General features: G+C 37.7%; 6 protein-coding genes across 13 annotated transcripts in view; 2 read left to right on the top strand and 4 right to left on the bottom strand.

The window, feature by feature from the left end:
- Window positions 1-8,895: 8,895 nt before the first annotated feature.
- OPN3 (opsin 3) lies at window positions 8,896-24,598 on the bottom strand. Its single transcript, XM_053973733.1, has 4 exons — window positions 24,191-24,598; window positions 13,219-13,538; window positions 12,047-12,298; window positions 8,896-9,485 (listed from the first exon to the last, which is right to left on the bottom strand). The coding sequence occupies exons 1-4, from the start codon at window positions 24,540-24,542 to the stop codon at window positions 9,216-9,218; spliced, it is 1,194 nt and encodes a 397-aa protein (XP_053829708.1). The 5' UTR covers window positions 24,543-24,598; the 3' UTR covers window positions 8,896-9,215.
- WDR64 (WD repeat domain 64) lies at window positions 24,181-91,009 on the top strand. Of its 5 annotated transcripts, none has more exons than XM_053973730.1 (30): window positions 24,206-24,270; window positions 25,559-25,615; window positions 32,404-32,559; window positions 33,558-33,706; window positions 34,381-34,511; window positions 37,311-37,410; window positions 38,104-38,207; window positions 40,744-40,773; window positions 42,996-43,103; window positions 44,710-44,924; window positions 45,443-45,577; window positions 47,693-47,772; window positions 54,073-54,212; window positions 67,312-67,438; window positions 69,444-69,592; window positions 70,593-70,716; window positions 72,062-72,231; window positions 74,034-74,210; window positions 75,114-75,244; window positions 76,489-76,566; window positions 78,268-78,358; window positions 79,799-79,841; window positions 81,119-81,249; window positions 82,697-82,802; window positions 84,446-84,507; window positions 84,907-85,016; window positions 85,810-85,995; window positions 89,123-89,222; window positions 89,799-89,873; window positions 90,055-90,773. In XM_053973730.1, exons 4-30 carry the CDS (start codon window positions 33,559-33,561, stop codon window positions 90,214-90,216), a joined length of 3,213 nt encoding a protein of 1,070 aa, XP_053829705.1. In that variant the 5' UTR covers window positions 24,206-24,270; window positions 25,559-25,615; window positions 32,404-32,559; window position 33,558; the 3' UTR covers window positions 90,217-90,773. The 5 variants fall into 5 exon arrangements, with proteins under 5 accessions (XP_053829704.1, XP_053829705.1, XP_053829706.1 ...); XM_053973731.1 differs by lacking the exons at window positions 24,206-24,270; window positions 25,559-25,615 and adding exons at window positions 24,665-24,749; window positions 90,815-91,009 and having other exon boundaries at window positions 81,116-81,249; window positions 90,055-90,088; XM_053973732.1 differs by lacking the exons at window positions 24,206-24,270; window positions 25,559-25,615 and adding exons at window positions 24,665-24,749; window positions 90,815-91,009 and having other exon boundaries at window positions 90,055-90,088.
- A 2,714-nt stretch (window positions 91,010-93,723) lies between these two features.
- On the bottom strand, window positions 93,724-97,951 carry LOC128805073 (uncharacterized). 4 transcript variants are annotated; one of them, XM_053973545.1, is made up of 3 exons: window positions 96,740-97,951; window positions 95,775-95,851; window positions 93,724-95,084 (listed from the first exon to the last, which is right to left on the bottom strand). In XM_053973545.1, exon 3 carries the CDS (start codon window positions 95,042-95,044, stop codon window positions 94,085-94,087), a length of 960 nt encoding a protein of 319 aa, XP_053829520.1. In that variant the 5' UTR covers window positions 95,045-95,084; window positions 95,775-95,851; window positions 96,740-97,951; the 3' UTR covers window positions 93,724-94,084. The 4 variants fall into 4 exon arrangements, with proteins under 4 accessions (XP_053829520.1, XP_053829521.1, XP_053829523.1 ...); XM_053973546.1 differs by having other exon boundaries at window positions 96,671-97,951; XM_053973548.1 differs by lacking the exon at window positions 95,775-95,851.
- A 2,803-nt stretch (window positions 97,952-100,754) lies between these two features.
- On the top strand, window positions 100,755-119,034 carry EXO1 (exonuclease 1). Its single transcript, XM_053974601.1, has 13 exons — window positions 100,755-101,231; window positions 103,289-103,408; window positions 104,359-104,482; window positions 105,226-105,363; window positions 105,584-105,796; window positions 107,156-107,343; window positions 108,183-108,279; window positions 109,510-109,726; window positions 110,665-110,917; window positions 112,530-112,995; window positions 113,506-113,607; window positions 116,777-116,964; window positions 118,798-119,034. The coding sequence occupies exons 1-13, from the start codon at window positions 101,071-101,073 to the stop codon at window positions 118,937-118,939; spliced, it is 2,409 nt and encodes an 802-aa protein (XP_053830576.1). The 5' UTR covers window positions 100,755-101,070; the 3' UTR covers window positions 118,940-119,034.
- Window positions 119,035-137,046: 18,012 nt separating this feature from the next.
- MAP1LC3C (microtubule associated protein 1 light chain 3 gamma) lies at window positions 137,047-139,192 on the bottom strand. Its single transcript, XM_053973717.1, has 4 exons — window positions 139,109-139,192; window positions 138,966-139,021; window positions 138,739-138,845; window positions 137,047-137,750 (listed from the first exon to the last, which is right to left on the bottom strand). The coding sequence occupies exons 1-4, from the start codon at window positions 139,164-139,166 to the stop codon at window positions 137,540-137,542; spliced, it is 432 nt and encodes a 143-aa protein (XP_053829692.1). The 5' UTR covers window positions 139,167-139,192; the 3' UTR covers window positions 137,047-137,539.
- Window positions 139,193-140,188: 996 nt separating this feature from the next.
- LOC128805110 (uncharacterized) overlaps window positions 140,189-144,179 on the bottom strand; it is a 16,273-nt gene continuing 12,282 nt past the window's right edge. The window contains exon 3 of the mRNA XM_053973595.1: window positions 140,189-141,058. Within this exon, the coding sequence (XP_053829570.1) occupies window positions 141,047-141,058 (12 nt within the window). The 3' untranslated portion in view covers window positions 140,189-141,046. The remainder of the gene's footprint in view (window positions 141,059-144,179) is intronic.

Raw genomic sequence — 144,179 nt, forward strand, 5'->3', positions numbered from 1 at the left:
ATACTGAAAGCCAAGTGTAAGGGTGCTTGTAGGGAAATCTGACAGATGATGAAGTCTGACTAAGACAACAAGCTGGGAAGGCACTCAACCCCTGTGCTCTGTTTTCACAGAATTAAGGAAATGCCTGTCTCCAAGACAGACAAAGCTAGCTTTTATATGTTCAGCATTTTCAAGGTTTGAATTTTGGTAATGGCTTGTTTTGTGCTGCACTGTGGAAAAAAGATAACCATTATGTCTACCAGTGTCCCCTGAAACTAAATCATTAGCTGATATAAAGAAATATTCAACATTCCTTTTACATTGTATTTGAAAGGGAATAATTTGTTAACTCAGTAGTTGATCAAACTATGGAAAAATGTCTGCTAAATCATTATGTCTTGTGATCTTCATGTTTGCTAGGATAGTAGGAGTAAAAACATATTTTAGCATATTTAATCCATTTTGCAGTCATAATATTTTTGCTCATTCTAGTAACAGCAAAGGAATTCTAGAAAGGCAGTGACCTGGGAAATTTTATAGTTAGCATTTTGTGACCTTTATCTCAACAGCTTTTTAAAATGAAGATTAAAGAAATAATTAGACACTGGAATTAAATGTAACTTTCAAATGTTCTTGAAGCCTAAAATAGCTGCTAAGGAAAGCAATGTTGAAGTTTGGGATTACAAGTTATTTAATGGAAGACAATAACTTACTACATCAGAAAAATCACCCCCCTCTGGTGCTCTGATCAAGAACTGATTTTTTCTTCTTTGTTAGCAGCAGTAAGAATATCTTCTTACCTGGTAAGAGAAGTGGTTCAGATCTCTATTGTAGTGATTGTCTTTTCATGAGTAGGAGGGTTAACAGATCACTAAACTACAGAAATATACTCCTGCTGCTACTGACTTTCCTGTGAGGCCTGTCTTCAGCTTGGTTACTTGTATGAGATATTGTACTGTCCTGCTGTACAGAAATGTGAGGATAATTTGGGGTGATCAGGTAGTACAGTGATGGAGAAGCCATATGGAGATACCAAATGTTTTGGGATGCAAAGTAGATTTTACTGGAGAAGCTTTATGTTGGGGCTCCTTTTGCCTTGCATCTCATGCAGTTAGATTCCCAGAATGCTAAATACATGCAAATTACTGCAATCTTGATTTGGCAGTATCCTGCATCTCCTTTTCACCAGTTGCCAACAAAGTGATAAAACCACGTTGAAAACTGTTTAACATTCAGAACATTACCACAAGTATGAAGGAACAAACAGCACTGGACTTGAAAGATTCTCAGGAACAAAATTTTTCAATTGACAGTGCTTTACTCATTGTGGAGAAATCAGAATTGTTTTTTTCAAGTTAATTATATGTTCTTAAGGAAAGCTATTTCAGTTAGAACATAATTTTCAACAGTTTCCTTCCATCACTCATGCTACTTTTATAGTAGCATTAAATATCTCCTGTTGAAGCCCATAATACTTCAGCAGCTGCTCACTTTGAAATGAAAAAAAAATCCCTACTGACTTGGGATGGCATAAACATGTTTAAAAACTTTTTATTTATAAAAAAGACTGAAAGACCTCTGTTTGTCTCATTCTTCTCAAGTAGTGCTAGCCAAAAATATTTCAATGCAATGCTTTTCAGTCAGAGAATATTACTCCAAGAAAATTACACCATTTAGTGGAATTGCATTCAATAGTGTCAAACTCATAGGAGAAACCAGCAGCAATCACGATACACACACAGAGCACATTCCAGACAACAGCTTGCCTCAAGATATGTAGCCACCTGATAATTGTAAAAAACTGGGCCAGATCACGCATCTGGATTAAGCATTATTACATGTGATAGCCTGAATAGTAGGTGATTACCTGCCTGGGAACCAAAGTGTCCAGGTGAAGTTCTGCTCAAGTATTCTTGAGTAGAATAGCTCAAGAGTATTCTGCTCAAGAAAGAAAGAAAGAAAGAAAGAAAGAGGAAGGAAAGAGAAGCCCTCAATAAAACTCATGAAGTGATATGACCGACTCATTGCTTTAAAAGCCAGGTGGGGGAAAATTCAAGCCCACATTCAGACACCTATATATGGACACATTAAATTTAAATGCTCAGGTATGAGACAAATATATAGGTTTTCATTGAAGTCAGCAGAGATCTAATTCACCATACTTTTGCACCCATAAAGGTGCCTGTTGACACTTGAGATGCTCTAGGATATTCAAGACATCCACAGGTATGATAAATTTGATATAGGACCTACAGAACACCTGCACCTTGATGGAACAGCTTGAGGCCATGCATTTTTGATGAGCATTGCCATCAGTAGTTTTCAATCAATACATGCAATGGAATTCTCAGAATCTGGTATTTAATCAAATGTATGTAGCTGCTCCAAGATAAGCTGAACAACTCTCTGGAGTTGTGCTTGGTTGGTTTGTTTTTTTTTTTTAAATGAAATTGTAGTGATAAAGTGAGCCAATACTTCCGTTTAGTAATACTGCTACTTTACAAAAATACTGTGTAGATGGTCGATACCTAAGCCTCCCTGTGAGAACTAGGTGAGACCAGAGCTTTGCTGGTTCTTCCTACCAGCCTACTTGGGCAACAAATGATTGAGTAAAATCATTGTCTTTACCCACAGGTTTGATAGAACAACATTGTAATTTCATTCAAATCAGTGCAGGCAGTTTCTATCTATAAGATCTGTCAGTAAAATACTGCCTTTATTTCCAGGACTTCCAGACATGCAGTGGGAAGGAGCATCATCATGAGCTCATCTTGAAGCACCCAAGAAGTTTTGCTTGCATGGTCATATTTTCCCAAGGCCATTTAAAGTAGCATTGAGATGACTGACCTACAAAGACATTTGTGGGCTAAGGAGAAAATAAAGCCAAAACTTACTATAGTACTAGTATAGGGTTTTACATAGGAATGTGAAATTGCTGTGAAGAGGTTTCCATGTTTATACAGTAAATTGAAGTACAGTCCAAGAAGGATGTGGAAAAAAACCTTTATTCTGCCTTATCAATTATTAGTTTTAGCTGGGCCAGAAAGTGACTGAGTGGAGAAGGGGAAACAGGAGAAGCATGTGTTTCACTGGGTAGGAAGAGAATAGGATGAACAGTTTGCAGCAGTGATATTGATTCCTGGCCTCCCCATCCTGCTGGTATTTACTCTTCCCCCAGCATATTTCTCAAATCTTTAATATATATTCTTCAGTGTAAGAAAATATTAGAAATCCCTCTCCTTAATTTTTAGGCAAGTATATTATATTTGGAAAGTATAACTGGGAAAGATATTATAAGTCAGTAAGTCTCATTATGACCTGACCAAAGTTTAGACACATTTGAAAACTCTGGTCTGAGAACACTAGCTGTTTGGGAAAAATTATTGAGTTTTAAAATTAAAGCATGCTTCTCTCTTCTTTAGAAGGGACAAATGCAATGAGGAGAAAACTCTCCAGTGTTATCTAAACAGGGGTATTATCTAAACAATCCAGTATTATCTAAACAAGAGCCAGTGGAGACCACTTCAAAAAGGTTATAAAAACAACTTTAGGAGGACAGGTAAAGAGCAAGAATAAGCCAGAAAATATAGGAAAACTATTTCTAGGCAACACAGCCTTACAGTTTACTAGAGCAAATAATGTTTGTAAAAGGAATAGAAGCTTTCTTGGACATACACTGACTCCAAGAAAGATGCGTATGTTGTAACACAGAAAGTCTTGCAGATCACAGATACATTTTGCTCATAGGTGCTGAATGGCTCCAAAATAAAGGAAAAAGTGTCACAAACAAAGGCATGGCAAAAATTGCTTGCTGTGTTCTTCAGACTTGTATAGTTCTGAAATGGGTGGAGTTCCTAATTTGGTGGCACCATTTACTTAGGAAGAAAGCAAAATAACTGCTTTAACTGAACACTGAAATCTCACAGAACAACGTAGAATGTTAACTTTCAAATAGTGGGGTGCTGCAGCATAAAACATCACTTGTTTGGAATTAAAAATCTCTTAGCTCTATTTCTTCCAGTTCAGCCCACATATGACACAAATGGAACAGCTTTAGCTTCCCAAGAGGAACTGTCTGACATAATTGTAATTCAGCATGTGTCTACTGCCAACATCTGAGGCAATGCCAGACATAGTCACCTTAGGAGACTGGCAAAGAACAACTAGGAATGCAACTTCCTGATTTGAGGGAAATCTAGCAATGGTGGGGTACAGTATAATTAAAATTAGAATCAGCAACAAAGTAAATTCTGATCAGTAAAGACCATCCCTTTTCTGTACATATTACATCAGACTGTCACTGAAAGTAAGTCTTCTTTCCCATGAAAATAAACTCTGTTCTCTTTTCCTCAACAGAATTCTGTTCCCATCTGCACAGAGCAGTCTAAACCCAGATATAATGCTTGGATAGTTTGTACCCTTGTGAGATATTCTGCATTTTATACAAATTAAGAATTGTCCTTGCTACTCTGGAACAGGATGAACCTCTTTTCCTATCTTGTTTCCTTTGTAGAGAAAGCACTAATCATGTAATTGTCATCTCTAGGTAGGACAAATGGTTTAAGTGATGAGTTTCTGCAAAATGTAGCAAAGCCTGAAGAAAATTAAATCTGTAATCATTCATCCAAGCTCACTATAAAACAAACAAACAAAACCAGTGACCTAACGCACACACATGCAAAATAAGTCAAATTCCTGCAATAAAAATACAAGAGTCTTGTTTGGCTTGATAACACAATGGCTCCCTCTGCAGGGTGACACATCTCATCTGGATATAAAATGGTCTTGCTATGTAACTGATGTATATCTCAAGCTGTTTCCAATGGAAGACAAATTCTCAGGATCAGTGAATCCTGTGTTCAGATGCAACTGTGTGTTTTGTGCAAAATAAATGTATTATGTATTAGATTGAAAGTAAGTGCTGTCTCACTTAAACATCATTCTCTCAAAAAAATTTTTGTATGTGCCAGTTCTGTTCCCTTTCCCACTGCTAAATCCATGACGACCTCACAAATCTCTTTGCAATACAACAGAGATCTCAAATATGTTATGTTTCCCTCTTTACTTAGCAGAGTCCACACATTTGAGGCCTTCTTTCATAAAAGAACAAAATATTGATGAAAGAATGTAAAATCTGGTTAAAAATATACACAGAAAAAAATAAAAATAGGGAAGGGACAACACTCAGAAAAACAACAATGCTTAGTTACACTGAAAATTCTATTTCTAAGAAAAATAAGTATCTAGAAAAAGAAAGGAAGGCATGGTTATCAACCTTTATGATACTTCAAAACTTCAACGTAATTTCTGTTTCTGTTCATTGTCTTTTAGAGATTCTTCCTTTCAAGAAAGGGAATGAAATCTTGAAATCAGAGGACGGGATTGAACAAACACTCCAGAAAGGAGATATGGTCAATCAAAAATTAAATTGAAAAATCCCAAAAATCTGAAATGGAGTAACTACAACCAATTGTACTGAGTTGAAATGTGGTGAAGGGAAAAGGACCAAATCTTCCCCAAATTAATCACCCTGAAATCCCTAAAATCAGGAAAGAAAGGAAAACAAAGAGACAGAAGAGAAACAGAAGAATTGAAATTGCAAAAGAAAAAAAAAAAAAAAAGAAACCACCTGATAGGTGAAAACAAGAAAAGCCAGTGGGATGACCTGAAGCGCAGGAATATGGCCCAAAGCTTGCCCAATTGACCCTCACTGAGATCGCAATATTTCATTCCCTTTCCTGCTTCATGCCAAGTCCGGTGCTAATAACGTGCCTTCTCATGTGTACCAAATATTAATTTAATTTCTTCTTCAGATTTAACACGTTACAAGTTTTTATTTTATATAACTCTGGTCTGGGGAGAGCAAGAAAGAGCATTCTTTATGTTTGAGCTGAATAGATGGAATGCAGAGCCAGGTCAGAGCAGCAGGCAAGGCAACCTTGGGCATCAGGCAATTGGAACTCAAAGGCTGCAGCACTTGCCTGAGGCAGAAGAAAATGGAGATCAGTTGTGGGCTTCTCCCTGCTGCTTGTCTTCCCAGTTTTGCTGCCACAGAGAGAGGGACGCAAGTGCCAGGCTAACCCCAAGGGGCCGCCTGCTGCCAATCCTAAGTAGCAGCAGGAACAGGCATTCCCATCCTCTGGGACAGTTCCAGCCTCACCCTCCTCCTTTTTTCTTTCATGAGAAACGACAACACTCCTTAACTGTGGTGACACAGACTTACAAAATACCTGAATGCAGATATTTTCAAACTGAGATGTTTGCACATACATCAAATATGAGCTTATGAAATCGTCCACCATCATAGCCAGATTTTTCTCATCTCTTACCTCTGGATATTAGACAGGCAAATTTTGTTATTGAGCTGAAGGTTGTTTATATAAGTCAAGAATAAATGTATTCTTAAAAGCTGCTCTTTCTGGGTGGTTTAGCACAGTATAGTGGTTGCATATCCATTTCACTTAGCTGATGCAGTATTCTAGCAGGAAACATCAGCAGGAGACCACTGTTATGCAGGGCACAAGCAAAAAGGGTGTGCTTGTGAATACTGATCTCCTGACTGAGGTAATCACTGTGATAAAAAAAAAAAAAAAGTCAATAGTATAAGGCCTTACTCTTCTGCATGAAGTTAGATACATTCAGCACAAACCTAGTTTCTTCCAGGAGCTGAAAAAGGAAGAAGGTCACATGGTTGTGGAGCAGATCTGTTGCCATCCAACAGTTTCTTGACTCCATGGGATCCAGCACAGCAGCAGAAGCCCCAGGTAAGCCAGTGGGCATGGCTTCACAGGATTCATGACAGCCTCAAAACACAGGGTGAGAGGGAACCCCTTCCCCAGCATGAAGGAGATGCTGAAATGCGTCCCAGCTGTCCTGACACACCAGGTGCTGGGAGGCAGCAAGTAAACTGAGGCTTCTGCATTTGCAAATTAAAAATGGCATTTTAGCTAAATCATTATATGTATTTTTCTATTAATGCACAAAATCAATTAAACATCCTTAAGAGAAATTAATTGGCTCTGAGGTTATCATGGTACTCACCACACCCATAATTTCCCTTTGCATGACAGGATCATGAATGCTCTTACCAACTTGTTTATTTAAAATCTTCATTAATTATATACACTGCTTATCCCTTCTTATCCTTTTGTCCTTCCCACTTTCTCCTTCTCCTATTTCTTAGTCTGCAGTTCTGTTACTCAATAAACAACTAATTGTTCAAATGCTAATTCTAACCATTGTCCATTGCCTGTAATAGGAGAGAAAGGCCCAGCATCAGTTTTCTATCAGTGTTTCTATCCACACTGTTATAAATTTTCCTGTTGTGACAACACCAGAATAGACCAAAGATGGATTTTTAATTTTTTAAAAAGATGATGAAACTGTGAATAACCTGATGCTACTCAAAGACTGACAGTTACAACACTTAAATTCTGTAGCAGGGTGTGATTTTTGAAACAGTGCTGCAGTAAGTATAGGAAATAGTTATATTTAAAAGATGAGCAAATAGGACTGCAGCACACTAACTTCACAGAGCCACACTTACAAAGCCCATGACAGGCTACAAGAAAAAGTTACCACCAACAGTTCAAAAAACTTACTTTAAGGTTGCTAATTCAGCCTACAGCCCCAGGGACACTGACACTCAAAAAGGCATTGCAAGGGCATCACAGCAGGGTGCCCACATTGCCAGCTCCACATTTTCTAATCTCTTAATGAAAACTCTTCATTTCATGAAAGGAAATGAAATCTCGCAATTTCAATGATTATCATTTCACGAAGTTTCAGTCATTCTATTCAATTCCATTCCGTTTTCACTTCATTTCAGAATTTCATTTTTTTTCACACTAACCTTTTAGCAATCTTGGGGCTGTAGCTGAAATGTCCATCCCCATTTATGGCCCTAATCTGCGAGGTGTGAAAGCAGCAATGTTGTGCCCCTGCCATAATCCTCTTGTCATGCATTTTCCAGCCCCAGTGTCCCTGGAGCTCTAGGCTCTTTTTCTCTCTTAACCCCAACTCTAGGCATAATAGCATCTTGTTGCTGTGGCTGAGGTTCTGATCACCATGGGAGGTACAGATTAGAAAGATGTAGAAGCAGGAAAGTTGGTGCCCTGCCAGGATTGCCCTGGCATGCCTTTTCCAGCCCCAGTTTTCCTGGAGCTGTATGCTCTGCAGCTCTCTGAACCCCAACCTGAACCCTAATGGCAACTTGTCACTGCTGCTGTGATCCCCATCACCGTGGCTGGCCCAGATTCCAAAAGTGTAGAGTGAGCAATCTCAGTACCCTGCTGTGATGAAATTTCTTTATTTCATGAAAGGAAATCTCGAAATTTCAGTGAAGTCATGAAGTTTTGGTTCATTTCACTGTACTTCATTCCATTTCAAAAAATTACCTTCTCCTAAGAATTTTCATTTTTTTTCAATTTCATTTCACTTCCTTATATTTCCTTTCTTTGTCTTCTCCCTTAACTTCATTTGTTGATTTTTTGTTTCATTTCCTTTCATGAAAGGAAATCTCGCTATTTCAATGAAAATCATGTCATGAAGTTTCAGCTCATTTCAATGCACTTCAAACAGAGCACCTATAATAAGAAATTTACCACAACCTCTAGTGTTCAGTTTTCATATATTGTTACATGATTGTCAGTGTGGTAAATATGTGGTAAATTCTTTATCAACTAATAAAGAATCACACACTTACTGTTAATTACTCAAATTTTACTTTCATAAATCTGAACAGTGGGTAATTTCTCTTTACAAATGCTCTACTTGATCTTTAGAAAGGCCAACTGAAACACTGAAATACTATTGTCTTCTCAGGTCTTACTACTTCCCTTCAAGCTGTATCCAACAAGCTACAATATCAGATCACATTCTTGTTGGTGGGGAAAAAATATTTCTCTGAGAACAAAATTATATAAATAAGATCCATTTAATTATTCACTGAAGGCTCAATATACACAAAACATTAAAATACCAAAAGTTCTGAATGGCAATCCTAAAATATGCTTTAAGGAAATTCCGAGTAATGACATCCATCAACAATTTTAGCAGAGATTTCCATACCGTGACCAAAAATGAACTACTTGGAGAGCTTCTGAGGCTGAATCCCTTCAGTATTTCACAGCTTAAGAATGTGGTTTCCTTTGGCAGCCCCCAGACACTGCCACTGAAACAAGTCTCCAGCCTCAACAGTCTAGTGGCTGAAATTCCAATTCTCATGTCTCTTCAGCTCATCCCTGCAATGGCTTTACTTGGATGGCATTTACTTTTGTCTCATTGTGTTTACTGCTGTCATCTATTTGCTCAGTGTCATCACTGGTGATAATAAAAATGACAGATGAAGAGCTGAAAGTCACTTTCTTCTTTGGCCTGTCCCCTGCTTTCTGAGACATAACTATGGGTCGTATTGGTTTGTCACTCCCTGTTGCTGGTGTCTCTTTCATTGTCCTCTGGAACCTCATCAGGCGAAAGCACAGGAGTTGCAAAAGGCAGCGTCGAAACTGCAAGAGAGAATAAACAGAATTATGTTCAGCTTCCTAAACATTCACTGTCACCTACAAGCAACTGGAGGGCACAGTACAGTAAATGACTCAAAATAAGAGACTTCTGCATATCTTCTGAGTTAGTTTCAGTAACAAAACATGCTGCCTTTGTAGTGGGTACTTTTTTTCTCTACATCTGAACAGGATCACTAAGCCAACAGAGGGCACTGAAATGCAACTGAATATTTTACCAGCTACAAGCGAAAGACAAGAGGACTAGGTTCCAAAGTGTGCTACAGGTTTTGTTTCCATATGCAAAAATCACACATTAGATCCAACAGGGAAAGAATATTCTCACAAACACTTCACAGGAGGATACGGAGGGCAGGAACAAGGGGAGGAAGGGGATACAAAGGCATGTTTTCTTCCTTTTAAGTAACTCCAGGGTCTGGAATTTTAATAAAAGCATTTAACGTCATAGATGTAAAATGAAATTTCAATGGTTAGTAACACAGAAGTCAAGTGTTCCCATTGAATATGGATGGAACAGAAGTCTTTTAGATAACCAGCAGCTACCTGTGACACAGGAAGTCTGTTCTACTGTGTGTCTAAATAATGTGAGGTATTCAGTGAAAGCTCACACCAGCACACAGAATGGAAATTTGAGTAGTAGCACTGTATTAATTCTCTAGTTATGGTCTCCCCTTTAATAAAACAAAGATCCAGGTATGAGAGTTAAAGATGCATTCATTCAGTAGCTCCATGTCTGCACACATTTAAAGTTCAAACATGATCCTTTGGGGAAGAACCCTGGTTCTACAAGAAATAAGAGGGCAACTTCCCCTTTGCTTAATAACCTGTAACAATAATTTCCTGAAATGTATGAAGAAGACTTCAATCAACCAACCAAAATACCAAAAAACCACAAAACAAAAAGAACAAAAATCCCAAACACAAAAACATCTGGGAGCAGGTGCATCTTTTCTCTGAAAAGGGGGTAGGACATCTCTTTTTAACAGCCTTCCTTTTAGCTGTGTTAAGGATTACTCTGTATTATCCTGCATGGCCAGTGCCTCTGTTTTCCCAGATATCATGCAAGAAGTAATCTGACATGCCAAGCTAGAACAAGGTTTTGTTGTGGAAAATTAATCCTACTCTGACACGGAGAAGGCAATAGGTCTGTCCTGTTGGGAAAGGAACCTAGCTAATTACAAGATCTCATAGAAGGATAATCTCAGAGAAAGAATGGTAATGGGAAAGCCTTGACAACTTCAGAGGTAATGGTCTACCTCAGAGCAGCAAAGAAGTTAGACTGTACAAGGATATCAGAATGAGTTCAGATAAAGGAAGGCTATTATAGAGAACTTGTTTTAGGATTCCTTTTGAGGGTAAAATAATCAAAAAACATTAAGCAAAAATACTATAATTTTGGTCCTAATCTGGAATCAGGGGCAAGAGAAAAAACTTCACAATGCATCTCCAATTAGCGTGTTCAGATGGTTGATACTTATCCTGGCTGTGTCTTCACTGGCATTATACCTGGTACAAGTTTGATTTGCTGCTGGGTATCAGAACCCACAAAATGTTTTTCAGAAAAGATTCTCAGCCTCACAACTAGGTACAGAGTCAGTGCCAGTGTATTTAAAAAGTCACTCTGTTGAAAAAGCCTTTTTGAACGTGACTGTTGTTAGCTTCCAATATCCAGGATAACTCTGATATTGTGTAACTGTGGATCAGCCTGCTGTGAAATGAGCTGTGGGGGAAGAACAAGATGCCACATTGGAAGCCTCTTGCTTTTACTCAGGAAAGCATTTAAGCTCCCCCTTGCCCTGGGTCCTGACCTGAGCTGCACTCAGCCTCTGCTTGGCTGCCCGCGTGGCTGATCGGACCCACTGACTTGGCCTCCTCATCCCCACAGGCTGCTGGCTGGCCCAGGCTGCTGCCTGGCAACTGCAAGCCAGTGTAGGAAATCACAGAAAATTCCATCTCTATAATGGGTTTAAAGGTAAGGAAAACTCAGGAAAACCCCTCCAGCAATCACTCATGGGTTTTTACCCTTCGTCAAGGGATTCTATTAAACTTCAGATATCTTTATACAATCTTGATTTCAGAAGTTTCAGAATATGCATGGTACACTTCCAGTATCAGTCCTTGTGTTGCTATAACACAGAAGTCAGAGGCAAGTGTTTTTATTCTTAAAAAATAGACATGGATTATTCTAAACTTCCTCTGATGGAATTCTGCTGTGGTAAGGGAGTGATTCAGATGAGGTCTTCTAGTAGCAATCCATTTCACAGATAAACTGTCAAAACTAGAAATTTAAATTCTGACACTTTTCTGTCCCTTTTGTGAGTTAAATGTTTGAATTCACATATAAGCAAATTAAATTTATGATCTGGTGGTATTTAAGCACCAGGGATTTAAGCAATCAGGGATTTTATTTCTTCTAGATTGTTACCATTTATCCTAGCTGTTGAAATTTTAAATTTTTTTTCAGATTAAAGCATATCAAACCTACACTTCACAAGTGTGATACTGGCTACTAATAATTCAAACAAGAAAACCTATAGTGTACCTACCTTTCTACTCATGAAGATATAGATAACTGGATTATAAGCAGTACTTGACTTGGCAAAGAAAGATGGGATGATAGCTACTGTTGGAGTTACAAGGTTGCTGTAGCCATATGTTATCAAGAGGGAGACCACTGCATAGGGCATCCAACAAATAAGGAACGTGGAGATCATCAAGAAACACATTTTAGCCACCTTCTTTTCATATCTTAGAAGTTTGATCACTTGAACTGTCTGGAAATCTTCTACACAACGAAGCTGTAGAGAAAAAAAATCATAAAATAAAATAGCTTTATGTTTTACTTGAACCTGAATAGTTTTACATTTATTTGTAAGTAACTGACTCACTCTCTTAGTTTAAGGCACAAACACCATACACCTTATCTTTTAAACCACAATTCTTCTGGAAGCTTGCATCATGTTTCTTAGATTTTATCCCCTACCTTAAGTGTAAAAATACAAGCTGAGAAAAAATAGAATAGCTGATCTACTAGAAAGCAACAAATCCAGAGATGTAACAAAGCATGCTGCAGTTATAAGTACTTTAGAAAAATAACTTGCCCTCAGCTATTGCATAAGCAAATTCAGTTTACATTAGTGGTCCTTTGTCTGACTTGTTAGACAGTCCTGTAGATACATGGAAAAAATCTTTAGAGAAAAAAAAATTCATAGATTTCTCTGTACTGCTTTGTCACATAGTATGTTACCCTACAATCATGAAATCTCTAAAGCAGAACACTAGACAGCAGGTCCCCATGTTACCTAAGTCATAAAATAAGGAAAACATAGGACATGAACATGAACATACTCCACAAATTATCCATTCTGCCAATACTGTTGACCATAAACTTGAGTGGGTCCATTTCTCATACTAAGGATTTGGACTGAATTTTCAGGTGAGGATCTGATGTGGATTAGTAAGCATAAGCCATTCCCATTTACTTCCTCCCAGTAAAACCACACAACAAATAGACCTCGGTAGCTCTAGACTGGTTCTCTCCCAATCCTACAACCTATCTAGTGCTACCTGACATAGATGAACATTCATCAACAAACATTCAAAAGTTTAAAAGGGAAGTGAGAGTGCAAATTTGGCTTGGAGCCAATCTTAATATACATCTTCAACATTTTTCATTGATAACATTACTTTAAGGGAAGTCTTATTTGAACTAACTTACCATTCTTACTGCATGCAGAATATGGCCATAGCAATAGGCCATGATCCCAACAGGTGCTACTAGGCAGCCAAGGAAAAAAAGGAGCACAAACGAGGTATCATTGGGGTCTTTTGACTTCCAGTCCACTGAGCAACCTAATCCATGAATTTCCAGTGTGTATCTGTTCCAGCCCAAAAGAGGTGCTCCAGTCCAGGCCAGTGAGTACAGCCAGATGTACGTGATAGCGCGCCAAGACCAAGAGAAGTCAATCACTTTTGCATGGACCACCCGAATGTAGCGTTCATAGGCAAGCGCAGTGAGAGTCATAATTGAAACAATTCCTGAAAAAAAAAAAATCAATTAAATTATTCACAAATACTGTAAACTGGACTGCACTCCTCTTGATAAATGTTTCCTTTGCTAGCAGGTTAACTCAAAATTACCTAGATTGCATTATGAATCTAATACCACTAAGATTTTTTGTGCATTGCTCACTACCTACTAAGCCAAACAGAATCACCAACTTCAAACTACTCAGAGTAGGACACTGACATCTGGTCCAGGATGTACAATGGCTGAGAAGTAGGACAAGGAAAGAAGAGACTAAGCCAATACCTCTTCCTAAACATTACTTCATTCAGTGAGGTATCATGGTCCAAGGTTTGGGGGTTTTCCTGCTGGTAGTTGTTGTAGGATTTCTTGTTGTTATGTGTTCTTTTGGGGTTTGTGGTTTCCTTTGGCTGTTTAGGCTTTTTAAAAGAAAAAGCTATCATATAAAACAGAGATAATCAGCAATAAAAAATCTTTTCAAAACTTAGTGAATTGAGAGCTGAGACCGAAATTAAAGAAAGCCTTCAGCAACTGAAAGCATAGATGTGCACCTTTACTGTGAACAAATTCCAATTTATTTCAAGATATCCTGGAAGTGTTTGCATTCCAAGAAGAACCAGGAAGGCAAAGCATTACATTGCTGAAAGTGTCCCATCTGAAAGACATTCAGTTATTTTGAGTGTCCTTTCCTATCTTGCTGCTTTCATAAAAATATCAGTCCTTGTTTATTTATGCACGATTTTCCTTTTCTGTCCACCTCAAATCCAGTACACAATTATTAACATGTTATGACAGAAATCACACGTTATCTTCAGCTCTCAGTATTACCCTATCCAGACACTTTTAAAATTTCATGAAGCCAAGGCATTTCTGTCTTGATTAGAATATAAGGATTTCTACTTCAATGGTCTGTTAACACTTGATGATCAAAAACCAAATTGCCCATCAGGCAACTGCCAGACATCTGAAATCTGTTATGATTCAGTCATCAAGTTCATAAACATAGGCTCTTAAACAACAAAAGGGTGTATTTCACAGCATTCTGTGAGATTATACATATATCTGTGTCTAAATCTGTATAGATTTTATCTAATACAAAGCACAAGTATTTTTTCAGGCATATGCACAGTACTTAATTTCTCCAAGTACATTCATATATGCCATAAGCTCTAAGAAGGTTAATTGTGCAGATTTCACTACCAAAGAGAGAACCATTTTATACTCAGCAAGAACCTGATCTCACTTTGGAAAATGATAAACATTTCTGGAAGATAAATTAACAACAGCACAGAAGGACCAGCAACATGGATTTTAGGAAGGCAACTAAGAATAACAAAATCTAGAGCAATACATAGCCTATCTGTAAAGGTATTCAACAGCAAAAGCAGTTTATTATTAACCAAGTATCTCACAGTAGGATATCCTTTAGGATTCTAAGAAAGTTACTTTATGCTGTAGCTATTAAACTATTCCCTTTTTATAAGAGATGAGCTTAGAAATCTTTCTTGATTAAAAGGATTTCCACTCTAATAGAAAATGTGCCACACTCTTTCATAGATCTCTTTAAAATGAAATAAATTTTTAATGTGCTTTTTTTCTAGTTATCTTTAAACCTTCATCACAAAAAGATGTAGACATTGTTGGCCATGCAGTAACCCTTCACATTTAGTTTTGTAGGGGTTTTTTCCTTGTATAAATATTGCTGTAGAATTTCACTTTCAAAGCTTGAAATTGGACTAGCAAATATGGACAAGAAGGTTTCCAAAGACCTAAGGCTGGGTTTGTTGTTGGGTTTTTTCGGGCTTTTTTAAAATGAAGTTGAAAAGCTGAAAAGTCCTTCATGCCTTTTTTTGTGACCTAACATGCAGAAAATACATTGCACAATATGTACCTAAGCAAAATATTAGTAGGCATTAGAAAATAACTACAGGATTTCATAGGTACTATTCTACACTTAGGCTGGCTCAGGTAAGTGCTTTATTCAATCAAATGCAGTCTACTTCTTGAACACAAGGTAAGGCAACAAGTTCCCCTTCCATTTCTCTTACCCAAAGATTAGGAATTACAAAAGTTTACCTGACAGTCATGATAGTCATCCACAGACATGTTTATGGAGAAAAATCACATCACTCAATTAAAGGCTCTGTTTGATTATATAGTGCACTGCAGCTTTGTCTGATCAGTGGAGAAAAAGAACAGCTCCTCAGGATGATGAGTCAGAATACCTAAATTAACCTTTTGCTCCTTACCACCATTGAAGGGTATTCAATGACTAATGTCCCTGTGTGGTCTTAATACTTCCCCATCCCTTTTATGAGTGCTGAATTCTAGCCATGATATAGTAATCAAAAGCACACATGCTTGGCTGAAAGTTCGGATGTTCACAAGCAGTAAATTCCTAAGTCCTTGACATTCTCAAGGAAGTCATTGAATGCTCAGTATCTCTAAAAATCAGTATGTGGACATTTGAAAAATGTTCTATCAAGCCCCTTTCAGTATAAAACCACTGCTCTTCAAAGACATACTTGAATTTTCCTCCCTGAACTGTAAATGGGACCTTGGACAGCCTGTTGGATAGTATGCACCAAAATGCAAATCCCTGTTCTGTTGGTATTCAAGGAGTGTCTGTTAGCACACAGATACTGAGGTAGGAAATGCAGCACAAGATGTGTATGATTTATGCATGCCTATGGCTCCATTTTCTATGTTTCATTCAGTTTCTGTAGTCTAGTGCAAAGGAAAGCACTGAATTTTACTTTCCTCCCTGCCCCCACTCCTCCACAGGAGCTCTTCTGGAAATTAGCCTGAGTTGCATATTTTAATAGGATGAAGTGCATGCTGATTAAAAAACCAAATCTATTACAGAAAGCCATTATGGTTATTGTTTGGCTATTAGCCTCCTCTTAGCAAAAATACACATTTCAAACCAATTTCTACCTTTTATCTGAAACAAATTCTGTTATTCTTCTTGAGGTACTGGAGATCTACATATTTTGATCAAGGCTAAGACCCAAGATTCTGAGAGTTTATTTACTCTACCAGCAATTTCTACTCTAAGAGTTTCTAACTCTTTCAGAAAGACTTTACTGTCCAGTGTTTACAGAGACTGCATGTCTGATATAAGATTTCCATTTCAGATAATACCGCTGTCTGTATATGCTGATTATAAACATAAACACTCTTTGTGTTTAGGAACTGCCACTAGTTTTAGCTCTGATTTAAGCCTGGGCAATTACCCTAGCACAAATGGGGTCATTCCCATTGAAGCTGCAGATAAATGTAGCAAAACTGAAGTGTCTTCTTGTTTAAGGCACTAGTTTGCAATTTCTATGTTGCAACTCCTCTTCTTCTCCAGCAGCCAGCCACACAGAATCAGGGAGCAGCGACAAGCTACTTTTTGTTATTTGCATGTTTATGAAGAAAATTCTCATTTTTGCCATTTTGTATTGTTTTCCTACTGAAATACTGCATTCAGTGTAGATTTTATTATGTATCATATGTGCTAATTATCTCTTCTGTATTCTGGGCTTTTCCAGGAGACAGTTATGGATACATCATTAAATACTTCAATCTGCATAGTGTAGGTCATTACAGAGAAGACTGCAAAACACAGCTAAGCTGTACTGCATTATACCATACAATGTGTATATTCTGACTTTATATCCTTAATTAGAAGAAACATATTGCAGTGCCTTCATAACTGAAGTGTTACTTTCAATGAGTTTGAACAATCACAACAGCTTCTGCCCTCTCCAAACAAGATACACCTTATTTTCATATTGAGTCCCTGCCCCAAGCATGGCCTATAATTTGGTCAGAGGTGATAACAAATATTCCCATAGTCTGACCATCTCTACAGAGCAACTGCAGCAAGTAAAATTAATTTCTGAGACAGACCATGGCTTCTGTCAAAGGGTGTGGAAGAGGTTTTACAGCGACTTCTGTGAGCCAGAGAGAAGTTTGATAAGAGGATCCATGCTTACCCCTGAAAGGATTTTCTACCAAGGTCATTGTCATAAAAACCAAGAAAGAAAGAAGGATAAATAAGAGAAACCTGCAACTGTCTATTCCAATAAGCACTTTGTTTGTCCTTTGTGACCAATGAGTAAAGTGTAAACTTACGAGTTTTGTAAGAATGTATAAAAAAAAAGCATGCATGCTACAATAAAGTTTGAAGCCTTCTGAAAATGGAGTGTGTTGCTTTGTATAATGTCCATCTCAACTATGACAAAAAGGCATATTATTTTGTATATCAATTAATCCTTGCCCTACATTCAAGTGCTGAATGACTATTTTGCATGCCTAATCACAGAAGAAAGCCATCCTTCTGCAATCCCTCCTCTCCCCTTCCACATCTGAAAGGCTAGACAACAGCAATTGAGTAGAAGCAATTTCCTGTCCATGGCAAGAAAAGGTGTTGTTGCACTCTCTAGTTTTGTCCTACAAAATATATAACTTGTCTATCTGAATTCAGCAATTAGGCATTACAATACAATTTAGGCACCAGCTATGTATCACTTCTAATTTTACACGTAATTTCAACATCTGCATTCAAATCTAGGTAGGTGAAAAATCACTTCTCTTAGACATAACATACATCAAATATATTTTATATGTAGCTGTCCTATAAAATTACGGTGAAATAAATCACCTCTTCCAGATTCAATATTCCAAGTGATTAACTTAGTCTGGGGGAAAAAAAAAAAAACTAAAGCTGAAAGCATGCTGATTTGAGCCTCCAGCTATTTGTAACACAAGTTCCTAAAACTATCTGCTGAGTAACAATTGAAAATGCTTTTAGTGAGATTAAATTAATGCATATAACATACATGAGTAATGCAAGAGAGTGGCGCAGGACATCGCTGTCACTGTGCAGGGAAGAGTCTTAGATGAACAGGCTGCAACTGAAGCCAGGTCCACAAGACACTCTCAAGCAATTAATCCTTACTTCAGTATTTGGTGGGTGTGGTGGTATAGCCTTACCTTGAAACAAATAAAAGAACCTCAGCTGTACACACAGTAGCTTTTCACAGAAGAGTAGAGTCTGTAAAATTCTTACAGTTTTTCCCATCCTCTAGTTCACATTACTGGAATGGAGTATACACCCAGATATCAACCTTGATTTAGTAGCTCATTGAGATCTAGCTGCTGCATACCAATGGTAAGTTGTCCGGAAGGGACATAATACTTTAAATTAATTTGACATTAAAAGCTGGCAGTGTTTGTTTACCCTTACAAAAACAGCTTGCAGTTAGGGAAGCCCGAGGTCTCTAATCACATTTCAGTAACAGTAGCCTTTCACTTGCAAACAAGGTTTTATGACACAAAGCCTACCCCAGAGTACACCCTGACTACACAATCTTCTATCAAGAGACTGCCTCAGATAAAGAGTTTTGGTGCCTGTTCCTCAAGATCATTCCTGTTATTAACCAGTTTTTCCACTCCTTTCTTCCATTGCACATTTAAACTTAGAAGGTGTTAGAACACCAGTACTGGCCAATGGTTTAGCTAACATTACTTTTAGCAGAAGTGATTTATGCTTGAGGGGTTATGTGTGTATGCTCCACGTGATAAGACTAGCTTACCTCAAAACCCTCAGGGCCTATTTCAATGTACAGAAGGTATTAAAGCAGACACCCACTGCCTGGGGGTGAGCAGTACACAAATTTCTCTCATGCACATCAAGTTCTGACAGTCACTGTAATTCAAAAAAAAAAAAAACCCTTAAATATCTGTAAGAGCCCAGCAGATAAACACAAAGATCATGACACCCCGACCATGTATTTCACAATTACCCTCTTATCTGAAGAAAGAAATTATCTATGTTTGCTAACCAAGACTTTTGGGTATGTTTAGCTGTCAGGGGTCTTCTCTAGAAATCATATGGGAAATCATACGGTCTTCTCTAGAAATCAAAAAGCTATGCTGTCAGTGATAGCACACCTCCCATATATCAGCTGTACTGCTAAAACAGATAAAGAGATCACACAGATCTCTACTACTTACAGCTTGGTTGACGACAGACAGGGAAAGAGTTAGAAGCATTTTACATAAAGAGAGGGTGGCAGATGCAGTAGGGCCTGCATAGAGCTGACTGCACACCTCCATAGAAAGGTGACCCCCATGATATAAATATATCACTTAATTGATGCACAGCTATCATATCACCAGGATACACCACCTGTAACAAACACTAGAATTCAATGAAACAAAATTAAGTGGGGATTAGTGTCTAAAACAGACAACTGCGTCAGGAAAGCTTAGACTAAGACTTGTCAGGTAATCATTTATGTCGTTTTCCCTACACTGATATAAGAGGTGCTAGGAGTGGCTTTGTAGTAGAGAAAAAAATCCCTTCTTGTGGCCTCTGCTATGAAGACATGTACCTAAACTGTATATTGACCTCAGACTCTAATGAGTAAAAGAAAATAGGGACTCTTATTTGTGTGACAAGGACAGATGTTCAGTAGTCAAAATGATCAGTTCTGCACTGTAGCAAGCAGGTCTCTGCACCTTCTAAAGGCTCAATGAAAATCTCTCAAGTCACAGAAAACATAGGCAGTAGCACAAACATCAGTCTCTTAGCTGTGCAGTGCAAATCAAGAGCAGATGTTCCTACATGGGCTTGTCTCAAGACAAAGTTATGATAATGCAGAAGTAGACTATTGTGAGGAACACAAAAACCAGACATTTATTCCTAGACAGACAATCTGTAGTTATGCTGCCATCTTCTCAACTTAAAAGTTTCAGACTGTGATCTGCTTACAGTGTCTAAGTTCCGGATCTTACCACACCTCCAACTGGCTGGAAAAATGAGAAGCACTTACAAAGAAAATGCTCAGTTCTTCAATGAAAAATTATTAGAAGTATAGAGAGTGCCCTCATACCTGTGAGGGGGAAAAGAAGTTGTCTTTATTTTAATAATAATAATTGTCATTATTCTGTAATGAAGGTTTCTGAAAATACAGATGCTACCAGTTTATTTTAAGCACAAATGCCACCTATGTATTTAATAATATTGAAATCCTTAAGAGGAACACAGAAATAACTTGATCTCGGCTTTCAAAACAGTATGAGGAAAAACCTTGTAACAGCACCTGAAAATTTAAAATAAAGCTGCTGAATCATGATCTTCAATGTGATCCCTGATTAACTACAGAAATTAGGAAGAATCTGATTTTTAAAATTGGTTGAGCATTATCTCTGAATTTAAAGTGAAAATTCTATTTAACAAAAAGCAAAACAACAACAACAACAACAACAACAAAAAAAAAAAAAAAAAAAAAAAAAAAAAAAAAAAAAAAAAAAAAAAAGCAGATTTAATCATTTGTCCCAAACTTGTTTACTATCAGGGGAACCTCTCATTTATAAGTCAATACATGCAGAGAACAACTTACACCACGTATTGGGTCTTAGGGGCTGTTCTTCTGATTAAAAAAGATGCATAAGGATGGAAAGTAAAACTGAACAGCCTTCAGGCCTGAAAGGCTGGCACAGAAAGCTCACATAGCAATGTCCAAGATCATATCCAAGAATTAAATCACAAAGTTGTAAATAAAGAGGTTTTGGTCATCTCATCTAAAATGAGCCAGACTGGGTCCAACCCCAAGGCATATCCACACCACTAAAGTAACTTCACACGATCCTTATGGTTTAATACATTCCATATCCATGGTATCAGAGCTACCCCGACTTTATTCTAGAAACATCTTTATTGTGTCATTGTGGCTTCCTGAGCAATTGAACACTGCAAAGCTGTAAGTACTCTGCTTAGTTAATGAGAATTTCACTTTTCAAAGCTGTCAATTTTGTATGTCTTCTGATCAACGAATGTACTTTGTATTCCCAGAAGTTTCTGGGGAGAGTGTTATATTTTCAGAAACACTTGTAAGTAATACACATGTAAGACTTCAATTACATTACTTTCCCTACACCATCACCTCAAGATAAGAGATGACTTGGGCTGCTATATACAGAAGTGTATTTATAAATATAATACCTGGTTACTCTAAATGAAATCTTAAATCAGTGTCTTCACCATTACCAGGCAAAAAAAAAAAAAAAAAAAGCAAAAAAAAAAAAAAAAAAAAAAAAAAAACAAAAAAAAAAAAAAAAAAAAAAAAAAAAAAAAAAAAAAACCACAAAAACAAACAAACAGACCCCACCCAAATAAAAATCAGGGAAAAAAACGCACCAAAAAATCCCCCCCGCCCAAAAAAAAAAAAGAAAACACAAAAAGGAAAAAAACAAACCAAAACAAAAAAACATGCAAAAAACCCAACCAATATACCTAATCCAAAACAACAACAAAACATCACCAAACAGGAACAAACAAAATACTTTAAAATTACTATTTTTTTCCATAAACACGTTACAAAATGAACACAGAAGCCGTGGTAGCGATAATCCAGATGGCAAACAGAGTATGATGCTACCTGCGGGGCATCATTTGTAATTTTTTTTTCCTCAGCATTGTCATGGCCCTGCTTTCCTATGCAGATAGGGAACCACTTTTCAAAAACAGGAAAGAACAATCCTCCTATTTCCAGATGAGAATGTGAAAACAATGCTGTGGAGGTTAAAATTAGACATCACTTTATCAAATTAGCATTCAACTATGATAGCCAAGTTAAATATTTTCTATTGCTTTACATGGCAGCTGAAAAAAGTAAACTAAGGCATCATTCCTGAACATTAAGTTGATCATTTACATATGATCAACTACACACAAACACACACTTTTCCAATAATAATAGTAATAAAAAAAAAATCTTCCCGATGAAGCACATTATGGAAGAGGAACATAGCATGACCAACCACAGGAAGATGTAATTTTACAAACCATAGATGCTAACCTGACTACTCTCTAGATAAGGTGCATGAATTTGCCTACATTTCTTTGGGAAAAAAAATTCTTAAATAGAGGAATGCAGGAAAGCATCAACACTAAATATATTTATAGTAACAAATTATGTAGCATACCTCAAAATAAATAAATTAAAAGTCACATGTGATCAAGCAATTTCCTTGCCGACTTATATACCTCATTGTTTCTATTTCTATTATTTCAGAAGATGGTACGAGATTAATAGAGTCTGTTTTTTTACCCTAACTATGTATCTTATTTTTTGAACCTATATGGAAAATGCCTCCATCAGAAATAATAAGTATAATATATAAAAGATAAAGGTAAGAACAGAACTGTACTTTACATCCCCTGTGTAAGATTAACATTCAGTTGTCTGGCAGCATCTGTTTGGCAGACAAGTACTTGAGTTTCTCAAAAATTTGAACAGGCTGAGTGATGGAGACAACCTTATGCCATCGAGGTGCTCTAGCACTTTCCCTGATACCAACAGCCACACAAATGTCTGAGGTCTGTGCACTGCAGAAATTATCTGGTACCAAACACTGCACAAATAATTAACTACATCCTGCACCCATCAAAACTTTCAAGACATAAAATTTTTGCTGCACTATGCAGCAGGAGTCAAACCAGTAGGAGCAACCACGCACCTTTGCACATACATAATGACCACAGAGCCATGTGAAACAAAGGTTATGTATGCAGGAAAGCTACAAAGCTTATTGAAGACGTTACTGTGTCATCTGAGAGTCAGTTTTCAGTGTATAAATGTCCAGTGGGTGCACTGTGATCCACCTCTAATTTATACACCTCTTCCAGAAGAAGTATCTAACATGAGCTTTAGATTTCATAACTGGCTAGCTAAACATTTACTATCACCATTAGAAACACGAGTTTCTTCTTTTGCAGCATCCTTTACTGGTAAAGAAAAAGCAATATTCATCTTAAGAGGCTGCATTTACATAGCTGGACTGCTACCTATTCTTCTGCAGACTTCTGCAAAGGGTATATATTAATTTCAGGAAGGAAAGCAGTCAAGAGCTTAAAGGTTTTGAAAATAGAAGTAGTGTAAGTACTCCTTCTGCAGTGCTAAAATTTCAGTGGTTTCCCAAAGCCCAACCGTGACACTGTTATGACTGAAAGATGGTACCCGAATTTCACATATGGATAAGGAAATTCAAGGCACTGCCACACACTGTGTAGCTTTATAAACAGGCAAGTCGCAACACTGAGAAGGCTGCTGGGGAGCAGTTTTCAACCTGTTCCACAGAGGTGGAACACTGCTGACCCTGCACCCAGAGTTATACATGCTCCTTCTCCACAGACTACAACACTTCCTATAAAATGCAGTGGTCTATGCTCATGAATTCTGCACATCACTTGGTTAACTCGAGACCTCTTCTAACAGCGCTGCTGCTCTTTTCTCTAAATGTCCTATTACACCTTACACAGGCAAAGCAGGAGGTCGAAAAACTGATTCTCGAATAATTTCTTTTTTTGCTTCGGGTCGTTTTCTCCAGCACTGTCGCTCTTTTTTTACCAAAAAGCGTCGGCTCTACCCCCGCGCCCCCCAACCCCTTCGCCAGGGCGGCGACTGAACCCCCCGGGCCGGACTGCCCCGCGAGAGCGGCAGGAATGAGGCGGTTGGGGCAGCGGGGATGCAGCGGCTGGGCTGGCAGGGAGCAGTTGGGGCGGTTGGGAAGCGGGGACGGGGCGCGGTACCGCCGGTACAAGCTGGCGAGGAGGGACCCAGCAGGACAAGGAGGGACAGGCGGCGCCCGCGGCCCCAGCACCCACCGAAGAGGCTGCTGCTAAAGCCGTCCCAGACGCAGCCGGCGGCGTCCCACACCCAGCGGCTCCTCAAGCAGGACATAAAGGTAAGGCTCACGCCGAAGACGGACACCAGCAGGTCGCTGAGGCTGATGTTGACGAGGAAGAGGTTGGTGGGCGTGCGGAGCCGCTTGAACTTGTAGTAGAGCACCAGTACCAGCAAGTTGTTGCACAAGCCCAGCATGCCGATGGTGGCGACCAGCAGCGCCAGCAGTTCGTAGGTACCGGCGCTGAAGAGCGGCCGATCGCCCGGCACCTCCTGCTCGGGCGCCGCGGGCGCCGGGCGGCTGGAGGTGCCCGTGCCGTTCCCCGCGGGCATAGCTCCCGGCCGGAGCAGGGTTAAGCCTCCCGGCTCGCTCCCGGCCTCATCGCACACCAACGCTCCGCGTAGGAGGAGGAGTCCCCGCTGCCTTCCCGCCCCCGGAGGGCGCGCCCTTGAGTGGCTTCGCCCTCGCCTGCCCCGGGGCGTGCTCGGTCCCGGCAGGGCCCCTTCTAAGCAAACAGGTCTTCTGGTCCTGTTCCTACGGTAAGCAGCCCGGTTGTGGCTGGGATGTGGCTGTTGTTTCCTCTTCCTTAAAAATCCTCTGTGCGCTTTGGCTGGGCCACGGCTGCCGTGAGCAGCGCTTCCCTCACGGGGCCCGCGTCTGGGCAGACCTGCTCTGCGGCCAGCTCCGGGAAGAGGTAAAACCGATATTTAGGCTTCTTCCCCAGATGTCCTTCCAGTGAAAACTGCTATTATGGCAATAGTGTCTTCTCAGGAGGTTTCCCGCAGTGCTCTCAGCTTGGCTCTAGGAATTGGAGCACCACAAAGCGACGCGACAACACAATGGCCCGTGCAAACCTGTGGTGTGAGTGAGCACTCTGTCAGCCATGGCGCAAGCAAGGCACCACGGTTTGCACCGTGAAGTCGCCTATTTTATGCCTTTGTCTCTGGTGTGTGTAGTACAAGGAATATGGTGGCTGCCTGTGTACAGCTCTAGCTGCTGTTAATCATTGTGTTGTCCTGGGCCACAGCTGTGTTAGGGTGGCTGTCCTGTCTCCAAACCCAACCCACCCCGGCATGTTTCACAGGGAATTTTTCTCACCATGGTTCTACACCCAAAACACTTTGCCAGACCAAGCATTGGTTTCCCTCACAGGAAGACCTAGTTTGTTTGCTTTAATATGTGTTGATATGTGACAGCCTTCTTAAGGGCCCAGAGAAAACTTTCAGTTTAGATCTATTCTTACTTTAGTTTAAAAAAAAAAATCAAGTGTGAAAGCAAAAGAATTTTAATGTTTTAATGGATACATGTCTTGTCAAAAAATAGCTGGTTTTTTTCTTCTCATACACAGTGGTATTAAATGGTCTAGACTAAGGGTGAACTGAGACTGAAAATATGGATGGTTGAGGTTGGTTTGATGTCTTTCAAAAGAAACCTATGTACAAATTATGGGCTTCTCATAACAGTAAATTTTATATGACAAATTACTGCTGTAATGCAAGGCAGTAGGAATAAAGCGATAGGTCAGAAAAATTAAACACTTGTTAAAGTATCTATTCTTACTGATGTTAACTTTATTTATGATCCATGTTTTTAAATCCCTCATATACTGATGTAATAATTAATTGAAACTTAGTTTTAAAAGCTAGTTCAGTCTGTTTCTTCAACAGGGCTTTTCTCACTGCAAAGGAAAGAGCAGCTTCCTTTCTCAAAATCATTTATATGTTTTTTACCATAAAAGCTGTATTTACAGAACACATGATCTTCCAAAATTTCTGGAAATAGACCACAGTACTTAAGCATCAGTTTGAGGGAAGGCATAATTTTGTCTTTCTCCATCCACAAAAGAAATTTACCTGCACATGACAGACCATGTGCAAAATTATTATGTCAATGTACAGTTATGGGTTTGTTTAGGACAGTCACTGTGTTTTAAAAGTCTAACAATTACATGACTGTACCAAATTGAGAACAAGACATCTCTATCTTCCACCTCTAAAGGAAAATCTTAGATTGTGTATCTTTTTATGCCTGCAAAATGAAAAGCAAGAAAAGGTGATAAGAAGAACGGGAAAAATGTAATGTAGTTATTAGTAAATGCCAGTCAACATAGTGTCCATTGGCAGATTCCATTATACACTTAGGATTTCTAAGAGGTGTTTCACTACAGCACCTGTCAGAAATACTGCCTCTAGATGTCTTTGAATTTATAACCCATAACTCGCATTTCATAAAGAACATATGTCAGAATTCCTGGTTTGGGCTTTTTTTTGTAGCAAAACTATGTAGATCCATAGATGTGCAATCTCTCCAATGCTTTATTTGCAAAGGTCACTTTATTAATACTGTCAAATTACTAATGTTATTCAATTGGTCTTGGATACTTCATGAGCAGAGTTCCATTTGTCTTCCATGCAGCGTCACTTTTCATATGAGGCACAACAAAAATAAATGCAGTTTTATTGTATAATCAGGTCAAAGGCAAAGCTGGAAACAGAACCCTGACCCCAGTTCTAGTCTAGATTCTGTTTTACCTAACCCACTCTAGAACCAATGCAGCTATGGTTTTAATAACCTAAATAATTCTTTAGTCATTCCTTTTCTATTGCAAAAAGGGTTTTAGCTTTACTTTTACCATTGCATGAAAGGATAGACCAGAACCCTAAATGTGTATGTATGTGACTTACTGGAAGTGCATCAAAGTACTAAACGTGTGTAGCTGAGCTCATGGAATTAAAAATGTACAACAAGAAGCAGAAATAGAAGGTCCCCAGTACTATACTACAAAAACAGTCTCTGAAACTCCCAAGGACTTCCTAGATCTCTTCTGCAACAGTCCTTTTAATATGTTGTCTGTTATGCACAGTTCACATGGGTAAATGGCTGTAAATTTTCAGGTGGCCAACATATGCTTACATATGCACAAGACAAACCTTAAAACCCAGCCTTGGAGTTAATAATTCACAAGTACAAAGTTTGCAGATGTCTGGGACTGTCTTCAAAACGTTATAGTATTTAGTAATTTGGAATGTTTCAGCACACCAGAGCCCATGTTGGAGCTGAAGAAGCTGAAGCAGAGTAAATAAACTTTCAAAGTCACTGCTACTCTCTAAGTTTGGGTAGAAATACTGTTCTGGTTTGAAAGCAAAACCAGTGAGAGACTCCAAGTCAGAAATACAATTTATTGAGAAAAGGGAAAAGAAACAAAACACATGCAATAATACAAAAGGAAGACCACTGACAAAGTCATAATACAATCTGACACCCCTTTGGCCAGCGTGTTGGTAGCAGTCCAAATTGGAGTGGCTGCAGTTCTCCTGGAGTAGCAGATGTGGTTCTGTTGGAGCAGTGGTCCTGTAGAAAAGGTGTAGTCAAGCCAGTGGAAAACTCCAGCTGTGTCCTCTTGAGAACCTGTGGAAAGGCTGCTTCTCTGCCCAAAAATCCCAGAATATATCTAGGTGGGAATGCTTAGCTCCTCCCCACTGGGCAGAGCATCTCACAATGGGATGATGTCATTCTGAGTCATGTGGTGGGTCCTTGGTCACCTGTTAAACAGAAATGGCTCCTGGAGGGAGTTATCTCTGAGTCATGTGGCAAGACATTGATAGGCCCATTAATAGGAGATAAGGAAAACTGCCCAGAAGACAACTACTACACAGATGGTAATAGAAAACATCTTGATTTTCAATCTCGGACAAATACAAACCACAAATGTGACTTCCAGATGTAACTGCACCATTAAAATGTCTGGGCTTTTGCAGTGAGAACATTGTGGGGTGGAAAAAGAGTGTTTTAAGGCATTCAAGAGACCTATTTCATTTTATGTTCACTGACTTATGTGTTGCTTTCACTCATTTTCTCTGTTCTCTGTCTTTTGCTAGTGTACCTTTGAAGTCACAGGCTCTTTCCCATCTTTCCTGACAAAGAGAGAGCAGGAAACTCAAGCTTTTGTCTGTATTAAATACATTTGTTCTCGGAGGCACGTAATGCTGGGGATTTCATGCCTGTTTTAAACTTTGTAAGCTTATTATTTCCAAGGTCATGGTATAGAGTCAGGATGCACACCGCTCAAAACCAAACCAAACCAAAACTTCCCAAAAAACTCTGGCTACCTAGCTTCAGCTTTTTTGGTTTTTTTTACAGTGTTTTCCTGGCATATTTTCTTTTCTTACGTGTTGTTTTTGCTATTCTTTAGCCTTAGAGGCAGATGAAAGCAGAGTGATTATTCGCTCTATCTCTGTTATAGCTGCCAGGTATATCCACAGGGCAAGTGTGAGTGTGGACAGAAGAAAGCTTTCATCTGTTGCCAACCTCTTGGCATTAAAATAAGGCTTTCAATATAGAGCTACACTTGTTGATAATGCAATTTTTTAAGTAAAAAAACCTCAAAATGCACATCCCTAATGGCAAAAGTTTAAAGCTAGTGCTTTGTCTTGCAGTACTTGTAATCCTACATGTATAATCTAGTCCATATTGAGATGTGAACTTTAAATCATAAAGCAGTTAAAGTGTTAATGTTGCAAGATTGTGAGAATATTCTGGGCTGAGAGAAGTGCTTGGCTCAGACACAGTTCACTGAAGCAAGCATGGGTGTTTTCAGTAGGGGAAGGGGACCCAAGCAGGCTGTCCTGGGAGGTGATGGCAAGCAGTCAGAGCATCTGTTCTGCAGTTGGAAGTTGGCTGCAGCCTGTTCCGTGATGTGTGATCTCTGGTATACCTGACATGTGTACAAAGAGCTGTACTAGCTCACCCTAGTGAGCATCCCACCTAAATGATGCATTTGAAAGTTAAGCACTTAAGACCAGTAAGATGAAGCACCCTCACCCTTTTTCAAGTCATCTTATGTGCCAGTCAATGTTGACTGGCACATAAGATGACATGAATAATTAACTTTTAGATGCCTAAGTTAGATGAGATGAGCTTCATCTTGGCTAGAGAAACCTGTGTGGGACTGTGCTATGTGCTCAGGTGGCAGATGCATATTGATGCCTCTGTGGCACTTGCTTCCTGCAGAGTAGATTAAAAGAGGTGGTGATATATGCTTGTGCCTGCTGACATCCTGATGTCCTTGGTTGTACAGACATAGCTCATAGGGCAGGCTGAACTCTAAACACTGGCATAGCATAACCATTATAAAACTGGCAACACCAGTGTTTGCAAGAGTAACACTTTTAAATTCATTTGTCATATAAACTGGGTTCTTTTAAGAAATAACCTTGCATAGGAGTTTATACTTATGCTGCAGCTTCTTGTTAGTGTGACGAACATAAAGTGTACGTTTTTAGAAGCTCACCGCCTTGTTGTCATTTTCCAGAGCACAACATACAAATCAATATATAGTTTATAGGAAATGCAGTTTTTAAAACTATCACTTGGTCATTTCAGCTGCTGTTAGTGACAGAGGGGAGCACATGCACTTTATAGCAAGGAGTGCAATACTGCTTGTGGGGTGTTAATATCGAAAGAAAAGTGAAAAATTGAGCCAGTAGAAAAAAAGAGTGAGCTAATGTAAATGTCAACATGATAAGGCCCCTTAAACACTGTTTCATAGAAGAAATTTAATTTTCACAATGCTAAAATTTATTACTTGCCCAGCCCCATACTGGTCAGAGAGATCAGTCAGTCTGAACTGAAGTATCTCTATCCTAATTCAACTTAAACACATCTAGGTTTAATGGGACATTTATAAGGATGAGATAGAAAAGGATGGGTAAGCTTATCAAAGAAAGTATCTTCAGGGACTGATTATTTTTTTTCCTTTTTAAATGACTGGACTTGACCAAAATCAGAAACAGTCTTTTATGTCCCAGAGCCTCTTTAGGGACAACTAAGGCCAGTTTAGATCCACTGTATGATCTACTTCAGGCTGTTCTGAACCATCATTTTACTTGGGGGGAATTTGCTTTTGCATGAGACCACCAGGAAGTGTGACTGGCAGCCTGGTACAGGCAGGAAAAATGATCTATTACCTCTGCTGTTTGTCTTCTTCAGTAGGTATGGGTTATTTGTTATGAGCCATCAAATTACATGGTCAGAATTTTAAAATTTCCATGGCATTTCATAGACTTATGGTAGTTATGAAACATAAACTAAGAGATTTAGAGATTTTAGAGGACCTAAGATTTTAGTTAGAGGTAAGCCTTACTGGAGTTAATTAAAGTAAATGAGTAGGCCTTGATGAAGTTAAGAGTTAGTAGTTAACTAATAATTGATTGCTTGTCAACACAATGTTTAGTTAGCTGGGTTTATAATGAGGAATATAGAAACTGACAAATAGCTTTTAGGAACAATAAGACAATTGTGGGCCTCCTCTGGTCTGAAACCAATTGAAGACAGGGAATGGGAGTTCTACCAAGGTTCATTTGTCATATTTGCATTGAAAAGGTAGAAAGGTCAGAATGAGGAAGACTTCATTTACTTCCTCATTTTGGGACCCCTCCCCATGAAAGGGACCACCGACCCATTTCAAGGAACAAGCTACGCATGCTTAATAGCTTTTGGAATGATTAGCATACGAAGTGAGGAATGGGATGTATCAAAATGATGAATATGTATTTGTATTTTGGGTATTCAATTCTTGTGTGGATAAAAGGACTCTGTAATCATCTGAAAGGTGCGGTGTGCATTTGGGAGCTATCCCGCACGCTGCCTGATGTCGCAATAAGCATACACTTTCTAATTTAAACTGTGTCGAGAGTTTTTGTCCGTCACAGTTGGGTATCAGTACTAGAGCAATATCCATATTTCTTTAATAAATCAGTTATTGAGATAAAGATTGAAAATTATTGATTTTTCAAATGAGGTGCCAATCCTACAATGAACTTGCTGCAGCTGTTCTTTGCACCCATATAGACATAGCATTATCTTTGTATCTGAGAATTTCCAATAACTGGGACTAATAAGATTATGTGGTAAGAAGAGAAGAGTTGACAGAGTCAACTTCTGAATACACATCAATTATATTGTATTCCGTATCCAGTGCTTTCCACACTATCAGTAAGAGAGACAGTGAAGGAAATGCTTTTCATTCAGTTAATGCCACTAATGCATTAGCCCTACTAATGTAGGGCTACTAATGCAAGGACTTCCTGACTCATCAATTAAATATTGAATTTTTCTTTTAGACTTTGCTTATCTTCTAATGCAATTCCTATCTTCTCTACTTTTTTTTCCACTCTACTCAGTCATCACATCTTATTTTTAAATTCTACTGTACGGTGGTTTTTTTTTGGTTTTTTTTTTTTTTTTGGTTTGTTTTTTTTTTTTTTTTTTTTTTTTTTTTTTTGTTTGTTTGTTTTGTTTTGTTTTGTTTTTTAAACATTGAAGACAAAAGAATCAACTGGTACTGAAAGTAATGATTCCTCATTTGCGGTTTCTTTGTGTTTTCATTATGTTACATAGCATGAAGTTTCCACATGGGTTTTTACAAGAGAACAAAACATAGATTTCTGTTCTTAACTTCTCTGTTCTGAGGGTAGATGCTAAATACCCTTTATGAACCTTTAACCACTGATATTAATTGAGAAATGAGAATATAACCTGATGTCGTACAAACTTAGATGAGAGAGACTGGAAAAATTAATCAACAGGAAGTACTGCATAACAAGAATTCAGCTGGAGGCAGTATGTAAAATATACCACAACTCTGACCAAGATATAATATCTGACCAGCCACTGAATACCTTGACACACAAAGGAAATATTTTCCTGGAGAATTACTGTTGGAACAGAAAAAATGTATCCTCAAGCTATCCCTCCCTTTTCCAGGCATCATTCTGATTTCCTGCTTTTCTCTGCCAAGGTCTTTTCCTTATTCTAATCAAAAGAAATGCTCATTGTGGTAGAACAGAAGTACCCAGAAACTTCTGGGTTCTTCCCCTTGCAATTATAGAATTCCAGGCTGTTGGATTGCTTGTGTTAGGTAGCATATCATGAGACACCACTTTCCCTGAAGAACTAGCTATTTCATGCAGCGACATTTCCATGCATTATTTTTAGTAACTGTTTAATACTAATTAGTTGCTTTCCCTATATGATTAAAAAATGTCATTTAGCTGATATGCTGAGTGTGTGCCTTTATTTGTTTTGGTTTTTTGAAGAAGTGACTGGAATATTCTTGAAACATGCCTGTTTGATATCAATCCTCTACACTGCCACGAGGAAATATGAAAAATAATTTCTCCTTTTCAATTACAGAATCTCCTCAGAGCTAAGACCCCTCGCTCAGGAATTCAAGAAAGCCTTATCCGGTAAACCTGGCATCAACCTTGGGTGAAGTAATAGCAAAGTGGATCTGGAGATCAATAGCTAAAGAACAATACGAAGAAATTGATCAGTGTGGTCTACAGAAAAGTGAGTTTAGCAAATAGTCTGAAATTTACCATTTGCCTATTATGGTATAGCTCAGTAACATGGCATCAATATCCTTTAAAGATATTGAAATTATGAAAAATGTGCATAAGAATCGCAATTATATTGAAACCTAAAGGAAAGGAGAAGTAGTCCAGGTAAAAAGGCCCCTAGTATGAGAACGTACCAACTAAATAAGTGAAGATGTTACAAGAACTGCTGAAAGGAAGCATAAACCACACAAAGAGGCTTCCATTTTAACAGTTTGTGCAATTACACTTTGAAGCAATTCTCCATATTTTTATGTCTGAAGATCAGCACTTGACACCTTACTACAAGTTATACTTTAGAACAAAGTTTTGTGCTCTGTGTAGTGGTAAATGGCTGATATTTATTGATCTGTAACATAAAGGAGGTGAAAGTAGAACTAAAGGTCAGATTTATTCATGCAGTTAATACATGCTCAATGCTCTCCACCCCTTCAGCTCTCTCCCCAAAGAAACATTTGGAAAAATGTTACTAAAAGCCTGGGGGGAAATACCTCTCTGGAGACACTCAGAAATCACCTGGATGCATTCCTGTGTCACCTGCTTTTAAGTGACCCTGCCTTGGCAGTGAGGTTGGACTGCTGGATCTTCAGAGATCCATTCCAACCCTAACTATTCTGTGAAAAAAGCATAAAGTCTTTCTGTCGTGAATTACATGAGATAAAATGAATTAATGTCACATGCCAGGTTACTTAGTGGTCCTGGTTCATGACCTGGGGGCACTCAGTGAGTAGGATTCTGTGATGTGATGGGATGTTGTGACATCCACAGTTCACTATGCTGTTTGCCAGCTCGAGATGCTAAACCAGGGTTTCCTCTTTTTTATTTTGTAATGTTTGCTGTACCTGTCATGCGGCTGCATCTCACATGAACTCATGTGGGAGTTAAAGGAACAAAGCAAGGCTTGGACATGGCTGTAAGAAGACCTCTCCCTCTTGTCTTCTGTTCATAAAGGATGTCTGGAAAGAAGGGTGATAAGGAGGGTTGCTCTGCTCTTGAATTGATTGATTTCAAGAATGCTTTGGAGCAGTTCCAGAATCTAGTTGAAAAAATGATCATCCAAAAGACCGAGGAGAGTTCAGGCTTGTATACTAAAGATGATGGTAAGAAATACTAATTTGGATGGTAAAGTATAATTTTCACATGGAGAGAACATATCACAGAGGGATGATAATTTCCTTCAAATTAGTGTTCTAACTGTAACTTTTTGATTTTTACAGGAAATAGAGAGATTGCACGGTGAAAGTTCTTTTCTCCTTCTGTTAGGATTTCTGGCCAAATTATAAGGCCATGGTGATCACTCAGAAAATATAATTGGTGGAGTTGCCACATAAAGAAGTTAGCACTTGTTTCCGTAAAAGCACAAACTTGATAAATTATGTAAATACAGTTACTAATCGTAAATAATGAGGGTAAAATTTTGCTTTTCTCAATGCAAGTGGTTATTGCTGCTTGAAAAGATAATCCCACACACCATTCAGGTGCAAAAAAACAAATCAGAATTATGGTGAGTAAAGGAAGAAAAAAGAAATGAGACATTTTTATCTATTCTTTTATCTGTTTCATGTCATACATTGCAAATTAGGTAGTTTTGAAAAGAGAAAATATTAGGACTGATTTTTTTTCTTTTCAAATGCTGTAGTGAATACAATGTGAGAAGCTGGAACTTCCATGGTATTGGTATTGAAGGAGAAGTAAAACCATGGGTAGGGTGGATAAGAAAGGAATCTATAGCTTACTAGTTTTAAATTGTGTGGACATTGTTCCTCCCATACAGATAAGATAGATTATGAAAAGTTCTATACAACAACACGAACACTTTTTGGTTCAGCAGTCAAGGATCAGGATATTCAGGCCTTTTTCAGGAAGCTTATGAGCAACCTTGATGAAAGGCCAGAATGGCTTGAGGTAAGAATTTCTAAAGTTTTCTTAAATATGAAAAACTAATTAGAATTTTAAATGGTGACAGTATTTATCTGTTAATTATGTGTTGTTCATGAGTCTGTTGTTCATGAGGTTCAAGGCAGAATGAAGCACTCTCTTGTTACTTATCCTTGCTGCCTAAAGCCTAGGTGTGTTCAGGTCTTCAGTGAACTACCTCAGCGATGTGCATTGTCACTCAGGCTTCTTGACAAAATGCAAAATCTCTTATGATGACATTTGTTCTCTGAGGATAAGTCTATCTTCAGCTCAACATTCAGAAATGCTTCCCTCTTTTTCTCCTTTCCTCTCTTTTCTCTAACTTCTGCTTCCTTGCCTTTCTCCTCCCCTGTTCACAGCATAAATCTGGCCCTTACTTTGAATATAGAGCCTTAAAGGTAGGGCAGCATTTTAGTAGAGTTTTTGAACCACAGAATTCTGCATATATTATTTAGTCCTGTAGATTAATGAGATATTTGTAATCAATTTTTTTCAGTCTGTAATAGTGGTAAATAGCAAACCTTTGTAAAAATCATGTAAGAATTAGGTAATGTGAAACAGTAGATCCGATTTACCCTCTTTGCATCTGTCTGCACCTATCTTAAGGATTTCCTCTGCCAGAGTTGCAAATGCAGTCTGTGTTTAATATCCCTTCCTGGATTTTTAATCTATCCATTTGTAAATTATTTCTGAATCCACCTAAGAAGGTTATCTCCATAGCACCCAGTTTTTTACATTTTGTGAAAAACTACTTTGTCGGGTTTTTTAAACATGGCACTCTTTTTTATTTGCAAATGCTTTGAGAAATGAACACTTGCTCTAGAAATATGTCTTTTATTAAGGTATTTACCATGGCTAGTGTTTCAGGTAACTGTTGTATAAAAATTACTGATTCTTAGATTGTTAGAGCCAATCCTTATTAAGAGCACCCTTCATCATATATTACTACAAGACTTTTTTTGGTTGTTTCTTACCCGAAGACAGAATTATGCAGAAGGGATGTAACTCCCAGCACACAGTGACTTTCCAACGCTAGCATAGGAGGCATTGTATACATGGCAAATCCTTGCTGGACTTAAAGTCTTATGGCAGGGTATTAGCAGGTGACATGAACTACAAATTCATCAGCATATTTACATTTTATGTTACTCTGGAACATCATCCTAATATTGGAACCTTGAATATACCCAACCATCTGCTCATTACGTGTTATCAACAATTGCTATCAAATGATTTCCTAATAACATCCTAAAAAGCAGTGTGTTCAGCCATTTCTATTTAGTAAGGTTCTGTGTGGGAGCATTTCTGGTTACTACCTTTCTTAACCATTGCTTTTTCTTACAGTGTCACATTAATCATGGATTTTGCTCATGTCAGCCATTAAAGATTTCCTTCAAGGAGGGCTTGGGGCAAATCTGGAAAATAGCTGACAGTCTGAAGGACTGATTGTCCTTTGTTTAAGCTAGCAGAACAGTAGCAAATTAGTTTAGTTCAGGCTCATTAGTTTATAAGAGAAATAAGGGAAGCTCTGTGTGTTTGCTGGAGTGTGGATCATTTACTCCAAAACCTTACTGAGTTTTTAATGCAGTCAGACTAGTTACCAAATTACATAATTACGTAAATAATTCAGCTACATAATTACACAAGCAAGCACAGTATGGGGTATAGTGAAATTGGTGAAATGTCTTTAGTTTCCTTTTGAAATCTGTGCACGATTTCCTTGGGATAAAATTCCCCGGAAGCCTTTCTATGATCATTTCTCAAATTTTACCAAGTGTGAGCTGACTGATGACAGTCTTTTAATATAGCTTGCCTATAAACTTTCTTGAAAAGCATGAATGTATGATAGCTAATAATTGTGTATATGGAAAGGAGGGAGCTTTGAAGTGAAAGATGAAGAGTAATTCTGTGTGAGAGTATTTTTTTTTTTGAAAGATGTACATCTGAATCTCTCAAAGAATGAAAATGGGAGTTCTATTGTATGACATGGAAAATACTGAACTAGAATAAAATACAACATTTTGTCTCCCATCCAAAGGGGCATTGCTTTTAGAACTCATGAATGGAAGGATATATAATGTCTATAATATGAGAAAGAAGTTTAAAAAATCTGTACAGCTAAGTGGGACTAATTTCCTAAAGAAATTACTAAACTGCTTTTGGGTACAGAGCTTGAGATTTGTAGAGCATTTCCGCTGAAAATTTCACACCCTGGAGCAGAAATAAGCTGCTTACCTGACTAGCCTGTGCAGAGATCTTTAAAATAAAGGATTTTTTTTAAATTGTCTTTATATTACAATTCTTTTCAAGCAAATAGGAATCTACATATCTTTATGGAAAAGCTCTTCTATGTTGGCTAAACCACTATGCTGCATTGAATATCTTTATTTATAAATATGGAGTTGTCTGTTTTGTCTGCCTTTTGCTAGTTTTGTTTGTTTTTTTTTCCCTAGTTGAGGTAGGTAAAACTGGAAAATGGAAATTGAACATGGTTATTTACAAAGCAAAACTGTACTAACAACTTGAAAAATAGATGGGCTGTATTCCTAGAAGCCCTGTGTAAGCTGACTTCTTTACAAACATTAAAGAAAGATTGTACCTGAGTATCAGATCTCAGCAGTCGAAAGTCATATTGACAGCTAATGGTTAAAGGAAATAATACTAAGGTACTTACTCAAAGTATATTCAATTATTAAAGTGTGTGATAACTATTTGACTTTATACATATATCTTCCAGAAGTAGTTTTGCAATAAATTACTTGTTCGGTTCTATTTTGTTTTGCTTAGATTTTTGGCTGTTTCAGAGGAGAAAATGATAGCATGTTTTCCCCATCGAAAGAAAGCATGGTTTTGCTTGTATCTGAAAAACAGCAGATTACTCATTCAGGTGACATACTTCACCTTACATCAAAAACTGTATTTTTTCTAATGCAGTATGCTGCTCACTGCATTAGAAACTAGGATGATAAAATCCCATGTCTGTCTTTGCTGCTTCTTCTTCTCCTTCTTCTCCTTCTTCTCCTTCTTCTCCTTCTTCTCCTTCTTCTCCTTCTTCTCCTTCTTCTCCTTCTTCTCCTTCTTCTCCTTCTTCTCCTTCTCCTTCTCCTTCTCCTTCTCCTTCTTCTCCTTCTCCTCCTCCTCCTCCTCCTCCTCCTCCTCCTCCTCCTCCTCCTCCTCCTCCTGTGTTCCAAAATACTTGGGTTATTACTAAACACTGAACACTCCACTTCTCCATATTCCTAAATTATTTTGAAATTATGATTTTTTCTGAACCAGACTATTTATTTATGCAGTTACATATTGTCTTTCTGTATTTTTTTAATATGGAGGAAGAACTGGCACACCCAGAATTACAATATTAATGATATTTAAAATGCAACATGATTAATTTAACCAAGTGTGGGATAATTTATGATATATTGCATCACTGCCTTGCATATGGCATGAAAATCCATGTCAGGAAGAGACACTGTTCTTACTATTATAGTTCTATTTGTTTATGTTTTCCTTACTAATATAGTTCTATTTGTTTATGCTTTCTGTGTCTGTAATATGAAGAGTAATATTTTGTCATTGACAGTTGTCAAGAGAAAAGATGTGATCAAGGGTATAGTGAAGGTGCCCCTTCTGCATCTCACAGTAACAGCCTCTCAGAGAGGAGTGCTAACTGTGTTTAGCAAACAGGTAATTCTAAATCAAACTCTTTTATTATTCCATTAGCAGTACATAGGGGAACTGAGCAGACTATGATCTAGCATTCAAATTTTCCCATTAAAAAAACTACATCTCTTTCCTATTAAAGTTAAGTTTTTCTATATTTTTAAGTACAGCAGGAAATATACATTGTTCTTTTCAATTATAAACCTACTAGACAGTTCACACAAGTTGATAGAAGATAGAGATGGCTCATATTAGACATTGTTCATAGAAGTTCATTTAATATAAAATAATCTGCATTTCTGTTTAGAAAAGGTTGCCCTAAATAAAAAAATATGCAATTGAAATTAACTTTTAGCTACAGAGTGGAAATAAGAGAATTAACTGTTCTACAGCTACTGAAAATATCTAGAATGGACAGAGACAGTTGTTTGCAAATAAGATTTATTCAGTACAGCAACACCTAGAAGCTTGAAAGTCATGAGTTTTATAACAGTCTGCATGACACTGGCTAACAGTTAGTTCCCTCATCAGTAAAATATAAGGAGATCTGTACCATTTTAAGTAGAAATTCAGGCTTAAGATGCTGTTAAACTAAAGTTTGTACATTAATTTCCCAGATTATTATATTCCTGTTTAGTGGTATGCACCTATAGAGGCTATGAGATAGAATGTGTCACACAGAAACCCAGGCTATCGCGCATCTATGCTCATTGGTGCTTTACACTTGTACAATTTTAATGTAACCAGTTCCTTAAAATTTACTTCAGGCAATGCAGTAAAACTTTAAAGCAGCACTAATGCTTTCTAGGGGTTTTAGCTAATTAGTGCATAACGCTTATGACAGGAGCATTTAAACCAAGAAAGGACTCCTGTGGATGATTAAATAACAAAGCAGTACTGCAGTTTTGGTAAACACTGAAATAATTTATTTGAAAGCCTGTCCTCCAGAACATTATCCCTCTTATGTACCTATGAAAAATAATTTCCCAAAGTGTAAGATTAAAAATAGCTCTCCTCCCTACCCTTTACTTGCCTCTGCTATTTTCGAGTTGAATTGCTGCCTCTTCATAGGTTGGACTGACGTTATCTGACATCAGTGACTGCAAAGTATGTTATTTTACACCCAGCTGCTTAACACAGTGAATGAGGGACCTCAACTCCCACTTATAAAACTATGTTCTGAAAATGACTAAGGCATTGTGACAGCCCCAAGATGTGCCAGGAGAGGATTGGATTGGATATTAGGAATAATTTATTTATCCAAAGAGTTGTCAACCATTGGAACTGCCTAGGGAAGTGGTTGAGTCACCAGCCCTGGAGGTATTCAAAAGAAGTGGCTGTTGGGGACATGATCTAGCGGTAGACTTGGCAGTGTTAGTTTTACAGTTGGACTTGATCATCTTAAAGATCTTTTCCCGCCTTAATTATGATATGGTTCTATGATTCTATTTGAGGGCTAAGCATTGCTTTCTTTAATGAATGTGGGCCTAATATGACTCAACACCTGTATACAGCTTTATACCATCAACTACTTCCAGGTTATTCCAGAATATGAGACACTTACGTTGCTCAGGTTCTCAGATGGATACTGCCTTGACCTGCACATAAAACCTGTAGGAGTAGGCAGCCTTAAGGACACATTTTAGTTACTGTAGATAAAGCCAAGTCTGATACAGTGCATGGATATCCATCTCTTGGTTAACAATACTCTTAAACTCTGCTCAAAGGTTGTCGTCCATGATGACACCTGGCATCTTACTTCTATGGGAAGAAAGACTTGCTCCTAGTTTTTTGGTTTATGAAATGTGGAATTGCTGGGATGGATATGAGGTGCCGTTGAGTAATTACTGATGAGGGGCAGGGACAGGGGCAAGAGGAGGTGAAAAACCATCTGTGGGTGTTTCAGAAGGGAAAAGGTTGAAACTGCTTTTGAAAACTTAGTAGATTTGTTAAAAGACGTAGAAGATAACTGCTGGGCGATGGTGACACTTCAAACACTTCAGGTTTTCAGCCACATGTTACACTGTCTCTCAGTAGTTACCTTTGGTGAAAGGTGCTGTACCAATGTGGTTATTCCTGTTTGCAGCCTGAAGTGCTGCCTCTGCCAGGGATTTTGCCGGCACTAGTTGACGTGGCATTGGGCCAGTGTTAGCTTGGGTTTCTATATGACAAATCCTATTTCTCACAGGAGCGGGTGCTGTTTTAGCTGTCAAAAACCATTAAAAGCACAATTCCATCAGAAGACCAGCTGATCTGTACTCTATATGTTGTAAAAATGAGGAGTTTTTACTTATTTTCCTCACTTCAACATCTCAATGTAGAAACCCCAAACCAAACCAGAAACTATGAAACAATTGTGAGGGAAAGAGAAGTCTTAAATTCTTCACAATATAAAGGGCAACAGACAGCAGGCAGGTTAAGGCTCTTTCTCAGATCTTAACCACCAGCTCTTTCAGTTAGCAGTTATTGTTCTGATCTGCCTGTGAAGAGATGACTCTGTTTAGACTTTTAATTTAAGAACTACCGTGTTATTATGACAATATCTTTCTTGATTTTTCAGATGAAGGTTCTGACAACCATCAATATTGAAGTAAGTTCTTTTTTTTTTTTTCTCCTTCCTGTTAAAGAATTTTAAGTAAAAATCAGTATGTACTCGATTGGAATAAGTAGAAACTGAGCATTGTTCTAATGCCAATTCTAACTTTGAGACTTCTGCATGATTTTTCATATGGTGCTGTAGGTCAAATAGTTTAAATTTATTCCTTTCAGTTGTTGAAACAATTGAGTAACTTGATTTCTTTCGTCTGATAAATGAAACCTCAGATAAATAAATGCTTCTTTTTCTGCCAAATTATCCTTTACCCCTTACCTCGCCAGAACTTTTCCTTCTAAAATCCAGAGCTTCAATTGTCACTGTAAAATTTAAATAAGTAAAATTTTTAGTTTGTTAATGAAAAACAGTTCTACACTTTCCTAGATAAATGATTGGCTACACAGTGTATACATTAAAACCTCGTGTTTGCCCTGGGGGTATCACTGCAGATTTTAGGTAATGAGCTTCTTTCAGATGACCTGTAGACAAGAGACATCAGTCTTAGCAAAGTGACGTGACCCCTCATCCTAGAAATCAATGTGGGTATCTTGTGCCAGGAGGCAGTGTGTTTTGTTGGTTCTCTCTTATACATTGTGGGAGTTCTGAAATGCAACAGAAGTACTCCACACCAGAGGCCCTACTACTCCAACTCAGAAAACAGGGCTTCAGTTGTGCTTAATTTATTGCAAGGGCTAACCTGACCTGTGGAATAAGTGCAGAATGGTAACTGTGAGAAATATTCTTGAGACCAACTGACTTTTGGAAACTTTGACTAGAATTTAAGCTTCTCCTACAGAAGTGCTACAGGAGTGAATTTTAGTCATTCTGACTTTGCTTGTAGGAACCACTTTCTCCAGTTCAAATATGCAAAGGTAGGATCTCCCCCAGAGATGCCTAGGGAAAGACGATGGAAGAAGCTGGAGTGCTAGCCTGATGCTGCAGTGGGCTGCAGGTTCCCTTTCCTTTCTGAACACTAAGCACTTGTCTTAAAATGATTCCTCAATGAATGTGAGGGGTTCTTTGCTGTGGAAGTAGGACGATATTTGGCAGTTGTAACAGTATTAGGCACCATTGGAGGACATCTTTGCCATAAAATGTGTGAAAGAAGGGAGGAAAGATAAGAGCTCTTGAGTGACGGGATGGAATAAGAAAAAAATGAAAAGGTTGATCTAGTGCAGCTGCCTAGTTTGTCTGTCAAGTATAGCGGCACTAACAAGAGAAATTCTTATAACCCTTCCTCTGAAGCTGAAACCTGCTACTTTTCATCATCACAAGCCAACACAACAAATTAGTGACAGCTACAAATGTAAAATCATCTTTTTCAAGCCATTTAGTCATTGTTTTCTGATGCTATTATAAGAACCTCAAAAAGCCAGAGTTAACAAAGTCTTCCATAAGAATTACCAAACAATCCACAAGGACTGACATTTTCCACATGTTTACTGTAATAAAGGGCCCAAAAAATCCTTGTAAATGTATTACCACTTGCCCACAGATCATTAGGAAGGAGAGAAGCTTTCTCCTGCAACAGTGTTGATATCCTCTGTCAGGATTTTGGACCCTTTACACTAAGACCAAAATCAATATTGTTTACGACAATCAAAATAAAAGTAGAAACATCAGGAGTCTGATCTCTACTTTGCAAGAGAAATTGTTTTACATTAATACCTATATAATAGGAGGTATACTTGAACAATAGCTTAATATAGGCAGATGTATATATTTGTAAATAGTTGATCTACCTATTGGGAGAATTAAAATTATTTAATAAGGTTACTTATTTTCATAAACATTCATTTCAGTTTTATTTTTATAACTGAAATTTTGTTTCTTTTGTTTCAAACCAAATTGTATTCAGGTAAAAGCTTAAATCTGCTTTACTATGGATGTTTTAGCTTAAGCTTTCTCTGCTCAGAGTGCTTTTCCAGAGTGTCATTACAGTTCGATTAACATTAGATGTTTATTGTGTCTTTTCCTGTGCAACATTTGTGCCTCTCAGGTGAGTAATTGATAACAGAGGTTGAGTCTGGTACCTCTGTAAATTCATGTATGAGCTATTCCTGGAGTTAGAACTCTCAGGGGAACTAGACCTTGTATATGCTAGTGCAGAGTATATGTGATTTATGTGCAAATGGTTTAAAATATGTACTTACGTGATAGAAAAGTTGATAAATTTACAGTGAAAATCCTTCTTTAGCTACTCGTTTTATTTTCATCAGGATACTGCTTGGATCACTGGATGTGATTTCCTGCCTAATCTGAAATATGTCGTGGCTGTAACTGAAAGCACAATCATTCTCTGGGACTATAAATCAAAAGAGAGCAAGGTACTATGTTGGATGAGACAAATGCCAAAATGAAACCTGAAAGTTGATCAGTCTTTGTTTCCAATGTACATTCACATCCCTTTGGTCTAACAGGATGAAGGCTTTTCACTTTTGTTGTTGTAGGAACTCAGTGAAATAGTGGAATTCACACTAAAGGAGGGATACTCTCTACATGCCAAATGGGAATATTAAAGTATATTAAAAGTTTGGAAGAAAAAGAAAATTTTTACACTATGGTGCAAACAAACCCACAAAGAATTTATTTTCCATGTGTATCTAGTGCATACATGTGCATCTGTGTACCTAAAATGTGTGCATGGGCATACATATATCTCAGAATCTATTAAGAATCAAGGAACAGGTTTTACAAGGAATATAACACAGATTCTTTTTGAGGTAACTTCCTGATTTAAAGAAAATATTTCTTCATATCCTGTGTTTTGTTCAGGACTGTCTAAGATAAAAACCATTTTGATGTTAATAATGTATGTCCAAATTGTTAAAGTTTTCTTTAATGTCTTATGCATTTTTGCTGACCCGAAGCTTAGCTTTTTTTTCCTGTTCCTGGAACTTTTCTTGGAAATTCCAAGTTAGCTGAGATGATGAGAAGCAAAGTAATTATTTTTTTGGATAAGATTTTTTAGGATTTTTTTTCCAGTATTAAGAGGTTGGTTCCCAAGCTCAGACAGATCAATTAAAATCATTTTGCCAGTCCAATTTGACTTCTTGGAGGAGGGCTCAAATATTTACTCTTCACCTATTATTCTCCAAGTTCCCTCCACTCATTACATCAGTGAGATATGCAGGTATCCTGTTGATGAATAGGTGCAGCTCTCTTTTAAGACCACAGAAATAATATATGGACAATCCTATCTCTATTACGTTTCCAATGTTTCTGTGCTACACAGACAGCATTGATGCAGTTAATTCCTATGCCATGTGAACAGTTCCCAGTTTAGGTTGACAAGGATGCTTTAATCAAATAACAGATGGAGTCAGGCAGTAGAATCAATAAACAATGTAATGCAGATGACCCTGAATCCCATTCCTGGGCCTTCTAGCAAAATACCACAGTGTCATGCAACTGTATTCGTTCCCACTATCTCTGTGCTTCAAAAATTGAAACACCTGCCCATATTGGTACACTTGACACTCCCAGGCTGTATTATTAATTAGGACTCTGATATAGATTATCCCTGTGTATTACTGCTAAATTTTGTGGTTTGAATTATTCTTTAATTTAGTTATTTCCAATTTTCTTGTAGAGAGCATCTTATTTTTGAACAGGAAACCATGTACAGTCTTAGCTAGTACACCTTCCACATTGTATGCAGAGATCCTTCCTAGAATTTGTAATTAATACTTCTTCACTGAAATGCAGAAAGCTACCTATGAAACAAAATCTTGCTGAAATGTCTAGGATTTGCTTTTAACTCCACTTCATGATGGTCTTCCATGAGTTTCTGATACCAGGAAACACTTAACACAGGGGAAGCTTGAAAAAACAAAGTCAAGATTTGAATACTGATGTAACTAGATAAGCATGATAGTTTCAATTTAAGGACCCTCATGCAATATCTAATAAACTTTCTACCATATTCCACAGAGTGATGGCTTTGTCATCAAACCAATGAAAAACTGTCTGCTCTGTGTTTGTACGGTGACTGTGGCAGATAACCTGGCTAAGGATACCATCTTAATGGGAGATGATAAGGGTTATGTTTATCTGTTTACTATCACCAGTGATGACTTCATAATGAAACAATCTAAAGCCGAAAAAGAATCACAATTTAAAGTCTTGGACTCTGAATCTTTTGACATGTAAGTTGCTTATAATAAAATATTTTCAGTCTTGCATTAGGTTTTGTTTTTAATTTGGGTTTTGTTTGCCCTAAGTGGAGGATTAGCTTCTGTTTCTAAATTAAGCCCACCTAACCAAAGAAATAATTTTTCAAACTGCAGTATGATTTGCTTGTTGTTGCATGAAGGAAATACCATCATTTTCAGTAGAAGATTTTGCAAGAGATCTTACAACTGTGAGGATGCAGAATACAATTCAAGGGGAGAATTCACAATTGCTGTTACCCAGTTTGACAAAGGAACAGCTTTATTGTGTCCAATGAGATGGAAGCATGATTGTGATTAGAAAAGAGCATGGTTCAACCCTGACTTTCTCTGTGCTTGCATTTGAGCTGGAAAAGTGGTTCTGTATCTGCCCTGGATATTAAATGTTAGCATTGGTTTTGTATATAATCTCACTGACAAAATCCCTGTCCACCTTGGGACATGTCACAGTAGCTGCTACTGTAGCCTAATAACTTCTCCGTTTATATCCCTAGTCCTAAACGCAAGCTACATGATGACTGGGTTGGGAGGATTAAGTATTTTTCTGCCCTAAAACGTTTTGGATCCTGCTCCACAGACAGTACTAATTCATTTGTTTTGGATGACATAAAGCGATTAGAGGACTATTTGTAAGTATCTGACATCTTCTAGAAAACAATAGATCTTCTGCTTTATAACTCTGTTGGAGATCAGTGCCTCATAAGATGTCATCTTGTTATATTGAATCTGCCTTTTTTATTAGCATTGCTAATAAAAACAAAAATACAATTGTTTAAATGCTTGGATATTTTTGTGTGCTAGCTTTTGATGTAGGAGAGGACTGTCCATATATGTTGAATACTCAGAACCCTTAAAATATGTTATGTTGACAGTGTTGTCTCCTTCAATTTCTCCTCAGCAAGCAAATTTTAGTTAAAAATTTGATTGGTTTGTTGCACATATATAATGTAGCCATTCATTTAAAATTTATAGCCAGTCAAAAATAAACTCAACTAAATTTCATTTACAGTTTTCTTTTCACAAGTTTGAGTTATACAAGATTAAACCAAGAACACAATTCATTCTAAGGGCTGTGAAGTGGTTCTACTATGCAGCAGAAAAGAGGTTATGGCCTCCTTATTTGTGCCAAATCCTTATTTATATGGCTCATCAGTGCTATTGGCTGATTTAACTGATTCCAAGCCTAATTAGTCTGTGAATTTAGAAAATTTCATAGCACAATAGATAGATGAAATTACATTTAGACAACTGAAAAATTACACAGCTGTTAAAATGAAATTAATAGTCCTAAAAATATCTGTAGATCAAATCACTTGGAAATGTCCATTTAACAAATAACTAGTTTAAAAATATGATTTACTGGTTCTAACAAAAGAAATTTTCCCAATTAACTTTGTAGCAAGGAATTGTTTTTGTACTCAAAGAGGGATGCAATGAATCTTCTCTCTTATGGGACTTAAGTTTGTTTGTCAATAATGGCTGATGAATAGCTACAATATCTTCTTGTAAAGCATCCAAAAAAGAGAGGTATGGATATGATCACAAGGTGCTTCTGTTGCAAGGCCATGGCTTGAGCAGGACTTCACAGTGCCAGAATCCCTTATTCCCATTGATCTTGGAATAGTATCAAGACTGTCCATTAAAAAGCTAATGAACAGTTATATAGGAGTATAAAAGGTAAAAATCCTTAGGAAATCTGTTAATCATACATTTAAATCAATTAATTATTATTTTGTCCTGTCAAGAGAATTAAGACTTCTCTGTTAGAGTTCTGGAAAGAAATCTTTTCTCCCTCTAAATAATAGGAAGCAAACAGCCTTTTATTTACACCTGCCTAGAAATAACAAGCTCTTTCATTAATTCCTCAAAGTTTCCAGAGTCTTATGGCAGATTTACTGCCACTCCCGTTTATGGTTTTCAATATTAATGACTACTTTAGCCCAGAGCAGATGAACTAATACTTATCTGAATTTCAAAGGAAATAATTAAAAGTATTCTCACTTAGTTCTGTACAGCTTATTTACACTGGCAGTCATTGTTTCCTGCAAATGACAGGTGTTAACCCTGCTATTGCTACATCCAAAAGCAATAAAATATTCACTCATTAGTAGCAATGGATGAAACTTGGAGAGACAAGCAGAAGGTTTAGAAGGGCCACTGAGTCAATTTCAGTCTGTGTTGGCTGTTTGAATTCCCATGCTTTAGCAGTGAATGTAGTAGAATAACTGTTGAGTTTCAGATACTTGTGATCTCTTCATGTTGACATACATCACAAAATAGATCATATAAGGACTACTCATTGTACAGTACATTATAGAGAAGCAACAGAAAAGTAATTGCACTTACTTAATGTACCATTGAGATCACAGTAGACCTTCATGTCTGAAACAAGCAAACACAGTTTCTTTGGTAGTTTTCCTCAGTGATAAACTGCTTTAAGCACACAAGCTTATGTGCAGCTTACTTTGGCAAGAGTTACCATTTTAGGAGTCTGTTTGGAGTTTGCCTGTTAAGAGATTCAGGTGTGCAGATCGGACAATTGTTTCTTTAATGGAAAGTGTACTCTGTTCCTGTTTCGTTGATGCCAGTATCACTCTAAGTCTCTGTTATAAATCAATTTGCTTTTAACATGAGATTGCATACATTATGCAAACAGCTATTCTGTATACTGCAGAAAAATAAGGCAGAATGACTGTAGACTGTATTTTCTGAATATTTCTTACTTATTTTATTAATTATTGCAGACCTGTAAAGGAATTTTCTGTCCCTGAAGGAGTAAATGCCTTCACATACTGTGGAAAGGCAAAAGTCATTGTCACTGGAGGTAAGTACTGTTTTTTTTTCCAAGAGATTGTTCTTGGAAAAAAATAGTGATTTTTTTTTTTATTCAAGTTAAATAATATCAAATAAAGCTGAATTAGCATCTTAAGAATTTCAACAATGGCTGGCTTCTGACAACAATTAGAGGAAACAGAGGCCTTGCTTTTAATTTCTCTCAGCCCTTGTCTGAAGAGATATACTTCATGACAGGAATCTGTCAAGGGCTCCATCTGGGTTTGATTCAAGTATCATTTATATAATAAACCAGAAGAAACAGTATGTTTAACTACTCTAAGGTATCTTTCCAAGTCACCGTGGCCTTGACCAGATTATACACATTATTCCTTGCAGTATCAGCAGAACTTCCACCCTATTACTCTCCCACCATCCTTTCATATCATAAGCAGTCACATTGGCCCACCTTATTACTTTCTATTGGTCTCTCTGGTAATGTTTCCCCAAAGTGTCACTGTTGGTTTTGTCTCCCAAAGCAGACTGCAGAAATGGCACTCTTACATCCACTTCTTCCCTGTTAGCCAATAATTGTATGTGCCTATCTACTGCAGTGATTGTGTTTGATGCTGCAGAAAAGCTGCTGGAGTCTGGCAGCAACCTTGTTTATATAGTCTGTCTGATGGGGTGGTGCCCTTGAGTGACATTGATGCTGCTTTTCTTCAAGTCTTTATTGCTTAAAACTTTGTTAAAATGGCAATAGCAAACATAAGAATTCTTACATCTATATACAAGAAGTACTAAAAAATAGCCAAGACTCTGCTGTCCAAAGACAGTTTAATATACATGGCAGTATATGGGACGTAATGCAATACATGTTGAATTGTAACAGTTTACCAACAGGAAAACTGTGAAAGATATCAAAATAAATATCAGGCAGTTCTCTTGATTTTCTAGGCAAAAGATTTAAAGGAAAAGCTGTAGAAGAGTTATTAATGAAAATTTTGAAGTGTAGCCTTGGAGGAGATACTGCTTACACTGATTACCTTGTCACAAAAAAAAAGTAGTCTGGAGAAATTTATTGATGACATAACGTAGGGAGGTCCTATTCAACAAAATGTTGTCACTATTTCCTACAGGTACAACAGGAGGATTTTGCTGTAGTAATAAAACCAGGGTAAAGTGTCTAAATAGGAAAGAATGTCACAGGAACTAGAAAAAGTTTCTTTTACACACTGAAAATTCTTCTTCCAGAAATAGCAGAGGAGAAAAATCTGGATAAACTTTCTAAGAAAATTATCATAGCTGTGGTAGGTCAGGCCAAAGGTCTGCCTAATGAACTCAGCCCACTTTGTCAATGACCAGCAGTAAACACTTGTGGCACAGAAAAGAAATAGGACAATCATGCAGCACGACTTGCTCTAGGTGCATGTGCTGGTTCTGTTTTGCTGATATGAACCACATTTGAGAAAGATTAGTTGAATATAGAAAAGTATGTAGAATATAGAAAAAGGGTGGGGGAAGGGACCCATAACAATCATCAGGTCCAACTCTTAAGTGAATGGTCCATGAAGTGATTGAACTCACAATCTTGGTGTTTGTAGCAGCAGGCTCTAACCAACTGACCTAAGCTCTAACTGCACCATTGCACAGAGATTTAAAAAGTATATTTTCTATAACCTAGAAAAATTACAATTAACAAGCAATGCCACTGATGTCTATTAGAGCAAAAATTAGAGCAGTGATGTTCAGGAAGAGTCTTCTGAATAGCGGCAGTTGCAGAAAAATATTCTCAGTTTTAAATGGAGCTTGTATTTTTAAAAAGTTTAGATTGCATACTTGTTTGTGATGGTCAGAGGACAGACTTAGAATGCAGGAGCTCCTACCCCATCTAAACAGATCCCTAATCAGGATATTTTAGAAGCAGATGAGTTTTCTTAACATTGAATTCTAATTTGGTTTGACTTTGACTGCACAAAAGTACTGAAAGTACTTCCTTGCTTGTTCACCCACCATCCTTCATCTTGTAATTGAAGGGCATCCTCCTGCCTCTCACCCTCATTCCCAAAGCTTAGCCCTGCTGCTCTCCTTGAATATGAAAGGAAATTATTCCTGATCTATTACTGAGAGTCCCAGAGCACAGTGGGAATGCCTGTCCAAAGACAAAGACAGGGTGGGGTCATCTCTTTCAATTTCTCTGTGAAGTTAGATCAGTCAGGGCCTACTGTGAAGCTGCACCCAGAATTTAGAATAATATTACAGGTCTTGAGAGACCCCTCTACTAAAACCTTCAAAAGCTGAGCTTTAGAATTCTGTGCTCTGTTAATAGAATACACTGCTCACAATGGCACAGCATACCATCAGGCTGGAGCACACTATGTTTGCCTCTGTATCTTAAAAGTCATCTCACTCTTGACTAATTGAGAAACACATGTTGATGATCCAGTTAATGACAGATTTAAACTATTCAAAATGAACATAAGCTAGTCCTGTTAATTAGGGAGCCTGCAATTTTACCTGTAATATAACCTAAAAATGAGAGACCATAACAGGTAAATAATTCAGGAATCATAATATACAGATTTCTTAGTGACATTTTCAAACATTTGTAAAAGCTATGTTTATTTGTCTGATTTAGCAATTAACATAAAAGAAAAATCCAACTTTTGATTGCAGGCTAGCTTCTAAAGTATTCAGCAGGAGTAAATTTGCTAAATATTTTAGTAAGCCCCAGCTTAATGTTATTTGGGCAGGTGTTTATACCACAAATGGAATGTTACACACGGTGATGAATTATCACTGTGACTATTTAAAAAGTCGGATTTTAACACAGTCTTCCGTCATTTATTTGTATTTGATTATGCTCATGAGTTTGTCAGTACTGTGATATCTTCTAGATATTTGAAATTTATAAAAATGAATAAGATAAAAACAAACCTGGTACTGAGTTTGCTTTTCATGCTTAAGGCTAGATTTCAACTAGTAAAATTATAAAAGTCTGATAGCGGCCTAAAATATGGACTCCAAAGAAGTTTAAAATAACTTCTCTGTATAGCATTTTGCATTAATATTACACTGACTGGTAAATTTACATGTTTTTCTTCTCATTCTGTATTAATTTCAATTCCAGCTATGTCTTAATCATCACTTCAGGGAATGACTGCAGTTAAAATCAAATTAGGAATGCATATAAAAGCAGGAGATGATCAGTTTTAAACGATACATCAACTTCTAACCCTATTAGTTCTTCAAATCTGGCTGTTGTTTTCCTGTGAGCAGTGAAACAGAGGAAAAACTATTAGTGATTTCTAAATCTAACAGTAAGAGATTAAGACTGAGAAAAGGAGCTACTCTGTGCTTGTTCAGTTTCTTTTGTTAATTCCTGGAACGAGTGAAGCACATTTTCAGAAATTCCCAGGAATTCCAGTGATAGAAATCACCAGAACTCCTCTAGCATTTGCTGTCAGAAGCATAGCAAACTCTTTTCTATGATGCCATCTAAATTTAAGAAGAGCATACAAAGACAGACAAGGAAGCGCAAAGAAGAAAAAAATAAAACAGACATTTGTCAGTATGACAAACTAGTTCCCCAGATGTCTGACTTTTTTGAAGAGATTTTGCAGACATTATCAGGCAAGATTATTTAAAAGACAGATTTGAAGGAAAGACAAGTTCTTTTAAAGGGTAAGGAGGTTTCTGTGTGGGAGTAGCAGCCTAGAAAGAAACCAGGAGGTATAATTTTCATTTACAGTCTTTTGAGGATGCCAGGCTAAGCCTAGTATTTCTCCATTCAAATATGGTACTGTTCTCAAGTGGATTTCAACACCACTGAAATGCAGACAGCAGGCATGTAATACCACACAAATTGCAAAACTGCGTCAGCAAGAGAGATAGTTTGACAAAGCATCGCATATTCAAAGATGGTATTTGAGTCCATAACATCTAGGCAGAATAGAGCTGTGGTTGTAGAATCTGACTTCTAAAAAACCCCTAAACATCTGGTTTTATAATTATTTATCATGAAAAGGACCATGCACAACTGAATCTGTTTTGATTCAAATCACCGATTTCAAAAATCTTTAAAAATTGCTGTTGAATAGATCATCTTCGTCAAGCTTTTCTTGAATGTGCTTGGTACCCAGACTTTCTGTCCAGGATTCTGAACCCTGGAGGCATATTTGGAGCATGGAGGGAACAAATGTTCTAGGAAATGTTCCAGTGTAGCAGTGAATGTTAGGGCCAATCTGGCATTAGTCCAGAAAGAGAGAAGAGAGCACATCTACTATAATAAAATCTACCACCAGTAAAAGGAACTAAAATGAATCCACTACTTCACATATAAAACAAACAGTATTTTTTAATGTAGGGAAAGGTTTTCTTCCCAAATGTCGCTTGATCTTCCTGTTAATATCTGAAGTAAATTACATGTACTAGTGATTCTACTCTTAAAAGAAACTCTGTGCCAGAATTAAAGGGCACTATCCTCCCCTTCAATCACTGCTGTCATTTCAGGAATATAAAGAACAGAGCACTTAGGAAAACCAATAAAGGTTCTGTTCCCCAAAAGTGCAGCAAGCAGGTAGTCAAGTTGATCATATATTGTCAACAGCTTCTTCCCAGTTTCCATCATCTTAAGACATGACAGTTTCTATCTGGGGCTGGTAAGGGGTATACTGTTGAAGCAATGTCTGTTCCCTCTGATATTAAAACCAATCTCACCAGTCTCACTGGAGGTTTCTGTCAACTGTATTTCATGTCCTCCTTCATGGGAGATCTGCAAGCTGAGTTTTACTCCCATGGACTTGTTTCACCCTAAACCCTGACCTGGTCACAAGGGTTCTGTTAACTTGCAGGACACGTCTAGGACAGCCTAACACAAACTCTGAGGAAGTGAGCAGGGACATCGACCACATTCCAAGGTTTCCCCATCCAAAAGGGCTTCATAAACCATTTGTGCAGTTATAACCCGTTTAGGCTACTTCCTGCCATGCTTATAGCATATACAGATTGTCTAAGGTAGTTTTGCCTAAAAAAGAATCTCTTCCCCTTGAAGTTTCAAGCCAGTCAGCTACTTACACATGGCCTTCCTTTTCTGTGCAGAAGTTCTCCCTCCATTGTGCTGGTACAGCTGTTTGCATAGTTGAATTCTCAATCACACTTGTGAAATGAGCTGGCATAAATCAAAATGGCTTTCTGTTGTAGCTATTTTAAGAGTAGATCATTCCTTCAGTGAGCTTCTCTCATTTAGAGAGAAGCCACATAAACAGTGGAATCAATTTAACTGAGAGAACAATATTGTTTAATGGAGGAAAAGGGAGATGGGATGCTCCTAAACAAATCACATCTTGCTGCATTAAGAAGGAAAGGAATAGATTTCTGTAGAGAGAAATGGAGGGACTGACTAATGAGAGTAGGTTGAACAAGCTTAAGGAAGATTATTAACATAATTGAGCTGAGCGTTTAACATAATTGAGCTGGTTCTCTTGGGACATATACTTCCTAGTCTATGGGGTTTTTTTGCTTTTTGCTCTTCAATTTAAGCTGAGTGAAAAGTAGAACTCAAGCAGAAGTTTAGACAAAATGTGGCTGTTTCATTTATTGCATGTCAAAATAAAGTGATCAGCTAGATGCATACAATTCGTTCAATTGCAATATTTGCCAGGAATTGAAAGTTAAAATACATTTTTGACATCCTTGTGTTTTGAAATATTTATGGAAACTATTAGCAAAATAGTACCAAACATTCACCTAAAACACAATCAAAGATTATTGCTTAAATTTTAGGCAAATTCAAAGTTTGAACATACAAATAAGTATGAAATACCTAATTCTTATTTACTTTACTACAAACCCAATCATCAGCAGTTACTTTTTTCTGTCTGCCCTCAACTTTCATGCCCACTTCTTTCTTCATGTTCACCTTCTTCCATAAAAGAAGTTATCCTTTTGTGTCCTGGCTAACTGGGCACAAAATTTTTTTTTATATTTTTCTAAATTACATCATTGAAGGAAACAAAATATGAGCCCCAGTTGTATTTCTGTTAAAGTACTCTGCTCCTCTGGGACTAGTCCACATAGTCTCATTCAGTGTCCCTGCCATTCCTTTAGCAAAATAAAAAGGCTTTGAAAAGCTAATCAGTTCTGCATTTTTAATATGTGTTTGTGGTTAAGCAATGAAACATAAGCTGCAATCCAGCCCTTAGAATGAAAAATTCACATCCTTATGTGGGAGTAGTCTACCCAAATGAAAGAACAGACTTATGAACACTAAGCTCTCAACTACAAAGCTTATTTGTAATACAAGTGACTATTCAATCTTTCTGACTATATATAATATTTTTTTTTCTTTTAGGTAATGACAGAATCCTTCGTTTGTGGAATCCTGTTGTTAATTTTAGTCCTACGGGGAAGCTATTAGGACACAAACATAGTATTGTGGAAATTGTGACAAATGAAAAAGATCAACATGTTATCAGCCTTTCCTGTGCAAAGGTAAAACACTTTTCTCAACCTCAAGGAAACAGGGCTGGAAGAAGGATCCAGAGAAGTCCAGGCCTGTCAGCCTAACCTCTGTGGCCCACAAAGTTATGAAACAGAGGATCTGGAGTGCAATCACACAGCACAAACAGGACAACCAAGGAATCAGGCCCAGGCAGCACAGGTTTAGGAAAGGCAGGTCCTGCCTGACTAACCTGGTCTCCTTTTATGAGCAGGTGACCCACCTGGTGGGTGAGGGTAAGGCTGTGGATGTTGTCTGCCTGGACTTCAGCAAAGCCTTTGGTACTTTCTCCCATGACATTCTCCTGGAAAAGCTGTGCCCACAGCTTGCACAGGTGCACCTTTGCTGCGTTAAGAACTAGTTGGATGGCCAGGCCCAGAGAGCGGTGGTGAACGGTGCCACATCTGATTGGTGACCAGTCTCTAGAGGTCACCCCAGGGATTAGTGTTGGGTCTAGACCTGTTTAATATCCCTATTGATGATCAGGATGAGGGGACCAAGTGCACCCTTAGTAAATTCACAGACAGCACCAAGTTAGGAGAGTGTTGATCTGCTGGAGGGGAGGAGGGCTCTGCAGAGGCATCTGGAGAGACTGGATTGATGGGCCAAGGCCAACAGTATAAGGTTCAATAAGGCCAAGTGTCAAGTCCTGCACTTCAGCCACTATAACCCCAGGCAGCATTACATGCTTGGAAACGAGTGGCTGAAAGCTGCCTGGCAGAAAAGGACCTGGGGTTACTGGTCAACAGCAGCCAAACTTGAGCTAGGAATATGCCAACGTGGCCAAGAAGGCCAATGGCATCCTGGTCTGGATCAGCAATAGTGTGGCCAGCAAGACCAGGGCAGTGATTGTCCCCTGTACTCAGCATTGGTGAGGACACACCTCAAATCCTGTGTTCAGTGTTGGGCCCCTCACTTTAGGAAGGGCACTGAGGTGTTGGAGCATGTCCAGAGAAGGGCAATGAGGCTGGTGAAGGGTCTGTAGCGCAAGTGCTACGATGAGCAGCTGAGAGAGCTGGGGGTGTTTAGCCTGGAAAAAAAAGGAGGCTGAGGGGAGACCTTATCAATCTCTACAACTGCCTGAAAGGAGGCTGTAGCCAGGTGGGGGTCAGTCAGCCTCTTCTCCCAGGCAACTAGAAATAGGACAAGAGGAAATGGCCTTACACTGTGCCAGGGGGGGTTTAGATTTAACACCAGGAAGAATTTATCCACAGAAAGAGTTGGTAAACATTGGAATGGGTTACCCCAGGAGGTGGTGGAATCACCATCACCAGAAGTGTTAAGAAACAACTGGATGTGGCACTTGGTGCCATGATCTGGTTGACAAGGCAGTGCTGGGTCAGAGGTGGGACTTGGTGATCTTGGAGGTCTTTCCAACCTAAATGGTTCTGTGATTCTGTGAAACCAATGCTATAAATTCAAGTAGGAATCTATTTTTGATTAAGTACTTCTGATAGTAATTGATTATCACATCATTTATTTTAATAAAAAGGGTTTAGCTTAAAATTTCCAAAATATTTTATGTTGAGAAGCAAGAGTAGAATGGAACTATTTGACAAATTATCTTCACGAATGTGACAAAAGAATACAATAGTACTACAATAGTAGATATGAACATTCTGCTTACAGAATGTTACATTCCGCTTACAATAGTAGATATTAACATTCTGATAATTTCTGTGTTACTTAACTGACAGATTTAAGACAGAACCTGTACTCAAATGCTTCATTCAGTAGTAATCACTTGCAAAAAATTCCTGCAGTTCTTTTGCACTTCTCTCTTCCTACCAGCCTACTAAATCCATAGGTGGAGTTTTTCTGGTGTCTCTATATATCATGTTCAACTATTGATCTCTTTCTAACCAGTGTCTTTTACAAGGCTTACTGTTCCAGGCATTGACCATAAACAAGAATGCTAATAAAATCAGTAATAACACTTATTCCACCAAATATTACAAGATTCTGCTGGAAAGAGATGTGTATACAAGAAGTGATTGGTGGAATCATGGTGTTGGTTATTTATATGATTTGTCAGAATGAGACTTCTCAGGAGAGAATAAAAACTTCTATAAATATGTGCCAAAAAAAAGAGAGAAGCCCCTGAAGGAGTAGTTTTGAATGGCTATAGAACTCTTTCAAGGTGGTCCAATGTAATATTTTCGATACTTAACACTATTCCATATCCTTAGTAGCATCTACAATGATGGAGTGGGGAGGATAGATACTAAATTACCCAGTTACACCAGACTGGTTAAAGCTGCAGGCCTTGAGCAGAAGTAGCAGAGTTCAGAATGGTCATTAAAACTGAAGGTATGATTATGAAAAATAGCTCCTATAAATCAGTGAGGACCTAATGTAATTAGTCTGCTGAGATATCCTTCTATCTCAAAGGTTTCCAGATTTTTATCTGGTTATGTAGGAAATATTGCTGAACTATTTGTCCTGCCCATGCCACTCCTCTGCTATGATTGCTTACCATTGCTCATTCTGGTGGCAGTAAATACCACATTTTCACTTCTTTAATCTTATTCTTAAAAAACCCCACACATTTCTAAAAGTAATATTAGCTGAAAATAAATTATCGAAATTTCCCATCTTCACATAATCCTGGAGCCATAACCTTTCCCCCTTCCTCACTTCTATGAATCTGTATCTGTCTGTTCTGTAGGTAACTCTGTAGTTTTACTACAGGTATACATTACTGTGAATTAAGGAGGGTTTTGGCAGATAGCCTCAAGCTATACATGTAGGAAAAATGGAGTAAGATGCAAGACATGACTTAAGGGGAATGAATGAACATTAAGATATTTATGAAAAAGCAACTGAGAATGAAGCCCCTGGGGCAGTAAATGTAGAAGATCTTTTGAGAGCCCTTCTGGGCTTTTCTATGATTCAATATGATGATTTATGAGAAAGCAAAATCTATTTTAAAAGTCTAAGTATGTGGACATGTGATCTTAACTAAATATAGCTAAGTAGTGCCAATGACATCAGTAAGACCACTTTTAGGTGCAAATGAATATATGAAAGTTTGTTTTAATTAAAAGCCATGTGTGTTTAAATAGTGCAATGAGTTATAAGGCTGAAATTACAATTCTCAAAAAAGAAAAAATAGACATTAATTCCTAGACTTTCAAGTGTCAGATAAATCTTGTGGTCACAGTAAAAACTATATCAAGAAAGAAGGAATCCCACACAGAGGAGACTAAACTTAGACTTTCAGATAAAGTGCTTATCACCCTGTGCCTCAAATATGCAATCTATAGAAGATATATGGTATACCAAATAGCAGAAGAAGGTCAGCTATAACAGGATTGCTTCTAACCTGCTTAAAGCACATTTGTGTTTGACAGTCAAGAACCAGGAATTATATAAAGGTGTGCAACTTCTCAGGGATCTTATAACAATACTTTAGCATTTAATTTGTTTCCACCTAAAAAACAAAGACCAACTCGCATTTCAATCTGCCTAGCATAAAAAAAATCAAAATAGTTTTCTCTGTTTTGTTTCTGTCTTTCAGTGACTGTCATATAGGGAGCAAAGGAGAAGCAAAATCAGGACAGCCTATGTATCTTTACTGAGAAAAAGTTAGAGACATATCAATGATCTCATAGAAGCATTGTATCCTAGTGAAACAAAATCTCTGTATATAGATTTCACAATAAATGTTTGACAGAATAGCAGAACTAGAGGAAAAGCTTAGAAAAATTAAATTAACACTTTTTCAAAACCTTCCCAAAATTAAATTTAACCTAAACCATATCAGCTATCCATATTAAAAGAAAAGCTTTTTTATTGTGCCATTTTAAACTAAAGTTGCAAAACAAGGAGAAAAGTAGGGAGTAATTTTTTTAAATTAAGATTTGCAAGTGTTATCTTTGTTACATAATTGTAACATTTGAAGATTCAGATGGATTTTGAACTTTATGGCTATTTTTCTTGAACTATATTGAAAAGTTCCTCGTCATTGTAAAGATACTTTTGTGCAATGTAAAATGTGTTCACAAGAATGACTCTGCAGCCTGTATGCAACTGATTTATACTATGGAGTTCAAAAGTAAGGGATCACATTGGCTTTTGGTCTCAGATTTGTGCTGCAGCAACACGTTGTGGTCTAAAGAAGTATTGGCTGAATTAAGGGCTCAAAACCTGCAGTGAATGGTTTAAAGAGACCACAAATCTTACATATCTATTACAAGAGTACCAGGGGATTTATTTGGTTATTAGCCTTAGTTCCATACTATAGAACACAAATATATATTGTGGTTTATACAAAAATGTAAAAATTAACAAATCTGAAACCGTGGTTTCACAGCACTAGTGAAAAAAAATTAGAGATCATAGGAGATTTGTATTATAGTGGAAGAGCTAGTTTAGAAGATTCTTAACTCTAACACTATGAACATACCAGAGCATGAAAAAGAGAGTAGATCCCAGGAGAAGGGGAGGGAGGCATCACTGTGTTAACTTTGTGATGTAGATTCCAAAAATACAGATCACTCAGCAGACCTTGCCTCTGTGCAAGCCCAGCTCAGCAATAACAAAAACACCACTGTATTATCAACCTGTGTTCAGCACATATCCAAAACACAGCCCCAATACCAGCCACTGGGAAGAAAATTAGCTCTACCCCAGTCAGAACTAGTACAACTCATGAGATCAGTTCTGCTTTTGTCAGCAGAAGAAACATCTGAGCAGTGCTGTCTTCTTCTTGGAGCAGACTTCTGGATTTACTCTGTGGCATTTTGGGCATTATGCAATACAGTTTTCTGGAAAAGATTCAAGAAACCTCAGTGATATTTAATCTAACTGAAAACAAGTTGTCCTGAACCAGTAATAACAAAAAATTACCACAACAATTAAGAAACTATTTTGGAATTTGAATTCAAACAATTGTTCTATTTGAGAAAATGAAGATTTCTTTAACTGTTCCAACACATAAGCATTTTGTTTTCGCCAACATTATAAGGATTTCTTGATAGAACTAATTATTAGTAAAAAGTTGTCAGGCAGCTAATAAAAATTTTCTAATTCTTCTATCACAAAAATTTAACTTAGTTTTTTGGGTTTATAACATAAGAATACCTACAAATTAGGCAGACACATTGAATTGTATATAATTTCAGTATGACTTTTAGTCATATGGATTAATATTTCCATATTAGTGATATTGAGGTAAAGGGGAGGGCCAAGGCAGGAATTTTCATATTTCTGTGTTGCTGAACTTGCTCTGGAGTATAATATTCATGGAAACAAGTTTGTTCCTGATCTTCCAGTTTGTGAATACCTTGGAGATAACAATTTGCATAGGTACACTTACAGCTGTAGTCCACAGACATGTCTTTTTCTTCAGCAATTCAGTTACATGAATTTACAAGAAGATCTGAAATATTAACATGATCTGTGTGTTCCTAATAGGAACATTCTCTGAATCTCATGTTGAGATTTCCCACAAACACAATTGTATGTTGAATTATATACCACAGACCAACATGAGCTACATTCATCACAGTTACACTTAGAGTGTGTCTGTCTTTACTTAATTTTGGTTGAAAATACTTCCGAAAAGTAATTACTGTTAAATTTGTCTGAAGATATTAACTTATCCCTTGTGTCATTGTACCAAAATATGAACTCAGGTTTTCATATAATACATGGACTCTCTGCTAAAGTGTCAGCATGTTATAGGCATAGATTAGATTACTGGCATAAAAGTAAAAACATATGTATGACTGTAAATGCAAATGTATAAAACTCTTTGATTGGAAGCATTCTGCAGAAGCCACTAAAGCAATTTTCAGAAAACATTTTTTCCAAGATGACTGCCAAAGCCTATCTCTAGATTTATGATTGTAATATCATTGATATTTATCATTTGGAAGCTCTAAAAAGAAGAATGAGTGATTATTTTCTACTGTTAGAACTGTTTTACACCTTTTCTCTGCAAAATAAAACAATATGGCTTATTCAAGCACTGAAGCAATATCTTTTTTATTGACAAAAAATGCTGGTAGAATACTTTCAGTCCTTTAAAAAAAGCCAGCTTTGGACTTGGAATTACAGCTAAGCAGCATCCTCAGATGCTTCAAGATACACTCAATAGACAATGAATTATTGCATCAGTTTGATGTTTCAAGCAGCCAAGGCAAGATTGTCCTGTGTAAAGTTATTTGGTCTGCCACTAATGCATTTTTCTATAAATACCAGTACTATAAGTTAATAGAAATTGCTATCATTGCTTGGGGTTTTTTTCCTGTTGGGCCCAATAAACAGAAGAATTACTTGTACAGAGTGTATGGTAATATGAGAACAGTCTGTGGGATAAAGAAATAATGGAAAACTGACTTGATGCTTCAGCACAGATAGACGAATACTGCATTGGAGATCTCTGCAGTGTTTATTGTTTTCCTCTCCTTCATGTGACTCAGTCCTTCGTTGCTCCTGTCTCTCTGTAGTTTGCCCATTCTTATTTTCATCCTGCATCAAGAAGCATTTATTACTTTTTTTTTTTTTCATATTACAGGACTGATTTAATCCATTCAGGGAGAATCAAGGGGAAAAAATCCACTTGTAGGCACAGGGCCTATTAAGCCTGGAGATGTGGCTGGAAGCCAGCCATTATCTGAAAGATGACCTTACACTCTGTGGAAACAAGGAGGTTAAGGCTAATGGCAGAGACCAGACCTGACTAGCTGTTCCAGACTGACAAGAGCTATTCCTCTTGTACTGAAAGGCTGTGAAGCAGTGACAGCCACTCTCTCTCAGTGCAGAGTGGTGATTCACAACTTGAACAGTGGAGGCTACAACTTCATGTCTTGCTTAACTGACTTGTCAATGGAAACCAGAAACCCAAAATTTACTTCACCAGGTGTCTCATTGATTTTACTAGAACATCTCAGTGGTGGGTTTGGTTGAATTAGACCGCCTGAGTGAGTCAGAACAATATTTGAGCCTACATGCTTCAATTCATAAAGTTTTGTTTGATGATCAGTAGGGCTAATATAAGGACTACATTCCCAGTCTTTAAACCACTGTACAGTATCATTTGTAAACACAACCCCTTGTTTTAAACAAGTGAAGTCACTGTTCTTTTGTTTTTTTCATTTTAAAAGTAATTTCATTTTTGGTAACTAAAGAGCAATACACACATTTACACATGGCAGGAGAGTAGTGCAATAAGCAGGAATTTCTCATATGTTCCTTCTGGGGCATGGGAGAGTTTCATTCCATTCATAACTTCTTCAAAATCTAATGCAGCCAACATGATGCAACCACATAAACATTTCCTTGCTAAAATTTGCCTACCCTAAAGTAACTCTGTTTTACATATGTTAGCTTTACTTTTACACAACCTACGGGTAGATTTTTAGCATTTCAGAGAAGATAAAGAGAGGTAAGATATGTTATTAGTTTTTTCATTTTCTGGCTTTTGCAAATTTACTCAACCCTTGATGTTATCAGTCTCCTGTCCTCTCTCTCCTGATCTGCTTAATATCAGCTGGGCAATATCCCTGTGGGAAGTCATAAGTGTCTTTGTCAGTCTGGAACTGAGCAGGTGATTGTATCACTGCCTGTTAGTGTGAATGTCTGTCTAACCAGCTTTGAAAGCACATGATATTGTTATAAAGATATATTTATAATACAGTCATTTGTCCTGAAAAATGAGAGCAACTCGGCTGGAAACACACTGCTTAATTTATGTCAAACCATTGCTAACCAGAGCCGTTACTGGAATGTACTGTATAACAATATTAAATTTAATCTAGATAATTTGCAAAAGAGGCATTTGGGAAATCTGTTCCAGTCATCCTTCAAAAAAATTATGTGGCCACATCTATATCAGACACATTTTTTGTTTACAGCTTTGAAACCAAAGTTCTCTTACTGCGGTGCCTTTATTCTCTTTGGTTTGTTTGTTTCTCCCAGATATTAAGAATTTTATTCTCCTCTTATATTGCATAATCCTTCAATAACATTGAATATTCTTCAGACTTTTCATGTAAGATACTCAATTTTCTGTAATTTCCTGTCCCATTTTCTAATATTCAAATCACTCTGTGCCTTAGATAGTCTAAAAAAAAATCAAATTAAAAAAAAAAAAAAAAAACACTACAAAAGCCTACAGAAGTCTCAAGGGAGATCTCATCCATGTAGATAAATATTAGAAAGGAGAGTGTAAAGAAGATGGTACTAGGATCTTTTCAGTGGCTCCCAGTGACCAGAACAAAGACAATGAGAACTGAAACAGGAGATTCTGTGTGAACATCAGGAAACATTTCTTCACTGTGAATGAGACCAAGCACAGACACAGGGCACCCAGAGGGGCTGTGGAATCTCTGTCCTTGGAGATATTTCAAATCCATCTGGGCATGGCCCTGCTCTATGTGGCCTAACTTGAACCATGATATAAGACAAGGTGATCTCCAAAGGTCTATTCCAACCACAACGTTGTTATTCCATGGAAAAGTAAAATTACTTCAAAAACTTTGTCTAAGGTGAGAGGATCATTCTAAGATTGGTTGAAGATTGACCGGAGGAACCTGACTGGTTTTTAACTCTTCTGATTCAGGTATCCATGGGCAGCCATCTCTGTTCTATACCTCTAGTTTCCTGTTTCTGACCCCTACACCATCTACATGTCCACTGAAGCTGTGCTCCAGAAGTGTCGAGTGTTATTTTCTCTTTGCAGCAGGGATCAGGTATGTCTATTGTCAGTACATCCTGCACACAGTACAGAGACAAGAGCATTTACAGAGCATTTACACCCTCTCAATAACAGCACCCAGTAAATAGCCTTCAGGTTCATTACTATGTAATTAGACTCACTACTGCATACAACAGTTTGATTTCTTTCCAGCATCCCTTCGGGTTTCGGAAAAGTAGGTAATTTTATATACTACCACTTGGTATTATCTGAGGAAGTGATCTGAAATGCTCATAATTTTGAACTTTGTCAAGTTGCTATGTCAATAAGGCTATAATACGGGTTGCTGCACCACATTGCATTAATATGATTAGAACTAAATCCTCCTTGCCTTAACCTCACAAGTAATCCCATTGACATCCATTTGTTCCTAAGTCTTCTTACTGTGACTGGGGGTTGTAGTACTTTGCAGGATCACCTTCAGGGATCACAAGACACATATAGGCACTCTGCAGGTAACTTAAGTAATGCAGTAAGCAGAACTGCAGTTAGACATTCATGCTTGGTGATTTTTGTCTTTGAGGCCTCAGACATTCTGTATGAATTTGTGAATTTTTTCATTTAGACTATGGAGTCTTAAATGACCTTCTCAAACAAGTGAACAGGGTAGCAAAGAGGAGCAGATAAACTAAACGCTTCAACAAAAAAACCCACCTCAATTGTTCCTTACTCTTCATGTCTATGCCTACAGTGGCTAGCACAACTTCTTTCTGCTCCACGAGTAGTTGGATTTTGGATTTTCCTGCATAAGTCCTTTTAAAGACTTGCAGTATCACCATTCTGTAAAACTGGGGAAAGTTGACTTCTTCAAAAAACAAATATTCTTTAACTTTCAAAAAGTATCGGCAGAATGTGAGAGTTTGGAAGAACTAAAAGAAAGTTACTGTTTTCTCTAGAGAGTTATTGAGATATTTCCCATAGAACAGGGTTTTAAAGTCACTTATTCTTAACTAGCAGAAATTGGAAGGGATTATGTTTTGGTGGGGGAAGGGGGAGGGGCAAAACCTGAACTTCTTTAGTCCTTATCTGTCTCAGTTATTTACAGACAGAAAAGAGAAGAGGATTTGCTTCTTCCAAAGTCAAAGCATGTTTCCACAGTAGTGTCTTCATAGAAACCTGGCAAGAGATAAGTGTTCCCAAGTCTGTACTTTGTTGTACTGAGAGCAAAAAATTTATTTACCATTTTTCTGGCCTTATTTCCCATCTTTTTTCTATTTCCCTCTGCTCTCCACATTTTAGTTGTTAAGATGAATCTTTTGCCTTCTGTCTGTCTTTGAGTGTATTGAGTAAAATAGAAGAGAGGTGTATTGCTAGCTTTATGTGTTCATAAAGCAAAGGCTTCAGAGCCAATGGAAAAGATTGTTCAGACTTTTTTCTATGTTCTGAGTTTTAGGGCTTGAAGGAAGGTCGTGCTCAAGAGGAAAATGTTTATGAATGCAAATATAAACATTTAAAATTTTCAGAGGATGTCAGAAGGCTCGGGGTGAGTCTCAGTGGCAAGAAGTCCCACTGAATTCTGGGGGGATTTGGTTCCCAATTTTTTATCAGTGTCTGTGGAAATTCCATCTGTAACTATGTGATTTTGCCATTGGGTTGAAAAATGAATGACGCAAGAAGAGCCCCCAGAACAGAGGGAACTGCTCCATATTGCAGTCCTAGAGAGGATAACAAGGTAGTTTTCTGGGGCTGTTGCAGCCAAGATAGAGGAAAGAGATGCAGTGTGCATTCCTTGAATGCCCCTGTGCCCCAGGTACCAGCTGTGTGGAGAAGGCTGGTCACAGTGTGGGAGCACAGTCAAGTATCCCTGCTCTGCTAACTCTTAAAAATGTCTCTCTGTGGGTCAAAGCCAATTCTGTCAACAACTAAACCAAAGTTTCTCATTAATGTAAGCTACTATTGTAGCAATAATGTTGATGGAAGTACAGTTCAGCTTTCCCTATAAAGTTGCAACAGTGAGTTGTTTCCAACAGCTCTTGAAGCACCTTCTTTCCACATTCCTTCTCCTCCCTAATATGTTTTGTTTGCTTGTATGTAGTCTGTGTTTTGCATTTCAGAAGACATTGTCCAAAAGCACTTTCCCATAAAGAATATGCTGTCAGAGGTTTTCAGGGATTCCTGGTATTTCTCAGGCTGCTGTGGGAAATTCTTCAATAACTAAGTATGACAGTAAAGTTAGTATTAACGCAACACTCCTAAGGCAACTCCCCCTAGCCTCTTCCTAATTTCTAAATAAGCATGCCTTTTGTTGCCTCTCTTCATGCATGGATTCATGCACAGTCTGTGTGCTGATGCAGATGAGCAGCACTGACATTGTGTCTTGTGGCCACGCTGGTGATGCCGTGTGTGGGAGTTACTCATGTGGAACAGTGGTTTATGTAATCTCCTCATCCCTGCCCGCAGGCTGGGAAAAGAAGGCAGCCATAAGGCAGGGAAGAGATTTATGAATGCTGCGATGTATCTAGGTTTTTGCTGTCACTTTAAGTGACTGCATTTTCTGTATGTGCTGCTGGACTTAGCAGCTGAAAAAGCAGCAAGAAATAGCACAGGAAGGTCTTACTTATATTCTCTTGTGCTATAAAAACATCTCCTTTTATTGCCTTGATATTATGTCAAACCTATGTCACACATTTTGACCAATTGAATAGTCCATTAGACTATTAGAATTGTCTTTCTTCATTTTTGTTTTGTGTAATTACACTAACACTGTAACAGATCGGGGTGATGTTTATGGGAAGGTTTATCTTTGTTCAGTGACATATTATTTTACCTGACTGTAGTATCTCCACAGATACCTACTTTTATTTAATTTTCTGTTCTTACCCCTGTTTTACATGCTCTAATAGTGAGTGTACAAGAATTGAGCTTGGAGATCCACCTACGTTACTGTCCTAACTTTCTCAGTTCTCATCATCAATCCTTCTTTCAATTTTTGCTGGTCTACTGTTCAGTTGGATGAAGGTCTTAATGATTTTTTTTCCTATTCAAATGGATTTCCTGTTTCAAGGCTTCTCAATGACTGGTTTGCTCTTTATAGGCTTTAGAAATTGCGTGTTTGAGTAAACTCTGAAATGTAATCAGAAGTCAATCAGGAATGTAATAGACATGGTTCTTTTGAATCAGTCTTTTCCCTGTCTCAGGGAAAATTTATCCTCAGTATTAGAGTCCTTTCTTTTTGAGTTTTCCTGAAAGCAAACAAAATATTAAGGAGAAACTTTCTTTTACTTAACATCCTGAAACACTCATGCATGAATTTCTCTCTAGTGCCAGAGGTGATTTGATTAAACACTGATTGATGTGTCTGTTCCTTTTCTTCCTTTCCTTTTCAGAATTCTGGCAGATCCACTGTAACATCCTTTAAAATCAGGCTGTGAGTTTTGTCAAGCCCACAACCCTCAGAGTACTGATGAGAGCGTTGATGTTGTACCAACATGTGTCTTTGTGTTAAAATCCCAATTAAAAGTGAAGCCATAATAATAGCACAATTGAATGAATGAAAATAGCTTACATAAATGCCTACATATGACTCACCAGTTATGGCAGCTGAATAAGAATTGCAGACAGATGTGATGACAGAATAACTTTTGAGAGAACAGTAAAAGTATCTTGCAGAGAAATGCACCACACTAAAGGCCATGGGATCTGAGAAATTAAATCATGATTTCTTGAAGTATTAAAAATAGTTTGCATGCGATAGCAGTAAGTTCAACACAGCTTTTGATCAGGCAGGATGAAAAGTGCTGCTAACAATTATTCTAGAGTTCGAAGCAGATGCTGTGTTTTCCATTGAACCTGAAAGTAAGAACAAATACATCTAAAAACATCTAATGCTATTTACAGGATGGTGTATTGACTGTGGTCAATGGCATTTCCTTATGGAGAGCACAAGAACTTTATATGCATAACAATAAACAGTGTGTTCTACAGTGTGTTCTGATCCTGATTTGGTCCAACATCTGCTGTCAGTCAAAGACTTCAGGAATTTCTTTATCCAGTGCTCCCTGAGATTTATCTTTGTACTGTTGCACATCATTTCATACTCCAGTTCAAATACAAGTCTTTAAACAAGTGGCATTTATCTGTATGTTACAGAAAAGTATGGCACACAATTGAGACATCTTGTCATTCAGGGGTAGAACCAGTTTTTATGAGATCTGGTTCTGCTGTGGACTTCTCAGGTTAAGACTACAAAATTCAGCCTTTCTGTGCATTTTATTCGTAGTAAAATGGGGATAAAGATACCTTTGATATTTTTCTTGCTTATTTTGGGAAGTACCATTTTTATCAATGTGATTTTCATTGGAGGCTATAGTATTGTCGTAGAAACAAAATAGTTGAAAATCCAGTCAGGATACAGCACTAGATTTTCTCCTCTCTCTCTCTCCCTCTAGGTTTTTAGAGTGTGGGATATACAGACTCTTTCACCGCTGCAGGTCTTCTATGAAGATCATGGGACTCCGGAAGAGATGAATGCCTTTCCCATGGTATTTGACAATGATCATGGCCTGCTTTTCACAGGTATGTTATTGCAGTTGGTGTGTGAGAGCATGCCCTTTCTCCTAGAATCCAATTTTCTTTATGATTACATACAGCTGGAGTACAGGAGTAAGATACATGAGACTATACAGAATACTGGGAGATGAGGGTATTGCCCATTAAGATTGTCTTGAAGTGGGTTATATATGCTGATAATTTCAATATTGAAATTGGCATGAAAATATGCAGCATGGGAATTAACAGCAGGAACCAAAGGAAATGAAAAAGGCTTCTCTGTAGCAAGGTGAGCCTCCCACAGCAAAATTAAACTACACAGATTGTTACATAGACTTGTCATTTCTTGAAAGCTATTAGGTTATTTATCTCCCCCTAACTATTCCTCTAGGACCCACCTCCTGGGGTCAGGAGCATACAATCTCTGTGGAGCCCTCACAAGTATATTCAAACTCTTTATTTAACTCAGTAGTAAAGACAGCCCTACAACCTGAGGTATCAACAGTCACAGTTCCCAAATGAGTAGGAATAAATTATTGTGGGAACTCAACCTGGGATTTGTGGGCTCTGTTTCCTGACTTTGTAGCAGGGAGCCTGGCACCTCTGAGGGACCAGAACTTTGCATTTGTCACAAAGGATGTTAGCCTTTTTTATCTAAGGCAGAGACTCTTGAAATTGGCAGGGTTTATCTGCCCCAGAGATGTAGTCACAAAAAAGACAGCTTTGAACATGTTCTGAGGCTATGAGGCCTGACATGTACCAGGCAAATAAAGTAATTGTCTTTGGAGACAGCTTTTTCTGTCCTTGGATTAGGAACAAGGCACAAAGCTTGCAAAGTTTGTCAGATCTGAGAAGATAAATGTGAAACATTTTGTTTTCAGTGACCAGATAGTTTCTAATGAATTTTTTAATCACTGAAGGATACAGATACTGTCTTCATTTCAAATTTATGCTGGTGAGATTTTCAAGGCTTAGCAATGTCGGGAAATAGTACAGGTCACTCCTTGACAAAATTAGGTAATTTACCCTTATAAACAATGATTCTATAAGTGCCTAAATATTTGTAAAAGGCTAGTCCTAGATTCTGTTAATGATTCCATTAAAAACCTAAGTGAATGTTTCCTTGCCCCTGAAGAGGGCAAGAGAGTGAGGCTGTATATGAGTGAATTCATCCTCATTGCTATGTACCTGGCTTCACAGAGGAGATTTTCACTTAGTAATTCACTAACATTCATAAATCACAGCTCACCTTCATGCTTCATTTGAATTTTACCATAGCTTTCCTTCTGTGCCTGTTTCCAAGCTGCTGGCCTCTGCACCTGGATTTATTTCAAGGATTAGGCAATTTCCTCCTTTGCTCTGGGCTCACTGCTGCTCCTCTACTGGTAGATCAGCAAGGATACTGGGGCAGGGATACTGGAGCTGCAATGGGAAACTGCATATGCACTCTGGCTTGAGAGCACTGTATAGACCTTGTCCTTTCTTGTCCTTGACCTTGTCCTTGTCCCGTCTGCCTCTGTCTTTGCAACCCCTGAACTGAGAGCACTGGAAGGTGTTTGGAAAACACCATTCAGAGCTCCAGTGCTGTATAGAGAAGGTACTGGAAAGACATCATCATTGCCTGCAGATAGAATTGCTTTATCTCTAAGAAAGCAGAAACCAGAATTTATTTGAGTGATAGATCTCCCAGTTAGAGTTTTATGTATTTGGGTACATTCCATTTCATGCCAACCAACTCTGTGACTGGGGGATTTACGGCTTCTACTAATTTGCAGTCAGGATGTCAATCTCATCAAAGGTGGGCAGAGGACTGTGTAAGGCAGGTAAATGCTTGGCCATTGTTTGACTGGTACTTTTCAGGGACTGTGCGAGAATGTTTTCTGCATCAGAGAATATGTCCTCAAAAAACAGACAATATTCCGTATCCTCTTCAGAAGAACTTGTGCCAATGGTTTATGTGAAATCTTTTCATTTCCAGGAAAAGTAATTATGCACAAAATGTATGTATTCTCACTTCTCTCACCTTATGCAGGTTCAGATGTCATTGATATTTATCCCCTAGCTAATGTGATACAAGATTCAAAAGTGTTACCTCAGACACATGAGAAGAGCCTCAATGTTCTGCTTTACAACAGGACTTTTCACCAGATTCTCAGCATTTGCACTGAGTCAATACTAAAGGTGAGTGTAAGTTGTCACCCTTTATACTGAAAAATACAAGTCTCAGCTTTTGTATTCAGAACAAGTTATCAGGAAATTTGATAAGTTACTAATATTTTTTATTCAAAGTGTTGTTTTTGTGGCTATTTTGGGGTCCAAAGAAGTGGTAGCCATGAACCCCATTTGGGTTCAGAAGATCCAACTTTTACTTTTTAACATAAATACAATAATCTACAATAATCTACAATAATCAGAAGAGGTACTGAGAACGTGTAGTTTTTCACCAGCTGCTGGTACATTAGATGGCAAAATTTGTAGGGAGAGGTAGCATCTTTTTTGGTCAGTTGGTGATGCATGGCATTCCTGGGGAGAAAGGCTTGTGTAATGGTTTGTTCAGTTTATGCTCTCTCTAAAGATGTTATTTGTCACTGTAAACCCTGCCTTCCTTAGACCACAGTGGCTGCAACACTATTACAATCACAAGATAATTGGAGCACTTGGTGCTACAGAAAATCAGATTCCAGTGCATATGAAAACAGTGGCTACTTGATAAATCCAGTTGCATCTGAGCTATCCCACTATAGTGACCAAATTTTGTATCGGTGTTTCATTAAAAGGTGTTGCTTAAATTTCTAAAAGGATTCAATAATGACCAGAGATAGTTGTTTCTATGTTTTTGGCCCAAATGTTTATGAAAAGTCTCATTTGTATATTCTGCACAGAAACTACAACTCAAACAATTCTTTCCAGATAAATTTCTTTGTTTTCAAACTGTAAAAACACTTTATATTTTATGTCAGTCTCTCTGAATTAACAAGGGTCTTTATCATAGCATACATAAAAAATAGAGTCTCCTCTTGCCTGGGTGGCTTCCCCAGAGAAAGGGACATTTTCAGAGAAAATATACTGGTGTTTCAATAAAAAAATTTGCTATTGGCTATAATTTCTCCTATTACAGTAGAACACATTGTGTAACCAGTTTTAGAGGATGTATTAAAAATAACTAATATTATTTTTGTAGGTCTGGGACCTTGAAACAGGATCTCAAATATATCAAATAGAAGATGCACATGGGCTGAATACTGAGGTGACCTGTGCAGCCATTGAAAGAAATGGGGTTTATCTTGCTACTGGGGCATGTGATGGTAAAGCAACTAAATCATTACTACCTTTTTTTTTTACCTTTACTACTTTTTATTACCATTTTTTAAATGGCATATTACATTGGCAGACAGAACTCTTTGCCTTGACTGCCTCAGTGACAGAATTAATTTTGATTGCACAGCTGTCAGTCTGTAGAAGGGCAGGGTTGGGTCTTGGTTGGGTTCTTTTTATAGGCGGTTCACAGAAACATGACTTTGGGCTGCTTGGCTCTGGTTCTTTTTTAGCCTATTACTCTTTGAAAGACTGTCTTTAAAGATCTTGGTCTGAAAAGTTGTTTCCTTGTAATACCTAGGACCTAGATGTATAACTAAATGTTTGCAGATGAAGAATGGTAGTTTTTAAATTTTCTAGTCTCTAAGCTCAATTTTATAGTTTTGGAAGTCATTGAATGCTAGAAGATATAGATAGACAGATAGATATAGATATAGATGTAGATAGAGATGATAGAGATAGAGATATAAATATAGATATAAATATACATATACATGTTTCCTGTATTTTTCATGTCTGTTATTAAGGGCACGTGAGTTTTAGGTAATATGACAAGACCTCTCCAATACAAAAGTGCACATCAAATTGTGAAAGAAGCTTTAATAATTTTATAATCTGTTAACATGAAAGAATAATTCTTACCTTAAAATGTTCAAAAATACACACCTGAATTTCTAAAATATGTGACACTTATGAAAATTACTTCACATGAAGAGGAAATGATGGCCTTTCCCATGCAATATATTGGCTAATATTTCTTTTTCCTACCTGGGAGCAGAGACTGCACCCTTTATGGATCTTAAGACCACAACAGAAGGTGAATGTTGTCAAGTCTTACAAAAGAAAAGTCACACGTAATTAATTGCTTTACTTAAGAAAATTCCATAGCTCCTCCTCCCCTGTAGCTCTCTGGGATAAATCAGGTCCCTCAGCTCATTGCTGTCGCTCAGAACCCAAAGTCTTCTGCTGGATAGCCCGCACTCTGATTGCTCTCTGATTGCTCTCTGATAGTGTTATTCAGAAACCATAAGAAGTAAGCTAAGCAGAGATCTTTTATCTTGGGCTGTACAAAAAAAAAATAGACGTGAAAGAAAAGATGGAAAAATTGAGAGCGTAGTGATATTTTTTGTTAAGTTTTTCTGGCCCTACAGCTGCTTTGCTAAGAAACACACAGTTTAAATTTTTAAAGGCCAGTGACCTAGCTCTTGACCTCAAATTGGATTTTCTCTTTCTCTTTTCCCTGTTTGGTTCTATTCAAGATTCTGGATTTGCAGCACAGGTTATTGCTTAAAATTCATTCATTCCCTTTTCTACATTTTTGTCATCCCTGTGTAGGAACAGTGAAAATCTGGGAGTTTGAAAGCGGGCAAGAAGTTAAAGCCTTGTCTTTAGCGCAACACGGTGATGATGAGCATCATGTGCTGAAGATAGTATATCTGAAGGCTGATGAAGGTCAACATGCAGTTATTGTTTTGGAGCAGAGAGGGAAGATAAAAATCATTCAGGTTTTTCAAATATGCTTCCTTTTCCCCCACTAATTTCATTTGGTAGCCACTCATTTCTGAGGTAAAATAGAACTTTTTTTATTAATTAGTAGATAATCTTTTATAAACTGTCAAGGAACAATCTGCTTTTTCAATATAATAAACTTCGCTTTTTGACCTTCTGTATAGTGTTAAAATGTTTATTAGTCCATCACTGGTTTTCAGCATTCTCATAATTTTTTCCTCGAGTTTGCTTTTTCATTTGTGATTGAGGTTTCAGTCGTTACAGATCCTTTGAGGTAGTGGCTTTAAAATACTGGTCTTGTTACTACAGATAGTGTTTATTCTATTTAAAGAGCTTCTTAAGATGATATTTTGATGAAAAGATTATTTTATTTTATTTTTGTTTAAAATTAGTAGATTAAGGCATTGGATTCTTAGGAACTGATACCAAGAAACAAGGCAGTAATAAATCAGATTGACTTGCTTGGCTTGATTTTGAGCATCTACTCTGTGGTCCCTTCAGCTAAAACTACAGAATGCATTCACAGCTTTCAATAATTATGGCTTAACTTCTCAGACAAACCATGTTTCTGTGGAATTAATTTCCTCAAGTTGGAATGTTTAACTTGGAACAACATTCTTCTGAAACTTTAAAGCTGCTGTGTGCAAGGTAGAAAATGTGAGTTTAGACAGATGATATATTTGAGAAAAAAAAGAAATATACAGGCTCTCATCTCAGTAAATAATACATTCTTTTAAGCCTGCTAATGAAAAGATGCTTTATACAGGGTTTTCTTCTGTTATTCAGAATTTTTTGAAATGCTACATCACACTACTTGCTCCTCAGTGTTATTACTGAAATAGTTCAACAATCCATTAAGTGTAAATGATGTAAATGTATCCCTTGACAGACAGATTGGTGAGGAGTTGAATCTCCTCCAAGTCTTTATGAAGCTAAGTAGATTAATACTGTTTCACAAACTTGCAGAACTACATTTTTCCACAAACATTTCTGTGATAATGAGAAATACAGGTTGTTTTGTTATTAGCTTTTTTAAAGGCTTTAAATATAGTAGTTTGCAAGGTAAATGGGAGTAGCAGCCTAAAACAGTTCATCCTTTGTAGGACTCTACTATAGATCTCTCAATTTTTAGTCCTTTCCTAAAGATATTTCTTGTTTGATTAACTCAATAGCATAAGATTTACTAAAATCTTAATTATTGCTTCATTCTTCAGCTCTATACATCTGTGAAAACAGTAGCAAACCTAAGGAGCTGATTTCAGTAACACTTCTCAAAATGGACAGAAATGTCAATGTTAGAGCAGGAACTAGATACTGGAGTGAATTTGTTATAGATGGAAAAGCATCAAAGTAACTCCCAGCTGCCTCTAGGCGTTATGGGGAGGAATCAGAGATTCAGGGCTTTAGCTGAGCTGTAGCTTCTCTTCTCACACAACTGGAACAACCATCATTTTGGTGAATGTTTTGGTAGATATGAAATTGAGAGTAACAACATTTGTGAAATAAGCAGCTAAAACTAAGGAGACAACTTCCTTTAAAGGGTAGTTAAAATGAGTACAATCAATAGCTCTGAATTCCACAGCTGCGCAGCTTCTAATGTAACAGCAGGTAATTTAAGGGGAGCTGGAATATGTCTAGATGAAACTTCAGTTTGCAGTTTAGGCATATGCTAGTTAATACCTGTAACAGTTTTTGTAACTTGTCAAAGAAAACAAGATTTTGATACACACTTGCTATAATTCTTTATGAATAGAGAAATCCTTTCCTTCCTCTTTCATTAAGTCAGTTATTTTAATAGGGTGACTCAGCTCAAAGAGATCTATATGTCACATGGGTGCTTCCTGAGATAGTGCCATTTCCACGAAGGAATCCAGTTGTGTATCTGTCTCTGAAGCCTGCCTCCTTAAAAACACAAGATTTTTTCCCAGAGATTCGGCTTCTATGTAATACCAGTTGCATGAAAAATGATACAGAGGTGAGAAACACTTCAAAGTTTCACAACATTTATAGAAGATTAGAAAGTAAAATGTTTACTGTGCTCACAAAGATTTCATGTTTTAGCAACAGGAAAACAACCAAATAATTATTCCACACTGTGGTCCCTTACAAACTTACACATTCTCTGATTCTAAACTTTACTGTACACTGAAATAAATACACAGAATAAATCATGTAAGAAAGTGACTGTTTCTAAGGGCTGTATCTTCCTAGAAGTCAATTGCATGGTTATCACCATAATTAAGGAGTTGCTCTGAACATAAACTTCACATTCCTGTACAATATAGTAAGTTGAGGTTCTCACATAAACACCTCTAGAAATGAGGTGTCTTTCCTCTTATAGCTAGTGGCATGTAAAGATCAAGCTCAGTATCACAGTGATTCATCATCACAGTGATTCCATTTTCTCCTCTTACTGCTTCTGTAAAATAAAATGTCAAATTTATGTTTCAATTTACCTGGAATAGTCCACAACACTTAAGTTCTGTCTTGTAAAATTTCACTAACAGGTGTGGATGATGTTTATGGAAAGGTCATTACATCTCTGTTCAGACTTCTTCCTTTAACTTGATTAGAATATCTCCACAGATACCCACTTTTGATTAATCTTCAGCCCTTACATCTATTTTCACATGCTCAAATTGCAACTGTGCTGTAAAAAGCAGGTCAGGTTGGATGCCCCTGTCCTCTGCAGCAGGGAGTTTCCCAATACTTTCACTGCCTGTTTCCTCTGGTGTTTCTATGTAGTTCAAATACAATCGTATTAAAATAGCATCCCATATGCACTAGATGCTGTCATTTTAGGCATTTTGTTAGATTAACAGTTAAAATATTTCACAGTCTAGTCCTACTCAATTTTTTCTTTTAATCTTCTTTGTAGACTTTTTTATCATCTGTGGATATTAGGTGTTTTGATGTTTTAAAAGTAGAAGGAGGCAGATTGATAGCTACAGGAAATGCAAATGGTGAAATAAATTTGTGGGATTTTGAATCTGCCTCTGTGAAATGCCTGTAAGTATTACTTTCATGCCTTTTGATCTCCAGTATGTCATACAAACTTTTCAAATGGCATAGTAGAAATATGCCCAAATATAAAAGTAGCAATTTATGTGGGCCCTCCTCCCTCCCACTTCAAATTACTTTGCTAGCTAGTCCTGACATTGCAGGTAGGAGAAGTGATAGGAGAGTGACTTGGAGAAGGGATGATGTAATTAAAAATAATGTTTTAACGTAACTCAGCACTGCTACTGAAGGAAACTCACTATATAAATCACTCTAGTCATTGACTAGAGGCTGCTACAGAGCTGTAGAATCATCCTTATTTTGGAAGTTTTGTGTTTGGGAGGACATTTGGAAGTAATGTTACTTCAGATGATAATTGCAGAAATTCTACATTATCAGTATCTCAATCACTGTCCATACCTAGAAGACTAAAAGTCACATTCAATGAGGAGAAACCTGATGCGATTTTGGAGGTTTGAGAGTAAAGATCTTTCAGAGAAAGAGATAAAGAGTGTTCATAGATATTCTTCCAGATATTCTTATCCCCATTAAGCTGCTACCTCAGTAAACTGAACCATGACAATATGTCTGGTTAGACTGACTGGAGCAGCATAGCAGTATTCCTCTGTTAGTGAAGGAATACATGTCTTTTAGGACCATACAAAATAAGTGTTTAACTATCCTAATCAAGCGTTTCACTTCATCCTTCATGTGTAAAATTGGCAGGTTTGTGAGAAAGTGAGATGAGTTTTCTGCACCATGGAAAATAATCAAAACTTTACTGCAGTTCAGACAGTGGCTCTTTCTTTATATTTGCTTCCCCATATATGAGTCAGCTAATTCATATTGATGCATGGAAGACAGGAAAGGCAATGATAGTAGAGTGCTTTACACAGGGTTGACATTTCTGTTTGAGTGCCAGGAAGAAGGAACATTGCTAACATTAACTTAGTTAATTAAGTTACTTCACTTTCCTCTTAAATACTAATCCTCAAGAAAATACTTGGCTGAATGAAATTTTCATCATTCCATTAGGTACCTGTTTTTCCTGCACATTCTGTATGTCTTGACCACTGACATTAAACCATCATAACTGATTAACAGATTCCGAAAAACTGTCTAAAACTTCAGGTGGCATGCATTCTGGGAAATTAAAAGTTTAAATTTTTTTAATTACAAGTTAAATGTGAAACATTTTCTGGAAAAATACACAACCTATCTGACATATCCTGTACAAATATCTTTGTTTTCAGGCATAAAACTACTGAAGACAACCAGGGCTCTGGAGTCAATGCCATATTATTTCTTGTACATAGTGTTTCCTCTTCCAGGTAACTGTGCATTTTATCTTCCCTGGGGATAGGCACAGTCACTTGGAATTTTGTTGTAGTAAAATTATGTAATGTTTCTCCAAGATAGATTATTTGAATTGAGATTGTATTTGTATTTAATCAATTCAGGTCCATACAATTAATTAACTTTCCCAGTCTTAAACTTCCATAATGTTTGTCAAACAATATACGTATTTTTTTCCAGTCAGCTCTCCCTTTTTCCTCTAAATGGTCTCCTAAGTCTCAAATATGTTGAAGAATTCAACAGAAGGTAGCTTTTGCCCAGTATCAGTTTTCCAGTGTACCATAACTTCTATCTCTATGAGATAATTGTGTGGCAGCAGGCTTTTTCTTTATTTTTAACCTGATAAAATCCTCCTGCATTTAGATACTCTCAGCAAAGAGGAAAGCACATCAAAGCGTGTAGCCACAAGATTCCTCTTAAAACAAGCTAGATGCTTCCACAGGTTGGTCGTGTTGGAAGAATAAGAGAATTTTAGCCAAATAAGCTCATTTTGAAAGAAAGGCATTGCACCTGTACATCACTTCAGAAACACTTGTGTTCCAATGGATATGCAAAGGCAATGGTAGCCAAAAGGATTCAGTATGGCTTAAGTACTTATGCAGCTTTAAGTTTTTAGCAATTAGGCAATTAAGCAATTAGACAGTGTTTTTGCTCATGTGAACCATAAAGCTGGTTTATGGTCTTATGTTGCTTTAAAATCTTCAAGTAGCTTATGCTACTTGATATCAGCGCTACTTAATTGAAGATAAATTCTCTTTTTATAACTACATGATAACTTAATGATTAGTTTAAGAAATCCTAGCTAAATTTAAAAAAAAAGGAGTGATTAAAATTCATGAATAGATTTTTTTTATAAATTAAGATAAGCTTTTACTATTATTTACAGGATTTACTATTATTAAACAGGAGAATCCTAAAATAACTTGGAAAATCATACAGTCTTAGGATGTTTTGTATTTACTGGGAAGATACCTGGGTAAATTTGACTGTGATCATACACACACACAAAAATGTTCAAACATGATAGCAAATCTGTAAAATCAAACAGTGAAAATTGCAAAGTTATGGCCACCTGATAATTTAAGTGGATTACCCCAGCTGCATTCTTTCTAACTATCCCAATTATTCAGATACTCTTGCCAAAAGCAGAGAAGCAGTGACATTAGTGTGTTATGTGGCAAGAACCACTTATTAACACAGTAAGAATTTTTCATGACTCAGAAACAAAACCATTGAAGATCACATCCATTTTTTGCCATTATTTTTTTCCACAAAACCGCATTATTGAGAGTTTTCATAACAATTTTAAAGTAAGTTTTTGTGATTTATTGAAAACTATTTGCAGAGAAAGTACTGGGTAAAATGAAAGGGAAAAAGCCATTGGCAGGCAGTTAATTTTTCCCTTTCATGCCTTAAGGAAGAATGCCAATGTTACTTTTCAATTACTATGGATTTCATTAGCTCAAAACTCCTGCCAGGAGAGGTTGGCTGTGTAATACGCAAGTATTGCCTAGTTACTTTAAAAAATATATAAAACAAATAACTCTTAGTCTAATCAGTCTAGTCAGTTTAAGTACTATTTTATTATGTTTTTTAATGCTGGGTGATGTTGATTTCCAGGTATCAAATAGTATCTTCAAGAATGTCAGTGATCTTCAATAATTTCTTTCACACAGGAAAAGAAGTTCCCTGTCCCCTACTCCTTCTGTGAGGAGTGATGCCAGTGCCATTGCAGAGCATAACGGGAGTTCTTTGGACCTACATGAGGTAGGTATGGTGGTTTGATGGATTTGGTGGCATTCAAAACAAATTTCTGTTTTCTTTTTGGTTTTGATTTTAAAATACTGTAACTTACTAAAATGCCTCCCTAACACCATCCACAAAACTAAATATCAAGAATTATGAAGAAATTAAGAATTAAGAATTATGAAGAATTATGAAGAATTATGAAGAATTAACAAAGCTTTGTTTAGCTTTGTTAAACTGACTGTCATGGTGCATTAAGAATCCTTTGTTAGCCAGCTGGTTCTGTGACACATGGAATAGCTAACTGTCAAAGTGTTTGGCAGATACTTATCACTAGCAATTCTGACTTTCAAATAGGAGTATACAAGGATTCAAGGGGGAAGATAAAATAGAAAAATTATTAAGTACGTGAATAAGAGCAGAACCACTTCAACATTGCAGCCACACTTGCTTGGATACATTCTTACATTCTTTCAAATGAAAGCATCTTTTTTTTTTTTTTTTTTTTTTTTTTTTTACCATCACTGTATTAGTGTCTCAATTTGTATGTTTTTGCTAAGGATAATGTCAAGGGTTTTGTGACACATTTTGGCCTTCTATGCCAGAAGGACATGCCATACTTGCAGAGCAATAAAAAGTAAGTAGGCAAAAAGAGGAAAATCCTTCTACCTCTCAGATTCTTACCAGCATGTTGTTTCAGCAGAACATGGCACTTAGATGGATTCCCAAGCAAACTCTGTCTTAATTGCCATCTACAAACTAAAGCATCCAACACACTGTGCTGTGTCCTCATTAGAATAACAGCCTTTAAAAAGATCCCTGAAAGTTACATACATCGAGCCTTACATATAAATGTATAGGATAAGTTTTAAGTGACTTGTCCTCTTCTGAGATACCTCAAACACTTGAGGCCGCAGAGTTTTCCCTGCCTTATTTGACTTGGCAATTTCTGACATCAGTATACTGATTACTGTCAGCCTTGGGGATCCTCAGAAGCCTGTGTGGCAAGGCACAAATGAGGATTTCTGAAAATTCCCTGACTGAAAATGCAGACATGATTAAATGTTTATATATGTATAAATGTATTTATAAACTTTGTTAATTTTTGCTCAAGGCAGTAACAAGACTATATGCGTGTTCTGAATGACATTCTCAGAGAGATCTCAAAGGTTACATTTACGATTGTGACTGACTTTGCTTATCTTAAGAAACTAAGGCTATTCAGCTAAATTTACATTTAACATGCTCCTTAATTCCTATTAATTTTGGTTTTGATTTGTTCATCTGTTTATTCTCTTCAAATAAAGTGTTTCTTGTTTATACTCAGTGAAAATTGGAGGAATATTTGAATAATCCAACTAAAAAAATAAGTTCTTACAATAATTTCAACTAATGAACTGTTCTGTCGTTACAATCAAATTCCACTTCCTAATTCTCTTACATTTTATTCCTTTCTTTTAGAAAAATGCAGAAAATTATGAAATTAATACTGAAATAAAAACAGGTACAGAAAGATGTTTTTCATTCTTTTTGATGTTGATCCACGAGTTCTGCTCAGATTATTGTAGAAACTGAGTTTGTCAGCTTGTCTGGCAAACTTTGTTTAGAATAATTGGGATACCTTTGGTATGTGAATGACAGATCTCATCATCTTCTTCTCTCTCCTGATTTGCAGTTATTTCCCAAAAGCCAGACCAGGATGCGGGATATGCAAGACCTTAATTGGTTTTTTTTTCTCTAAGTTGACATGATAACACTTCCAGAGTTTGGGAATGTCAGCTATACACACTTTTCTTCTACATAAATATTCAAGCAATGAATTATTGAAATAGTATAGCAAGAGCCAACTTGAGTCAAGCATCAGTAAATGGCCTCACAGACAAAAGCTTTGAAACTAGGTGAATTTTTAGAAAGAAAATTCTTCACTATGGTGTGTGTCCTTAAAAAATCATAATCAAGGGAGAGCCTAGTCCTAAGAGTTAAAGCTGTGCAAATGAGTTGGTGAATTTGCAAGAAATAAATCCTCTAGAGGTTCTTCTGAATCCCTTAGAAATCCTCTGCTGGAAAGCAGAATTTCCCAATAATAAGAAATTTGATCATCTGCAATATGGATTTAAGATCCATTTATTTGGGGAAAAAAGCATGCCCTAAAACCAGAATATTCCTAAACCTTGTAGTTGCCCAGTGAAATATACACTGATGTTAGGTCTTGCATCCACTGAATGTCTATGAAGGTCCTGCCAGCATCTCCAGCTCTGGAAAAGTCACAGCAGAAACTCAGAATGGGTCTCTGTGACCATCTCCTTGCGCTTAGCAAAAGTTTTCAATTGGAGAAATGAGTATAGAAATCTATGATTCCAGAATTTTTAAGTGTCATCTCGTTATTAAATTTCATTGCTGAATTCATTGTTATCTCTAGAAGCCTCATGCAGAGGCTGCACATTTGCCTGGTAGCTGTCCTGATGACCACTGTCCTGCACTCCTCCTCCACTCTCACTTGTGCTTGCCATTCCTGTAAAATCTATGGCTCTCTTCTAAATAATGTTCCCCTACATCACTGAGCAATAGTTCTGGCTGGTTTAGCTAAGATAGTGGAGATTGTTCCCATTTCTTTTCAGTTATCTTCATCTATAACTCTAATGTTTTTAGAGTAACACCACCTTGATGATGGGTTTTATTTTCAAATGTAATTCTTTTTCTCATGTTATGTAATTTCTGTGCATTGAAAAGCAATACTAAAACCTTTTGAGAAAATATATGATCATTTGTGTTCCAAAGCAGAAGAAACAACTAGGTGTACGGACACCCAAAATCCAAAGATGAATGAACAGTTGTTGAAGGCTAGAGCAGGACTATCACCTCTACTGGCTTCTGCTCATGAAAGTAGCTGTATCCGCCTATGGAGTATTCAGGTAGCTAACTGAATGTGTTTGGGAAGGAGCTGGAACATTGAGAAGATAATGCCACTAATCTTTGGAAAATTTCTCTTTAACTAGCAATTGCAGAAGCAAATATTTATTGCATCTTTTGGTTATCAGTTTCTTCTATGGACACAAATGAGTTCTGCTTTAGTAATTGCAGCAGGGCTTAATGGCAAGTGGAAAACAAGGAAATATGATTTGAAGTAATTATAACAAACTGACTCTAAATTTATGTGAAAGTCTAGAATTTGATTTTTCACCCACAACATTTACCTTCTAAAAAAGGATGATAGGCAAGGTAGAGTGTCCTACTCTAAGAAGAGGCTAAATATGTCTGGAAAATTGTACACGTCAGCTAGCACTAGGAGGGTAACAAACCAGGAGAGAATAGTGTCCTAACACATAACATAACATCGAAGTGTTTGGCAGATACTTATCACTAGTAATTCTGACTTTCAAATAGGAGTATACAAGGATTCAAGGTGGAAGGTAAAATAACTACTGTTATGGGCTTGAAATGGCAAAGGCTTATTTGTCATATCACCTCAGATCTATAAGACTTTTCCAGGCATCATGTTACTCTAAATAAGATACACAGAGTAAATACAGCAAGAAGGGAAAGTACCATGATATGATTGGTTGATTGGTAATATTGCTCATTGTAGCAGACATTGATCATAAAAAGTCAGCCATGTAAGGCTTTAACAGGAATCCCAGCTAAAGCAAGTCATGGGAAGAATTTTTCAGAAAGATAGTGAGGTAACTTAGCATATGTTTTATGCAAAATAGAAAATGATGATAAATGTATCCAAGTATAGTAGGTGTGAGCTTCGTTGGGTTTTGTATTCTTCACAGTTGATATATTAGTGTGCTTAGATTCCTACAGGAATCTCCAAATTCATATGCCAGTGGTGTCGTCACTGAACTGATTGTCATCATCATTACATGGATGATAAAATAAGAATCTCCTTGTCAGCAAGACATTCTCCCTCACACCCTCCCAGTCCTGAAGAGGCAATAATGGAGAAAGTCTGCTGGTGCTAACTTGAAAAAGAGAACAAGTTGGTGAAGGAGACATTATGGGCCCATTTGCAGCAAAAAACATTTCAGTAGCAAATGAGGGGCATTCTAATGTTATTCCATAGCAAATGAGGGGTAAGTGGTGAAGTAGGGGTAGGTACAAGTAGACTGACTTGCCTGAAAAATCAAAGAGCTTGTCCTTTCAACATACAAGAGACAGCAATCCAGAAGGATACACAACTATCTTCATCATTTGGTAGATTTAGGAATTTACCTTCTTTGCAGTTTTCTGAAAAGATATGAGCTCAGTAACATTGAATGTATAAAATAAATGGCACTCAGATTCTGATGAGTTAATGTTTTCAGTGTAGGTATCATAAGATAAATATGTGGGAGTTTGTTTGTTTGTTTGTTTTAGGGAAACTTGATGAAAGAACTTCTGCCATTTTCAGGACATCCCTCAGGTCCTCTGACAGTACTGTGTACAGACATCTTCACTAAAATTCTTTTCACAGGCAGTAAAGGTGAGTAAACATGTTAGTCATTTTGTTCAGGACAGTCAGTAGGACAAGAAAATATCATAGTGTAAATGTGCCAGAAATGTGGAAGTGATGATCCAAGTGCTGTCAGGTTTTCTCCATCAAAGCTATAATTAAATAATTGTAAAAATGTTTTGTTTTATAAAAGGATAGTAGATTAAAGTTTAGTATTATCATGTTATCAGTAGAATTGTTTTCATAAAAGACATTAAAATTTTCTTCATTCACATGCCCTGAATATACTTTCCATCTAAATTGTGATATTGATCCCAAGAGCAAAGATTACGAGCAAAAATTTCAGTTCCATGGCAATAATAGTAAATAAAAAGTTGCAACTTGGGCTGTACCAAGAGCTGTGATTCAAACACTGATGTGGAGTGCGTAGTAATGGCTCCAGCAGTACACAGCTATATAGGAAAAGCACTTGTCAATACTAGCAGCTCATTGCTGGACCTTTAATTGCACATGAAGTCTGGCTTTCATTTGGCAGAATGTTCAAAAGTTTATCTGCTGTGTGATTGTTCTTCAAACCTTTGGAATCACCCTGGCAATTTTCCATTTCTGTGTCTGTCATAATGTGTCACTTTTCTTTTAAAATACATATTAGAAAGTTTTCTGCCAGCTTCCTGCTTCTATGTGGTCAGATATTGGATGGAGCAAGGGATTTTTCTCCTTTTGTTTCAAAATTGAGCAATAATTTGACTTTTATACTGAAAATGATGATGAGTTTCCACTCCTCTCTGATTCAAATGAGTAAATGAGTTCAGAAAGGCAGCATGTACTGAACAAGATTTCAATTAATTGTGGAAAAGCATCCACTCTACTGCCTACTCATTTGATACTCTCCCTTTGCCTTTTTGTGTTTGTGTCACTGTGTATTTGCTTTTCATGCTTTCCACACTCTTCTCTTTTATCTGCAGTGCTGCTACCAATTTCCCTTCCCCTCTACAGATTTCTCCTTGTTATAAAAAGGTCAGCTTCTCTGCCTACCTCCTCCCTTGCTTGCAAATGTACAGCCCTAGAAATCAGATGTGACTGGTATGAAAGTTGGAATTACGCAAAATATTCCTTTGTCTTGTAGTAGAAATGAGTAGGAGGCAACTTCATCAGGAGAGGGGGAGCCTAGGCAGGAAACAGAGAAGTTGTGGGTGATAAGGAAAGTGGTTATTTGATTCTAGTTTCACATGAGTGCACTAAAAGGTTGTTAAACATTAAGCATTCATTATGTATACAATTAATTAAGCTTTGTCCATTTTACCAGGATTGAAAACCAGTGTAATCCCCAGGAAGCTCTCATACCTCGGCTGTGCAATAGACAACTCTCTTGACAAGATAACTCTTGTTTTTCACTCATAATTTAAAGAAAAAGCTTTATCTTCCATTTCAAACCTATCCAGTTAATGGCACATTGTTCAAAACTTGCATATGTGTGTCTTTGCATATGAATGAACAGTCCATTATTTCTACTCTGAGCTTGACAATAAGATAGTTATATTCACTGTAAATGAACTGAACTGTGTTCTCTGCTTCATTCTGCCCAGAGTCTACTGAGAGTAAACAGCAGGAGCAAGTGAAGGTATAGCACTAAAGAAACTTACTGGTGTTTTGCTTTCTCCTTTCTGCAACAGAGGGATATATTTTTCGCTGGAACATGACCTCATTCTTAGAAGATTCACGAAATAGAAAAAATGTAAGGAATTATCTTTAAGACCTTCTTTTTGAATGGTATACCCAGACAAACAGAAAAAAAATAATGCAGAGCTCTACAGGGGTAAAAATGTTTTCTGCATATAAAGATGGTGTTTTGTGCTTTAAATAATAACTTGATGCTGTGGGGAAAAAAAAACATAAGTAAAATGGTGTTAGCATTATTTCATTATATTCAAAGAAGGTATATTAAGAATGAATTTATCCATGTCCCCTGGGTGATGTTTCTACCTTATGCCATTTGCAGGCTGTTTCATGAAGGGATTATTTTTTTCATCTCTTCTAATTTTCAGAAAGACATGCTGATAAATCCACTAAGCTAGCAACCATGGTCGGGTACAGAACTACCTCAAATGTGGTTATGTTGCCTTTTTCCCCTCAGGAAATAAAGGAGGAGCTCTGCTGGAGGGCACATGCTGCTGAAGTGGTTGACTTATTTATTGAAGAGGAGAAAAATGTGGTAGTGACAGCATCCATTGATGGTTCAGTCAGGTATAAAATGACTAATACTTCTTACTGCTGTGGCAAATCAGTTGAGCTATCTTCGAAGTTCCTTTTCTTGCTGCACTTGTATATAGGCTAGAACTTTAAATAAAGTGCACTTAAATAAAATGCCCTCCGTGCATTTTCTGTTCTGCACCCAAAAGAGCTGGTTTTAACGTAACACTTCTCCAGAAGTTAGATCTTTTGCAGACTGTCATTTTCTTTCAGCCCTTGCTTTACTTTTACACATAGGTAATGGCTACATAATTTTTTAAATTATCTACTGTTTTAATCCTATTTTAGCTTTCAGTACTTGTTAAATTGACATGGATCCTAAGCATGGCATCTAATCAATGTGTATGCAATTAGACCATGGAAGCTTGAAGATACTTCATAGACAACTATAATTCCTTCTCAGCTAACAAGTGACTTTGAAGGGGTTTCTCTTGGTTTTTTGGAAGTATTAAATGCAGAAGTTTTGTGTAGATCCTGCTCTGGTGGTGGACTTTACTGCAGGAACAACTCAGGATTTTGGTACATTTACTCTTCATTTTCGTAAATACAAACATGAAGTGGGTTTTTTTTCTGCTTTTTACAACAACCTTCTGAATTTTTTTCACTCTCAAATGATTTAAATTATAAAAACAATCTCACTGATGTTTTTTATGACTAGCACACTGAACTGTAGAACAGTGCTGCAGAATTTGATAATGTACACAAATACTATCTCACTTCTGTTGCACTTCTAAAAATATCCACTTTTCTTTTCTGTCCTTTTGCACTGCTTCTACTATGTCTATAGGCTTTGGCATGCCAGGACTGGATATTATTTTGGTTACTTTGGACAGGCCAGGAAGTTTGAATTAACAGATACCAGTCGGTTGATTTTGCCTTCTGATGTTAATGATTTTTCTGCTATAATTAAAGAGGAGAGCAAACATATGGAAAAGAAGAAGGTTATATATCCTCTCATGCTGGACAGAGACAAGTAAGATCTCATACGTTTACATACATGTATGACTGGGGGAACAGTTTTGAAAATATGCTTTAAAAACATCTTTCATCTGAAAGTCAGGGGGGAAAAAAGTACTATTTGTTATTCAGAAAAATCTTTTTAAAGATGGTTTCTGGCCCAGTATGGGTAAATCTTTTCCTTTTTATGACTTCGTGACAGTCAGGATTAGGTGACGTTCAAGGTTTGAACTCAGTAATAGTGATGACTAGATAATTGTCTCAGCTTTTAGTCTAATTAGAGGTTGTATATTATATATGCTGTTCATGTTAGCAGCCTGTTGCCTGAACAGCTTAATGTGAATAGTTCTGAGCAAAACACAAATCCTTCTAGAAGAATAAACCAAATTTAACCTTTCAGTTTGAGAAATGGTCATCTTAAACTTGCTGGGATGTTATGGATACATTCACATACATGGGTAGAGGAATCACAGATCATGGCATTCTGAAACTGGCATAAATGTGTGTTCAATAGCAGTGTTAAACTTTTCTTCTAGGTAGAATTCTTAAGGGAGATGGATTAATTACAGGTCCAGTCAGAGCGCCTTGGCCTGTTAGTTTAAGTACATATTTCTAGTCCTGGAACACTCTGGTTCATTAATTAGTGGATTAACCAAGTGAACAGAAATATCAAAGAGGGCATCTTCAAAGGCAATACACACAGTGTCTTAAGTAACAAAGGAGTCCAAATATGGAAAAAAATTATTTAGGACTTAAAATGTCATGCATTGTTTAGTGGTAAGTTTTCATATACCATGTCCATTCTTAGGCTGCCTTTCAAGCACAGCAATTTGGGACAGTGGAAAATCTCTAAGATGCTTTACTGTTACCCCATTTAATTTGGTATCCTGCTAATAATTATTATTCTGTGGAGTTTTTACTAATATGAGTGGTGTCACTGCAGTTAGAACAGTAACTCATCAATACAGAGAAGTGCTTGGCTGTGTTTGAAGGACCCCTGTAGTTCCTCTGAATAGTCAGTAGCCAGTTTGAAACCTCTGGAACCAAAGATACTATCATTGAGTCAGCTAACCTGAAAGAAACTTTCCATAAATTACATGCCTGTGTCAAACTATGACAACTTTTTGAGGTTTCTTCAAATATTTCAGTAAAGGAGAATGGCTATCATATATTTAAACACATTAACTAAACAAAGAGCAAGAAAATAGGAAATTCTTAACTGTGTAGAGAACTGGAGAAAAAAAGCAGCCACACTCTGTGCAATAGAAAGTTTCAGTCTTATCCTTCTACAAACTTTGTGTGCTGTCACCTTAAGAGTGACTTGGTTCCTCTGGATTAACTGTACCAAATATTGTAATGGAGAGCTAGCCAACCATCATCCAAAAGGCTGTGTTACTTATGGATGCTAGGCTTTGTACTTTGCAGGATGCAGACAATTGTCTTGGGATAAGTCACTTATCTTTGTCATGCTAGTATAATTCATTTATTGGATAACTCATATGATATTCATCACAAGATAACAGTTTAGGATCTCAATTAACAAATCATGTTATAAGTGTTATTTACAGATATATATTCATTGAATCATAGAACCATTAAGGTTGGAAAATATTTCTAAGATCATTGCGTCCAACCATTAACCAAGGACCACCATATTCACTTCTAAACCATATCCCTCAAGTGCTACATCCAGATGCCTTTTGAACACTTTCAGAAACAGTGACTCCACCATCTCCCTGGTTACCCTTTCAGCAAACAAACTTGCTGAATTACCCTTTCAGCAAACAAACTTTTCCTGATATCTAATCTAAATATCCTCTGGTGGAACTTGAGACTCTTGTCCTGTTGTCATCTGGGAAAAGAGGCCAACCCCCACCTGGCTACAGCCTCCTTTCAGGCCCTTGTAGATCTCAATAAGGTCTCCCCTGAGCCTCCTTTTCTCCAGGCTAGACAACTTCAGCTCTCCCATCTGCTCCTCATAGGACTTATCCTCTCAATCCTTCACCACTTCTGTTGCCCTTCTCTGGACTCACTCCAGTACCTCAACATTCTTCCTGAATTGAGGTGCCCAGAACTGGACACAGCACTTGAAGTGTGCCCTTACCAGTGCCAAGTATAGGAGGACAATCACCCATAGTCCTGCTGGCTGCACTATTTGTATATCACAGATTGAATATCCCAGAATATTCTGGGTTGGAAGGGACCCACAAGGATCATCAAGTCCAATTCCTAAGTGAATGACCTTTACAGGGATCAAGCTCACAGCTTTAGCATTATGAGCACTATGCTTTAGCCAGCTGAGCTAGTGACTATGTGCCATTGTCCTTTTTGGCCACCTGGGCACAGCTGACTCATGTTCAGCCACTGTGGATCAGTGCCTCCAGGCCCTTTTCCACGAGGCAGATTTCCAGCCACTCTGCCCCAGCCTAAAGCACTATCAGGGGTTGTTGTGACCCAAGGGCAGGACCTGGCACCTGGCCTTGTTGAACCTCATACCATTGGCCTTGGCCCATTAGTCCAGCCTGTCCAGGTCCCTCTACAGAGGTTTTCCACTGTCCAGCAGATCAATGTTCCCATCCAACTTCCTGTGATCTGCGAACTTACCTCCTCCAGATCATTAATAAAGATATTAAACAGAACTGGGTCCATCAGTAAGCCCTGGAGAGCACCACTTGTGACTGAGTGCCAGCTGGATTTAATTCCATTCACCACCACTCTCTGGGCCTGGCCATCCAGTCATTTTTTACCCAGCAAACAGTGCACCTGGCCATGGTGGCAGAGGACACCTTTGTTGTGAAAGTCACATTTAGGTGTTCTAGTCAGAACTTAAAGAAATGCTGAAAAGCCATTACCAGAGAGTTAGCACATGACTCTTGTAAATGGTGTTTATATTAAGATTTCCCGCCTTCTACAGGTGACAGCCATATATGGATTGACAAAATATTAGTGAAGCACTCCATGACACCTATGAAGGTCCTAATATAAATTATATTTTGAAGATATATGAAATCACTTATACTTCAAAATAATTTCATTTTGGAGCCTAGTTCAAAATAATTTCATTTTGGAGTCATATATGAATATTGTGTTCATAACTGTCATTTTGATAGGAACGTCAGATTTTTTCTGTCTTGTACATACAGGTTGAAGTCACTGACCGGATCACCTTCAGATTTAGAAAATGCTGGACATGAGGAAGCAGTTCATGGCTTCAACTTTTTCAGAGCTCTGGCTCCTGAAAAGGTAGCTAATTTATATGACAAATTTATGTTTTGTGCAACATATAGGAAATTAAACTGTATTTCTCATTTTAAAATTATCCATAAATAACCCTACATATCTTTCTCATTCAATGGACAAGCTAGACAAAAATGCAAAAACAGAGGGATCTAAGAAATCTCTGTGGTTTTCATTCTCATTTTTCACATTTCCAAATTTCAGTTTAGAAGGTAGCACAAACTGATTAACTGGTTTAAACATATAAAAGAAACCCTAGAACCTTCCTTGGTTCATCAGAAAACCTAAATATCTTAAGTTTACTCTAAGGAAGTGTGAAAATAATAGAATAACAGTGAATTCCTTGTTGCATACAATAGTTCTTTCAGGGTTCCTATGAAATCAGAAGCCAGGAGAGTTAGATTTCATTACATATACTTTCTACAACTCTAATTGAATATCAGGGAAGCTCTTCCATCTTTACCTGGCTTTAACCTTAAAAGTCATGGGAATATAAAACTTTTCTTGCAGTTGTAGTAAGAATGTCTTCATTACCTTTTGTCTTCAGCTACTAATGCACTGACTTTGGCTTCCCTTGGTCAGCTCCAACCTTTGGAAACTTTTGAGTTTGTAAGCAAAGAGGCTGGTGCAGTGTTTGGGTTTCTTCCGATCTATGAGGTAAGCACAAGTGTTTTCTACCTTTTGTGGTGGTGTTCATACCTCAGAAGCCATTAGCACTTGTACTTTATTACAGTGACATACTCTGACATTCTGCTGTTAATTGTCTGCTTTTCAATTTAATTTTCTAACATGATTTGCATTACTACCTATCCAACTCCAACTCCAACTTTGGTGGAAGCTTGAGAATCCAATTGAAGTGAGCATACCAAACAGTGAGTATTGCAGATGTTTATTCCTGTTCAACCTCATGTCAGTAATGTTTTGCTCAGACTGGATTCTTTTAACCAGCCCCAAACCTACTGATACCCATCTGTCCAAAGCTTTGAGTATTTTAAGGTAGTACTATTTTATGGGTATTAATGATCTGATCTATTGCAAGTTGACTAGCAAAGCTTCTTAGATTTTTCTTCTATGGAGCAAGATCAGAATATTCCACAGGCTTGTCTATCCCACATATCATAGGATGAAATTAATCACCCCTAGCAAAGGTGCTGATACCTTTCTGTTGAGGGTGCCTAGAGAACTGACTTGGATCAGAGTTAGATCCTACATGACCTGTTAGATGGGATAATAGGATACTTTGCATTCCAGCTCTGCATTCCAGCTCTGCAGTCCAATACATATGACCTAAACCTTGTACATGCAGCATTACAGCATGTCAGAAAAAACTCAGGAGCACAGTGTTCAAATGGTTGGCACATATGCTACTTTTCTGACTGTTAATGTACTTTGGAAATCTGTGTTTCATTTTCTTCCTGAAAAAGAAAATAAAATACTCTGAAGCCAATGGCATTGCAGTGGATTTACAACAAAATTAAATCAGACTTTTCTGTAAGCTATGTGCATAAAAAAATATTTTTTGTCTGTCCTGTTACAAAATGCTATCAATCTGGTCTATTCACCTTAGTGTGTTAATTAGTTCTTGAAATTTTTTAAAGGTCTTCAAAGGATCAAAGCTGAGAAGTCCGGTCACAAGGGACGGGAAAAGGATCCAGATTCCATTGAAGACTTGAGACAAGACACATAAATGTAGTTTCAATTCTTCATTTAAGTGGATTAGCAGATTTCTTTTGTTATTTTTTCTCTGTTTTTCTTTTCAATTACTTTTAAATCTATTTCATTATTAAGTAGAACATATAGAAAACAGATCTTTACTTCTATTCCAATCCTTCATGCAAAGAATAAATTCCAAGAAAGCCAGTGTACGATTATAACTAGATATTGAAAAGCCCATTTGACTTAATGTATATTTGCTGACAGTTACTCTCTATGTCAAAACCACTGATTTCCTCTCTGCTTTAATTTGTCCAGTTTGAACTTCTGAATATTGAATATTACACTGCTGTTTTTCCTGCCAGATTAATCATAAAGTCAACAAAGAGTTAATATGCCCTGCTGTTTCTGCCTGTTTGTTCCTTGCTTATGCTTTCAAAGACTGTATTCATCCTCTAAGCCAGAAAAGTGCCTGCTGAACTCATATTCAATTCATTATCCATCACGATTCCACAAATCTTTTCTTGCATTTCAGCATTCTAGGACAAAGTCATAACATTGTCATAACATCAGAACAGAGAACACATTTTCATCCTTTGGCTAAGCATACAAAAGGTGCCAAGTATCTCACCTTAGTGAGAAAAAAGGTAATTGCATATGCATATAATAATGTGTATATCTAGTGATAATGCATATAACTAGTGATATTATTTCCTATTATTTTGGGGAAAATAGCAGGTTTTCTATATCACTGGTGTCGCTGTTGAGCAGGACGGGAACAGAGAACTCCAGATCAGAAGGCAAAGAAAATGAGCTCCGATTTATTTCAAATATACCGCTCTATATATAGAGGACATCGAGAAGACTAATTTCATTGGTCTTAGAGTAAAAACATGTCACACCATTGGTGTGCAGTGAATGACGCACAGTGGCAGAGCATATCTATAAACAATGTGAATAACAAGATAGATTAGAGAATTATTTACATTCTTTCCCAACTGTTTCCCAGGCTCTTGCCTGGTTAGAAAACCTTTCTCTTTCTCTCTGACTGAGCTGAGAATATCCACACACTGGTATTGAATGGTGTTTGACCTGCTGGCTTTCTTGAAAAGACATTCTTCTCAAGAACTGAATATATAATGACCTGTAATTATTCACCTGCTTTCGACTTGTTACAAGGCTATGATTGATTTAAGGGTAGCTGCAAAATATCTTGTGGGAGTATATTTAAAATTCTTATGATCAGCTGTACTGGATCTGACAGGGATTCATGTAATTTTCTCCATAGCAGCCTATATGGTGCTAGGTGCTGGATTAGTAAATAAAAAAGTGTTGATAACTCACCAATGTTTTGGCTACTGCTGAGCAATGCCAGCACAACAAGAAGGTGTTTTTTTTCCCACAGACGGTGAGTAAACTGGGAAGGGACACAGCTAGGACAGCCCGTACTATATAACATCTTCATGGAATGGAGGGGGGAAACCAAGATGTTCATGGTTATAGTGTTTGTCTTCCCAAGCTGTCTTCCCATTATGTGTGCTGGAGGCCCTCTTTCCCAGGAAGTGGCTAAACAAACATGTGCCTGCTGGTGGTAAGCAGTGCTTGAATTTCTTGTTTTGCTTTGCTTGCACATGCAGCTTTGCTTTACCTATTAAGATGTCTTCATTGTGGCCCAAGAATTTTCTCACTTTTGCTCTTCCACATCTCTTCCCCATCCCAATGGGACAAGTGAGGAAGCAAGCAAGAAACTGGGCAGGCACTTGGTGTCTGCCAAAGTCAGCCCACCACATTAGCCAGCTTTGTGATCAAAACTAAAATCAGACTTGTCTGACAAACCAAGTGGCGCCAAATAAAGAGTGATCTGCCATTTACTGCTTGTGTTCATCTGACCCCTGATTTAGCAGTTAGCATATGAAAGGCAACATTCTTGCAATTCTGAGTCCTGTGTCATTTTGAAAGCTACATAAAGTCTTCTTCATTTACCTGAAAATTGCCTATTCTTCAAAGATTATTAAAAGTGCACAGTTCAAGTTCAGAGAGATCCTTACCCATTTATTTTGATGCTCATATGTGTTATGTTTTATCATATGTGATATAATATTTTCTCTTTGGCATTGTCCCTACTAACAGTCAGGCCTAAATTATTTTACTGTGGTTGCAAGATGCAGATGTCCCACTTCTGTTAATTAACTGACTACTTACCTCCTCAAAACTGACTATTTACTCATCATTTTCTTTTTACCAAACTTTTAACAGTGCTAGGATTTCATAGGTTCTTAATTTTCAAATTATACCCTTTTTAGTCTTGCTTCCTTTTCCCATCAGTTTTCTTTATTAATCGCCTGTGTTTTCTAGGAGTTGACTTGTAGTCATGGCTATTAATGCCACTATATTCTCCACTGTGCAGAAACTATCCATAATGTAGTACTATTGCCAGTAAAAATCAAGTGTTTAATCCTATGGTGAGTGAAATAATGGACAAGCTCTCAGGAGGGAAAGGAGGGAATCATGCTGTAAAGGAAAACTGTCAAAAATGCATGATGTGTGTGTGCTATCCTTATCAACCTTCCACCCAGTCACTACCTTACTGTTATGCTATTTAAAGTGTGACAAAGTTAGAGTGCTATAAGTGCTATCAGATCTTTTTTTCATGATTCGTTATATTAAAAAACCTGTGTAGATCAGACTGCATGTCATTGCTCAGCATTACTGTTTACTTCCAAACCCTAGGGCTTTATAAGCACCAAATGGAAACTGGTCCTGGCCCCAACCATTTTATACAATAATATTATCCAACTGTCTTTCTTAAGTGTCAAAAGAAAAGCAGAGACATTTAATTTTTTTGAACAGATAATCTACTAAGGCATTGCACAGAATTTATTAGAAGATTAGTTGTTTATCCTGCTCTTCAAAACAGAGGATGAGACTGGAAAGAAATTAAGCATAGGCAAGTGATGCTTGCACTCACTCATCTTACAGCAGTCTTTTCAATGCTGGGTCTGGTACAAAGGTGTGTGGTAATGGATTTGTTGGTATTAACTGTGGATTTCCTCTATCTTGATGCATTCATTTGCAGGATGGTTTCTTTCTACCAGCATCCACAATTATGTTGCACTTAAACGTTCCAGGTGAATGAGTTGTTTGATTGATCCAGACTATATATAATAACTATAATAACTACTCTATTAAGGAAACTCTTAACAGGACAACCTCTTTCAGCATGGCAGAAGTTTGTGCTTCTGCTGGCTGCAGTAGTTAGTTTGCCAGAATTTCATTACAGCCCTTGCCAGTGCTTTACAAAATCTGTGACGCTCTTCAGCTGCCCTCACCCACTGGGGCAGTTCAAGCTGAATGGCATCAATGGTGCCAGAACTACAGGAACCAAAATTCTTTGTTATGTACCCACCACTATAATAGCTTCCATTATTTGGGCTAGGATTGGATGGAGAAGGCACACAAACATAACTCTTATTTTGTCCTTCAATATATTTACCCAAACTTCTGTTCCCAGCAACCAAAATCTCAGAAGACACATTGACCAGCTGACTGGCCAGATGCCTAATTGAGGAATTCAATGCAGAAAAGACACCTGAGTTAAGGGAAGTTTTTGAAAGTGTGTAACCTAGTTCTATCCACCTTTCAGGATGTGCTTGTCCGTGGATATCCAGAATTAGACCCCCTGACATCTGTGATTTTGCAGTGGTCAAAAATCCCATATAGTCCTCCCAGGCCTGTTCTGCTTGGGGAATTCCAAAGGAAGCTTCTTCCTTTCCCCTGTTAGCATCCATCTTGAACCTCTGTAGGTGGTTTATGATGATATGTGGGAAGAAGCCATCAGTAATTTTGTTGATTTCTTCAGCAAGAGCCTGAGCCACTTCTATAGTATATCTGTCTTGGTTTGTAGACACTTTGCATTTCATAGCATTTTGACTACTTCCAGGAGGACAGTCATGAGAGAAAATACAAGAGGATGTCATGGCATCCCAACAGGCAGCCTCTCGATCAGGGATGTCTTTAGGTTCCATTGATCCACCATGCGGGACAGAGAGAATGAGGTTCATGTTGCCCACTTGATATTCTGTGAAATTATTATGGCCAAATATAACATCCTTGGTGCCAGTGACTTTCAAAAGCAAAGGTAAAATGGAAAGGAGGAATAAATACATGTTTTTCATTTGCTGCTGGAAGACTCAGCAATATGGAATATATCAGTACCTACAAAAAAGCAAAAAACAGACTCTAGATTACTTTCAGTTGTGAATGCATGAGACTGTTCAGCTGCTACTGGCATAATTAGTTAATGATTAACCTATTTTACTTTTATTCCATCTAGCACAAAGAAGAACACTTATATGAGAAACAGAAATTAACAGGGCACTTAGTATGGCTTGATGTAACACATGCAAGGGAAATGGTAGGCTACTGGGCCTCTCCCATTTCCCCAGAAAGCACAAACAGTATTTGATCACCCTATCTGATTCCAGAGAATCATCCCAGCAAAATATCTGATTTTTTTTTTATTTTGCATCAAAGCCTCTCTTTTTTTATCTCTGAAATGTAAGAAAATTCTAACAGAATTTGATAAAACATCTTTATGACATTGACCTGTGTGAAATAGCTTTGTATTATCGATGTGGTTATAGAGGCTATGTCAGTCCAGACCAGCACTTGTGTGACCAGACTTGTGTAAAATAATCAGACTGATAAAAATTGAGTGCTACCAAGCTCTGTCTCTAATTATACTCCAGACCGAGTTACTTTAAGACCTTTATAGATAGGTACTATTGAGTGCATTAAGTAGTGACTCTGTTCTCTTTAGTTTTCAAGTCTCCATTCAGTTCAAGAGACCTCAGATATTTTAAAGCCGTCACTAATTATGTCATTTTTTGGAAAGCTGGAATTTACCGAGATGCTGACAGGTCTTTCTCTTTTGAAGATGCCTCTAGCAAGATCCACGTCTTGAGTGTAACTGTATCTGGTGGCTGTAACATGAACCAGTAAAGTCAGTGAAATCAGAATAAAAATGGATACTTTTCACTTCCAGGAGTAAAAAAAAACCTCCTCAGTAAAGCCCAGATGAGGAGAATATAAGACATGCATTTGCAGATGACTAAGTGTACCCTTGTTGTCTGGTCCCGCCCCTATCATTATAGCACCTGTGGAAATGCAGAAGATAAGAGGACAGACAAAGGTGAGAGAAAAAAAGATCAGCACAAATCTATCCCCAACTTCTGGCCTGACACTATGTATGAGAGCAGCCAATAATACTGAAAGGGCAGTGGGCACTGTGGAAGCACCTGCCATCAGCTGCCTACACTAAGAAAGGGAGTAAAATAATGCAGCAAAATTTTATTTTCTTGCTATGAGGGAGTGCTGCTGGATTTTTAGAGATAATCTCTCCTGCCCACTGCACTGCACTCTGAGGAGCCTGTACCTGAAAAATAAACATCTATCTTCTGCTCTACTTTCTGGGCTGAAAGTCCCATAAAAGTCTGTGAGCTGGAATCAGATATCTGAGAATCTCAGCTACAGTTTTCCTGTTTATGACAAAAGATTTTTTTTGTTTCATTTCAAGCTTTCATTTAAAAGCTGCTTTTAGTTGAGCTACTGGCTTAAAACAAGATTTTATCCAAGGCCTGTATGGTTCATGTTTCCGTAGACTTCCCTGAAACACATTCACCTGCTAGTTCACTGTGTGCTACCAGAAACACTGAGGAAAGGAACGCTGTCAAACATTATTCAAAATCTCTTTTCTCAGAAAACTAGACTACACATGTAGAGTAAGTCTAGGAATAGCTTACCTGAGGTGCAGGGGGGTCCAGCACTAAGTTAAATAAATCGACAATAACAACTCCCCAGAGGCTGCTCACCTGCCCCAGAAGGACTCGGGTTTCTTGTCTCAGGCTCTTTTAAATACGATGACACAGCTGTTCTTTTCCCACAGCATGCCAAGCTTTTTGTGGTTCTCAGCAGCAGTTCGCTTGTCTTTTTGCAATTTCTTGTTAATTATTGAATCAAGCTGTTAATGCTACTAGATCATACCTTAATGATATATGGAGAGAGAGCCCTATAATTCTAAACTGAAAGATGGCACAGCTCATGCTCTAGACAGACTTGGAGAGTCTAGAGGCACCTGTGTTATTGTGAGGTCAAAAAACAAAAACAAAAACAAAACAAGAGTAATTTAAAGTGGTAGTAATGACTGCAGGACGAGTTTGAAGATTTACTTGCAAATTAAGGAAGTTTTTCCTGCCTCTGCGCCTCCGAAAGCGAAACTGAACTGCCCCTTGCACTCAGCTGCAGGGGAGGCTGTGTCCCAAGAAGCCTCTAGGGGCCAGGATGAGCCATGCGGCCACAAGAACAGAGGCTTCAGCAGCACCCGGATGTATGATATCACAACGACAGATCACAAGGGGAAAAATATGCACTACTGAGATACTAAGGTTTACCATGCTTTTGTTCTCTGTACTGACAGTACGTTTCCAGAGATAAAAACATTTGCCACACGAGTGGCACAGTGTAGCAGAAGTGCCACACAAATGTAGCACAGCCAAACTTAATACAAGTTCGGAATAGCTACTAAACTAACATAATCAGCAGATACCTATAACAAAACTATGTTAACTAGGTAATCTAGGTTTTTAATAACTTTACTAACGCTATTCATATAATATTTTCCTGATAAATGAGGAGCTTTTAAAAACATTTTCTCTGCTACTAAATATAGTTTAAGGATGTCATCCTCTAAACTTCCCTCAAGTGTGTACAACTGTTCATGAATTTGCTGGTGGTGTTAAAGTCTATCTTCTTAGCTAAGCTAAAAAAAGCTGTGAAAATTGTTATATGTAACAGGTATAATTCGCGCCATTTTTTGCATGATATATATATAATATTAAATAGTTGTTAGAATGTACCCTTTGGCATTAGAAGCCCCCCTCCTCAGGAAAAACCAGGTGTGTGTTGAAACCCGATTTACAAGCAAAAGGATGTGGCTCGCCAGGAGATGGGCCTTATCTGAGGCGATATGGAGACACCCAGGCGCTGATCATCGCGTGAACGACCCGAGATGGACATCAGGAACATCCCCCTGGGCCAATACATGTGAATACCGTGTTCCCGTAAATTTCATCAGAGTTTCACCGACACCGGACTTCGAATTGTTCTGCCTTGTTACCGAGAAGGAAATCTCATCAACTTATGGGATTCTGAATGAAACAAAGGACTGAATGCCGAAATCCTGGCTTCAGGCAAAATTTTCCCTATAAAAATCACTTGTACCAGGATGGTGCGGTGGGAGCATAGAGGAAAACTTCTGCTGAGGCTGATCTCTGTGTCTCGCACCCAGTGCCGATCCCGGGCTCGGCACTGTCCTTTTCCTTGTGGCTGGCTGAGTTAGATCTCTATTGCTAAAATTAATTCTTTTTTATTTTTTTAATTCGGCTGGATCATTTTTCATTTATAACAAAAATATATAGTCCAATAATAGAAATTTCAATAAAAGACAGATAAAGGGTGTGGTGAATGTAATGCTGCCACCTATCAGAGAAAAATCAAATTTCTTTTCTAAGAAATTGATTAAGTAGTCCAACTAACTTCCAAACGAACTTTTTGAGATAAAAGTGATCAACTTCTTAAGCAGTGAAAACAATATAGTAGCAGTAATAAGAAATTCACTGAAATTTTGGAAAAATTATTGTAAACCAGACCCTCAGTCTATTAATATCACTAAAGCTGATGGTCTGATTGTGAGCTTCAGCAAAGTGCTGGTTTTCATTCCGAGGATTTTAATCTTCTGCATGAAGACACTTTCACCTGTGCCAGACACTGCACGGAAGGAAGTTTAGTAAAAATCTGGAAGATGTCCTTGCCCATTGTAGTGGGCACAAATTTAATTTTGCTTTACTTGTCCGTGTAAAGGTTAGATGTTTACATCAGACAGTGATCCCATTTCCTCTCTTTAGGAAAGCTGTGTTGAGAAAGAAGCAGTTCTAGAGGTACTTCAATGTTTTTATCTTGGGCACCTATCTCAAATTTCTGTTAGGGATCAACAGGGCTATACTCAGAATGGCTCTTATTTTTTTATTACATGACAGAAAACAGTTGCAAAGAAAACAAAATGTTTCTGCTATACTTTCTACTTCAAGATCTCTTTAAAATGTATTCTGCCAGTCACTATTACAAAACTGCTCAAGGAAAGAAAAAAATGCACAGCAGAGATTTGGCATAGTAATTTATAGTCTTACCAGTTCTCCTGATACAGGAGCTACTTGTGAAAGAAAATCTATTACTACAAGTCTTGTAAAAAACCATAATGCAGTGCTGTTTCATCTGGTACTTATGGGAAATAAAACTGCAATACTATGGTATTCTTCAAAGGAATAACCCACCAAAATGTTCCCATCTGACTACTTTCTTCCGAGACACTGTTGAAGTGAAAGCTCGGTATCTTTAGCCAGTTTTAAGTCGACGTAGCTCTACTGAAACCAACACAGGCTTTGACTCATGGTATCAAGCTTCTACTATTTTATCGAAGTTAGATGATCTCATGAGGGTGGGTCACACTGGTTCATACATGGCTGAATACATTTGTAATAAATTGAATGTTAAGGCATGTTGTGCTAACTCTTAAATTCCAAAGTACCTATCCTTTCAGGTGAAGGAATTGAAAAGGAAAATCTGTGCTGGGCAAGAGTTCTGTAGCTCTGGCTTCCTTCAAGGCAAGTTACTTGGCTCCAGTACTTCTGACTCTGAGGTTCACCTTAGGACTATTTTAAACTATTTTTAATTTACAGAAAATAGTCAAAAGTATTTTTAATTGAATTACACGTAAGATTTTGAATTATATTGGTAGATTACATTGTCTACTTTGATTACTGTTCTTCCCATGAGCACAGCAGTTTGATAGAAAAAAAAATGTCAGAAGTGATAGAAGAACACATTCTTAAGAGAAGCGAACCTAATCCAAATGGATTCTAACTGCAATTGGATTTAAAACTTGTGGAGTGTGTCATATATAGTCAGAATCATGGTGTGAAGAAAGAACTGGCAAAGCAGAATTGCAGAATTCTATTGATATTTTCACATTAAAACATCTTATGCTATCCCTGTGGCTAAGTTATTTCTATGCATTTCTTAGCTGAGAAATTGTAATTCAGATGTGCTCTTTCCAGAATGCATTGAATTTAAACTTTGCTGTCCACTGTCTGGAAACATTGCTTTCTACACTGCTGACTGAGTCATCCACGTCACCGAGTCAAAGTATCTAAGAACTGTACAGGCTTCCAAATGGCATGTAGAAAAAGACACTTCTATCTGGTAGATATTGGACTACATTTACTTCTTACTGCAATTTTTTTTTATTTACGCAAGAAAACCCTTATGAAAACTGACAGGATAAAGGACCTGTATCAGATAATTTTAACTTCGACCATCCGTTCTTACATTAACCCCGGGGTTTCAGTGCTGTAACAGTAAAATCTGTCCCCCGCTTGACCCTTGGCAGGCAGTGACCCGCGCCAGCCCCTCCCTTCCCCTCCTTTCTCACGGCGTTGACTACAGTCCATTGTCCTGTTAAAACTCTGCGGAGGCTTTTGATTTATGCGTATTTAATGTTTATAAATGCCACGTTAGTGTTGTCATCTACGAGCTGTGCTCGCCGCACAGCGGCTGTGAGAAATGCTCCGAGGAATGCCGTGAGGAATGTACAGTCCCACAGTGTAGGCCCCGGCCCCGCCCCCGCGGGGCACCATGGGGATCGTAGTCCCCGCGCGCGGGGCGGGGCCATCGCGCTCAGCGCGCGCTGCTTGAAAGCCCCGGGCGGCCGCCGCGCGCCGCGGCTGAGCCGAGCCGAGCCGAGCCGAGCCGAGCCGAGCCGAGCCGAGCCGAGCCGGAGCAGCCGCGATTGCCCGGGCGGGGCGGGCAGGATCGCCGCGTCCCTTGCCCCTCTGTCCCTCTCTCGCCCCACTCTCCGGCAGCGCCGGCCCGCAACGAGGTACAGCGGCCACCGCCGCGTGGGGAGGCGGCCCCGAGCCGGGATGCGGGGGGGCAGCTGCAGGAGCTCCTCGTGGCCCTGGCGCGGCCCAGCGCCCCGGCTGTGAGCTGGCTTGGCGGTCCTCGAGCGAAGATCGAGAGTGGAGATCGAGAGCACAGGGCACTCGGCTTTGTGTTCGCTACTTTCTTTGTTTTCCCGCTCTGCGGCATCATGGGGATCCAGGGCCTGCTCCATTTTATCAAGGAGGCTGCCGAGCCTTCCCACGTGAAGAAATACCAAGGAATGACGGTAGCTGTGGACACCTACTGCTGGCTGCACAAAGGCGCCTATGCTTGTGCTGAGAAGCTGGCCCGGGGAGAGCCCACGGATTTGTAAGTCCTTCTTACGTTTAGCTCTCAGCCCTTTTAAAACTAAAGTTTTGCCAACTTGGTGTTTCTTGAACTAAAAACTAAGTTACATTAGTTTCGCTTCTTACTATTGTTTCTGAATTCTGAGTTGAGGTCTTTTGAAATGGAAATTTTTGGCGATAAATAAACAACTTTCCAGCTGTGCAAAATAAAAAATATTTAAGATTATATTGGGGAATAAAACTCTCAAAATATTTTTTGTTAGAATACCCAAGGCTGTATCAGTCAGGCTTTTTGTCCTAGCATGTATCACTCTCAACTATAATCTAATTTCTCTGATGGAATTCTGTATGTGCAATTCTTTAATTTCAAATTTGATGTTATTTTCAGACACCTTTTTGTATGCAAAGAGACTTTGTAAATACTTCTGTGACAGAGGTTGTAATGATGCCAAGGAATTTTGAGACCTGTGTTGTGCTCTGAATAAGGTGTAAGATTTTTTGCTGAACATACTACGTTTTTAGTTAAAGTAGCTTTTTAAAAACACATTTACACAGTTACAGTTCTAGGGAAGGAAATGAACAAAAATTGTGGTCATATTTCAGATTCAACTCCACACCTTAGATCAGGTTTGCATTTCTTGCCCTTCTCTAGAAATATGGCTTGAACTTTTGTTTTAGATTGGATATAGGTAAGGTTGGAAGGGGCCACTGCATGTCATCTCATACAGGCTCCCTTAGAGAGCATTACTTGGGGTTGCGTCCAGACAGCTTTCCAATATGTCCAGAGAAGGAAGAGGTTCGAAAACCTCTCTGGCCAACCTGTTTCAGTGCTTGGTTACTTGCACAGCAAGGAAATTCTACTTATATTCTAGTGGAATTGCCGTGGTTTGGTTTCTGCCTGCTGCCTCTTGTCCTATTGCTTGGCACCACCCGGGGGCCCTTGGATCCATCAAATCTTGTTACCATGCACATATGATCTTAGACTGGCACCTTAACTATAGTGTAGGGTCCTTTCATACTTTAAAATTCATCTGGATGGAGGTATTATATAGCTACAGTGCTATGTGCTCCTGTCTTTCAAAAATCAGTTATTTTTCTGTCGCTCTAAATCTAGTTTCTTCAGTGCTCGTATCCTTGCATTCTAAATGCTTCTAAATCCCACTCTCCTTCTCCTCCCTTCCTCTGTTGATGAGGTTGCTTTTGCTGTTTTAAAGTATCCTTAAAATGAATTTTTTTTTTTTCTTTGAGCATCGGTGTAGTATGCTTGCTTAGTGTTTACAGTAGTTATTAGATTTCAATTCTGTGCTGCTGATAAAACGATCTCAAACACATCTGTAGGAATAACAGGTAAGAAGATGAGAGGTTTGAGGGAATAAATAACATCTGGAATGCCTAACAAATATTTTTTCTAGGGATGGGTTTGAAAGCAGTGGATGGTTGCCTCCTGAGCCATATACCATCTTCGCAGTTTGTACAGAACTGTCTTTCGGAATATTTTCAGCACTGTGCCTGTATTTTTAGTATGGGAAGATAGGTTTGCATGTCTTGTCCATAGGATATATGCATTATCTGGAGAGAAGAGCAGATAGTTCTACAAGGAGAGATTAAATAACCTCATCACTTCCAGCTCTACAAAAGTGCTTTTAGTCTGCCTTTCTGGGGGTAGGTCATGTGCTGTGCCTGTCTGCTTCCTGTTTCCCTGGCCATTGGAATTAAGTTGCTGAAAGTAAAAAGACAATCCATGTTTTAACTGGTTAAGTTTTTGTCAGTATTGAATAGCAAGATCAACTGAATTATACTTGAATTCTTATTTCATTTTGTCTGGGAGAGAGGAGCAGTCAGCTCAGTTCTGAACTGGGAGGTAGATTGTTTCTCTTGGTAAAAAAATCAACCAAACTGCATCCAAGTGTTCTTAACTTTTTCTGATACTGGGGGAATATTCAGCCTGTTATGATTTTTGAACAATAGTTAGTCCTAAATTTACAGTTCTCCTTTCCTGCAACTGGAAAATGTGTAATAATCTTGTGATTAACAATAAAGTGTATCTTACTTTTCTTATTTTTGTTGTTGTTGATACAGTTACGTAGCTTTCTGTATGAAATTTGTTCATATGCTCCTCTCATTTGGAATTAAACCAATTTTGGTGTTTGATGGATGTACCCTACCTTCTAAGAAGGAAGTGGAAAAGGCACGACGAGAGTAAGTACTGAAGTGTAGTGATTTGCAAGCAAAGCAGTTTTATCACTGTAGTAAAAATCAAAAACCCTCCAACTTCAGCTAGGAAGTAAGTTCTGGTAAACTCCGCTGCAATGTAGTATGATATTTTTTCATTTACATCTAAAATCGTACAAACTTCTTAGAGGTTTTATTCCAAAAATAGAAAGGCACTTCATAAATGAAAGCTATTTTATAAAGGAAGGAAGTAAGCCTTTGAGCAGTAGTTCCTGTCATGTATTAGAGACTTTTAGTTTACCCACACTTGTCATCTCTGGACAAAAATATTTTTTCCCAATATAACTTTATTTCAAATAAAATTGATTTGAAGTTGATAAATAAATAATTAATGAAATTGATAAATAAAATTGATTTCAAATAAAATTTATTTGAAATAAATCATCTTTCTCTACAACTAACAAGATAAAGATGTTTCAAATTTAGATTCAGGTCCTTATAAATGGGACTTTTCACTGAAGTTATGAGAATTTTTCAGTAGTGGTTGTTATTTATGAAGTCTCATGAGACACGTGCTTTCTTCAGCGCGAACAATTTCTGGTTTATGAAATTAAGTAAATTTGGTTTTCTGTCCTCTAAATCAATAACTATCTAGTGTCAGATACTCCCAACTCTCGTTAAATCTATTTTACTGCAAGCTGAGTGGGTGCATTTCTTCTTTTACACTGCTGATTTCAGTTCTTATTTGTCACTGTTTTCTGAGAAAATATTATCAATTTCAGCATTCAAATCTAGTTGTTCTTGTCAATGCAGTGACCTAGTTATTGGTTTGTTTTAAAAAATTATGCAATAGCCCATATTTGGGAGGTGTTACGATTTTCCCCCTTTCTTATCTGTCTCTCTTAGTCCCTTCTGCTGTTTGTTCTTTTAAGTGAAAAATAATCTGAGATTGGTGGATATTTTTGTCTTTCTTTTAGGAGGCGTCAAGCCAGTCTTCTGAAGGGGAAGCAATTGCTGCAGGAAGGGAGACTGTCAGAGGCTAGAGAATGTTTTGGGCGAAGTGTAAATATTACCCATGCTATGGCTCATGAAGTTATTAAAGTAAGTTGTCAACATTATTGATAATGCCAGTTTTAAAAAAATCTGCAAAAGGCAGCATATCCTACTCTGCGTTTTTCTGGCTACATCACTGCCTCTTCTATATAGAAAAGAAAAGTATTCCCACCTGCTTAGTTTCTAATTGCCCTGCATGTTAGGCACAATTAACAAGCTTGAAGTTTGTTATGCCTATTTGTATAAATAATAATGATGTGTCAAACAAAAGGCATCTCTTCCTGCCACTAGGAACTGAATTTGATAACACCTGTTTTACTTTTGCAGCACAAAAAAAATCTTTTTTTTTTTTTCATTTTTCCCTTGTCTAGTTTCTGAGCATAGACTACAGGAAAAAAAAAATCTGGCTGATTAAAAATTGTTCTAGTAGTTTTTTGCTATACTTTCAATGCAGTCATAGGGTCTTTATCAAAAAGTATTAAGTTTGTTCTAATATTGTTCTCTTTTGTCCACAATATAACTTGCATGAGTTCAAAGTTGTCATCTGTGGTCAGATGCAGTAGTGTTATAGGAAAGGTTGTTTTTGTAAACCAGTGTATATAGATCTAAACTGCTTTAAAGTGGAGTTTCTGGCTATGAAATATTGGACTCTTACTGGGGGCAGGATGGGTATGTGATTAAAAGGTCATGGTTTTGGCTATTTAATGTAGAGGTTTTTATGCTTTCAGGTCTCTTAAGGTAATTACTGAAAATTAATGCAAAGTACATGTATGCTTCTTGTTTATGTACAGGCTGCACGAGCCCAGGGAGTTGATTGTATTGTTGCTCCTTATGAAGCTGATGCTCAGTTGGCTTATCTTAATAAGATTGGCATGGTTCAAGCTATAATTACGGAAGACTCTGATCTTTTAGCTTTTGGATGTAAAAAGGTATGGAAGAAAATACTCATAACCTTTACCTCTTGCTGATATCTGAAAAGGAGAGTTTGAAGTTGCCAAATATGTTTGATGTATGGATTAACTCTTCTACAGCAAATGTGGGAAACAGAAGAGATGAGAATAGCACTTTGCCTTGTCTTGTTTCCATGAAGTGCAATGAACTGCCTTATATGGGTGAAAATTATTGTTTTCACTTCCTCTTAACTTTCAGGTGTTTCTGAAAATTGACAAGTTTGGAAATGGACTAGAGATAGATCAAACTCGACTAGGAAACTGCAAGCAGCTTGGAAATGTATTTACAGAAGAGAAATTCCGCTACATGTGTATTCTTTCTGGTTGTGACTACCTCCCTTCAATTCATGGAATTGGGTTAGCTAAAGCATGCAAGTTACTAAAATTAGCCAACAATCCAGATATTATAAAGGTAAACTCAGTTTTGCTTTGTGTTTTGTTTTTTGGCAGCCTATATCAGTATATACGAAATTTGGCACAACTGAAAATATGAAGCTTTCTTGTCTTCCTCCATTTTGAGGAGAATACTAAAAAGTATTTTTACCTGTTCTTAAAAAAGATACTGGCCTAAACTTACTCAAGTGTTGAAGCTGATATATATTTATAAGAAATATACCAAAGTAAGCTTAGGTAAAGAATTGTTTTAATCCTTCAAGGGTATATTCTGTTTGAAGGGAAACAATTTTTGGTAAGACTTTGATATTTTTTTTTTTCCCCCCACCCCTCATTACTGCTTTCTTTGGCTTCTGCAGATTAGTTATCGGAACTGTTCAATGAACTGTAACTTCTGTATAAGTACAGATTTATCTGTGTGAGGGAGGCACAGAGATTGGGAATCCTATTTCGTTACATATGTATGGATATGGACATTTCTATATTAAAAACAGTATGGAAGGAATGTGTGATATGATGCAAAACAAATTCATATAGGGTGTTTTTTTTTTTCTTGTCCAATGTATGAAATTAAAAGAAATCTCATATTAGGAAATACAGAGACTAAGAGGACGGGAATAACTTCTTCTGTATGGGTAGTAAGGGAGTAGAGAGGTTAAGAGCTAATAAGAAGAATACCTCATGGGGCTGTCCTGGAGGCAGGTAAATCTAATCGAGAAAAGCATTTTAATACGCAGTTTAATTAACTTAGTGTGTTATCTTCTTTCTTAAATTGCTTGTCTGTTTTAGTGTATTTATCTTTTTCTCTCACAGACAAAGAACAATGATTTTTAATTTTAAAGTGTTTTGTATCATAAAGAGCAGACATCAGAGCAACTGGTTTGGCTTTTGAGGAAGTAAAAGGGGAACTTTGAACTTTTCCCATGCAAATCATTATTTGCTTTGATGTATGTCTGAGCAAAATTCCAGGGTTTATTCTGGTTAATTTTGCAATTTTTTTCCATTAAAAGAACACCCACATATTGCTTATATGTCCTGATAATATGAATGATAAAATTTTGATGTGCATTAGTTTAAATAAATACACCTTAAGGAGATTATATGTTTTTCTGGTCTCTGATTTTGTATTGACTTATTTATTGAAGGAGATACAAAAATTGAATTGTGTTATTTTTGTAATTGTAGACAATTTGAGTGGGAAAAGAATGTACGAAGTTCTATTTTCTTTCCTTCCCCTATTTAAGTTGAATCTGCTTGTTGCAGTAGGACACTCATTCTACATTTAATTACAAGCAAAGATAATTAATATTTGAAATGTATTTAACCTTTCACATAACCTGTTAAAATGAAACAGTTGAGTAATTTCTTTTTTTGACAGGTTATTAAGAAAATGGGGCAGTACTTGAAGATGAATATAACGGTACCAGAAGAATACATACAGGGTTTTACACGAGCTAATAATACATTCCTGTATCAGTTAGTTTTTGATCCTGTCAACAGAAAATTAGTTCCTCTGAATGCATATGGAGATGATATTGATCCAGAAACACTAACTTATGCAGGACGGTATCCTTTGTGTTGAAACAGCAGAATGGGGAAATAAGAGTGAGCTGATGTGGTATCTTACAATTTCCATTGCATCTGTGGTGTGCTTAGATTTTTTTTTCCCTGCTTTGACTAAAATCTAGCTTTTCTACAGTCTTAAACTTCTGTGGGGGGGTTTTCTTCTTTTCTCCTTTGCTCTGATTTTTTTTTTTTTTTTAAGTGCAGGGAGTAACTAAATGACCTATTATTTATATAGGCAGAAGTTATTGATCTGGCTGTTTTCTTTAGAAAAAAAATTGTTAAATACAGTTTAAATATAAACTGACTACTTTATGGCTCTCTCGAATTTCTGCCTGTGTTGTGTGCTATAATCTCTTCCAGTTTAATTCTTGCAGTTTGTGCTCAATTCAGTCTCTAATCTTAGCATTTTCTTGTTTTACCTGATCCCTCTTCCTATAGAAAAGGTAGCATTTTGCCACATCTGTGCAATGTAAATTTCAACATGTAAGATTAGAAAAATGAAGGAAGAGAGGGGACTGTTTTAAGTAGTTACTAGCTTTGTATGTTCAAGCCATCTGATCTCTGGCATTTGCAGAAATTTGGAAGGAGGAAGTTGCTGCCTCTCCTGCTGATAATTGAAGACTTTAATATTGACTTGCATGATTTGCCAAAGACTACAGATCTATTGCAATTGCTGTTACATCAGATGAGCCAGGAGTAGTAGTATTAATCCTATGGGTTAATATTCTAGCCATGCCTTTTAGTGGAAAAATGGGAAAGCAGCTGTTCTAACTTTCATGGTACAATTGTTGAAATATAATGTAATATTCAGATATTTTCCTTTACTATGATGGAAACAGACATGTTGGTGATGATACTGCTTTTCAAATTGCTGTTGGCAATATTGATATCAATACAATGGAACAAATTGATAGTTATAACCCCGACACGGCACAGGTAACATCTTTATTATGAAGTTAGACATTAAGAACTTGATGTGGGTCTGAATGCTAATGGGAAAATGTGATTGAGTGTTATCCACAAATGAATTGTCAGTGAAAGCTATTCTGATATTACAGAAACTGTGTTCCCACACACATAATTCTCATTTTTTTAAGGTAAAGTTTTATTTTTCATGGTATTTGACTTTAATATCTGTTTTACTTTCAGACTTATTTGCTTAGTCCTTAAATCTATTTACAGAAGTAACTGGTTTAAAGAGAAAATTCTGAAAGAGTTTTGGATTTCTTCTAAGAATAATCCAAAATTGTTTCCTGAATAGAAATAAATTTTAAACTTTAAATTTGGTTTGAGATGAGCAGTTAGTTGTTGCATCCCAGGTTTGAGTTCAGATTAGGGGTTCTGATCTGTATTAGTTAAGCGAGTCCTGTGTACCCCCGTGCACCCCCCGTGCTTCCCCCCCCCACGATGGTTAGCTCCAGGCTGCCTGCCATTGGAGCTTCCCCCCGCCACTCTTGTAACCACTCGCTGCCCACTCCTGAGGATTCTGTGTCCGTCACCCCATTCCTGCGACCCCACTCGCCCCGAGGCCCCATGTCTGCCCCTGCCGCGTTCCTGTTGGTCGCTGTGGTCGTGTCATCACCACAGCATCTGCCCTCATTGGGTGGGAGGGCCTTTGCCCTCCCTGTCTCACCCCTATATCATCCCATGGTTCCCCATTCCCGGGGCCATTTTCGTCCGCGCGAGGTTGGGAGCGATCTGCGGCTTCTCCATCGTGGCTCCCGCAGCCATTAAAGCCTTCCAGCCGCCATGCGGATGGATTTGGACGACACCCTTGCCTCTTTATTTCCTCCCTCGCACCGATGGCAAAGCGCAGCCAGCCCATCCTGGTGCGCAGCAACAGAAGCGCCCGGGAATCGTGACACACGCCAGCCCGAACGAGAAGCCGAGGCGCCCAAGCTGGGCACTCGGGAGCTGACCAGGGCTGAGAAAAATAACACATTGTTGCTGTTAGTCACTTGTGCCATATTGAAATGAAGACATCATGGGAGTGCAACAAAAAGTATGAAAAGCATGAGAATTGTGGGAACAAAAAAAAGGTTTTTGTGGACTATGTCACTAGATGTACAGATGTCAATGTTTCCTTCCTTGTATTCTAAGTCAGGAAATCATATATAGAAGGCAAAATTATAAACCTGTGTCTTGTTTTTTAATTGTTTTGTGTAGCCTGTGCAGCAGAGGAGTTGTGGCTGGAATGACCAACGTGATAATCATGTAAATAGCATTTGGAGCAGAGAATACAAGTTTGGTCCCACTGAAGATCCTGCCCCTCCTAAAGTGCATTTCCCGGAGAAGCCATTAACCAAAGGCATGGAGAAAATAATTAGTGTTAAAGGACTAAAGCTTGCAGGCAAAGAGCTCTTGTCAAAAAGGCCAAGGAGTGGTATGTTTATATTAAATAAGTATATGAACAACAGTTCATATACTTAGTTCCTTTCCTGTGGGAAAGGAAAGGATTTTATCTTGTACTTTGGTGTGAGGCTTTAGAGGCTTAACTCTTGAATGTTATTGTCTTTATTCTGTTTTCAACAAGCTACAAGACTAACAAGCCACAATATTAAAGCCTAGATGATGATTAAGGGTGACAGCAAACTTTCAACAGGACTTGATCTTAACATTCTTTGGTTTGCTATAAAACTCTGGTGGTTTCAGTTTCAGGTTATGTTTAATACAGGATGTGTTTTGATATCCTTTTGGTTTTAATTTCTATCTTAAAATGGCTTGTGAAGAACTTAAAGCAGCCTGTTTTTTCCCAGCATTGATATTAGGCGAGTCTGAGTACAGACTGTGCTGCATCTAATACCCTGTATATGTGCTCTTTATGCCAAATTTTTCACTTTCTCTAGCGCATCTGTGTTATCTTGTCTTCTATGCCACCTGAGTTATATGTGCTCAGATAAACTGTGGACTTGTAATAGAAGAGGCACTTTTTCTTCCTATTGTGCTTTATGTTAAGTGTTTTCCACTGCTTCCTTTGCTTTCTGATTATACTGCTGGAGCTTTCTTTCTTTTTCCTTCGGTACTCCAGGTATCTTCCTATTCCCTTGCTTACCAAAGTCTGTAGGTAGTTCAGCAACCTGCCTCTAAACCAAATGTAGTTTCATTGTAGTTGTTCTGCCTTCACTCCATCTACCTTTTCACCAAGTTATTTTTAAGGCTATGTACTAGAAAACAATGGCATTAAAGACATCTAAACTTTATTTTCTTACCAGATCTTACTAATATGTTTAAGCCTGTGAGAGTAAATATGTAATGTTTAGCTAACTCATAACTGGTTAATTGTACAATGTGCTTTTACAGTGATGCTTAAATTGTCTTTAGATTCAGAAGAACTCTCAGACGGAGATCTGTTGAAGCAGTATTCATTTTCAAAAACAAAAAAAATCAAGGAGAATGATAATGATGGTCAAGCACAAAAGAGTGTGTCAGCAATACAAAACCTTGTTTCTCCAGGAATTTCCATCTCTCAAGAAAGCTCTAACTCCCTACCCAGAGTTAGAAATAAATTTGCTTCCTTTTTACAAAGGAAAAACAAAGACAAGGATGCTGTAATTGTTCCAGGAACAAGAAGCAGGTATGCTTATGTCACATGTTTTCATGAGTAGCAAAACACTATTTGCTATCCTGGTTGCTAAAATAGCCTGAATAATGAAAATAGGAAAAATGCTAACTCAAACTTTTTATGCAACTGTATTGCACCTCAGCTGAGATGGTGGATCTTTTGTGCCTAGGCATGCTATCTTTTGGGAGACAGATAATGTTCATTTTTTTACTGCTGAAGTGAAGACTGAAACTATTCATCGAATAGTTTGGTTTGGAGGGGACATTAAAATAATCTCATTCCAACCCTCCTGACACTGTCAAGACACCTTTTTCTAGACCAGGCTGCTCAGAGATCCATCCGACCTAATCTTGAGCACTTCCAGGGATGGGGTATCTGCGACTTCTCTGGGCAACCTGTTCCAGTGCACCACCACATTCACATTCACCACAAGGTGAAGAATTTCGTTCCAGTATCTAATTTCAGTCTCTTTTAACTTGTCCTGTCACTACATACCCTTATGAAAAGTCCCTCTCCATCTCTCCTTTAGGCTTCTCTGTAGATACTGCAAGGTGCTATAGGGTCTCCCTGGAACCTTTTCTTTTCTAGACTGAACAGCCCTGATTTTCTCAGCTTTTCTTTGTAGGAGAGGTGCTCCAGCTCTGATCAATTTAATGGCTCTCAAGAAAGTATTCAATATCTCTGGGGATCAAAATTAATTAGGAATTGCCTGGGGTTTTTTTCCAGGTAAAGGACATATGATATATCCCAAAAAATCAAGGGTAGCTACTTTGTGGCAAATATGTAAGCAGTTAATGAATACATGGACTTAAGTTGATGGGGCTTTTTGTTTATTTCAGTAAAGCTAAACCTGGTCGTACTCTATGACAAATACCTGTTCTTATCCCATCCCATTCAGCTGATACTATTGATCTCTGCAGCAGCAGTTTGAGAACCAGGACTTTGTTAGGTTTTCTTTTTTTTTTTATTTAGTCCCATTTGGCCACAACTACTTGAATTTGTTTTACAAAACATTATCACAATTAAATCTATTATTGTGTAATTTTTATCTTAAATAATGTGAATATTTTTGAGCAGTGCAATTTTACAGAACAGTCTTAATACCTTAGTTTTAAAGCAGACCTTTCTGAGCTGAAAGTTTTGGAAAGCTTTTTAATGCATGAAAAAATAAGAGTTGCCACTGATAGGTTCTTCCCTAAATCTGTGCTTAGTATTCTCAGGAACTGCTATAGCATAGAAAAAAAGTAGTAAGGTTCTATTTTCCTTGATAAGTGGTGCTGAAGTATTTCACTACTAGCTTTATCATCGTTAATATATTCTTAAATGTTGTAGGATTTCTAGATGTTTCTCATTCAGTTGAAGAACCTTCTTAGTATTTCAGTCAAAGAATGCCATTTTTACAGATGCTTTTTCCTGCTTTTTTTTTTTTTTTTTTTTTTTTTTTTTTTTTTTTTTTTTTTTTTGCTAAATGTCTCCCCGAGGGACTTTTCCTGTTGCCAAAATAATTTGTCTGCAAGGATACCTTGAAAATAAAATTGATGGTTAGAGACAATGATGCAAATGAGTATGTAATCATCAATAACTTTCTTCTCCTTTGCTTTCACTTTTTTTTTTCCTTTTTTAGGTTTTTCTGCAATGATGCAGTTATGTTTGACAGTAGAGCAAAGAAGGAAGGTGGTGCCCCAACTGAGGATGCTGAGCAGGATTGCCAGAAACAGGAAGTAAAACATGTAGATGAAGACGTTTCTAGGTTTTCAGAAACTGAAAAATCGTCGCAGACTGTCTTTACACCTCCTGGAAAAATGCAGAATAGTTGTTCCCAGTGGTTTAGCAGCCTCAAAAGTAATTCACGAAATCTTGGTCCATCTCAAACTGTATTTTCACAGCAGTTTCACCATCAGAGAAACAACTGCATTGTATCCCAGGAAGATCAGATTAATGTGGCAGTGTGTGATGAATCAGAGGAAGAGTCCTCCGCCTTAATAGAACTGGAACAGTCATCACAGTCTCATGGGTCTTGTGAGCCATCAGAATGCAGTTTGGAGTCTTCAGAAATCCTGCAAGTATCCAGCAATAGCTTAGGTGCAAAGGTAAGAAAATTAGACATTGTTTCAGCATTTGTTTTCACATTAAATTATAAAAGAAATTATTCAGTGAAGTCTCCTTTTCAGAATGGTGCCCTACAGATGCTGTAGCTTGTGCTAACAAAACTTACCTCTATATAGAATCACAGGATGATCATATTCTTGTCAATGCTTAACATAATTGTACAGAATGGATTGACATACTAGCTTAAATAAAATCTGTTCTCTGGTTTTAGTTTGTCTTGTCTTTGCTTTTATGAGGCACTGCTATCACTGCAGTGCCTCATAAAAGCGCCTGGTAGGCAACCTTTTGTTCTCTGCTTTTAGTGCCTGAAGTGCTTTCAGAAGCATATGCATGCCTTTGTAGTGTTGCTTGCTAAAAGACAGGTTTTTGTATGAGTTCTTAGAACTGCTGAAAACATTGCAGCTTAAAGTATAAACATGTAGCTATGAAAACATATATTGTGTTCACAAAAAGGCAACCTGTTTTAAAACCAGATCAATTTTCTCTTGAAGGAATCTGATTCTAGTTCAAAACTGAATGATGATCAATGTTCCCTGTCTCTGCTATTTTCTGCTGTTCAAACTAACAAAAAAAATACAATCATAAAGACAAAGGTAAGAATTCTTTTAATTTTATGAGCTTTACTAAACTCTGAAAATCAGTTCCTACTAGTTCATTTTAGAACTTGTAATGAAAGACTTAAGCCATGCAAATGTTGACAAGACAAAACTTTTATTCATGTTCATCTACCCTGGAGCTAGGGTGAAATATAACCACCTGTAATTGATAACAGAGTTGCAACCTGTTTGGGGGTTTTAAACACTTCAGTGTAAAGTAAGCCAAGGTAAGGCAAGAAAATCTATTTCAGGTTTTATAATATAAATTGCAGTAATGTTCACAGTCCAGATACAGTCACAAGATGCAACTGTAATTTGACTTACCTGTGTTTGCTTGTATGTAAAAGAATAAACTTATGTTCCTTGTCTTTGGAACATTTCTAAGAGCTTAATATATTTGTCTAGTTGATAACTTCTAAGACTTTAACAGCTCTGATTCCTTTGGTGGTGTCATTAGTTTTGGCCAAAAGATGTAAGAGGCAGATATTTTCTATGTATGTCCCCTAGTAAGTTTTCATGTAGACAGACTAAAAATCACAAACTTCACTCTGCCAGACAAGAATATTGTGTGTTTTGTAAAATAGTGACATCTTGTGGTTATTGTTAGGAACTTATTTGTTAAGGAACAAGTTACATTTGTATTTTGGAACATTAACATTTTTCCTGCTTTTTCTCAACAAGATTGAGTAAGGAAATCATCCTGGCATTCAGAATTTTTATTACTTTGGTTTAAAGGCTGTGTTTAATATGTTTTACATTATTTTGCTCATCTTAGAAGGTATATTGGGAGAATGAATATATTAAATATTGGGGGATCACATTATGGAAGTACTGATGTAATATAAGCATCGCATAAAAACAGAATTTCAGCATGCTTGGAGCCCTTCATGAAACAAAAATTGCTGAAAATCTGTGAGGACAATAGGGTTAAAGCAAGTGGATAGTAGGAGGATTTCCACCACTTATTTCCATGGCCATGAATTCCCTCTTCTGCTGTTATGTGCTGGGAATAATAATTATAAAGAATTACATCAGAAAACTGGCTTGACCAAAAAGTAACCTGACAACAACAGTGAAACGGTCAGTCATATTGTAACTTGGGTCCACCCAGACTCTTGGGACTCCTGAGAGTTGTTGCACCAGTAAGACCATGGGAGAGGCAAGGTAGAGATAAGGAGCACCACTTCTGGTTCAGTTTTCTTTCAGAATTTATTAAAATCTTGTTAGGATATTTATTAGGATCCTGCAAGTGTAAAACAAGGGAAGTGTTTGCTGGTGTTAAAAACAGCAGAAGATACCAAAGGGGAAAATGAGTTCCAGATTTAAGGAAGAAGCAGTTAATCACATAATGCATAATTTATTGTGATTTTGGTAAACTCAATATCAACTATGTAGATTTACTTAGAGAAATTTAATAACTGGGGGAGGCAATCTGAAAAGTTTGTCAGCTCTTATTGTGGTTCCAATCCAAAATATGAAGTGCTACCTACTCAATTCTAATATCAAAACTAGTAGAAGCTTTTTACTAAAAAATGCCTGTATGATACAGAGTTCCCTAAGACCTCAAGTTTTCATCTGTGATACTATTTCAGCTGTGGTTTTTACTGCTAATTATTTTTCACAATTGCTGTGAGCTCAACAAAGAGTGTAATACTGATAGTAGAAAAGAGCATTCTGCTCTGGCATGAAATTTCTTAGCAGGTGTTCACCATGCAGGTTTGCCTACTTTTGGGTTAGCTAAATTAAGCTCAAATTCAGACATAATTCAGTACTACAGGAATACGTAGGATTTAGGTGCCTTCATATGCTGCAAAAAGATCAAGGTGATTAGATAAAAAGCAAAATACTATAAATTTTGTTCTTCGTAGTATTCCAGTTCCAATTTTTAGCTTACAACATTCTAAACACTTTTTTCCCTCCTTGGAATACCAAGATCTGCTTAATATATTTAGGTAGAAACAGTGCAATTTCAATAATAGGATCACAGAATCATTAAGTTTGGAAAAGACTTTGCAGTCAGGTCTAGCTCTCAACCCAGCACTACCATGTTCACCATTGAATTGTATCCTGAAGTACCATATCCACACAATTTTTGAACACTTCCAAGAATTGTGATCCTGCCACTTCTCTGGGCAGCCTGTTCCAATGCTTTACAACCCTTTGCAGGAAGAAATTTTTCTTAATATCCAATTTAAACCTCCTCTGGTGCAACTTGAAGCCGTTTCCTCATGTCTTATTACTAGTTGCCTGGAAGAAGAGGCCAACCCTCATCTGGCTACACCTTCCCTTCAGGCAGTTGTAGAGAGTGATGAGGTGGTCCCTGAGCCTCCTTTTCTCCAGGCTAAACACTCCCATCTCCCTCAGCTGCTCATCATCAGACTTGTGCTCCAGACCTTTCACCAGCTCTATTGCCTGTCTCTGGACATTCCAGTGCCTCAATGTCTTTCTTGTAGATAGGGACCAAAACTGAGCACAGAATTTGAGATGCAAAAAAAATATATAATAAATGTGTGTGGTGGGGAGATGGCAAAATGCCACGATGTTTCAGAAACAACGAAGCTATGAATTCTCTTTGAAGAAAAGGCTGCTGAGATGTTCCAATTTAAATCTGGTTGCATTTAAGAGAGAGATTCTGGCCAAGCACAGCTTTTCTGAGCTCCTGGTATAGAAATTGGATAAGAAGGTCCAGCTAGAGGTCTAAGGCTCCTTGGGGTCATTTTACTGTTACCTGTGCTCTTGCTTGTGGCTACATCTTTGTGAAATCTGAGTGAAACTCGCAGGAGTGATACCAGCGAGTTGCTGCTCTTAAAATTCTAAAAGATGGCATTACATGAAAGCACAACAAATAGTCTTCAAACAGATGAAAAAGTAACTATTCAGTAGGTTTTAAAAACTGAATTAAAAAGAAATTAGTATTTACAACCTTAGTATGAAGACTTATGGAAGTGGTTTTGCCAGTTCTTACAGCTGCAGTATGTCTTGTGTTTGAGATGATATTTTTTAGATTATAGACTATCTAAATATACTTTGTTGTGGCATTTCCAATTTCATTATCTCAACACAATGTAAACCACTATTTTTTTTGATTATAAACTTTGCAGCATGGTATCTGTTGCTTGCAGGTTGTCATTTTTACCATGTGTACTACAATATTAAAATTCCACAGGTTCCTGGATTGCGTAAATCCAGTAATATAAGGTCTCATATGGCAACAAAGCTCAAGCCATTGATACCAGCTAAAGTAAGTGGACTAAGCAGGAAACCTGTGCAGAAGAGAAAGGACTGTGATACTGAAAATAAGCTGGGGCTGCAATCCACTATTGGGGAACTCTGGAAAAGTTTCCAATTTAAAAGGTGAGTTGCTTTAACCCTTTACTTAGTACACTGCATGCTTTTTTCCCAAAGAAACAATTTTCAAAGCAGACTCTACACATGCTCTCCATAGAATTCAATAAGGATAACAGTGCAGGATTAGATATTTTCTACATGCAATTTATAACTTCCTAAGCTTGATGTAAACATGAAGCATGGTTTTTGGTAAATATGTTTTTCATCTAACCAGGAAAAACTCTCAGGTAAAATTCACTTAATGAATTTTATTGATAATTACATTTAGTTTACCATAATTGATATGAAAATTGTTACCATTGTTTGCAATCAAACACCAAAAATCATTTCTTGACCTAAATGCAAAAGCTGCATTAAAGTTGCTAAATTTGAGTCCAAGACTGCTTCTATTTAACTCTGTGTCACCCACATTTGGAGATGGCTGATTGTCAGAAGTATTCTGCTTTCAAGATGACAGTGAACTGATGGAATGTTTCTGTTAGCTGGAGTTTCTGGTTACAAGAGACATTCTTGCACACTATAAAATGCTGTTGCTTTTCCTTGTGGAGATGACTTGTCTAAATTGAAGTTTCTGCAAATAGCTTCAAGGTTTGAATTTGAAGGGCAACTGTGATTTCTAAAAAGTACAACAGAATCTGAACTGTAGTTATTCTAACTTACACTATCTCCATGGGCTCAGATAAAAACTCCTGGTGGCAAAGTTTTCCCAGCTTTAAGTAGCAATCTCAACTTTGAATAAATAAGCCTTATTTAAATAAAATTATTTTCACTAACTTGAAACCAAATGTGAGTAGGGGAAAAAGTATTCTTTGCACTGAGTAGTAAGTGTTGATTGATATTGGTGAGCATGTGTTAATTCAGATGAATGTATTTTAGTAAGTTTGGGCCTTAGGGTAGGTTATTATAAACATACAACTGTTTTCTGTTTAAAAAAAATGACATATAGTATTTACATTTTTAGAAATTTTTCTTATTTATTATCTTCATTATGGGGTGTGAGAATGACTGACAGTTTCAAAGAGGAAGTGAAAGTGTTTATGTATTTCTCTATTTGGTCTGACCAGGGTTGCTCACAGGGAGAAAATGCATAAATTTGGATTTATCAGGATACAGGCAGATAGAACAGTGTGAGCCTAGGTGGCACACTCTGCTGATGGTTGCAAGACTTGGCTCCCACCACGCACATTTTATCCATCCAGTTTTGGTTGGTTTGTAACCTCTGGGTGTTTATACTGGGGATATATATTTTTCTATTGCTTCTATGTAAGCAATAGTTTATTAGTTTTTAGGGGATTTTTTTTCCTCAACACGTTTCACAAATTGGGTTTTTTACTGCTAGAACTTGCTTAGATTTTTTTGTTTTTTCAGATTTTAAGATGTTTCTAAATTAGCCTTATGTTTTAACAATTATGTTACCTTATGGCAAATACATTTTGTGGGACGCTAACCGCTAACCAGTTCTGCCTCAATGTCAAGGCTCACAGGAGCAATGAAGTGCTCCTGCATATAAAACCACACTTATTCAGAAGACTTAAATGTTAAGGAGGCATGTACAACCCGAAGTAGGATGGGGTACATGCAGTCTTTCATAAATAAAGCTAACAGCTATCATTCTGTCAGTTTCAGTGATTTTTTTTCAGTTTCAGTGAATTTCACTGAAATTGAAATTAAAACTTTGCATCAGAAATTTTTATTTTTTACTTATTCATAGGTGGAGTGGGTAGTTAGGTGAGGGGTCTTTCTTTGTTTTAACCTGTATATTCTTACAGGCCTATGGTTAGAAACACAAAATATCATAACATTCTTTGGTTTTGTTTTGTCTTTGGTTTTTTTGTGCAGAGAGTATGAAAAACTTCCTTCCTGTAGAAAGTCAGATCCTTTGTCTCCAATCAAAGATAATATACAGCTCACTCCAGAAACAGAAGAGGAGATCTTTAATCATCTGGAACGTAGTCATGTTCAGAGAGCTATATTCCAATGAACTGCATGCTGTTCATAATGGGATGGATTTTTAATCATTGTCAAAATTTACGTTTTGGATATTTCATCAATATATAAAAGATACTTTGAAAACCAGCAATGTACTTCAGTCTGACTAGTGATTTATCATTTCTTTTATAAAAGCGTGAATTCAAAGGTACAATTCTGTACTGACTGGAATAAAATAATTCAGATTCCTCTGTTCTCTTATTTGAAGTCCCCATGCTAATTTTTTCTCTCAAAACGTTTAGTTGCCCCTGGGCATTTTATGTAGGTCTCACATACAATCCAAGTTTCTGCAAGAGCAGCAGAACAAGTTTGTGTCTTAATTTGTGATAATTAATATTTTTTGCCTCTTTCTTTTTTCTTCTTGGGGCTAATCTGGCTTCAATACAGGTTTAAAACTGCTGTTAAGTGTGCATAACAGTCTGCAGTATACTTCCAGTAGTCTGATAACTATTTCTTTTCCCTATAAGGTAAGATTTGCTCTCTTGACACTTGGCTTTCTGTTTGGTTCAGTTGTGTTGGTGGTAGGAATAACTGGGTGTCTGCAGAAAGGAATATCACAAATATCTGGTCCCCAAATTCTCACATTAATAGAATGCAATCCAAAAAAATATAATGTATTCTTCTGTTTAACATGTCTATTTCACATTTTATATTCTTCTCCAACAACAGACACCCAAAATGCTGGTCTTCAGAGTCAGGGTTACAAAATAGCATTGTCATCACAACAGGCCAAGCTTCAGTGTTCAAATAAAGGAAAAGAATGCAGGAGACTAGAGCCCTTGCTGTCTTTGACTCAATTACTATGAAAGAGTATGATGGGATTTCAGATTTCTACCTTGCAAATCAGGATTTGAGTCACTGTAAAGGTATGTTTGGAACTTGCCTATTTTTAGGAATGGATAGTATTTCTGCAGCAGATGAAGGTACAAAAATATCTTAACCTGTGAAATATATATTTTCCATTCCTGAGATTAATGCTTTCCCTCAGCCTTTGAGCTTTTTGCAAGAGTTTCAAGTTTGAAATTACCTATGAGAGGCAGAGGTTTTTAGGTTGCAATGTACTTTTTTTTCTCTCTAAGAGAATTTTCATCTATGAAACTGAAGTGAGCAGCTGAATTAAATTACAAAGAAGCTGCTTAAAAGAAAATATTGATCCCCAAATTTGTGGAATCAGCCCTCTTATTTCTATATTTGTGTTGAAAGTATGGGGAACAAGCAATTGAAGCAATGATGCTCTAAGACAGGCTTTCTCTCATATGAGCACCACTAGAAAATTCCTACCACTGAAAAGCAGTATTTTAATGTTGATCTTCAGTGAGAACTATCTCAGATATGATGTTACAGATGTAGGCCAGGGATAAATGTTTGTGTTTCTAGTCATAGAACTGTTGCCTAGGATGAATTTTTATGTGTTCCTACAAATATAATAAAAATGGCAGAATGAGTCTTTGAAGGGAAAACAGAAAAACAATCTAGTTTCATCCATTGCTTATTTATTGGTTTGGGAATTGCAAGGTTTTTTGTACAGTGCATCCTTACCTTTTTCCTGCCCCTTCAATCAAAGGGCCACCTGTTCCTGCTTTAGTGGATCATCATAAGAGACAAGCTACTTGGTTTTGTGCTAGCAAGGACAGATGATTTTAAGAGATTATCTTTTGTGACAGCTACATTGTATGTTCTTAAAGCAGATTTCTTAAAAATACTTCTATATAGTTCCTGACTTGTGTTTTGGAGGTCTTGGGTGTACTGACTTCACATTACAGAGGATCCTTTTCAGGAATAGAGGCACCTCTTACATTACATGTAAATATGTAACTTGTAAGCATATATAATAGCATTTCAGTTTTATACTTCTAATGTGGAGTTATTGTGTTGGTGTTTGCTCTGTGGAAGGTGCAATAACATAAATGCAAATGAATTGGTGCAAGACTTTATTCCTGAGTTTAATAGGGTAGGGTAATATTCCATAGTAAAAGTTATTAAGCATCAGAATAGGAGAAAGTAGTACAGGTTATAATGGCCTGGGCAGGATAAAATATAACACAATGAAAAGAAAAAGGGAAAAAAAAAAACGTGGAGGAAACAGTTAGGTGATTTTAAAAAAAACGCAGGCATTTAAGATTTGGGTAGTTGGAAAACAAGAAGTGAGTAGGAGGAATTGAAAGCAAATGGCAAAGAGGGGCATAACTGTGTGTTGCTTGCTTTATAATCTCATAAAATACTAAATGTACCTTTTTTAATATCTATAACTAATATTTCTATTGTATATATTAATATTTTATCAGCAGTACTTCAGAGTATTCTTACAAAATTGATGGCATTGCTATACCATATTAAAAGGGTAAATCTGGCCCAGAAAAACTAAATTTAATAATGGTGGTCTAATCAAGCTTCACTTTTGAAAGTGCTGGCTGGCCATTCCTTTATCAGAATTCTCATATGACCGATAAATATGCAGTATCACAGAGAATTAATGTGAGAGTGTGATCATCTAAATCCAGTCATGGTTTTGAAACTGTAGGTGACTTGTCCAAATTCAACTGAGTATTTCTGCTTAAATCTTTTATATTCCTTCTCACACAAATCAATACAGTAGAGTTATTTTTATGAATGCATGTGAATAAGGATGTTTTGAGTTCAATTAGCAGCTATTAGCATCCTTTTTTTAACAATTAGCTAATTCTGTTAAACTAAATACAATCTTAGACATTTCACCTCACCATTTTTTCTCCAATGAAGATGATTTTAAATTTAGCTAATGCTAACTTTAGTGTATTAAAACCATTTTCATTAGCAAACACTGTGACCTTCAATGTTCACCTGAATTACAATGAACATTTTTTAAAAAGTTTTAGGTAGAACTAAATAACATAAGTACAGATTTATAAAGAATTTTTAGTTTAAATATAGAGAACACTGACTTCTGAGATTATGGATGCTAAATGCAAGAAAACATTGAACATTTTTGGTGGGTTTTTGTTAGGGGATTTTTGTTGTTGTTTGGTTGTTTTTTTAATAAGGTAAATTGCTAAGCAAAGTAGAGTTCAGTTAATGGTCTAAAATCTGATCAAAACTAAGCTGGATTGTCCTGTGTCTAATATGATACGTATGTTCAGAGGCTTCAATAAGCTAATATTTGTATTGGCTTAAAAGTCTGCTTCTTGGAGGTCAGTCACAGTAAGAACATTCATCTTCTCACTAAACTATAAAAATGATACCATTTTGGAGGCTTCTGTGGTTTGTCTCGTTTTTATTGGTTTCCTGTGTCTGGCATGCACATTTTGCCAATGTCAGAATCCTGAAGTGATATCTGTTGGAAAAATTTCTGTCTGACAATAAAGACCAAGAGACTGTAGGTTTTTTAAATTTAATGTGGATTTTGCCCACTTTGATTTCACAACATTTAATAGCTTCAGGCATGCAAGAACATTATGCTTCTATGTTCTGGTCAGTATTTTTAAGTCAAATTTCAGCTGGCTTTGAAGAAGGAAAAAAAGCATATATATTGGCAGTGCTTAGCTGAATAAATACAAACTACATATAAATATAACTTTATTAATATTAATGAATCTTTTGCATATCCTCAGGTTTCTTTTTTAAACAATTCTTTAAAACACATAAAAGCTTTGCATAACAGACAAGTTAGAGTAGTCAAAGTGTAGTTTTGGTGTTAGTTTTTTCTTTTTTGTGTTTTTTTTTCTTTTTTGGCTGCCATTATGTTATTTCCTCAGCAAAAACAACATGAAAGACTTCCCTTCTTTGCCCTAGCCCACATTTTGATTTATTTATATATTAAACCATCAAAATGCCTTCTTATCTGCTTTTTAAGCCAGCAGTGGCAAGTGGAGAGAAGGAATTTTGTGAATTTTCTGAAAGTTATAATAGTCTGCAGTAGCAATTTCCCCAGAACTAATGATTGTTTGATCTGTCTTCAAAACAGTCCACTGAAGATTTCTGTAATTTCCCAGGTTATAGATTATTATTCTAATCTTATTTACTCAACCTTGAAGTTAGTTCACTGACGTCATTATTTGTCTCCAAGGGAACACTGACTACTGAACTTTACAGCTAAGAATTTCTGTTTTCATTCCCTCTTTCAAATTTTAGACTCGCTTCATAGTGATGGTATGAAAGTGGAACAGTAATTTAAAATATCCTTATTCTATGTCTCCTCCTCTACAGCAAAGGACAATATTTGATGTGCAGCCCCATTTTTATTTTCCCATGCAAAGTTATACAGCTGTAATTAAGCACTAAGAGACTGTGAGACTAGTTGCCTGAGGAAGTTCTTTTTTACCTGAGACTTCTGTGGATCAACACAGGTGTTACAAAAAAAACAGCCCAACTTGCTGAATTTGTTTCATGTTTGCCCAGTACTAAGTGTAATAGACCACTGACCTCTGGCAAGTATTTGAAAAACAAAATCCTTCAAATTCTGGTAGAAAACCTCATTAGGGTTTGTTCCGAATCCTCTTCAAAAAATACAGCACAATTTAAGGCAACACAGCAAAGGAAGAGTAGGGGAGGTGTTACCAATTATTAGAATTAATATTTAGACTGCAGTGGTCTAGAGCATTAACTAAGACTCTTTTCATAACCAAATATAAATAGTAAATAACACATTGCTAAGTGTAAAGTTTTAGAGACAGTTGTGAAATCCAATTAACTGGTGTTTAATGGCCTTTCATGAAACAGTGTTTCAGCCAAAAAGTACAGAGCAGTAACAAGGCTTTTTACTGTGTAACAGTGTACAGCTCAGAAGGCGTGGGTGCTCAGCGTGTTCCTTGTGGGCAAGGCTCCTATGGATTCAACTCATTACCTGTGTCTAGAAAGCTGGGTAATATTTATTGCTATGTTAATTAAACAAAAAAATAGGATAATTACCATCCATATCTGAAAATCTTGTGAGCCTGTTTGACGGTCTGAAAATAGGGACCATTTTGCACAGTAAATCAGAGCTTACTACTGATTTGCTGGCGTGCCTTGTAATAAAGGAAAGGATATATTTACAAATTTCTGGCCTTAGGACCCTGATCACAAATCTATACCTGAACCTAGCTTTCACAAGGAAAGACTCTGAACATACATCTTCAGATGAACTGTTCAAAAAGCTCCCACCAACTATCACCAATTTTAAGCCAAATAAAGCAGTTCTGGAGTTGAAACATTTTATGCAGGGTGTGTGAAGTGCTTCTTCCACTCTCCTTGACACTCTCCAAGTAGCAAGGAGTACTGTTTTGGGCACCATACTTGAAGAAAAATGTAGACACCCTGGAGACAGTCCAGAGAGAAGTAAAAAGAATGAGCAACAGTCTAGAAGACAGTATGAGGGAGGGTGGAAGGAATTGGCATTGTTTAGTCTAGAGAAGGGAGGGCTAAGGAAAGATGGGATGTCAGCCCATAAACCATGAACAATGTTTCTGCAAAACAGAAAATATCAACTATAGATTGGGAGCCAAGCAATAAAAAGTACGCAGCAGGGGATCTTCAATCTTGTGGCTGGAGTAACTTTCCTTAAATAAATTGGTTAAATGCTTAATAAAGTTTTCTGGCTGCATTTCATTTTCAGTTTAAAAATTAAGTACTGGTATCTGCAAAGATATAAAGCAAAAGTAAACTCTGTATACAAGCTGTAACTTCTAGGCCAATTCAGAAGCCTTAACAATAAACTTTCTAGAATGTCTGGAAGATTTTTGTATTAAACAAGTGCCTGCAGTAAGTCATGCCCACTTAACATGACAGGATACTAGTTGCTGAATGCGACCAAGGTGAACATAATTAGTGCAAAGTTTATAAGTAGCAGGACTCTCTTTTCATTTGGGTTTTTATTTCATTTTTCAGACCAGCAAGAAAATCTCCTGGGGTGGAAGTGGTTCCATCCCAATTTTTAATTGAATTATTTTCTTCTTGTGGGCCACTGAACAGAGGTATTAATTTTGCTAACAGTTGTGGTAGTTAATTTTGTGTAAAATCTGACCCTCTTTCTATTCTGAGTCTATAATGTTTCCAGAATTGAAACGTGGCTTTAAAAACTTAAAAGCAGCTGTTCTGAATATTTTTGTGTTTAATGAGGAAACTGGTTTTCCCTTTTTGTATCACTCTTCTTTAATTCTGAATGTTTTGGACCTGAGTTTTCAGCCCTGTCTTCTTGCTTCATTCCTACTTCTTTCTAGGGATCTAAATAATAAGTATAAGTAAACCAGAACATTACATCTAGATATACACACTGGAAAATCATAAAAATTAAAGGACATTTTAGGCTCGTATCCTTCTGAACTGAAACATGGAACTTCATACTTTCTGTGTGGGGAGGAGTATTTATATCACTCAAGATTTACTTTATTTGTGCTTCTAGAGACCTGATAACTTGGAGGAGACCATTTACCAGTGATTTGCAAATGCATCTAGTCAGAAAAGAGGATCAACCTGGGCTCCCCTTCCCAGAGGGCTGCTAGAAATCATCAGATATGGCAGGTAGAGGAAGTTACTCCATCACAATTTTATTTTACTTAATATATTATATTGTGCCATACCTTCTTAACTCCTTAAGGCTGCAAGTTTTCTGGAGTACTTACCTGCTTGATAGAGTACATAAACATACAGCTATCACATACAACTGTAGTGAGAGTAAATTCTGAGTTGCAGTCATTTAGCTTTTATGGGTCTCAATAACAGATCTCAATGCAACAAGGGTCAACAGTACTGTCCTCATTTTTTTTTAATAGAAACTCTATTTGGACTGGCTTGGAGGATTAGCCACTGTTCTCCTCTAAACCGGTGAGAGAGTAAAAAATAGCATGTAGATACTTTGAATCACAGTTCTGCACTGTAACAAGGAGACATCATTCCTGAAATCACCTGAAAGCACCTTGAAAATTGCATCAGCAATGAAACTTGATTATAGGACTACTAATGTGACCTTCTGCAGTGGGTCACAGATGGTCAGAACGGAATAGTATAAACATACAAGCCCAGAAATGTCAGTTCATAAGGTTGACTGTAAACTTAAAATCAGCTTTTAGGAGATCTAGGAACACCACTGCCTCTTGATTTATTTTAGGTTCTGCACCAGAAAAGCTAAACAAGGGGAGTTGAATAATAGAGATGTGTAAAAAGAAGAGGAGCAATGTCCAGCCAATTAGAACTAGCCCTAATTCCAAGAAAAAACATTCATCTCATTACCCTTCCCATCTGGCCCTGCTTGCTTATAAACAGGTGACTAAACAATATTCTTTGAGAACAGTTACATTTCAGCTGGAAGGCAAAGATGCACGTTTGTTCTGTACAGTACTAAATGAATAGACAACACAAGAATGTATCAGTCCAGTGAGTTATACGTCTAAGCCTCCATTGTCTGGAACATAACTTATAAAGCTGCTTTTGCACTTGAGACATGTGCCTAATATAGCTGTGGGTAAGAGTGTCTGAACATTCCTCAGCTGTGCCTGCAGGAGGAAGAGTGTAAAAATGTTCAATCTCGCACATTTATAGCTGTTGTGAAATGCTGGCATGCTCTAGCAATCAGCATTAATACTTGAGTTTGTTTTGTGGATTTCTTATTTAAATGACACTAATTTAAGTTTGAAGAACTTAAATCTATATGTGACGTGGATTTAGATATGAGTGTGCTTGTGTCTGTATGAATGCTGGAGATGAAGAGGTTGAACTAGGAGTTTTCTACAACTCTTAAATACCTGTGGGTCAATCTTTAAATATTGCATATGTGTAATACCACTTCTCTAGTGGTGCCTTCCTGGGCAGCTGGAGGCTGTAGAAATGTAGGTTATATGTAGGTACAGAAACAAGTGATATACAATGGTTTCTATAATGCCACTGAATTCACACATTCTGGAGTTTAATCATCAAGATAAATACTATAACTTAATGAAAATGAAAACAAAGATGACTTCTGAAATGAGGCAATGTAGTGTATTTTCATGTATGTGATAAATGTTTCAAAGAAATCACTAGCCAGTGAAATCACTCAATTGGCTCCATTTGTCCTTTTACAAAAAATAGATTTGGTGTCGTGCAGTTGTGCTGCATGAGAATCCATAATTTATAATGGATTTTTAGAGGGAGTTTTTTTCCAGGACAGATTAAATATTTGGACTCCAGGACTGTGGGAAACCACACATTACTTAGAATGAATGTCTGTTCTTTAATTCAGGTATTGGCCTGTATCCTGGGGAGTTGTAGCACTTGAGGACTTTGAATATCATTCAAACCTACCTTAGCTCTACCCATCAGTCTTGCCTAGAGCCTGACTTGACTGGACTAGAGATTCTGGCTCACAAAGTGTCTGTGCAGCTTGTGGGAGGCAAAATAATCCCTGAAAAGCATGGTAGAAAGATAATTGGTGGGGTCTTATTTTTATCTATACATGTGGTCCACTGAAGGTGAACTCCATTTGCTGGAAAATGGTAACATCTGGCAGATTTATTTTCAGTTAGAAATGTATCTTATTTTACTTTGTGACTGTATTTTTTTCAAACAAAACCTTACTGTTTTCAATTGTTAAGTGTTTGAAATTCTGTTTTGAATGAGTCATGGTAAAGCTGGACATTTCAGAAAATATTTAGGAAAGGTGATATATACTGGGTAACAAGGGAAGGTAAATGCTCAAACTAATGCATTCTGTCAATGTTATTTAGCACTCCTATGGAGGAGAACTCTAGAAAATGACCTTTTGCCTCAGCTTGACCACTGTAAATGTCCGGCCTCATTAATCCAGAATGCTAGGTTAGCCTTTGTTCTAAACTCCCTCAAGATATCCTAGGCCATTGTTATGTGGTTACTTTAATCTCCCAGATGTCTGCACTGCTGCCAGAAAATATTGGCTTTGTTTTTTCTTTTCTCCAGTAATCCATTGCCTTTTGCCTGCTGGTTTTCGTGTCCTACCTCTAGTGTGCACCTAGCAGCCTTTTGAATCAGGCCAAAGAACGTTATCTGTTTGAAAACTAGTATCAAGGAAGCAAAAAAAAATCAATGTGCTGACACACAAAGGTCATATGTTCATCTGCTAGACTGAAGAACCCATTATCAATTCTTCCTGCCTAAACTATTAAGGAAAAAACTATTTAAAAAGAGTAGTTTAGCCATCTCTTATCCATAGCTAAAGTAGGTGTTTTTTTTTTCCCCAACATGTGAATCATTCTTTTGACAATTCTTTGAACTTTCTCCAAGTTGCAACATTAATCCTGAATTGTACTCACTAGATTTAGTGTAGCAGCAGTCATTCCATTGCCAGGTGCAGAAGTAAAGTTAAAATTCTTCTCCCTGTACACTAATCAAAAGGACTGTATTAACCTTTTTTTTATTACTGGCAACACATGGTGGCTACCGTATGATTATTCTCATATTCTTCTACAAGACAAGGCCCAGCAGCATCTCCTGTAGTTACAGCTGTAGCTGGATTTTATACATGGCTGTTGTATTATAACTGTATGTGCTCACCTTCATAGCACCCACTAGCAATGATCTGACCTTCACTTTTTATCACTGTCTGTTGCCCTGTAAAATATTTACAGTGAGATACTTCTCAATCATTGTTACTCTAATTGTGCCATTGTGTTTCTTTCTGAATACTTCTAGAATCCAGATAGAGAGCTTCCATGTTTCAAATGGGATGGTGGGCAGGGTTTAAAAAGCTCCTTTCTAATACATAAGTAATCCATGGCACATGGGCATTGACATTCTTCCCCTTCCTTTTCAAAGAACCTTTCATTTGTGAGGAATATCATGTCCCTTTCTGAGCATTTTCTTCTTGAGGCTAAACCTCCTCTGTTTGTGCAACTTTTGTCGTACTAAATTTCTCCTTATCATCAATAATCTCTGAATTCTCAAGTGGCTCATATTCTTCTTGGTGTGCAGTACACTATACACAGTGTTTCAGACAAAGCCCTACCATTGTTGAGTACAGCACAGAAAAGGCATATTTCACCCATCTTGCAGGCTCTACTCTTGGTTAAAAATCTAAGTAGTGTTTGCTTTTCTCACAACAGCATGATAGTGTTGACTCCTGCTTAGCTTGTGATTCACTACATTCCATGGGCTCTTTTAAGAAGAAATGCCACCAGCCACTTGTTTTACACCCTATATTTATGTAGCTGACTATTCTTGTCCTAATGTAGGGTGTTACATTTATCCCTCTTGAATAGTACCCAGGCAGTGATGACAGCCCTCTTCATCTCTTCATTCTTCCTGTAAGATCTTTGCCAATATTTTTGTGTTTCTTATTGCAAAACGTACAAGATACACAGGACTAGCTATTCTATGGACCTTTTTTTGCCTTTGGATTCGTATCTTTATTTGTTTTGAAGGCATAGTGAGTAAAGGTATTAGATAAGCACCAGCTCTGTTAGCAACTACTTTGTATGTGAATAAGGAGACAAGAGAAGAAACTTCTCAATTTGTGGGGTAAACTCCATAAATTCTGATTTGTTTAACCAGAGATTAAATGCCTATGTGAAGCAAACAGCATTAAGAAGAAAAAGGCAGGAGCTGACATTGGTTAAACCTTTGTAAAATTCCATGATGTCAAGCAGATGATTAGAATTTCAGTCAGGAGAAAGACTTCCAGCATGCATTGATTTCCTTTGTGTTCCCTTGCAATACAATCATGACTCCTTGTGCAAAGTAATCAAGGAATTAGATATAAAGAAGGCATCTCTTCTCAGTATTTTATAGAAATAGGTCTTTATACACTGTTTAGCTCACTTAATAAGCAAAAATAAATAACTCTTCAGCTATTTGTGCTGGAGCCAAAACTGGTTCTGAGCACTCCTGAGAATATGGCAGAAATAAGAAAATGTGTGTAAATAAAAGTATCATTAAAGGTGACTCTAAGCACTGTTTTCATATCACAAATACTTTTACTGGTAAATGTAAGTATTTGGGTTTAGTAGCTGATTAAATTTAGCATATTTGCTTCAAAATACAAAAAGCACCAGGATTTGTTTTGACCTCACTTCTGCAGTTTTGGAATCACTGCTCAAGTACTCTTTATTTAAATTTAGTAAAACCAAAACTGGGACAAAATGGGAAAGACACTTGTTTTGAGCACTGAAATCAGTCTGAGCCTTGAATTTTGGCCTGCTCTAGATGCTGGGGTTTTGTTAATCTCTGACTCATTTCCTCTAGTAACCCAGAAGCAGGCCAAGAATAACTTTGAAGTACCTATTTTTTTATTGTTTGTAGAATATACCATTGCTCAAAAAAATCACAGTTATTGATTAAGGTTATGTATCAGACTGCAGTGTGGCATTGACTTTGATAATCACAGAAATATAAGAAATAGTATTCATGGGCCTAGTCACAGGGTCAGAAAATATAAGTATAGAGAAAAATTCTGTCCTCTCCAAAGGATTTTCTTTTCAAATTTCCTGATACTCATCCTGCAACCTGGACTCTCTATAGCACTAATCTCACAAAAGCTGAGGGTTTGTTAACAGATTTCCAAAAGTGTAGGCCCTACATCAAAGTGAGAAGATATACACACACAGCCCTGAAGGATTCAGTTTGCAGTATGACTGTCTTTTTGAAATTCAATTTGACTGTAACATCCTCCAAAGAGTTTGCCAGCAATACCCTACTGAGCTTCACAGTCCATGGATAAGCAGGGTGATGTTGTACTCTTAATCTTCTGTTTGCTAACATACTGAAGGCAGCCTTGATTTAGTGTTTTCTTACTTCAGTAAGATCATAAAACATAGTCTAACCAAAAGTGTGTGTATCTTGTTTATATGTAACCAAAACATATCCAAAAACCCCACAGAACACAAAAAATTCTGTGCTGAGAATTAGCAGAAAGTTCCACCTGATTTTAAAATGAGACATCTAAAATGGAATAACCTCTCTTTTGGCTTTTCATTGTTACCTGAGTGCCTCTTGGCACACATACTGCAAATTTTTATGGCAGTTACACTGCATACACAGTTACCATATGGTGTAATTAATAGTCAAAAAGTTTTTTTTAAATTCATTTTTTCTCCCATAAAATATAAATTGAGATTTGGATTTTCCCTTTTTGACAAACTAGTTTAAGTAAAATTAATTTGATGAGGGAAAAATAGTTTTGTTTGAATCAGGAAACAAGATACATGGTAAAACTGTATTTTGAAGAAAAACTTTCCAGAAACTTAAACATAAAATCTTTCATGTCTGCTAGAGTGCTTGACCTTTCCTTGTTCTCTCCACTTGCTGTGGATAAGTGCTTCCTCCCATGAATTGCAGCATGGTAGCTTTAGCTCTGCAGCTTTTATGGCTCCAGACACTAATTTCAGTGCCTGTCCCAGTTTCTACTGGAATTGCCTCAATTATTTTATAGGGTTTTGCCTAATTTTTCCACTAGTAAAACTGCAGCCTCTCACAGATCCTGCAGTTGCATAGTTTATTTTCAGAAAGAGAAGGTAGGCTGGGGGTTTAATTTGGGAGCTGGGTTCAAGCCCCTTAGCCACACACCTCTGCTGTCACTCTGGGCTTCACCTACAAAGGCCTCAGGAGCTACTGGGAATACAGAGTGTGGAGTTTGTGGCTCAGTGTCTTCAGGGAGAAAAAGGAATCATAGCAGGGTCTCCCCAGTTCTTTATCCATTGAGTTATAAGTATGCTTCTTTGTGAAGCACATGACAATAATCTTGCTCAACACTTGCCTAGTGGACCACCTGCCTTGGATGTCAGAAACAAAGGAAATCTTCCTTAAAGGAAGGGTATTTATGTAAGAAGTCCTGACATGGACTAGCCTGCAGACCCATATACTCTTCAAGGTCTACCTATACCAGCAGCAGTTACACGCTTCAGTTTCTTGTGACAACCCTTCTCTGCACCAAACCTCTCCTGAAAGTTGTTACCTCTCACCAGCCTGCACTGCATGGCATCCTGCTTCTTTGCCAAAATCATCTGGATGAGCTGGGACATGAAATTAAGCTGCTTCGTTCACCTATCTTGTACCGCTAGAAAAATGGTTCCCATTGGTGAGCAAGGCTAACCCACACAGCTGTTCTTCAGCTAATTCAAGAAATTTTGTCTCAACAAAATTCACTGGAAGGGGGGAGGTTACCAAATAGCAGTAATGGCTGCAGCCATCTCATTTAAACTGCTGCTCCAGCCCTGACAGAGGGGTAGAAAGTTGAGTGACTGAGGCACAGCCAAATTTTGTGGGTTCAGCATAGACTGAATTACAATAGCAGAACAGCTATGAATTATCATACAAATTTGTTACATGGCAACTAAGGTAATATTATTTATAATTTTCAGCAGCCTTGGAACCTGTACCCAGGTTCTGCAGACACAGAAGGCCTGGTCCCTTTCCAAAAAAAGAATGGGAACAAAGTCAGTGTGCAAGAGGATGGCTGAAAGAACTGGGGTTTAAACCAAAGCCAGCTGCCTCCTAGGAAAATGCAGTTTCTCCTGAGGCCTCTCTTGACAGTTTTGACAGGTTTATAGCAGAGCCAATATAATTTCCAATAGCAAAATTACCTTCATAACCCCTGCAATGCTTGGGTTACCCTGACAGTCTAGACAGCACAGATGCGTCTGCACTAAGCTGGTGATTCTGCCCTCACCTGGAGCACAGCAGCTGTTTTTTCATCGATGGCTCTATTATTTTGTAGGTGACTAATGCATCAAGCTGCTGGAAAATAAGCCAGTCAGCATTCAATTATGCAGCTTGCATCTCTATCTGATTTTTAATTTTTGAGCACAGATGCAACATTTCTGGGGAGAAAGGTCAGACAGAGACCATACTACAATCCATCACTTGACATGAAGTTTTTAAGTTCTCAGAGTAAGGGCCAAGCTGTCTTGTGAAGTAGTGCCAGCACCAAGAATAGAATTTCTTTATTTGCCATGTCTGCCTTTCAGCACCATTCTGTGTGGTTTTTTTTCCATTGACAGAATTCATGTTTTGTTCAGGAAAAGGCTATATCCACCCTCCATCTGTGAGCATGTGTTTCTTTCTCATAAGTTCTCTTTGTAAGCCAATGGGTGTAATAATTGCCTTAGTGAGATCACACTAAGGCTCAGGTTTCCAGGCAGTCACAGGCAGGCTTGTGAGGAGTACATGGTGGCAGCTGCTTTATGGGAGCACTGATATGCGTGCTTAACCCTCTGGCTCACTTCTTCCCCTTTCCTCACCCACTGGTCAGCTGACCTAAAGATGTCCCTGTAAATCCATTTGTCAGGCTGTAAAGTCTTGGCTCTGTTTTTGAGAATAAGAAATAAATTTTAGATCTACTTAGTAGGCATGTCTTGGTCAACAGCATCAAGGACCATGCAATCAATAGCATTTCTGACATAAAACAGGTTTGAGCTGAAGGTTTGATTAAGATCCAGACCATGCTGTTACATACAGAAATAAAGTAAAGGCAGGGTCCTGAAATATTTGCAAAAATAAACACCAGCAGCCAAGCCCACCCTGCAACAAATCATAGGCAGTCTTGTAAAGGCCCTTTACAGTCTCTGGCAGACATGATGTAAGTGCTGAGTGGCCTGGGCATCCCCTCCTCAGCCCCTGCCTGCCTGCTCTGGAAGATCTATACATATCTAGGCAGGCACACTCCCTCTCTCCTGAGGGTCTGACACTGCAGGGGAAAGGACAGAGCTGCTTTTTGAACTCTGGCATTGAGACTTTCCCTGTGTTCTTCGAAACCCACCTGGACTCCACTGCTACAGTTGTGTGCCATAGGAATATTACAGTTATAAGAGAGGCACTACATGAAATACAGGAGGCAGGGAGTGATATGACTTTCTGGGGAGAAGCTTTAAGGGCATTATTAATTTCATTCAAGTTATATTCATGTCCCTCTAAACTAGGGCCAGATTGTTATTTATTGTAGGACCTAACTGCTCTTGCATGTTGTGGACTGTATAGGAACAAGTAGTAGCTAACTTAAACTCCTAAGAAACAATCTAAAATCATGAGGGGAGAGAATTTGGTAGAGCTTACACTATAAAACAACAAAGCATCTTAGGAAAGCTAAGGAAACTAAGCACATATTTATAGGCAGAAGTCTGTTTTTGGGTTGTTTTTTGTTTGTTTTTCTGGAGGTTTTTTTTGTTGTTGTGTTTTGGTTTTGTTGCTGATGGTTTTTTATTCTCTGTCTCTTATGGGTTGGTTCAAAACTATGACCAAAAGGGGCTATTTTAAGATACACGAGATTTGTCTCAAAATATTTCTGGAACAGTGGTTCTTGAGGGAAGTACGTATGCCATTACCAGTTTTGTATATTGGCACTGTAACATATGAAATCACATTTCTCAATCACCTTCAGGGATCCATTGAAGGTTTTCCATAGAAACCTTTCCACTCTCCCCCCTTCCACTTCATACTGCATAAGTTAAAACACTGTTAAAAAAATGTTTCTGTCCTGCTTAGGTTGTTTTGTTTTCTCTCTATAATTTCTCTACAGGCTTTCTTGAAAGAAGAATATAGCAGGGCAATTTGATTGTCAAGGTAAAATATTCTGTCCGATTATCTCATTTTACCTTCTTAATTTACTGTATCTTACCTAAACAAAGCAACTTGTTTGCAACAGGGGATACAATCTGTCACTTAGTGTTTGTAAAATATTAAAGTATTTTTATCCTGAAACTACCACCATCTGGAAATAGTTAGCATGGGAAAACAATAAAAAGCCCATCTAAGTTCACAAGTGTTATTGCCTTGAACAAGAAGATTAGCATTCCCATTCATTTATTTATTCTACCAAAACATAACAATTAAGTAATTTTTAAATCCAAACAGTTTGGAAAGGTCCTGATGTTGCTTATGTGTGCTAAAGCCCAAGCTGAGGTTATCATGTTTGTATTGCAGCAACAAATGTCAATTTGCACTCCATAAAGCACTGCGAACAGGTTGTAGATGGCTGTAGGACATACTTCCCTCAAGGACCACTGTTCCAGAAAGGCCCTCATACCACTCTAATATTCCATATCCTTCAGGTTGATTTGGTTTATATTTGAAGCCAGAGCAATGAGCATCTTCTGGCATTGAGCTGGTAGGCTATGGAAGAAACAGAAGTATCCTCAGAATGTTTTCTGTTCTCTGGTGGATATCTTTGATATTAATGAACACAACTCCATATCATGAAGATAAAACTTTTAAAAACAAATGGCACCTCTGCCGTCTCTTTTTGCATTAGTGGCATGTTGGAAACAAGTATAAAATCTGCTTAACACAGCATTGTGTCTTCCGTTGGAAAAAATATATACTTGTTTCTAATCAATAAGTATTTGCTTGAGTAAATATTAGGTCTTCAAACAGCAGCTACATTGGAAGTAGCTGCAGCTATCTCAGTTGCATATGTCAGTCAGAGCAGTTTTTCTGTTTGCTTCTTTTCTAATCCTTGTTCTTTGCACTTCAAGAGAGAATAGTTGAAATTTAAATCTTCTAATCATACCAAGGCAATTCCACAAGGCCAACAGATTTACTTGGGCATGTAACTCCTAGTTTATTATTTCAAGACTTTGTGAAAACTGTTTTTGATAGTTAATATCCTAACTTCTTCAACATCTGATAGAAAAGCAGTGATTACCCCAATGATCCTTTCCCAGTTCACAGGACTTCTTTCTAGGTTCATCAGGCCATAAACAAGTTTATAATGATGCTCTTTACCTACAACTGACCTTCTCCTTGTGCAACTTTTTGGGCTGGATCTGTGACGCAGCCTGTAGACACCATAGCCTAATGTTAATAAATGCTGGAGGGATCAACACTTACACCTCAGCCACTACATTACAAACCAAAGAAAGTTGGCTGTCAGACAAAATTGTTCCAGCCAAGAAACTATAGCGCTTCCCTCTTCATGTACCAAGTATTAGACAATACAGGAAGACAGAGGAGCCATTGAAGCAAAATGTTAGCCCAACTCTCGACTGGCAAGAGAGCTTCGACACAGTCTCCCCTTGCTCCTCCCACCCCAAGGTTCCCACAGCTGTTCAGCATTTCGTTGTGGTGCTCCTGCCAAGCAGGTGTCTCTGCTTCCCTGAAGGGCTGGTGACAAATGACTATTCTAATTAAATTTCTGCAATGGAAACTGTTTCCATTACAAGCATAAGTGAAATATATCGCAGGGACCGATTCTGGCATCCCAAAGCCCACATGTTTTTATAACCTATACCAACATAGCCTTATCCTTTCCACGGGTCAGTTCAATGATTTCTTTGTTCCTCAGCTCATGAAACACTAGTTGGCAAACATCACCTCCACTACAGCAGGTTCTCCTCTAAAACCCCTGGTTTAGAGGCTCAAGAGCCAGGTCTGCTCAGAGCTTCATGTTCAAGAGATTATTAATGCAAGAGAACCACTGCAAAAAGCTTACACACACATTCCTTCCTTATGCATAACTTAAATACTGTCACCACTTCTTTCTTTGCAGTCTAGTTATTCCTACATTAATAATTCTGCATTTTAGTACTGAACAGAAGAATTGCATCATATTGCAACAATTTGACCAATCCTAAACAGAGGCTGCCAGAGGTTGATTAACAAACTGCAAATTGTGACAGATTTTTAAATTACCTGGTGTTTTTAGTTGATCATGCATGATCAGAGCATTTCCAGCTTTCCAATACATTCCTTACATACAGGAAAGACAGCTTGAGCTATACTTCAGAATAAGGCTCATGTCAAGTGTTCCTTTAATACACATTTATAGAAACCAAGCCTGTACATTAAGATGAATCAACATTTTACTACATGGTATTTTTGATATTTTCAACATCAATCACAAGGTACATGACTTGGCTCTATTGTTGAGAGAAGGCTCACTGAAGTCCTTCATGGTATCTGACAAGCAGGTGCCTGTAGGGGAATGGATATGACAGTATCTAGAGTAACCATGCTAGCAAAATTCAGCAGCAAGAAAATAACTCTTGAAACTTGATTACCCTTCAAATCCTGCTATCTGCATTTCAGTTATGCTGACTAGCAATCAGGTTGCTTATTTAAACAAACAGTTATCTATACCACAGAGTGTTTTCTGTAACAGTTGACAGTTTATTCAGGTGTTAAACTTAACACTGCTCTGGCACTACTACTTAATCTCACAGCCCAGATACCTAGCTTAATGAACTTTTCATAGCTATGGTTTTGCTCATGGGTGACAACTTAAACTCTGATACTTCATTCAAAAATTCAGAGTAGCTGTGCAATCAGTCTTTCAATTATTAAGGCATTGATTCCCAGAATTATTATAGGATCTTCTCCTAGACAAATTTTTACAGTCTTTCCCCAGATTAAAAATAATATTCAACTCAATACTTAAAAGGTTCTTTATTTTTCTCTTAGACTTAGGCTTTCAGGAAACCTTAAAAATCCGTTTCACAACAAAGACTGATATTGCAAAGCAGTGGAGGTGCAGTTCACAAGAAAAAAACCTAACCCATAGTGTCTTCAAATATAAAAATATATATCCAAATTATTACCTAGGGAAAGTGTACCACCATTTCTGTCTTAAGCTGGTCCTGCCAGCTTTTGGGTCATAACTCCCACTACGGAGCTCAAGAGCTCACACTGGAAGGAGCATCTCCGAGGTTCATGTCACAGGCATGATTCAGAGCAAACTGCTTTGCTGTAGCATATGAACCCAATCTTAGATTTTCTGAAAGCATTCCATAGTTTTCCCTTGGGCAGTGGGTAATAAGCATCCAAACATCTCCTGGGAAGCATAGGTCATATACACAAAGCCATCTTCATCTTTGTAGTCCCTGTACACTTCTGCCATTGTCAAGGACATACTGGCTAGGCTTTTGTTGTTCACCAGCAGGTAGAAAGCTTGTGTAGCTGTTAGAGCCATCCTGCTTCTAATTAAAAAAGAGAGGAGAAAAAGAGGATTAGACATTAGCAAGTTGAATATGGTTTCAACTTCAGTCTATTACATACATTAAGCAGAGCAGTTGCATGAAGTAGGTACAAGAATTGCTGTATAAAGTTATTGTTAGTTATATTCCTCCATCAGCAGGAACTTAACTGGAAGCTCAAAAACCTGTGCTCTGAGGAAAGGCTTGCATGGCTACACCAAAGGTGCTACTGAGCATGGGCTTGGAGTTACCAGGGAAAAGTGTGAATAACCAAAGAAGAAACCAAAGAAGAAACCAAAAGCTTCCATAGTGCAGATATTGTAAAGGAGTCCAGCTCCAGTCTGTTACATTTACTATAAAGTCTACCTTCAAAAAACAAGTCCTTTTCAGAGACATTGCATGCAAGGATTACAATCTAAGTTGTCCAAGAGCCAAAAGCATCTTTTACAGAAGTTACAATCTAGAAAGATCTTTTTCTATACTTCAAAAAGTATGCTGAAAAACATAGCTTTCACATTTGGTCAGAAAATACCACTGAATATTTTGGGTGACTTCTTTGCTGTAATGTTTGTTTCACAAAAAACAATTTAGAACATTTCATTTTGCTCACATTCAAGAGCTGCTTTGAACTTGAGCAAATTCAGCTAGGTGCAGTAAGAGAGCAAGGCAGTGTCCCAGTATCCAGTTCATGAGGCAGGAAAAGAGCCAAACAAGAGTCTTACATAGGTCTTTTTTCATTACAGTTAGGGAGAAGGGAGAGGACTGTGAACCTAAAAAAGACCACATTTTCCCCACAAATGCACCTGTGAAAACATCTGCTGATTGTCTTCAAAGATTTGCAAGAGAGAGAAGCTATCACATTACTAACACCTTTATCCTCCTACCCACCAAAGGAAGCAAGATGTCCCCAGCAGCACACTAGGAAATATCTTCTCTGGGAACAGCAGCCAAGCCCAGGCGCAAATCCAAACAAGCAGTATGCACTACCCACCTGATAATGGTTATGAACTGTGCCATGGTCAGCTCCTCGGGAACCAGAAACTTGGTTTTGTCCAAGAGAGGAAGGTATTTCTCTTTATGGTATCTCTCAACAATTACCTGTTTTAATTAGAATCACACTTAGCAAAACCTAAAATATCCATGTCCTTTTTCCCTCCCCTCACACGCTTCTTTCCTTAAACAGCGGCAACAACCTCCAATAACAAACCAGAGATTTACCGGGATTTTTGTCGGGAACTTGGCTCGGATCCCTGCTACTTCTTCCCGCCGGGTGGCTGCGGGGCAGAGGGGAGAAGAGAAGCGTTACGTGTGCGCGCAGCCCCTCCGACCCGCGCACCCTTCCGCGCCCCCGGCGCCCCTACCGAGACTCTTCCTGAGCTTGAAGGGCCGATCCGGCTGCGCCCCGGGCGCCGCCCGCATCCTCCCGCTTCGGGGCCGCCGCTGCGCCCGCCGCTCCCGCGCCTCGCACGGACCGGGGCTGCCCCTCCTCCCGGCAGCGGCGCCGCAGCCAACGGGAGACGGGCAGCTACTGAGCCCGCCCTTCCCGGCCGTCCCACGGCTCCCGGCTGCGCGGTGCCGTGGTGTGGGTTACCTGCGCTGCGAGGCGTTCTGCCAACGGGACAGTGCCGTGCTTTGTGAGAGGTCTTTGACTACCCTGCCCAGTGGTTCAGGGGTGCAGCTCAAGGCTGGAGTGGCCCCAGCTGTCTTCCCTTTCCACATGACCAGCCTTCTTCATACCGACAAACCGCTTTCAAACGATGTCTTTGGTTTTAAAAGAGAACGAGACAACCTACCGCACGTACACAAAAAACTCCAAAAACCAAAACTGAAAAAACCCACCCCCACCCAAAAAACCAACCACCCGCCCCTGTCATTTTTCATCTCCTCAGGCTACCAGACTGCTTATTTTCTGAACGACTTGAGATCTGAGTTTTAGCTCTGGTTTTGTCTCTGAGGCACAGTTGTGATTTTAAGGGGTTTCAAGCAGACTTCAAGTCCATCTATTTGGTAAATATGATTCCTTGCCTTTTGGATTGCTGGTTCACCTGAGTTTGCTTCAGCTGTCAAGATGGCTTTGCAGATGAACATGGCTCAGCAAGGGGTAAAGTTGACTCCAGTCTGGTGGTTGTGTTTATAAATCATCTCAGTGGGGGTCTGGAACTGATCCTTATTACTTGTTTGCTTTACTTATCCCTTTAAAATATAGGAATTTTTGTTTTATTTGATCTACCATTCTGATCATGGTCTAGTTGATGTAGCACTTAGGGACATGGTTTAGTGATGGATTTGACAGTGCTAGTTAATGGATAGACTCAAGGATCTTACAGGTCTTTTCCAATTTAAATTCTATTATTTTACCAGGCTAAGGACAACTGGAATTTGCAAATTTTTATGAGTTACAGTTTATAAGCTATGGCAAAGTCAATTATTGTCACCCAAGATCATTTCCAAAAGGAACATCTTTATTAAAGTGTGTGTGCACTATCTACACATGTGTCAGGTTTTTCAAACAGCCTCTCCAGAACAGAGTTTCCAGTGGCTGCAGTCCTTAAGGCTGCTGAGCTGTCCTTTTCTCTTGATCTGGAAGCGATGAGCATTAGCCACAGCACAAGCTCCCCCACGTGGCAGCACAAACTTTATTTTGCAGAGTAGACACTTGGGTTTGAGGGACTCATAAGCAAGAGCTCTGAACTTTGAGAAAGGCCTTGAGCCTATGCTGGAATGGTTTGGGTACAGCTCATCCCTATGATTTGATCTTTGCATGATGGCAGGTAAGCCCAGGGATTGGCTTACGTAGCTGGGTCTAGCTTAAGGTCTTTTGAGTAGAGGTGAGGTGACAGACTGAGGAAGCCTGAGTGAAGGAGGACGTGTGCCACAGAATTGACATAGTGCCGTAACTCAGTATGGTGAGTTGTATCTAAGAAGATGAAGGAAAAGAGGAATAATTTGAAGGGTAAAGAAACAGCATGGACAGCACAGGAACAAAGTCTGCAGGAGACAGGCGGATGTGTGGAGACCACAAAGTGTTTCTTTGGAACTGTGGTCAAGCATGGGGCTTTCCAAAGCTGTTCAGGAAGTGTATCAGTTCTTCCACACCCTCGTTGTATCCAGTACACCCCAGCAGATTCAGTAGAAAGATCTGTGATCCACTTTGTGTAGAGAAGAGGGAACCTGCTACACCAGTGCTCTGCTTCTTGTGTCACCTCTCACTGCAGGTGAAGTACAAAAGTGTGGCTCCACCCAGGTATCAGCAGCCTTGCTTGCAGGGAGAGGTAGTTTCTTTTCATGTTCATAAACTCCTATGGCAGTATCTGGAGAGGAAAGTGAATACCTGGTAAGAGGGTGAGCAAAAGAAGACGAATTCCCAGCAAGCCTAGTGATCAGTTACAGCTCTAATGTCTGTGAGAGCTAAGAGTGACTAAAAACCCAGGCTTTAGTTAGCATGTGCTAACTAATAATGTAAATGTGTCACATTTTCTGGAGGTAGAGAGAATGGGATGTCTAATGTGCCTGCATAGCACCTACACTTGCTTCTACAGTGAAATACCGAGTTTCAGACCTAAATGTGGAATCTATTCCTTACGTCCTTTCCTTTGGAAGTTTTTCTTACATGCACATAATTAATGAACTTATAGAGCAATTTTGTGTAGAGAGTGGAATACTCAGAGGATCCTATTGATACAGAAATGTAAGGACAAAAGTTTCTACCTGCTTGAACGTTGAAAGCCAACACTTACAGGCATCCTGTAAGTCCCCAAACATTAAAGCACAAACTCAGAGTTCTGTATCTTATCTAGTTGTTTCATTGCCACATTCACAGCTTCTTCCAAAGCCCAAAGTCTACAGGTGTAATTGAGTTCTCATGTGTCCACTGTCTCCATACTGAAGTGATCTGCTCTGCAAGTGCTCTCAGACACTCCAATGTGTCCCAGGGACTCAACAACTTAGACAAAAGCAGCCATCTACTTTTTGCAAGTGCTCTGAGACTTGCACTGCTTTCATCTGGATCTGTGAGCTACTGTGGAGGTAAGGGTCAAGTTATCTGTAGACTAACAATTTAAATATGAATGATGCAGTGCTAGAAGGACTGAGATTTATTTATTTAAGCAACCTAACTGAATAGCAAGAGAAACTGCAGCATGATGTTCTTAGGGGAAAAAATGTGACTTGGCAAAATAAGGGCTTATTTGTTGCTCTGGAAAAGCCTGTGAAGTTCTACAGTATTATGCATAGTTATCTTAAATACATGTTTCCATGAGGATTGTAAGTGAACCATGAGGCTGTAAGTGAAAATAGTGAGGAGGTTTTGAAGAGCCCTCAAGCAGTCAGGCTCAGCCAACCAATTTAATGGGTTTTAAAAGAGCCATCCTAAATATTTGCATGCTTTCTGAACACAGGTAGTTACAGATAGGGAATCCTTTGCTTACTTCTTCTCTTCTGCAACTCTGAATCTGTCTATATATCCGCCTGTGACACAGAAGCAAGCCCACTCTTGTGGATAAGCCTGAAGTAATTGTGTGGCAGTAGCTAAATTTCTGAATTCATAAGTCTTTATACCGAAAAAGCTAGCTGGAGTATTATTATGTTTAAGGGGATGCTTAGTACTGTACTCTGATTTTGGTCCAAACTCACCTATTAATAAGACTCAGATTATCTCAAAATGCTGAGATAAATTCAAATGTCAGCAGTGGTATTTCTCAGTTGATTGGTTAGGGTTTATATGTACTTTTGGCTCTTTTTCTTTATCTCTTGATTTTTTAACTGTTATATTGAACCTAGATCATACCTGATGATTTCTTGGTGTAGTGACAAGGATTAGAAATTATTTATGTTACTTTTAAACCAGAGATTACATGACTCTTTTGTACCAGACCTTGAGATTTTGATCTTAAAATGTCTCTTCTGCAGAAGAAACTTCAGTTAGACTCAATAATTCTCTCTTATTTCTACCTGTATGCATGGTGTTCAGCTCATTGTGATGGAATAGTTTTTTTAAACTAGTATTTGGATTCAAGTGCACCAGTTGTACTTTTCTCAAGTGCTCTTTCATTTCAAGATTTTTTAAATCATTCTCAATATTAATTAGCTAAATTTTCAACCATATTGAAAGAGCTGAGCTCTAGTGGTGTATCCTCAGTAGTGTTTTAAGTTCTTTCACATGTAAGTGCTCCTGGTTTAGCATTTTAAATTTTACAAGAATTTGAGACCTAAAGTCTCAGTATTTTTCAGCAAGGGTTACTCACATTGGTGATTCTGACTAGACGTAAAGCCAAAGATAAATCAGTGACTGTTTTTGAGAAAAGCTGGTGTGAGCTGGTAACCTGTTGGTCAAGGTCCCTGCAAGTACATCTTTGACTTCTGTTTCCTGCTCTACCAGTGGTTCACTGGCTTTTTGCCCTACAGGTGTGGGAGGATGGATTGTGAGAGAATAGATAGTGCTGAAGGCAATCTCGCCCCTGAGGAGTTGTAGCTGTACTAATTACCAAAGAATAGGAACAGGCTTGCCTTTAATAGGTCACAGCTGTGTCCAGTAAGGATGGGTGTTATAAAAGAGTGGGTTAGCGGGTTGAACGGGGGGTTGGAGTCAGTTGGCTGTGCTGCTGTGAGGAGTAAGTGGCAGGTGCTTGTGCTAGGGACAGTAAGGGTTAGTATGTGCTGTTAAGGACAGAAGGGGTCAGGCAGTTGTGATAGGGACAGGAAGGGTTAGGTGGTTATGCTAGGGATAGGAAGGAGTCAGCCAGCACTGCAGAAGGAAGAGAAAAGGAGTCTGTGTTGTGAGAAGCTGCCTGTGGGAACTTGCAGAGAGAAGGTATGGAAGTTTTACGGTAAGATAATAAACTAACAGTGACAGTCAGTTCCCATCCACCGTTGATTGGTGCCAAGCACTGATGCCAAAAATTGGTGGCCCATACAGGGGCTGAACTTAGGGCCTAGACAAATGTTAAAGAGGGAGAAACATTATTGGATCTTCCTTTCCTATCATCTGCTCTCTTGTTATCATTAATAAGATGCAATGTGTTATGTTTTCTGTCTACAAAAAAACCAAAATTGATGTTGTTTTTACTAGGCAATTTCCTTGATCATCTCCTTGAGAAACTAAAGCAGTGTTCTTCTTCTTGTGGACTGGAATTATGGGGCACAATTTCTTTCTTATCTTGCTGTGCCTGTTGTTTGACTTGGTAGAACATTTGCACTCTGATTTGCTGCTTTTAGTAATGCTCCTACTATGAGTACAGCTCTTGGTGCTGGTGCCTTGGTGAGAAGTAACAGCATCACTTGCTCTACAAATATGGATATAAAACTTACTCTTTGTCCAAATATGATCATAATATTGTTTGAAGTGCTTTTTCTTCCACATAGGGCTTAAAAGTATTTTGTCCAATGTAGTTCAGCTCTTTTCAGATAGGATGCCTTTGGCTTTATGTGCAGGCT

Source organism: Vidua macroura, chromosome 3, assembly GCF_024509145.1.
Source record: "Vidua macroura isolate BioBank_ID:100142 chromosome 3, ASM2450914v1, whole genome shotgun sequence".
NCBI lineage: Eukaryota > Metazoa > Chordata > Aves > Passeriformes > Viduidae > Vidua > Vidua macroura.

What these genes read in the sequence shown, in the direction of transcription:
- EXO1 (XM_053974601.1), top strand. Translation starts at nt 101,071, where the DNA reads ATGGGGATCCAGGGCCTGCTCCATTTTATCAAGGAGGCTGCCGAGCCT. An exon ending in TGGCTCATGAAGTTATTAAA is followed by an intron (nt 104,483 to 105,225) that starts GTAAGTTGTCAA and finishes GTTTATGTACAG; the next exon opens with GCTGCACGAGCCCAGGGAGT. An exon ending in AAAAGTTTCCAATTTAAAAG is followed by an intron (nt 116,965 to 118,797) that starts GTGAGTTGCTTT and finishes TTTTTTGTGCAG; the next exon opens with AGAGTATGAAAAACTTCCTT.
- WDR64 (XM_053973729.1), top strand. Translation starts at nt 33,559, where the DNA reads ATGTCTGGAAAGAAGGGTGATAAGGAGGGTTGCTCTGCTCTTGAATTG. An exon ending in GACTCTGAATCTTTTGACAT is followed by an intron (nt 44,925 to 45,442) that starts GTAAGTTGCTTA and finishes TTATATCCCTAG; the next exon opens with TCCTAAACGCAAGCTACATG. An exon ending in GTTCTTTGGACCTACATGAG is followed by an intron (nt 78,359 to 79,798) that starts GTAGGTATGGTG and finishes CCTTTCTTTTAG; the next exon opens with AAAAATGCAGAAAATTATGA.
- LOC128805073 (XM_053973548.1), bottom strand. Translation starts at nt 95,044, where the DNA reads ATGAAAAACATGTATTTATTCCTCCTTTCCATTTTACCTTTGCTTTTG.
- OPN3 (XM_053973733.1), bottom strand. Translation starts at nt 24,542, where the DNA reads ATGCCCGCGGGGAACGGCACGGGCACCTCCAGCCGCCCGGCGCCCGCG. An exon ending in TTCTGCATGCAGTAAGAATG is followed by an intron (nt 12,299 to 13,218) that starts GTAAGTTAGTTC and finishes TTTTCTCTACAG; the next exon opens with CTTCGTTGTGTAGAAGATTT. An exon ending in ATATCTTCATGAGTAGAAAG is followed by an intron (nt 9,486 to 12,046) that starts GTAGGTACACTA and finishes TCTCTCTTGCAG; the next exon opens with TTTCGACGCTGCCTTTTGCA.
- MAP1LC3C (XM_053973717.1), bottom strand. Translation starts at nt 139,166, where the DNA reads ATGCGGGCGGCGCCCGGGGCGCAGCCGGATCGGCCCTTCAAGCTCAGG. An exon ending in AGTTCCCGACAAAAATCCCG is followed by an intron (nt 138,846 to 138,965) that starts GTAAATCTCTGG and finishes TAATTAAAACAG; the next exon opens with GTAATTGTTGAGAGATACCA. An exon ending in CAGTTCATAACCATTATCAG is followed by an intron (nt 137,751 to 138,738) that starts GTGGGTAGTGCA and finishes TTTTTTAATTAG; the next exon opens with AAGCAGGATGGCTCTAACAG.